This window comes from Mugil cephalus, chromosome 10 (assembly GCF_022458985.1).
Source record: "Mugil cephalus isolate CIBA_MC_2020 chromosome 10, CIBA_Mcephalus_1.1, whole genome shotgun sequence".
NCBI classification, from domain to species: domain Eukaryota; kingdom Metazoa; phylum Chordata; class Actinopteri; order Mugiliformes; family Mugilidae; genus Mugil; species Mugil cephalus.
In genome coordinates, this window is record NC_061779.1 from 17,979,397 (window position 1) to 18,103,340 (window position 123,944).

The window sequence follows — 123,944 nt, forward strand, 5'->3', positions numbered from 1 at the left end:
TTCCACTTTCTGATTTGCCTGCTCAGACGCAGCCTGATAAGAGCACTTCCATTTCACTGTGCCTCGGTGTGCCTTCCGCCTAAATTACAGTAGTAAAACCACGTTTTATTACAATTTAAGATTCTCATTACGGTTGGTTGTTCACCACCACCATGAGTATAAACATTGTTAGAGAAACTATTACCGCATAAAGCAACATTCACCTGCAGCGGTTGTTTTTTTTTTTTTTTTTTTTTTCCCACTGGCGTATGAATCAGCATGCAGTTGTCTAATCACCTCCTTTCACTTTTCCAGCTTGTTACTGGCTAATCGTGCTCATTTAAATGACTCACATGTGTAATTATCGCTGTCAAGCAGTCCCAGGCCTAACAGGTCAGCTTGCTTTAGAGGGCCAAGTCCATTATGCAGACGTTAAGTTATGATCATAGCTATAGGCCAGCTGTAGTAATACAACCCCGGGGAACAAATGCCAGCCCCTCTCATTGGGAAAATAAAGTGTTTGTTTAACATAGAGTGAGGTGTGTGGAGTGGGTAGCTTCGATTAGCATAAATGACCATAAGTCATTTATGGCTCATCAGGGGCTGCTCTTTTCCAATCAGACCATTTTAGTGAGACTCAGCAGGTCCTAATAGTGAAAACCGGTGAGGTTGTGCTTGTGTTTTCCTTCTAACAGCAAAAAAAAAAAAAAAAAAAACGTCATAATGATTGTTCTGATGAAGAAAAACTCATGCGGCACATTGTTAGTATGTTTTTCTGTTGTTGTTGTTGTTTTTCCAAGGCTCTGTGAGCAATTACGGAGGGTGAGGGGGCCGGAGATAGTCACTCTTTTGGAAGTGTCTGTACTTACTGAAGAAAGAATATCCCTATTCAGGACAGAGAGAGAGAGAAAGAGACACTCAGAGGATTAGCTGAAGCATTTTCCATAGAGCAAAAGTGCTCTCAGGACACCTTCAAGTCTTTCTCACTTTCCCTCTAACTCCCTGTTTCCTCCTCTCACTTTTCTTTCACTCCATCGCCACACTCCCTGGAGGTGAAAGAAATAAGCCCTGAACTGCTGGAAGAGAAGGAAGTGAGAACAGGGTGAACATAAATGCACGATGTGTCTCACTGAGTGTGTGTGGTACATGTTTGAGGATACACATGCTGCAGACATCTGGGGATGTCCAGGTTCCTGCAGGCTATAAACCAATGTTAAAAAAGCAGTGCAGATCCGCGGCTGAATAGAAACAGTGTTATGGCTGGTTTATGGACTGTGCCCATCCAATCAGAGCTCTAATTAAGCAAGAGCAGCGTGGGAATGGCGAGGCTGTGTTGTGTGCTAGAGCCAAAGCACTGCACTGTGCGAATGTCGCAGCGCCATGTTGACACGGCCGTTTTATTACGAGCAAATAGTTTTTTGTTTTTTTTTTCTTCTCGCGTCTTCTCTGCCTTGAAGAGCGTTGGCGAGGCGGACCCAGGAGGCTGTGCATTCTATTCCATTTCCATTTGAAAAACAGTGCGGTGGAAATGACAAATGCGTGAGGCCTATTGAGAAGCCTTCAGGGCAGTAATGTAAATAACAGAAATTAATCATCTTCTCCAAAGAGGGAGAAACACGCCTCACAGTCACAACAAAGGTCACAAATCCGGCCTACGCCTTCACATCCTCCAAACAAGAAATGACAGACTTTTGACATGCCACTAATGTTTGACTGTGTGGTCTGTGCGTCTCGATGTGCGCTTGTTTACAGAGTGTGTGTTTGTGCATTGGTGTGCGCAAGCGTCTCTTTCTCTGCGTCCTTTGTTGTGCATTTCTGAAATCTGCCTTTGAATTACCTCGGCTTATTTGTGCATGAGCACAAGACAGCGCAACTGTGCAACTGCGTCCACCTGTATACGGGCATGCACACACGGCTATTGTCTGTTTGAGTGAGTGTTTGGTCTTAGATTCGCAGAATGCCTTTTTCTCTGAGGCTGAACCATCTACTTTTAGCTGACAGCAAATAGTTGAGCAGAACCAATTTAATCTTGTTTTTCAGTCCAGGATGACATACGGGAGAATAAAGCAGTGGAGCTTGTCCTAACTCTCCTGGTGGAAGCAGTCACTATGGCTAGCCGTACACTGAGGAATAGATGGTAATTGCAAAATGTGTTGATTTGAACTTTATAGGCATCATGGGAAGCTATGGCAACACAGTTTGGCGTTACCATACGCTGGGCAGACACATTCTGCAACCCTCTCACAGTTAGTCTAACAGCTTCCAGGGAAACTAATTTGCAGCTCGGGAAAATACTACCTGACAGATCGATTCACCAGTTGTACCCACAATTAATGGACGACTCACTCTCATGGAAAAAAGAATCCTCTAGATAGCAGTGGAACAGGAGAAAAGGAGCACAAATGTTGCTCCCCTACATCTCATAAATGTCACAATTAAAACCAACCACAAGCTCTGTGTACATTACAATGCCTCTCAGGGGACAGCTTGACATTTGGACAATCATGTCTGGGTTTCTCATCAGAAAGAAAGTTGGATTTTATGTACCCTGAAGAGCTTGTGCACTGCACCATTATTGGGCTCATTTGGAGAGAAAGAGGCAATTGAATTGGAAATAAAGCACAGCCGAATGTTGCGCATATATTCATAGCAGCAAGAGCAACCGAAATAGGCTTTTTCAATGACAACGATCTATACATAGAGCTGGTCTGAGCTGAAGTGTTGCTGGTGAAGAGCACACACCAGCTGTCTGTGCGGGGAACGGGAAGAAAATAGCTTTCATCACTGAGGGGAGAGGACTGCTGGGCCATGGGGAGGCAGAGACTGAATCAGTCATACATTTTCAAATAAATTCACATGGGTAAACTAGAATTTGACTGCAGGAATCCGGGGTGGTACGTAACCAAACTGCTCATCATCCCCAGAGAATCTGCAGTTGAACAGAGTAAAGCAACAAACAACAAATCCTTTCAGCTCCTAGAAATCTGCAGAGTCCAAACCAGATTAACAGTAGCTTTGCACCAAGCAGTCGATGAAATTTTAAAGCTGAGGCCTCACGACTGTTTTACATAACACCAGCCTGCGTGCAACTGTATTAGTGTTGACTCGATCTTGACTTCCACTGTTCTGAATGGCTCGAACTGGGTAGCTTAATCATTGCCCTGTTGCTTGTGTTTTTGTTGATGGACAAAATTATGGGATTTGACTAAGAGGATTAAAATGACAGCGGTTAATGAGACACAGCTGGGACTGGATCACAACAGAGAAAACTGAATTTGCACCTCCCCCCCTCAACGTCCTCCGCCCCATAAGCACATTGACAGACGACACACGCACACAGGGGCATTCACGTTAGCACAGCTGCACATGTGGTGCCTCTGTTGCTTTCCTCTTCTTTCACTCACCTAGAAGCCAAAAAGGCAAACTGCCAATCACTTTCAAATACGCTTCATATCCCATATGATATCCCATTCTATTGAACCAGATTAATTATGTCTTTTCTGGTGGATTTGAAGTATTTAGCTTAACGGGACAGACTGGGAATAATAGCACAACTGTAAGCTCTCCCTTACCCCTCCTCTGTCATGTAAAAAAAAAAAAAAAGTTCCTTTAAATGTTCGTTCTAGAGAAAGGTGGAATATGTGCCCATGACAATGAGGCATCTGATGCTGCATATGAAACTGGTGGAGCCGCATTACAGCTTGATCCATGTTAAAGTCATCTGCCAAGTCGCACCAAAACAGGATAAAATGAAGCGGCAGGCAAGTAAGACAAGCTATTGCTCTGCTCTGATGTGGAATGAATACTGATACGCAGCACTGATAGTGGATTTTTATAAAAATGTGAAGGTAATATTGTGAAAGCAGACCTGAAGCAACACGCGTGCTTTGAAGTTGTGTTTCACTCAAGCAAATGCCTACTTTCTTTTTAAGGTCGCCATTAAAGGTAAATTCCTTTTCTGCGAAACCATGTGCACCGCGCTCCATAAAATTGAGGAAAATTCCAGCATCTGATAATCTGATAGTAAGCCTCTGCGTGCTTGTTTGTCCCTGACAATGACACTTTTCACATTAAAGTAATGTGACACACAAGTGAAAAACATTAAATAGTGATAAAACAGGTTTGCCAAAATTGAGAAATAGATTCAAAGTCACATAATAATTTACAGCTAGGGGTAAGAGTTGTTTTGTTAATAATGGTCATAAATTCAGCCTAATGAAATCAAGTCTAATTTAACTTAGTGGATACTTCACTGAGTTAAAATCATTAGTTCCATTTGAAAATACTATCTGAAATCTACATTGGTGAAAACACGGCACACTCTGCCTTTGCAGATTTTTGTTGGCACAGCATCCTAATCTCATATCTTCCATGTAAATGTCACCGTGTGATATTTAATGCTCTGATTATAGCATCCTGGATTTGGGACAGTGCTGACTTTCATTAAAAGATTAGGGATTGATTCCTGGTGTTGATCACTTTCATGATCACATCTGTCACCGGGTTTGTCCTCCAGTCTTTCCAGTATGTCACCTCCATCTCCATCTCTTTTGAATAATGACGAATCTAATGTGTGCATCCGATAAAGACGTGGGACGTCCAATGTATAGAAAATATTAATGACATGCGGGTATAAGATGGCTCCGTGAGCAGCCTGCGTCAACCCCCTACAGACTAAAGGAAACACACTTAATTAAATTCATGCGGACTTTGATGGTCCTACATGACACTAATGTAGCCCGATAACACATGATAATGCAATATGCATGTTAATAAAGAGGCATCTAGTTTAAAGATTCTAAATAATGTAAGCAACACATTATTAATCATGGCGGGGAGCGTGTCAAGAAGACAGAGTGCCTGCAACGCATGCATTTTGGAGTGATACTGATGAAACAATTTGTGTGTGCATGCACGTGTGTGTGTGTGTGTGTGTGTGTGTGGGCGTTTCAATCTATGCACACCTCGTGACTTTCACACACAGCAGTGATGCATTATATTACATTTTCTAATGCACCAGTCAAAAATGACATTCCCTGCATCAGTTTGCAGTGACACGTTGATTGTGATTCTTCTCATCTTTCCGTCTTACAGTCGGCACAGTGTTCGGCTGGCGCACTCAATCACACGGGAGGATGTGTGTGTTAAAATCAAACTCTGATAAAACTAGCTGGGGCTCGTGTATTAAAGTTGTCCCTGCCAGTGCGAGAGATACAAAGGAAAAAATGCAACGGCGGGTTGTAAATCAGGCGGAGATCACTGCAGAATGACTGTGGCCATCAATTCCAGTCGCGCGGTGAGTTGTGTGGGTTGAGGAGAACGCCAGCGAGATCAGACGGATAACCCTTTGGTTTGAATCGTTCCAGTGGTCAAGTCTGCTTAATGGAGGTGGCGTGTTACCGCGCAATGCTGCCTGCTTGCGTTGACATTCAACAATTGAGTGTAGCGCTCGTTTAGGCCGCGGACAGTCGTTTTGCTCTAATATTTGAAATAACTTTGCCCTTTGAAACCCCAAGGGCCACAGCATTATTTAGCTTTGCCCGACGCTGTGATGAATTAGTGAATCTCTATGAGTGTGCTCTGAATTTCATTATGCTAATATTAACAGACGGCCCATCTGCAAGGAGCATCAAGTAGGTTGTATTTCTCTTCTTCTGAGCTATTTCTGCTCAGTGGAACATAGATTTAATCACCTGTGCACATATTCTGCTACAGCATTTCGCAGAAGCTTTCTGACCGCAACTGAAGAAATACTTTGTAATACAAATCGGCGTACCCAGTGAAATGTAAAAAGCAGTGCAGGTGGCGTCCAGTGACCCAGAGGCTCGTATCATCTGTAGGTTAAAAGTTGATTGAGACCAATGACTTTGACTCTTTTGGTAAGAGGGAACAAAAAGTTATGCTTCCATTTCAAATCAGCCAGAGTTTCTGCCCACACACAGGGCATGCTTCAGTGGTCTGAGAAATTACAGGATACCACCCCTTCCAATTTCACCATCACTGGACCAGGCTGTTGCAGGCTTTTGAAACAATTATCCCAAGGGGACCACAGCAACCTTGTTTATAGCTCATTGAGCATCCACAGTTCCAATATAGCACAGGTAATTACAACATCGTTATCTCCTCCTAAATCTTCACCCAAAGGTGTTATTGCAGAAAGCTACCTTTGGCTTGGTTGTTTGCCATTTGGGCATTGATCGAAACAAATGCAGCATCAGTATGCCCAGGCATTTCTTGGACAGGCTTATGTTCGTTCTCCAGGTGTCTCTGACCCAGCGCAGCCCGCTCACCCAGAACACATCAGTCACACTAACACACATCTGTCGCACCGGTCCAACCCACTCCATCACAGCACATGGCTGGTCTTTCTCCTTGAATGTCCCGCCCCGCTTGGAGAGGACAAACAAATCTTCTGATTTGCCTCTAATCTGCAGTCTACCCTCAGCATGGACCGCCGTCAACCCAGCACATCAAGGACAAGCACTCCACAGGGGGGCTATCCATTAGCACAGCATCCTGCCTCTACCATAGTGCGATAGGAACAGGGCAGAGGGATACGCTCCAATTAAAGATGGAGACACGGGGACTTTGCCCCTGACATGTCCCTGCTGCTCCGCAAAAGAGGTGTGAACACACCTTTCTCATACAAAAGAAAGGCTTTCCTTCCTGCCATTCCTCCTGCCTCAGGCTGTTGCTGTTCATGCACCTCATGAAGTCAGACCATTTCACACCATGCTGTTTCTTTTCATGTGTGTGGTACTGTCTGGGCATTTGAGCCTGTGAGCATGAATGACTGGTCAAGCTTATACGTGTGGATGTCCATTGGAGAAATGTGCGCGAGCACGTGTGTGCGTATCTGGTCTTTGTAGCCTTCGTGCACAACTACTATCCTGAGGTGAGAGGTCTTTGGCATGCAACTCTCGTCCGAGGTTTCCATCAACAGAAATCCATCCCTCTCTATCGTGCAGCACGTTCAGAAACGAAGGTAGGTTGGACCAGCTTCATGCCTCATGCATTTGCATGCTGCATGAACACAATCTGCTGACGCCCAGTGGGAACCCCTTCATTCTATTTGCATTGTTTTTTACACTCTCACATAAAGAGAACCAATTTGCGACCATAGTCAGTCTGATTTTTAATCAGGATTTGTGTACACGAGAGGTAAGAGACACAGAAGAGAGCAGAGCAACAACACTCTGTTATGAATATTTCATCTTCCTTCTATATGAATAAAACACAACATGGCCCTGATTCAACTAAAGGACAGCATACCTTTAGCTGGTCCCGTGTGTATCTACTCATTCTAAAGGCAAGAGATAAGCACTTAGATATGAATGAGCTTTTCCATTACAAGACTCCAAAATCCTAACTTCACCAGTGGCCTGCAAAGTACAATTTTTAACATAAACACAGAGAAAATCTAGTGTATTTGGTTGATTATGCGGTGTATCAACTATGCATGAAGCAATTACATACCGGAGCCTTTGGGCCTGGATGGAAATTGAATGGATAAATTCCTGCAACAATCCCCATCGCTCTACTTTCTCAACATGTCCATTCATTAGCCCAACCGGACGGCCCTTTTTGTTTCCGCAAACATTTATTTAGCTGTTTGTTTTTCTGTTCACTCAGCCGTGGACGTTCTCCTTTTTTTTTTCTTTTTTTTATCCACTTCAAGAGACGTCAATGTCTTTTGACACAATCCATAGGGATTTCCATCTGAGCTGAAGAGACAGGCGGCATTGATAAATAAAGGTCAGAGGTAGAAGAGGCATTCCCGGGGACAGGGCTTGTGGTGACAGAGGAAGTGAGACGAGAAATAAACCACTGGTCGTGCAGAAGCCAAGATTGATTGGAATTTAAAGAGAGGGAGGAAAAATTAAATTGGGGGAAGGCATGGAGGAGGGAATGAGAGGCTGGATCAGAGTAGATGGAGAGAGAGAAGAGAGCAGGAGTCAGCATGATAGGGCCAAGCCAGAGAATGAGATTTTTGCCCTGAGAGCACCAACTTCAAAAGCTCTGGGGCGCATGCCTTAACACAATTTTACTCTTAATATAATCCAGATTTCTTAGTATGTGTGTGTGTATGTGTGTGCGTGAGAGGGATAGAGAGAAAGGCTAGGGATGAGAGAGATATTAGAGAGAGACAAAAGAATCTCCAGGGAGAATAGAATCACCCGTTTCAATAAGTCTAACACTAATGATAGCTTTGAAGGTTAAGTTATACATTGCATTTGCATCTTCTACTAAATGGATTTGGGGGCAGTGATTGATTCATTTGCAGTCAATTTTTTTTTCAGGTCGTCTCAAATGTACTTTTGCTTTTCTGTTTCTGTTTCTCTGTGTGTGTGCGTGCCTGTCTGTCTCCCATTCTTCCATCTGGATTCTTTTAATCCCATTCTCTTCCTCTAATCCATCTTTCTCACTCTCTCCCTCCCACACTCCCTTCCCCTCTCTTTGCCCTCTCCTCCTCCCTCCTCCTCGCCCCCCCTCCCTTGCCTGATCGCTGCTGTCTGCACAGGGAGGAGCTGTGTCTTCCGCCGATTCACTTGGCAACCACTCGAGATAAACATGTTGTGGTGGACAGACGCCTGGGTCCCGGTCCGAAGGAGCAGAATGGGGAGGACAGACTGACGTGGGTGGGCCATGCCCTGGTCTCAACGTCAGCACAGACAGCAGCGGGCAGTGCCAGCCACGTTGGCCAGATGGTCCGGAGTCAAACTCTCGCCACTGTTCATCAGATGCACCAGCTCGCTCTGTCTTTCCTCACCATGGCCTCCAGCATCATGTCACAGTGGAACCAGAGAAAATTAGCACCTAATTATAGGCTCCTCTCTGTGAAGAATGGTGCTGGTGCTGGTGGAGTGTGTCACCGTGTGGAGGCTGGGTGGTTGACTCACTGTGGGACCGAGGCCTGCAAACCATGCAGAGGACATACAAAATGCACGCACGGGTCATGGAGGAGACACAAGTGGTTGCACACACATATGCACAGTAGATCGCACGGGCGAAAGGCTGAGCCTCCCTTCTTTCTGGTTGATTTGTGCCACTGCAGGGCCACTGTCACCCCTGCGAGGATACCACAACACAAACCACTTGCATTCCATCTCTGATCCAACAGGATTAATTACACACACAATGGAGGCTGATGCCTCTGGTTTCCACGCTCCGCAGGCTCCCTTGTGTTGAGCAAGGTGTAGTTAATCTTCACTGGGAACAATGGAGATTTCACTCTGGTGTATTTGGTGAAGATGTAGATACAGATGTGAGCTTGCCTATGCTGCCATCTTGTGATTGCATCTGCACCAGTACAGGATGCAAATAAGAGGACCAGAAGAATATCCTGGGCTGTCTGAATAATGCAACACTTAACTGTGATACCGCATTAAATCTTAATAGGTGGTTCAATATCCAACGTTGTCATGAGCTCCCCCTGGAAGAAAGATTAAAACCCCTCAAATTCAGGCTATCTGCAGGCCAGATAGTCAGCCAAGAGTCTGTGATCAAGAGTAAAAAATCTTGACAGCTGCTCACACCGAAGAACTGGCAGTGGTCAGAAAATTGGTGCATGATGAAACTATAGATATGTAAAAGCAAGAGATTCCTCCTGCAGAAGTAGTGGAGTGTGTGCCAGCACTGGGGGCGACGGGAGTGAAGTCAAATAAATTCAGTCATTTTTTTTCTTCTCGAATGTTAGCAATTAATTCTTTATTAGGTCTGCAAAGACTTACCAAAAATAGGTTAATATAACAAAAAAACTGTCTCATTCTTAAACCATACAAAACCATATTGCATCACACTTTAATACCGTTGATTACTCCAGCAGGTCTTAACACCATCTTATGGTATTTGTTTACAGTAAAACGTCTAAACCACACTGTTGCCTCTACATCCCATTGAATGTGGATGCACACTTGTGAGTGTACAATGTCATTTCTGGAGTTAATACAAATCTTTGGCACAATACATATTCTAACATCAGTAAAGCTGTAAGCAAATGTCCTTGCATGATGTGGTTGTTGAGTATATTGCAATCCATTGAAGAGCAAACAGCAGTACCAGGTAAGAGGTACTGGGGAGCTTGACTGATATGTGCAAATGATGAGAAAAGCGCGGGTGGGTCAGTGGAGGAGTAGGTAAGGGTCATTTGCGCAGTTCTTTTATGGTACAACCACTTTGTAGGGGCTTCCAGGGACATTGTCATCGCCCCATTTGACGATGACGGTGTAACTGCCCTTGTCCTTGACGGTGTAGGTGACATTGTAGAGCTTGTTTCCCATGTGCTTGACGTAGACCTCCTCGCAGGGAGCGTGAGGTCCATGCACGCCTACCATCAGCATGTTTGTACCTGGATGGAATAGAAAGGGAAGTGTTTAATGCTGGTGTATAAAAGCTTTGCTATTGTGCATCTGAAATTTAAAGGTAAAACCATCACCATCACAAGAGAGAGTTATCATTCAATTCTGGATTAATCTTTACCTCTTGGTGTCTTTCAGTTATTTGTTTTGGTTTTATGTTTCAACTTATTGACCTGGGCTGCAACATTCCGATTATCTCAATTTTTTTTTTAAGCCCAATACCATCCTAACCACCGAACATAAGGCATTGTCCGCCACTAGCTGAATAACATACTGAAGGATTTCCATGTACTGATGCTTCTAGCATATTAACCAGATATTTCCCTAAGGAGTTGGCAGAGACCAAAGAAAGCTTGCATTGACCAGGTGGCCAGAAACACAAGTGAAAATGCAGCTGTTTGCTAACACGCTCATCATAATAATTAAGGCAAATGTTCCGTTGGCTGATTACGTCTCAATTGTTGTGTTGTAGAGCATAGAGCTGCCTGTAAGCTTTACTTTAGCAGCCATATAGCACAAACTACATGTGCCTGATTGATGTTTTCACTGTGTTTTGTCCTCATCATCTCACCTGCTTTGCTGCAGTCAACGGTAAAATTGTTTTTCTGCCCGACTGAAGCCTTGGACAGCCCCGTGCCACGACAAACCACCTTGCTGGCGTCAGATGTAAGTTTTGTTGAGGTGGTGGAAGAGGAGGAGCTGTAGGCACCTCCCACTTTGGAGGTCTTGGTAACTGTTTCAACCAAGACGGAGGAAGTCTCGTGGAGGCTGTGCCCCCCTGACAGCCTTGTGCCTGCAGGAGAGGTAGACGGAGACAGAGAAGGGGGTTATCTAAAGCATTAGACCAGACATTACAAAACACACTCAGTATTGACAAAAATGTAAAGCAAGCCAAGACGCAGCATCTCATGGGGAGAGTTTCCCTCTACAGAAAACTGCGAAGAAATGGACCAGTGCCTGAGCCCAAATAAGAGAATATTTCATACTAGTTTAAAAGGAAGTGAACTTTAAGTAGTCTGGGGAAATGTTTTGAAAATTGAAAGAATTTTATGTTGCATTCATAAATAGAATTTGTATACGCCAAGCTGTGAGAGAAATATATCACTGGGGTGCCAAGAGAAAGGCAGAAGGATGTAAACTGACAACTAATTGCCACACTTCTTTTTTTTTTTCTTTTCAGAGGAACATTTTGTTTCATAACCAAGCCACTTGTCATCCACAGATCAGATGGGAGAATGACTGTCAAACAGACCTGTGATTTTGGCTTTGAAAGGACTGCCCACTATGTGCTGTGGCCCTCCGTATTTGATGGTGATGAGATAGTTGCCAGGTGCCATCGGCGTGTAGGTGATCTTGTAGCCTTCAGGACACTCCCGACAGTCCATCTTGACCTTGGATGGCCCGTCGATGTTGACTGACAGAGTGCCAGAGCCTGCGTTACAGGTGTTGACTACAAACTCGGAGGATACGCCTGGGAAGAACAAGGACGAGGTACAAAATGATACAGATGGTGCCAAGGCTGCTCATTTGCTGCACATAAATGATTAATTATTAGCAAATGTGGTACATATTCATAATGGTGGCATAAATATCTACCCGTTGTTCCTCCCAGCAGTCCAGGGCCGTGTGCAGTCACCATGCCTGGGTCTCCAATTAGCCCTGGATCTCCCACTCGAACATTGAAGGGGCTTCCAGGAATGTGGCACCCATTGAACTTGACATCAATGGAATGAACGCCATTATCACGTGGAATAAATCGGATGGCGCTCTTGTCTGAAAAGACACAAAGAGACGTTGCTAGTCCGTGCTTCTACGTGATGTTTCCAAATGTGTTGTATCCTAACGTCCAATTTGTACTACGAACTAAGGGTGGCGCATACCGCTGTCTAGCTCAGTGACGTAGCATTCCTCCGAAGAGCCAGAGGGAGTGTGTACTTTGGCGTCAACCACACCTCGGGCCCCGTTGCGTTGCACCATGAAAGATGCTTCTTGGTTTACCTTCAAGTCTTTCTCCTACAAACAAAACAAAAAAAAACAAAAAAAAACAGGGCGGAATATGTTAATGTTTGTGCGCCCACCTTGAGGCAAACTCATCATGTGTGACTCATCATGCCTGAACAAGAATAGATGGAGCAGTTGGGTATGAGAAGCAATAAAGGTCAGAGTTTACAGCGAGGTGTTTAGTGTTTTTGCCCCACGGGTGGACAAGTGGTCCAGGCAGATATAAGAGATAGCGTGACATTTAAAACAATTTTATTGCTCTTCACCTGGCTTCTAGTGGTAGAATAGCGCTCTGAAGTGGCATTTCACTTCACTAGAAACACACTGCATTGCCGGCAGATGTAATGAAGACTATGAAAGCAAATAAAATATCTGTCTTGAGACGAGAACAATGATGTGAGATGTCACGTTCGTCTTTATCTTCCGCTCACTCTTTTTTTTCTTTCTTTCTTTCTTTCTTTCTTTCTTTCTTTCTTTCTTTCTTTCTTTCTTTCCTTCCTCCCTGACAGATCGCATGCGAGCCGAGTGCCCACATATTACAGCTTGCGTTGCCCCACTTTAGCAAGGGACAGTTAATCCAGCCCTTCATCACTGGCCAGCATCACAGTATTACAGTCCTGTATACAGCTCCAACACTGGCATTCATTCAATTACACTTCAAGGGCAAAGTACTATTAAACAAAAATATCTACAACTAATCGCACATTGCATTACATGCCATCTGTTATCCAACTTTGATATGTTGCCGATGTGCATGTTTTATGCGTGCGATTGCTGCTGAGATTGTGTGTATGTGTGTGTGTGAGAGAGATAACCTGAAGGCTTGTGACAGTGAGCCTGCGGGCTTCGTCTGACAGTGTAGCGATCGGAACAATGAAGGGGCTGTCAGGGATGTGCTCGTTGTTGAACTTGATTGACACCTCATAGTCACCTGGGAAAGCAGAAAGGTTATTAACTTCCAGCAACAAATAAAGTTGGGGATGCATTCGAAGAATTTCTGAAAAATCCACGTTTGTGTGTGACAGAGGTTTTACCTGGCTCTTTCACTATGTAGGAGACGCCGCAGGAGCCATCTTTCCTGTCCTCAAAGGAGATTTCAGCCTTGCTGGGGCCTTCTACAGCAATAGACAGGCCACCAGCACCTGCCTCTCTGGTCCAGATACTAAACTCAGCTACATTAGGAGAATATTCATCTTAAGTCAACAACTGATCAAATATTTAATAGTATTTGAAGTTAATACAATTCTCTGCAGTGACAGCACGTCCGTGTTTTCAGAGTGAACTCACAAGGTGCTCCAGCCACGCCTCTCTCAAGGCCAGGACCTCCTGCACGGACTTTGTGTGCGCCTCCTTCTCCCATGGGGCCCACAGTGAACTGGAAGGGGCTTCCGGGAACATGCTGGCCTCTGTATTTGACGTTGACATTATGGGCTCCAATTTCCTGTGGGATGAAGCGCACGCTGTAGGTGCTGCTTCCTCCATCCACGATGTCAGCGTCCACCGTTTTCCCACTGGGACTGGTCACCTGAGCTGTCATGGCCTGAGAGCCACTCTCAACTGGTGAGAAAAAGCAAACCAGCAGTTAGACAAAGTACAACATTTATATATATAATTTAATAGAACGTTAAAGCTAAAGGCTACATGTGGGTTCATATTCAGACTCACCCTCAGGCCTGGCAGTGATGCCGGCAAAGCTGCTGAGGCTCTCCCTGCCCAGAAAGTCTCCAAAAACATCTCTGAAAGGGCTTCCTCCTCCTCCCACCTGAGTGCTCTCCTCCACTCGTACCTCCCTCTTGGTCTCTCCACCACGGATTTTGCTAATCTCCGTGCGCTCAGTGCGGGTGTAGGTATGGCTGCTGCGGGTGAATGTCCTTGTAAGCCTCTCCTGAGCTGAAACCATCTGGAACCAGTTTCCTACGGCGATGAAAAAGCAGAGAATACCAATGTAGGTGCACAGCAACATCCTTTATTTCAAGGTGGTAGAGCAGCTGCCCTTTAATCACTTCAAACTGGATTCTGTGCTCACCTGGGATCTTGAGGTTAAGACCGCATGTGCTGCCCACTGAGGCAATAGAAGATGCCTGTCTTTTCCTTGTTATACTCTCCTTGATTCGTCCTTCTCCAGTCACCTTCACTGTGAATGGACTTCCTTGAGGGCGCACACACACACACACATACAGGTTTAATTCATCTCTAAACGTTAAATGTGTTGGTATTTGTGAAGAAAAAAAAAAAAGTAAAAGTTTCTAACCTGGGATGTGCTTTTCAGCAAACTTGATGTTAACAGTGTAACTACCAGGCTCTGTTGGGCAGTATGTCACCCTGCACGTCCCATCCTCTACATCCTCACAGTTAATATCTACTTTGCTTGGACCCTCAATTGAGAGTGCCAGACCTCCATATCCTAATTTGAAAAAACAAATGTTAGTTTTGGACTCTTTCTGTGTTTGCTATTAATGTAGATCATATTGGTTTGCAAAGCTTACCTGCATTCCTCGTATCCACAAAAAACTCAGCCATTTCAAAAGTGTGCGCCTCCACCAGGCCTTTACCGAAAGCCTTTACTCTGCTTGCCTCACCGATCTCTGACTGGCCGACCATTATTTTGAAAGGGCTGTTGGCCACGTGCATGCCATTCTTCCTCACACTCACTTCGTGCTCGCCAACCTCCTTGGGAGTGAAGGAGATGCCTGCGAATGTGAAAAGGGAAGGGAGGGAAAAAAACAACGAAGACAAAGAGCCGAGAAAATTTGATTAAAATGCATTACTCGAATCCTAAGGCACCTTATCAATGTGCTGTTCTTCTTGTTATTTTGCACGCATGGCAAGCGAATATCTCACCAAGGTGTCTGTTGGGCAGTCTCTTGAGCAGGCAGGGCTCTTCATTACCAGATGGAGCTCTGATACTGGCAGTCAGAGAGCTCAGATCTGTCTCCGTGATCTTCAGGGACACATCGGCCGATGTGCCGACATTCAGCTGGGATGTCCTGGTTATGGAGTCATCCCCTGGCATGCAAAAATATGGTCTTGATGTTTGGCAACCTCTCAACGTTGATTTAAAGTGTCAACATATGAAATAAGTATATAATAAAATATATACTGTGGGGTACACAATGTATTTCCTCACCAGTGATCTTAGCAGTAAAGGGACTGCCAGGAATGTGCTTGTTGTCAAACTTGACAATGATGTTGTAGTCTCCAGGAGCTGTGGGCAGGTAGGACACGGTGCAGGTGCCATCTTTGTTGTCCTTACAAGTGATCTCAGCCTTAGAGGGACCCTCCACTGCTAGTGACAGACCACCTGAGAGACACAATGAAATGCTCAGACTCTCTTCTTTCACCCGTGTGGCGATGTCACATCCGACACATCACTGAGAAATATGTTGTTTCACCTTCTCCTGCGTTCTTGGTGACCACAGTGAAAGTGGCAGCCTTGTTGACGGTGCCGTAACTCAGACCTGGACCATAAGCAGTGACCACTCCACTGTTCACAGCATCCACATAGAACTGCAGAGGGCTTCCTGTTGGGGGTACAGTCATTAAAAAACAGCAATAAGACTACATGTGGAGAATAGTTTCGTCACCGTGACCGACATCTACTGTATTTAAAAATAAAAATAACACAACCACTTCCCATCACTCTTCTAGCATGGCATGTTACTGACCTGGGATGTGGTTTCCTTCATATTTAATGTCCATCTCATGCAGGCCTCTCTCTGTGGGCTGGTACTTGATTGTGATGGTGCCATCCTTATTGTCAGTGATGTGTGGGCGAGCCGTCTTGCCAGAAGGCATCCGCACCTCGCCTGGAGGAGCAAACCAGTTTAAATGTCAGCGACCCTAAAAAGAGATGTTTTGTGGGCGTGTTTGTGTGCAGGGTTTTGTGTCTGTATGAGTGGCGTTTGACACACCTGTGATTTCCCCTTGCTGCGGTGTGAAGGGGACAACGAAGTTAACGGGACGGAAGAGGGGATCCACAGTATCGCGGGGAACGACTGGCTCGTTTGTGGCCTGTGAGAGAAGAGAAATTGTTGGTTTCATAGCACCAAATGTCAAAACAAGACTAAATCTAGCACTCAGCTGGGCCGCATTTAATCGTCCTTTACTCACCACCACTTGGAAGGGGCTGTTGGGGATGTTCTGCCCCCCAAAACGGATGGTAATTACATATTTCCCAGGTTCAGGGGCGGTGTAGTAAATGTCAAAGGTTCCGTCGTGATTCTCTACCACATCCATATCCAGCTCCATCCCCTTTGGGGTCAACACCTTACAGGTCACCTTGCCCTTCCCAGCAGCTTTGGCGTCCACTGTGATAACTGTGTCCTCAGAGGTTTGCAGTTTCTGAAGATTTGCTGTACAGATGGGATGAAGTATAGAGGGTAAGTGGTGTAAAGCCTTTTTGCAATTTCGTGCATATATATATATATATTCTGTATAAATAGCCTTGATTACTCACACACGCCGTGTCCTCCAATTGACACTGGAAATGAAAAGAGAATAGTAGTGAGTATAGAGGAGATAAAATAATATAATACAATCTGTGATTTTTATATACCGAAACCATGACAGACACAAAGTAATTTTCTAACCTGTTAGGCGACATTTGCTGGCATCTCCTGTTGGCAGTGACTGGATGTGGTACGGGGAGTAAGGAATCTCATCTCCCCCATATTTGATGGTGATGGTGTAAGGTCCCGTAGAGTCAGGCACGTAGGACACAGTGTAGGTGCCATCCCTGTTATCCTGGATGGTCGCATTCTTTGGCTTGCCCTCTGGGTCCTACATAAAAGAATAATCAAATTATTTTAAATTGCGGCCAGTGGTTTAGAAGCAACTGTATAAAATGTAAATGAACCCACCAGAATCTGCACTGTGAGAAGTCCCTCCCCGGCATCACGAGCATCAATAGTGAACTCAACCGGCAAGCTCGCAGACACACCTTTAGTGTCTAGACCAGGGCCACTGGCGCGCACCTTACTGGCATCATGCCCAGGCTGAGACATTACCTTGAATGGGCTGTGGAAGAAGGAGAAAATAGCAAATGTAATTATAAAATTCAGACTGATAAAAGGCAGAATTGGAACAGAAAATGTGCTGAGCAAGACCGTTCTTTCCTAAACTCAGACAGAACAGAGCTTTAATTAAGACATATCTCAACACCCTGCCCGCCTTGAGGGTGACTAAACCCATACTGCACCTGTGTGGGACTTCCTGATCTGCATATTTGACTGCTACAGTATAGGGGCCATCCTGGGCTGGGGTGTAGTGAACTGTGTGGGTGCCATCCCCATTATTCTTCACGCCAACAGGCTCCACAGTACCTGGAAAAAACAACAACACACGCTTATTAATATTTTATGATCAGTGTGTGCAGGTTTCAAGGGTTTTACATTCATACCGTGTGTTTCTCACCTGTTGGGCCGTAGAGTTTGACATCCAGTGGGGCCTGTCCAGCCTGGGTGCTGTCTACTGTGAAAGTCTGAGGAACGTGGGCTCTCACTCCGGTGCCCAGACCTGGACCTGAGCATTTTACCTTGCTGGGGTCCACAGGGTCTTTCACAGGCACGCGGAACGGACTGCCGGGGATCGGGTGACCTCCGTAGTTAATGTTTACGTCGTAGTCTCCGGGAGTGAAGGGAACATACTCTACGCTACAGCTGCCATCTTTATTGTCCTTGCAGGATATTTTTGCCTCTGAAGCTCCCTCAATGGTCAGACCCAGGCCTCCTGTACCAGCACCCCTGAGAGAGAAGGCAAAAACATTGTACACACTGTTCCCTTGTTTCCTGCCTATACTGTCACTAAAGGCAGAACTGTTTCCTGGAGTTGTGGTTCAACAGTACCTGGTCTCCACAGTGAAACAGTTAGACTTGTTGGTTATTCCTCCTTCCAGACCTGGTCCAAAGGCACGGACCCGGGTTGGATCACATCCCTCCACCACAGACACTCTGAAGGGGCTCTTGGGCACAGGCACATCATCGTACTGCACTTCAATCAGATGCATTCCTGTATATGCACAGATAAACCGGCTCAGGGCCTGACAGCACAACTCTTTGCTCTCAAAGAAAGCAAATATTTTTCTGTTTATTGCTTCTTCTTTTAAATTGTGGGGCCAGGCAAATTCCCATTTAGGGAAATAAACATCTGTTTATTTATAATAGACACTATCTAGGGCGCAGACGCTCTGGTAAATGTACAAGGCATTTCATCTGTTTCCTATTCATTATTCTGTTACAACGTTTTTCTGACAGAGCCCTCTCAGTAGGCCTATATGCCACAGTCCCAGTCACACTGCTGCGATATTAGAGCATGTCTGGTGGTGGAAAAGGGCTCTGTGATCTCTGTGCTTTGTGGTATAGGTCTCTATTAATATCCCTTGTCATTCCTCTGCTGTATTGCTGTGTGCAGGAAACCTTCAGCACACATACCTGCCTGGTTAAGAGCTTCTGTTCCAGAGCACACTATTTATAAAACAGAGCCTGTCTGCCTCTCTGCCTCCCTGCTCTCTGCCCCTCACATCATTGCTCCACTGCATCATCCTGTATTTATACCCCTCTCCTGCTCGCTCTTTATTTTCCCACCCTCCTGCTTCATTCCCAAATGGCGTTCAACACAAGCACCTGTTAGTGATTTTTCTGTCTGTCTGTTTGCAAGTCCTCCATCTATCTCCATCAGGGTAGGTTTGTCTTTTGACAAAGGTCTCTATTTCATCATTGTCGTCCGGCATTGATCTCTTAATTGCCTTCATTTACATTGTCAAATGACCTAATGTAATATTTTCTGTGGGCTCCTACCATCCTCGAATGCTGTGTACTCCACCCTGTAGGTGCCGTCTCCCTTGTCAGTAATGTAGCTGTTTGTGTTGGTGCCAGAGGGGCTGATGATGTGAACCTTCACATGGCTTCCTCCAACCTTGTTGAGGGCGCGGGCATCAACAATGAAGTGGGTTGTAACTTCTCGGAGGACTCCTATAAACAAATTTATATTGTTGCAGGCTCAGTCATAACAGTAAGACACTGAATATTATTATGAACACTGATACTGTTTTAATACCTAAGTGCTTAGGTTATATAATATGCTGCTGGCTAGTAATTCAATAGAGCTTTTAAGTATGAATTTGCTATATGCTTTGAAAAAAATATGACAATTTTCATATTAAAACCTTCTATGAAGTAAATTTAGTATAAAGTACTATTTCATTTTGAACTTATTATGTCTGGCATTACCTCTGGGCTCCACTCCAGGCCCATATACATGCACTCCACTGGTGTCCAAAGAGGGCTCGACCTGCAGGACTTTTGGAAAGTGGGGAATCACGTGGCCACCGTACTTGATCGTGATGGTGTGAGAGCCATGGAAGGGTGGGATGTACGTGACAGAGAACGTGCCCTCTGCAGTTTTCTGAATGTGCACCTCCGCCTTAACTCCAGTCTCTGACACGATCTCGATGGTGAGCTCGCCGTCACCCGCTCTGGTGCAGTCCACTGTGAAGGTGGCAGGCTCACCTGCCTTGGCCCTCTCCAGACCAGGCCCACTGGCAGTCACCTTGCTGGGGTCGAAGGCTGGTCGAACAGCAGCTTTGAAGGGTGAGCCGGGGATGTGCTGCTCTGCAAACAGGATGTTGATGGCATATTCGCCGGGCTCAGTGGGCAGGTAGAACACTGAGCATGTGCCATCACCATTGTCTTGGCACTCGATTTTTGCCTCACAGGGACCTTCTACTGTCAGGCCCAGCCCACCTGCGCCGGCTCCCTTTGTGTCAATAGTGAACGGAGCTGGTTTACCCACAATGCCTCCCTTTAGGCCGGGACCATAGGCTCGCACCTGTGAAGCAACATTCGAATCAGTTTCAAGATTCAAGATGTATTTTTTTCTTTTTTTGTGTGAGGTCCAAGTCAGACCTACATGCAGCTGTCATGAACATTTACCTTTGAAGGATCAGCAGGCATCACTGCTTCAACGCCAAACGGGCTTCCCATTACAGGGTTCCCATCATAGAGGACATCAACCTTGTACTGCCCCTCCTCTGGGGGAATATACTTCACACTGTGAGTGCCTTGGGCTTTGTCTCCTTCCAGCTTGCATGGGATTGGTCGACCGGAGGGTGAGGTCATCTTCACACCTACATTGCCTTGCCCACCAGCGCCCTTTGTGTTAATGGTGAACTCTTGATCCTTCCCAACCTCCACTTCTGCAAGAAAGATTAAAGTGAAATATTTAACCCTTGTACTTAACCATATATATATTCATAGTGCGCCTGTAGGCATATGGAAGTTAGTCTTGGTAACTTACTGGTTTCTAATCCTTCCACTTTCACCTTTCCAATATCCAATGGTGGTGACACTGTGATGTGGAAGGGGCTTTTGGGAATGGGATCTCCTCCATGAGTCACAGAAATAGTCATGTTGCCCTGGAATAAACATAAGAATAATAGAGAATATGTATTAATGTCTGGAGTTATTGTAAATAATAATATTCTAATGTAACTGGACTTCAAACAGAGGCCTGCTGTACCTGCTGAAGAGCCGTGTACTTGACAGTGTAGGTGTAATCGTGGTTATCGATGATCTCAAAGTCACGAACTGCCTCTCCTGGGCCTGATGGTACAAAATGCACCTCAGGCTTGGCTTTGCCTGCTCCCTTTGCGTAGATGGTGAAGTGTGTTGGAGAGCCCACCTCCACACCTGAAACACATGTACATTTTGTCAGTGTTGCCAAATCATGCCACTTCTATGACACTTGCTGTCTTGATGATTACATCTACTGAACTTATTAGATGAACCTCACCTGTCTTGTTGAGTCCAGGACCCTCTGCTCTCACCCTACCAGCATCATGGGAAGGATCCACTTTGACTTTGAATGGACTGATTGGAATTTCCTTTGAAAGCAACCAGAACAATAATAAAAATAAAAAATCCATCCATAATTTCGCAAGCAGTCTCTCACAACTCATCAATCCAGCTTCTACTGGACATTGTATTCTTACCTGATCAGCAAACAGCACCATGATGGTATATCGGCCCGGACCGGGAGGAGTGTATTTGACAGTGAAGGTGTCATTGTCATTCTTGATGATGTCAAAGTCTATGTCTGCCTCGGCAGGGCCAACCACGCCTGGGGCACACTTGATTCCGATGCTGATGTCCCCTAATGGTGCATGACAATGAGCACAGTTCACGGAGGTTATTCTATAGTAGATGATCTGAATAAATTAAAGCAGTCGTTCTACAGCTTGGAGCTTTATTTTAAGTACATTTTACATTTCAAATGACTTAACTTAACCGTCGCCTAGATCCTGTTCTTCCTGTACTTAATATTTTTTTGAAACATTTTCATTACGTCGTTCTAACTTTATTTCAGACCGACCAAATTCGAGATTATCTTTATAACCACCCACATAATCTCCTCGTACAGCCTCACCTTGACCAGCTTCGCCACAGTCCACAGTGAAGTAGGTTGGCTCGTTAGCCTTGAGCCCCGTCTTCTCCACTCCAGGTCCATAGACCTTGACTCTGTCTGGGTGAGAACCCTCTCCAACCAGCACCTAATGAATTCACAGAGCACTTGAAGCAGAGCCTTTTCACTGAAGTACAACCACCGCAGTCCTTTTACTTTGTCTGTCTATATTTGTTGAAGCATCATTATATGAAATTGACAGAATTTCAACTGTGGAATAGCTGTTTGTCAAACTGTGTATGTGTGTGTGTGTGTGTGTGTGTGTGTGTGTGTGTGTGTGTCTATGTATGTGTGTGTGTACACTGCCATGTCTCTTACCCTGAAGGGACTATTGGGTACGTTGACCTCACCCCAGGTGATGATGATGGTGTGTTTAATGGGCTTGACAGGAGTGTACACACACAGAAATGTGCCGTCTCCTCTGTCAGTGATCTTGATGTTGATGATGCAGCCTTCAGCATCCTGAGTGGATAAAAAATCTTGTCAGTTCTGGTCTGCACAGAGCCACATGCAATATATATGATGTTTTCCTATGAATAAGAAATGAAGACTCCACAAACTGGTGCACTCCATACCTGTGCGTAGATCTTGAGGTGCCCCTTCCCAGCCATGCGGGCATCAATAGTGAATTCTGTTTGTTTGTTCACAATGACGCCAGTTGGCTGCAGACCTGGGCCATAGGCTTTAACCTGGAAACATTGTATTATTATTATTATTATTATTATTATTATTATTATTATCATTACGAATACAGATGAAACAGACGATTGTGGAAACCTAACTTATACTTTAATTTCAAATTCAGTTAGTGGGAAATATACCTTCTCAGGGAAAACATCATTGGCTGCGGGGAGGATGTGGGCCATGAAGGGACTGTCCTTGATGTCTTCATCATCACAAATGACATGAACAGCATAGTCACCAGGCTCAGTGGGCCAATAGCGCACATCGCAGGAGCCATCACCCTTATCATCACACTCAATTTTCGCCTGCGATGGCCCTTCGATGGAGAAACCTGAGCAAAAGAAACACTAAGACATTTAGATATCAGATTTCAAAACTTTTCTTTTGCTTGTGTCACTTGTCTCATGTCTCACCTAGAGTTCCGACTTCAGTGCCGATGGCCTCCACCACAAAGTCAGCAGATTTTCCCACCATGCCTGTCTTCAGACCAGGACCCCAGGCTCTCACCTTCTGAAAACCTGCCTCTGCACCCACCTCCACTTCGAAGGGGCTGCAACACAAAATGACACACAATATTACCTCACGTAAAGGTGATGGCGCATTCTTAATGAATGGCTAAAGGCCGCAATAGGAGCCTACCTGCGTGGGATGGGCTGGCCTCCCCAAGTGATGCTGACTGTGTATTTACCAGGCTTAAGGGGGTAATATTCACATTCATACACACCATTGCCCACATCTCGCACTTTCACTTGCTCCTCTGCTCCAGCTGAGGATGAATAATACGGTCAGTGTGGACTCTTATCAACTCAGAGAAGTTTCATGCATTTTGTTTAGCCGCATATTATACAACTATGCAAATGCAACGATGCAGACGCAATACCCAAACAAAAGGAAATAATTCCCAAAATGTGAAAGGAGGGGTGATGGAGAGAAAAGAGAGCCGTCTGACTCACTTGGTCCTTTGACTGAGACATTCAGTGCTCCGCTGCCAGCTCCCTTGGTGAACACTTTGAAGTCTGCAACCTCCTTTACTCTCACGCCTTTAGGCTGAAGACCTCTGCCAGCAGCTCTGCAAGCATTTGGGTTCATGGCTGCAAATAATAGGTGTGAGACAGAAACATATTAAACCGAGCAAAAAGCTAGAGAGAGTAGCCAGCAGATGACAGCTAGTATGTTAGTAGCAAATTCCAATTCGTATGGGATTCCGTAAAGGTTGCCAGACAGAACCTGTAAATGAGAATTTTGCTTTGTGCAGCAGATCTTGCACAAAATACACAATGCTGATTAAGAAACGGATGCACTACAGTGCATCGAGGGAGCGTCTGACAACATTTCAGTCATTTCGAAATGTTGGGGGCAAGCTTTCAACTGAATGCAAATTCAGACATGATGAAAACACACATGTCAACAGCACAAGCAAAGACATTTAACGGAGAACAACTAAATGCATGGACTGACAGAAATGCAAAACGGGACAATCTGTAAACTATTTGTAGAAAATCTGTTCTTCCCCTTAACATAACCAAATCATCAAGCTGCAAGTAGATGGAGCAGGCAACCAAGCATGGCACTGAGCCACGGCATCCATATATCAGAAAAAGCATGGAGGAGCATCTGCAAGGCCTGGAATAGCTTGGCTCTTTGCTGAGCAATGGGAACAAGCTCCTTCCTTTCAGACAATACTAACTTGGACGGCCAGGTTTTGGGGGAGGTGCCCCCTTCACACCCTTTACTCCAGGAGGGGTGCGCACTGACTGAGGAGCTATCTGCAGGGGAGCTCCAACGGTAGGAGCAACAGTTGGAGCTAGAAATGACAGACAGGAAGGGTTATGGTCTATACAGGGTGGCTGTTCCCAGGGAGAATAAAGATGACGATGGATTGTGATGGATACATCACCCTGACACTAACAGCACGCTAAGAAATCAGATTTGTCTGACAGTAATTTACTGCACAGACAGATGGCTTACCCTCTGCGATGTTGACATTGTAAGGGCTCTTGGGGATCTCCTGGCCTGCAAACAGTATGTGAATAGTGTGAGGCCCCTCCAGCACGGGATGATAAGTGCAACGGAAAACGCTGTCTCCCTTGTTCTCCAGGATGAGCTCCACGGTGTCCTTTTTGCCCTCAGGATCGACGATGACAACGCTGATGTCACCATTACCAGCACCTGAGGGTGCCAGAGAAATGACGGGTTATCACAGGTTAAATTATCTCAGTTTGATCTTTCTGGAGAAAAGTCATCACTTTGTTTTACTGCTGTCTAGCATTTTACTTGATTTCCTTTACTTACCAGCTGTGTAGATGTCAAAGTAGGTGGGTTTGTCAGCCACATTGCCTACTCGATCCAAACCTGGTCCCCTGGCGTGGACTTTGCTCGGGTCACCCATTGCCTTCGCCACATTCACAGTGTAGGGGCTCTTGTCGATATCCTGACCTGCGAACAACACCTTCACCTAATATTGAGGGAAAAAAGAAAGACACGTTCAAGACACTTTTAAACACAACGGTTTCGCCAAGTGAGGACACAAAGTAAACACATGCTGGCAGGTGGTTATTACCTTGTGGACACCCTCAACTTTAGGAAGATAGGTGACAGTGTAGGTTCTGTTTTTGTCATTGTTGGGTTTAACTTTAGCCTGGAAAGCAACAACAAAATAAGAATGAGTTCAAGACACGACACTAGATTTAACAACACTTAGCAGTGAGGCCTTCGGAGGTTAGCTAAGATGCCTTCACTCGCTTGTTAAGACTTACCTCCTCTTTGTGCCCCTCAGGATCCTCCACGTACACCAGGACTTCACCGCTGCCAGCTTCCAGAGTCTCCACAGTGAACACAGCTGGTTGCAGCACCTTGTTGCCATGAGGTTCAATACCTGTAATGAAACCATAGAAGCATGGGGTGTGATAGTTAGCTCAGACAAGTTTGGGAAAATGTAAATAAATAACAATATGATAGAAAAGAAGAATAAAAAAACAAAAAAAAATGTTTGTATTGTATTGTCATGCTACGTGTGATTAACACATAGCAAGACAATACAAACAACAACACATATAACTGCTGTTATATTCAGGACTGAAAATGTGAAAAATATTCCTCATTCATTTCATGCTGTTTGTTAGTAAATGTTACCTAATTTCCCTTCGGGGATGAATAAAGTAATCTGTTTTTCTATGAACTGCTTTCAGCTGTGCGGGTATTCACATCGATCTCCTTACCTGGTCCATAGGCCTTGGCCTTGTTTGGAAAAAGCTGTTTAGGCTTAAGAGGAGCCCCGGGCTTCAGTTTGGCCTTGGGGAACTGAGACAAGTAGGTCATCACAGAGTGTTCATCTACATCTGGGTCCACAATCTCCTCGGGAGCAATCACCTACAGAACAGGAAGTCATTCAGGGTTAATCAGAGTTAGACTAGCTGTTCTGTGCTTCAGTGGGAAAATGGTTTTCATTCAAAATGATCAATATACAGGTAAGGTTCAGCTTTTATGGATTGTTTTTACACTATAGCTTAATGTATTGCCACATGGACTGTCTGTCACAACAATGGTGCAGTTTACTGCTTTCGCTAACCTTCTCTTATTCGTCATAGTTCAATTGGATTTAACACAGATTAAACACATTTGTTCCCTCCACCTCTGACTCCTCTCTCCCTCGTTTGCCTGTCTATCACACAGTGGCACCAAGTCATGCTCTACAGTGGTTATATTTAACTGCAGGACAGCGAGGTTAAGGATTGTTGCCTTCAATAAGCCAGCCAGGGGGGGATTTATCCTGAGCCAGACCTCACCCACATCTCCTTAACAACGCCACACTGGAATCCAGCCCCCAGGCCTGCAGAGCCATGACATACACCCCACAGCTATCTCACCGATGCTAAGCCTCATGCAGCATAGCTAACCCTGTGTCTTGGACAAACACGTAAACAACCTGCATTGTGCACATTTCCATACGGGGGTTCAGTCTTACAAACAGGAGGGAAAATTTCAAGCACAGGCATATTTACACCTCTGTTTCAGTGGAAGGCTTGGAAGGTGAAATTTCACACCTCCACAAATTCACAAACTCCACCAAATAAAACTCCTACACACTCACTTACTGAGAGCTACAATAAAGCAAATGGAAACATTAAAAGTGAGGTGGCTAATAAATATTTTATGGCACCCTCCAGCAGGATCACCCTGGAAAAACACTGGACTCGCACACTGGGTTTTACATAGCTCTGCTTTCCACAGTTCGGTGTTTCCTCTGTGTATGTGCTGAGGTGTGTTTGTATTTGCAGATCAAGGCTTGTTTTGAACTGCTGGGATTTGATTTGTGTTTGAGGGATTTCTCTCCGCTGAGTATAACACATTTGACAGTCAGAAAACTGAAGAAACAATTGGATTACACCAACCCAACTGAGCTGCAGCAAACTAAAAATCACTATGCGACTGACATCTATCTTGCATCTTACCTGAGGCACACCCAGCCAGTCGTCGGCCTGTTGCATGGCTTCTCTGGCATTCTGCACAGGCTGATTTGGGTCCCACTCAGCCCAGTCTGGACACAGACCTAATAGGATGCAAAAGGGCAATTAGACAATTCTGGACTGACTAATGCAGGCAGCGTTAAACTGCAGTTGCTATAATAAGACCACTTGGGCTGTCGGTGCTATCTCTGCAACACCTCTAACTACAAGACTGCATGACCTTACCCACACTACTGGGCTCCCATGATTTCCATAAGTGTGACAGCGAATGTTTCTCTTCACCGTTCAAACGAAGCAGCTTCGACTGTGGCACTTTTACTGCGACTGAGGTTAGCCTGCTCTGTGCTGCTAATGCCTAAATTGGATTAGTGTTTCCAATGGAGTGGCCACTCACTCAAAAGGCCCATGCAGGCACGCCATAGAATACTATTATCCAATTAATATAGACTACCAGGACTGCAGTATTAAGAGGGTTATGTTTACATGGATCTGCAAGGAAAGAATTGCCTGTGCAGAATAAATCTGCTTTTCAAGAGGCCCCAGGGACCTTCTTTCATATGGGTGCTGCACTGTATAGGGGATAGATGTGTAGTTCAAAAGTAGTACGAAATGTACCAGTAGAAACTGCAGCTATCTGGGGTTTCTTCCTGGTTTGTATTTGAGTCAAAAGCAGAGACTCTGCGCTTCAAGACAGACCTAGTTTTGCCAGATACCCTACTGTTGAGTGTTAGCTGATGAAAAAACAGAACCTTGTATGGTCAGTGTTGCTGCACAGTGTTTGAAAGACGCGTCTCATCAGATCAATGGCTCATATAAACACAGTTAAACATGGTGTTCTACGCTCCTCACACTACTCCTCCACCTTTTGCTCTATGAAGCTGTTAGGAAAGGACTCTCTAATGTTCAGTGTTGGAAGCAGAAGCCTAAACTGGCAGTGACTCAAACTGTGGCCTTGTGGTCTTTGGATCTGTGGTTTAGGCACCTCCCTGTGACAGATCATTCTGCATTTTGATGCAGAGCCAAGCATCCCCCTTGACAGAAGAGGAGGAATGGTGCCCAAATTTGGGGGTGTTGTGTAGCAGTAAGGCTATAAACACCAAAGCCAGGCTTGGGCCTCAGGGCCCGAAGCAGTAAGGCTGAAAGCTTCAGTCACTGTGGAACAGCTGGCAGGGACGTCCTCGGGCTATCAGCAACCCCTCTTCAACCTACTGACACTACCTGCTCTCCAGAGACAGATTACAGGGGCTAACATCTGAATTCGAATCTGGACGTGTGTTTGTGTGCGTGCGTGGTTCAAAGAAGTGTGAGAGATGTAGAACCCTCATATCTGGATGAGGAGCAGAGAAGACAAATTCTCCTGAGAAAATGATACCGCTTCAAACACAGTGACACATGCCTGACCCCAGCCTCATAGCAACCAAGGAAAACCGCCACCACAACAAGCTCGTCAATAGTGACTGCATGTATTCTGACTCAGCATTCACACTGTCCAGCCTGTAGAGTCAGCTCATGCTACCAGTGGCTTCTTACCAGGGGCACAGTTGTCAACCAGAGCTCCCAGGGCTTTACCATCCCGCCAGTCACGGTTGAAATTGTTGATGGGCAGCTGGGGCACCTTGTTCTGTATCCAGCCCAGCAAGCGCTGTTTGGGGGTCAGCTTTTTAGTCTCTTCGTCGTCCTCGTCATCCCACATGGGCATGGAGATGGAGTAGTGGAGGATGAGAGTCCAGATAAGACCCAGGATCAGCTTTAGATTTCCATCCACAATGGCTTTGCTATCTGTAGTCAGACAACAGGGACAAGGTAGTTAATGAGGATTTAAAACTTCACACAGTGATAAAGATGCAGATGGACCAGTTCATGCAGTGTTTTCTGGTATGCTTGTTAGCAAATCTGTTTTACATAGTTAATGATGATTGGGCTACGCCGATCAGATCTGTGCAGTACTAGTAGACTGGTTTTAATTCTATATATTGTTAATGGTAAATAAGATGGAAACATACGTAGAATGTATTAAATATGTCTTTCCTTGCGTCTCTGCAGTATTGACCAGGTTATTCTGGGTAGAAATATAAACAATGATGATTGACTGCTGAGGAGACAAGAATCTAACACTCCTCACTGCTTCCCCCGAGCCCCTTTCTCGCAGACAGCTGTCTGGCGGAGGACCCCTGACAATCTGTCATCCAGTCACAATGGTCCTCTGAAGACAGTGACAGCTGAGGATATGTGGAAACAGATCCCTCTTTCGCATAAATACCACTAGGATTTCAATTACCTCCTAAACTCGTAGCGCTGGAGTACGATAAATCAAATAGGAGGGGATTAGATTCATTGACAGTGATCACGCAGCTCATTTCCTGAGGTTCTCAGAGGAAAACTTTGTCAAATAAGCTATTTAAAATCCACGCAAATTTGGTAATTTAGCTGTTTGAGTCAAATAACCTCTGACGTGTTCTAGACTTTAATGTTTCAGAGACTAATCTTGTGTGATACACTCCAGGTATTTTAGTAATAATGTAAGTGAGAGAGCCTGTGATGCCAGTTGTTTGTCACAAGACTGTTTTATTGAGATAGGTGATCCCCTATCAGAGGGTGATGTTTGATGTGCCAACATCTGACTGACAGAGGCAGGTGGCACGATGTGGCACATTCTGGTCTCGGTCCCACTGTGTCCGGCTTTAAGGGCAACTGTGTGGTTACATCCATCAAATAGTGTCTAGTTACGCACCGTGACACATTTGCCGCTAAGCCTGTGGTGTTTTTGTGTCTCTAGGTCACTATAATGAGGCTGAGATATTATCTTAAGTGGGATGCATTGACCCACTGCTGCATGCAGGGAGAGGGTGCCAGGAAGCAAAATGGCACCACTTTCATTATCACGCCCTGTTTCTGTCAAAGCAGTCTGGACTCGCGCGTGTCAGCACAACTATGCCAGACACACAACGGCGTATCAAGTCCTAGACACATCATTTGACTTTGAGGCAACATTTGTGATCGTGACCTCTGCCCTCCTGTGATCACTGGGAGATCTGAGATTTGCCATTGTTCTTTTCATCCAATGTCATCGCGCGCGCACACACACACACACATAAACAAACACACAGTGTCCAGGTGGACACACTGTGACACCTTCACAGTCCAACGGCCAAAGCCTCAGCCATGCCAGGAATTTCACTCAACCGTGTGGCAGGAACATTAGGCCCCCGAAACAGAAAAACACAAAGTCAAAGGTCTATAAATTGTAGGTTTTTCTGGAGGTGTATAATGGATTCTCTCTTCATCTTAGAGTATCTGTGTTTTTCTTGTTAAAACTGCTAGTTTCTCTTGAGTTATTAAATGTTTTTAAGAAGTGGCATTCTGTTCTGCTGAAGGAAGTTCCTCCTATTGTGACCCTGTGGATGTGACAAAAAAATCCCACAGCAATTTAATGTAACTTCAGCAATCTGTTCCACAGTCTGATCCACAAATCCCACCCGAGTTAATCCTCACCGCACAGGAGTTGCTGATTGCTCTGGACTGCAACAGAGCCACAGAGAGTTATTCCAACCCCTGACCTGACAGTCAGTCAAACGTGTGGGGGGTGTGTTTGTGTAGAGGGATGTGTGACTGCTGTCCACATATATAAATTGTTTTAATTCTCATTAGCACAGCCCTAATGAATTTCCAGCCCGTAGTCTACCACAATGGCTGCAGCAGGAGTAAGCTAAAGCAATAAAAAGCCACCGGGTCTTGGCCCTGACACAAGTAAATGACCTCAGTGACACCTCTGCAGTAACTTTCCAATAAGCTGTTAACCCCAACTCAACACAGCTTTTCACAGGCCTCTACGGCTCACTGCTGGCTGACACTAGCACTGATAACAAAGCAAAAGATAACGTGTGTGTGTGTTTTGTGGAGATGTGATAGTCCAACATATCAAAAAGGTGTCCACTGGCACATCTTTAATTAGGGCCTTGTCAGGCTGCCAGCTATCATAACAGCCTTCATCTTTATCGATCCTATATCATGATCATGGTGGTAGCTTTGAGGCTTATATGTCATAAGGGAAGTTTCCTCAAAGAAGCCATTAAAAGTGACTTACCTATTGAGACCAGTTTGATACGCTCTCTGTCCAGGAACTCTAGTGCCACAGAAACATTCTCCAGTTTCATCTGCCGGAAGTTGGGTCTGTTGTGGTGCTTTCTGTACATTTTCTTCTGACTCAAAACTTCCAAGAGTGAAATGAGCTTCAGGCCGTCACTAAAATCCTTCTGCAGGTCGGTGACCGTCTTGTTGACGCACTTGAGGTGCTCATTGCACCACCTAGTGAAGGTGTTCTGCTGGATCTTCTTCCATGGCGCGTCTTCGGCCAGATCCTTCTCCGTGGCTGGCATCTCTTCCTCCTCCTCGTCCCCAAAGTCAGTAGCCTGGTAGTACTGCGGAGGCAGCTGGTCGTCGCCGTAGTTATTGCTCATCATGATGGCTTTTTCCGTGTCCACTTTTATACCTCGGTGACACTTGTGTGTTGAATTGTGTGCGCAGCAGCGCAGAAAACTTTCGCGGCTCGATGGCAAGCGCGCTCTCGCGGAGGAAAGTTCAAACTTGGATGAGTTTTAAAAGCAGCCCGGAGAGTTTTCGGACCTACTTGCGAAGGAACCGCTTGTGTCACGGCAGTGATGAATGAAATTATCCGATTTACAGCGTGCAAGACAGCTGGCCGTCCGCTCTCGTTTTTTAATTGGCACCCTCCTGACAAAGTCGTTCCTGTCTGATATGGCCCCTGGACGTGTTTCTCTTTCAGAAAAGTGGAGTTTCGTGGCAGGTGAGCTGAAGCTGCAGTGCTGAAGTTGACTCTGTTTAACTTGTATGTTGAGAGAGGAAGGAGATGGGTTTATATAGGAACCCCGGACCACGTCACCCTCCGTCTGTGATCATAGTCTATTTGGTAATCCATAAGGATAACGGGAGTCGGGGGTCGGTTTACGGGTAGGATGGGGCAGGGATTGGTCAGACCCCGAGCAGCGCAACAGTTGTGACTTGCTCCTTATTTTTAGGCGCTCCTATTTGGGCGGCTGGGGGTTGGGACCGATTGTTATGAATGTGTGTCATGCTGCTCGGGGTCCAACCGACTGAACAACTGAACTAAGAAAAGAAAATGAATTGTGCAGTGCGACTCTCTGCCTCAAAAAGCTGTCATGTTATGCGTGATAATTGCCAAAAAGTTTCATTTCACACATTAAAGTCCCTTGGAGAGACACTTTTTAAAGCACGAGGTCAACAAGTAAAGGTAAAGCAAGTTCATTGCGTGTGTTTGACAGTAATCTGTCTCCACTGAGTTCTGTGTAGGCCAGCACAATACAGTACAAGCTGTGAGAGGGTTATGAGCTGATGTTTTATATTAAAGAAAGACCCTTTACAAACATTTTGCTATACAACAATTCACACGTCTGCACCCTTGAGCAAAACCAAAGTGATATGAAATATACAGGCTTTGGCACATTCTCTTCCACCTCACAAGAGTATGAAATCGCATTAAAATGCATTTTAAATGGTCTTTATTTTAAATGTCCGTCCAGGAGACATGTGAGTCCGCATCATATCCAACTCCGATCAGTGACAACATGATATTTATTCAGGATGAGGCGGCGTGTAGAAAATACACTCAGAGACAGCACAATAAACAGCACAGAAGCTTGGAATGAAATCAATCATTTATATATAAAACGAGTCTGTAAGAATAAACAGTGTGTTTGCTGCAGGATGGGGGGGCTGTTATGGTGTTGTGACTCAGCACTCAGTGGCTGTGACACCAGATGCCAACACCAACCTCGATGAAGTAGTGGGAGGTAAGAATAGCTCTGACACACGCTGAAGGCATTCTCAGGATACTCAGTGCGGACACAGCAGGGGTCCCCGCGTCGGTCTCCCACCGTATAATAAGATATTAAAAAGATGTTTTTGTGTGCTTTTCTAAAGCCATTTTATTAATGTTCTGTAAAGTTGGTGGTAATTTAGATAATCCTCTCACTTGAGTCAGACCAGAGCTTCTCGGAAATCATCAAGAACTATTACCGAGTTAGATCACTCTGCTTCCTGATAAATGATTTACTTTCAGAAGTAAAGTTTACTTTGCAATCTTAAAACAAAGTTTCTTGACTTGTAAGTATATGTTAGCTTTAAGTGTACTCCAGAATATATGTATGTACCTTAGCAAAGAAACATGTTATTTCTATCGTAAGGTATTTCTGCCAGTAGGAAGTGAGGGAAAACTGTACTCTTCTCACATTTCAGAATTTAAAAGAGACAGGTGAATAAAAAATGCTTTATCTTTAAACAAGGAACAAAAGTGAAATAATAAATTAAATTTATTGTCGACATAATGAAAGGGTTTCTCTGTCGTAAAACAGAAAACACTGTCAACAGGAAACAGGCAGAAATAAAACATCTTTTGTTGTCATGTTTTAGGAATAAAAAGTTAAATAAACCAGTTTGAATGGATGCTATATTGTATAAACATGATCCTCTCTAGAAGTGCTCATGATGCCTACAGAAACAAAAAACTAACTGGATAGTTTTGTGTGTAAATGTTACCGACGTGGAGGTTTCTAAATCAGAAAATTCTCATCTTTTTTGAAAACAGATATTATTTTTTAAAAACAACTTGCAACCAACCATAAAACTTCCCATTATTTACATCAACATTTATTTATTTGTTTAGTTTTTACAATGCAGGGTTACTAAAAATATGTTTAAATATGCAAATTAAACATGATCTTATACTTACATTTGGATAAATATTTAACTAATTTGACAAAAACTAGTAAGTCTTTCTGCCATTTTCTGTTTGACTAGAAAAAAATACCTGTTATGGATGTGAAGTCCATCTAAAGCTAAAGTTGATTTACTATCTCCCACCTTTGATAGGTAGTATAAAGTGTGTGTGAATACCTGAAGGAAAGAACGTTTCGCAGAGCTGGATCAGGTGACCTAGACACTGTTCAATTGACATTATGTCTCAAGAGATTGTCCATGGTGGTTTTCGCATTCAGCTTTCCACCTTTTTTAATTAGTTTTGTCCCTGTTAGCTTGTCAGTTGAATACATTAAATATTTAAAAGGGGATTTGGGGTGAATTTGCTAGACAGATTGGCCTGAGGCCAAAGTATTCCTGATTGGATTTTGCTGGTGTGCTGGTTCTTAAACTTCAACCATTAAGATACTTTTTATTCCTTTGGCCTGCACCACTCTGACAGAATGAGACAGAAACCTGGTTCTAAGTCCAGTTCAGACTTTGCTTCCATGCTGCTTTTAGATAATTAGCTGCACTTAAACTTAGTAAACCATGAGTCACAGCAATGGAGTGATGAGGCCTCGTCAAGAACATTGACACACCGATTCCGGCCATCTATAAAAAAAAGCCGTGTCTGTGTGCTTATGTCACGTCTCTGGAGTGAAGGTTATTAATATCCGTACTACCCGTGTAATGTGACGCCGAGGAAACGTCTCCTTCTCAGGTTGACCGCTAACGTTTTCATGAATGGGTCTGAGCAAGGCCAGGAACCTTGTGACTATGATAGCCGGTGAGACCACCAGCCAGGAAAAGAACGCTCTCAGACATCATGTGGGCTGGGTATATTTATTTTCTGAAGTCATTTACAGTGCAAAATAGACCTCCAGGTAACAAAATAAGCCACGACTATATCGAAAACAACAATGCTATCCATGTAAAGCAGAAAACTGAGAAACACTGTGTAATATAGAGCCCCATGAACAATGCTGAAGTTAATATTCATGAAATAAGCTTAGAAATAATCAAAAATAATGTCTTAAATCAGACAATATTCATATATTGCAGTTAGTGGGAAGTAAAATTGTATTGCAACTTGTTCAAATAGTGACAACATTTGCAGTCCAATGGCACATTTTGTCATTGTCTATGTTCATACGCAGAAAATCTCATTGGTCAGGCATTCCTTGTTAAGTTTCTGTTTAGTGACACATTTCTGAAACATAACAAACCAAAAATTAAAACAAAAAAAAAAAGTTATATTGTGCTTACTGGCAACTAAGGTCAACTGCAATCTAAACGCATGCAATGACAACACCACCTTTGAACACAGAGGTACTGAAAATGGTGGCAATGCTCGGCGATTCTTCAGAGTAACGTCACCATAAATAAACATTTACATAGCATATAATTTGGCTATCAAATATACGATGCTCTTTCAAAATAGAGTAAACTTTCTACAAAGCTAGTACAAATGGATTTAAGAAATATCTCTCCCATAGTACTGTATGTCACATCTATTTACATGAAATATAAAGTAACAGAATCCACACAACCAACATAAATTATATATATATTTATATATATATTGTGCTTCTATATGTCTTCTGGCATGCTTTTCTCAGTTCTAAAAGATTTTCACAAAAAGAAACATTTCACAAATGTAAACAGATTCCTTCAGTACGTACAGGAGTTTGTTTTTTTTATAATTTAAATCTTTCTGGCACCTTCCTATTTACATGTTTTGGACCCGTTGCAATGTTCTTAAACGTCCTCACAAACAACTAACCGTGTTCATTCACTTCATCGCTTCCGGTCGGACTAGTTTAACCAGGTTACCGTCAACTCGCATTGATTGGATCTGCAGTTTTTTGTTTTTTTTCACATAAAACACGACATTCACACACTGTGTACCTTAACAATCAACAGTCACCATTAAACATACTAACAATACATTTGCACAAATAAAGCCATTCGGATGAAGAGAAAAACAAGTTTAGTCCTCCACAGTGAAACTGGGCATTAGGTTGAAACATGAGAAAAGATTAGAGCACGGCCTGATCGTCCCAGGATTTGCTCCCAAGGTTGGTGATATATCTTAAAGAGAAGAGAACAAGACTACAGCAAATCACATTAAAGCTGCAGATTTGTAAGATTTCAAAGTGAACTGTGATTAAGATAAATCAGAAGCTCTGTTCTGACTTTTGGGCATGTTGGTTAACTGATAATTAAAGGCAAAGATGAAGAGGAGATGATGGCCAACACTCGGGGTAACGTGTCTCGAACATCATTAAAGGGATAGTTGGGTTTCTTTGAAGTGAAGTTGAACGAGGTTCTCATTGGTAGTGAATTAATTACAATTGTATTTAAGTTATTCAACCTTGCAGAAGACAGGAGTTGTTTACTGCTATGGGTTTGGTGCTTTAACAGGTTAATTTGGACCTGAACTAACGTGTTAATTTTGCCAGAGACACAATAACACAAACTAACTGATCAAGGTTGTAGCATACCAGCAACGTCTGCCTTCTGCCAGTTAAAATTACAGTTTTAGTCGAGGGAGTCTTGAGGCTTTGAAGAAAGCAGCTTATACCAGCTTTGGTTCCCATCAAAAGGCTTTAAAGCGGTGATAATGTTCTAAATATAGAATAACTCATAAACTCGTATTGATTTTTGAGAGGAGCCGTCTTTTCAGTGGCTAAACTTCATTTTGCTGCTGACCACGTCTACAGCAGCTCATTGCTTGGTTTCAGTGGCAGCACTCCTTCAAGGAACCAAACTCGCCCTTTAACCCTGGTTTGACAGGTGCTTGAGTAACCATGAATTTTTGAAATTACATGTCATTTGTGTTTAAAGTGGAAACAACTGATAAATCATTGAGGGGCAGAATAACACTGGAAGGATCCTATTTGTGCTTATGAGCTAAGGTTTGTGAAGACTCTGAGACTTCTAATGCACTTTTCCAACATGTTACATTTATTACATTTAGTAGTTTGCTGGTAACTCTTCTGTTAATGTTTTAAAGTTCTATGTACATTTCAGGGTTTTCAGTGCATTAAATATATGGACTGAATGTCATTATTACCATTGACACCAATGAACAATAGTTAAAAAACAACAAAAAATAAATAATGATTAAATAAACTAAAACCCATTTGGTGCACATTGACAATCAAGACCTTCATTTGGTCACATTGAGAGAAATAATAACATTCACAGACACAGGGGAGGAATGACACAGCACTAGCATACATTTAGTGGACACGTCCGTCCTCATAGTGGGCTCTCTGCAGGTCAACTCTTTGTCATTGCTGTTTTCAACCTCATCAGAGATTGAGTCCATGTGCTCGTGTACCGTCGCATTCGAGATAAAACTTCCCATGCCTACTACACAGTTGTCAGCTCTATTACATTTAGATCAATCCAGTTCAGTCTATTAGACGTGGCAGGAGAGAACGAGGGCTGGTCGAAGCAGACGTCTGTTCCTGTGCAGTTGTTACCCATCCAATCAACATCGGACGAGAGCTCTCAATAAGCTAGTCATCACTAGAAGCACTGCTGTGGCTGCAGTGATAGTCATAATGGAGTTCCAACCTACCTCACTCCTCTGAGGGAAGACATGAAAAGAGCAGTGTTAAGAGTCCATAGAGAGTATCTATGTCACGTAAATCATGCTTAATCCTTTAAGGAATAGTTCTATATTTTATGAAAGATGCACGTTTGTTTTCAGAGAGTGAGACGAGAAGAATGTAAACTCTCTGCAAGAAATGACCAGGAAACTGGAGCTTAGCTTAGCATGAAAACCGACGCACGGGGAAACAGCAAGCCTAACATGGAGCAAACTTCTGCTGTACACCTACCAGCACCTCTAAAGTTCACGTGTTCTGCATCTTGTTGTTTAGACCACTTAAATGAGTTTTAGTGGAATTATGCTGTCACTTCTATTCTGTTTATCCTTCAGCCTAGCACTTAAATATAGTCATTATGTCACCATTACATCATGACTAATGATTTTTGGCATGATTTGTTGTTTATTTTCTTCTCAGTTTGTGTAGGAATTTAATAGCTACCCTGTGTAAATAAGTGAACCTTAGAGGTGCTGGTGGCACTGAGCTACCGTTTCCCCATGTCTCATACTGTTAAGCTAAGCTACCTGCCTCAGCTGTAGCTTCCTATTTAACGTAAAAACATGAGAGTTGTACCAATCTTCCCATCTCAAAGTTGTAGGTATAATTTCGAAAATGGTGACCAATTCATTCAAATGAGTCATTCGGTGCCGTTCAAGGGAATATTTTACTGTAATTTGCCAAACTGCCCACCCGTCCCATGTCCACCTTCATGTAACATCAACATTCACTGTATCTTTATCTTCATTCGCTAAAGACCATTTCTGCATTTTCTCCCTCCCATATCAACCAGATGAACCAACAACAAAAAAATAAATAAATCCTCATAATTGATGTTACAGGGTCAGTTCACCAAAATAACAAAAAAATGTTTTTGCCCCAAGTGCTATTCAGCCACTTCAGGTAACTGGTATGTTTTTCATTTTTCCACATTTAATCAGTTTATCTTAACTAACAGAGTGAAAGTGAACAAATAACATTTAAATATGCTGTCCTGCTTCGCTGATTGGCATCAGCTGTTTCTTTTTTGGCCTAAAAATCCCTGGTTTATTTGTCAACTGTTTGGCTACCAGCTGGGTACAATCACTCAGTCCCAGTCCTGGAATTATTGACTTATTAAATCTATTGTTCATCCGTATTTACAGAGGATTTGTTCTTTAAGCAGAGAGAGCTTTCTCACCAACTAAAACAACATAACCATTTGCTGCATCTCTAAGCAACTAAAACCAGAAACAAGAAGCACGTAAGAAAATATTCTTTTTCTTTTTTGTAATTTGGGTGAACTAAGAACCCTGCGTGGCATTATTCATCATATTCATCAGACAGAGATAAGCTCCTCCCATACCTTGCTCTCTGGGACGCCAGCTCCGACAACCAGCACCAGACCACAGCCACAATTACAATCATTCCTATGAAGGGGATGGAGAGAACAGGGTGCTCAGACGGATGGATGAATCTCTGAGGAAGGAACAAAAGCAAACACAAGGACCATGGAGATGAAGGGGATGAATGAATGGATGGACTGAAGTAGCAAAATAATACACACACAGATATGTCACAGCAGCACAAATGGACAAAAAAAACACCAAATTAAAAGTGTGACACGGTCTATGGCCGTGACATACAGGGGAAGGGTTGAGATGGAGTGATTTACACTTCCTATCAAACAAACAATGCATAGCTTTACGGTGACATTAACATCAACTGAATGCGAGTATGTGTGAGCAGCCCCGTGAGGCATTTACTGGCTCCGTGCGATGTTGTGGTGGCAAGAAAAGGATGACATACAGCATGGATGTTGTTGTGACTAGCATATGGGGGTATTTTAGTCTCTCTATCCTCACTTTGTAGGTCATTTGTTTTGGAAAATTTTTGTCGTCATACAGGCTGAGAGGTCATGGACATTCAGAGAACAAGGACAGCACCAGAGACAGGCACGGGCAGACAGTTTGACACAGAGACATCTCATCACGGCTGTTGTCGACAAAACACAGAGTCTCATTCTTTTAGTTGTTTTTGAACAACTCGACACACAAATAGTTAACACAGACACTCTACACTGCTATCAACCCGGCTCCGAAACATAACACATTTTGGGCGGTTGTTCAGATTGTTGGATGTGTATTTTTCCCTCTTTGTTAAAATTAGATTTGTGTTTGTGAGGTAACGCAAGAGAGAGCACAAATTGTTTTAGAGTCAGTGCATTGTTTTCATATAGTCAAACAATAAGAAACTAAACCTTAATGTTGCGACAAAATACACACAATTAGGTATTTCTTGGATTAAGAAGAAAGCAAAGTGTAGTTTAGAGCTTGAAAGCCCAAATCCTGCAGGATGCTTTGGAATTACCCATGCTTTAACATAGTAATTAAGAAAGAATATTGTAGCCGTAAATGGGCATACTATCAAATTTTCTTTTCACTGCAAGCATATTTTCATACAGTGTCTTAATAAAGAGAATACAAACCAGGCTGACGGCAGGATAGAAAAAAAAATCTTTAAAAAATTGGTATGCTGCAAAGGCCCTTCAATTACTTTTGCTCTATTGAAAAATGTCTAAAGGCTACAACAAAGAGGTTTCACCAGAAACAATATGCATTATTTCTCTGGTGCCCGCATGCTTTTTCCCTAGATGCTGTGTTTTTGTCCAACAACAGTATTTAAGCTTTGCTATCACGGAGAGGTTAGGACACAGACACAGTTGGGGGGGAATGATCCCCAGCTCAAAGCGCACAGTAATTACTGATATGTGCTGACAGGCCAGGTCAGTTCATATCAAAACATATACTTCTACAGTATGAGACACATAAAAAAGTGGGCTCACAAGACACGGGATACGGTAAGGTATAATGTGAGGTTAGTTGACAGTGTGGCTGAAAACGACAAGCATCGTATTTCCTCAGTTTTGAGAATAAGTGCACATTTCCAGAATGCAATTATAAATAATGGAGTTTATAAATAACTCATTTACAACAGTTTTCCTATAATACCAACTGTACGTTGCTATTTTATTCATGTTTGACCCATTATGACGTTGGCCCCTTGGTGCCTCACCTGAGTCCCCCCGGACAGCTTCTCCAGCTCTGCCTTGCAGCGCTGCAGCTCCTCCTCCAGCTCCGCCCTCTCCCTCTGACTGCTGTCATACAATATCTGCAGCTCCTGCAGCTCCATCTTCAGACCGTCGCACTGGAGGGCACAAGCATCAAACACTCTCTCACAGCAACCGAATTAACTTTACTTGACAGAATACGTGACACGTAAACGCTAAACTAATTTTCCAATATCTGACCCAGCACTGTAGATGTTTGCTTGTCGTACCTGTTTCTGGACCTGTGAGGCCTTCTCCTCAGCCTGTTTCAGCTGGTCCCTCAGGGAGAAGATCTCCCCAACGCCTCCATTCCAACCTGTGGGTGTCATCGGCTTCCCATCAAATGAGATGTTCTTCTGGATGGAGGCGTCGACCAGGCGACAGTTCTCAGACTGGGCCATGGTCATGTAGCTCTCTGTCATGACCTCATCTGGGCCGGTCTCCATCTCCTTCCCCTCTGTGCCCTCCACTGTGTCTTCCTCTTTCAGTGACAGGTACACACTGGAGCTGCAAAGTGGAGGTCAAAGATTAAAAATGCACTTCAAAATGCATCGATAATGTCCCTGATGAAAGCGCAGACGTGGATGCTATTCTAAGGGTTCACAAGAGAGCTAGTTATTTTTTGTTGTGACACTCAGCACCGAGCTCTCATTAGGCCATAGAAAGTCACTGCGTCTATCTCAGAAATACAGCACTCCAGCTAAGGATAAATTTCATTCGCCACGAATCAGCTTGTCTAGAACACATTAGATGAAGAAAATGCCCATCATGTACTCGTTTCAAACATCGAGACTGAACTCTCACTTAATTTTAATTGCTTGTCAATTAATCCCCAAATGGTTTCGGCACTTAACTGCAATCCTTCATATGATATTACAATCTAACAGGTGGCCAGTGTTTTCTAAATGAGACTCGGCTGGGACGAGGGGTAGTGTTACAGAGGGTATCCCCTCCAGCTGATCCAGTGAGCGCGGCTCATGAGTGAGCAGCCATTGACCTCTCACCATGTCCTCTGTCTCTGCAGCAGCTGCAGTCTCTCAGAGAGGCGTCTGTTGTCCTCCTTCAGGGTCTGACACTCCTCCCTCAGCATACGGCACTCCTCCTTTAGCAGGTCCACGTCACCTGTCACAAGGAAGGAAGGTGTTCGGAGATGAAGACGTTACAAGAGGACGCAGGTTAGCTGAGCTCATCCTTAATGGTGCTGTTTGTGAATTCAGCACCACTACTCCACACAGAAAACATATTAACAAATGTAGTTTAGAAAATGTGCCTCCCTTGCCAAGAGTTACACACCAGAGCACTCTTAAATCTGTGACTTAAATGTGAATCTGCAGCCAGGAGCTTGATAGCCTAGCTTAGCATGGAGACAAAGCAGATCCTAAGTATAAATTTAGCTTGATCGTAATAATGGATTGTCTGCCTTGTCAAGTGGTGTTGTTAGATTTCATTTAAATTGCATTTTGGATGATGTTTTCGTGTTTTCATGAGGACAACTAGTAATGAAGTAATATGAACTCTCCTGCCTCAGTCCCACCCGAGGCTCAGCTGCAGAACCCAGTGGTGATTTCATGAGCTGGAAGTGTGTGTCCCTCCCCATCATGACTTCATGGTTTTGGTATCTTAAGTACACACACAAACACACACACTTAGGCGCACACACAAACACAAGCACACACACAAGCACGCCACTCCCTCTGCAGCACTCTGCATTCACATGTGTAATATTTATTGAATCCCACAAATGATTTATGTTCTTGACTCCAGGATGCTAACATGATGTGAGTGAATAAGCTCATCCATAACCTCGACTTTTGTTTTCATAATATCAGCCACAAAGGCTGATCACAGGCTATTTGTGAGAGTAGCGCGCTTGATGTATTCCACGTTAGTTCTGTCTGCGTTTTTTAATGCCTTCCTCACTGAGTGTTTACACGCGGTGTGTGAAGCGAAGATAAGGTGTAAAAACCGAGACTCGTGTCGTTTTTGATGTGTGCAAAATGATGTTGAATGAGAGGAGGAGGCATTTGTCGCCTGAAAGCGCATCTGTCTCTCTTCACTGGCGTCTGTCTGTAACAGTCTTCTTTGCGTGTTTCTTTGTGTTTACTGTACTGATGCCTCTCCTGTACCCCCCCCCCCACTCCTCACCCTCTTTCCTCTCTGCATCCCTGCGCTGGCTCTTCATGTTGATCTCGGCTCTCAGCGTGGTGATCTCCAGCTCATACTCCTGGGTCTCCTCGCTGAGGCGCTGCAGCTCGGCCCGCCGGCGACACAGCTCCTCCTGCAGCGACGCAATGTCATTCTCCCTCTCTGCCGCCGCCTCCTCCGCCGCCTGCTGGAGCAGGAGCACCTCCTCCTGGGCCACGCGGAGCTCCTCCTGGGCCTCCGCCAGCTCGCTCTCCTTCTCCTCCTCCAGGCTGTCCATCTCTTCCTGCACAGAGCGCAGCTGGGCTGAGGAGGAGGAGGGGGAGAACATTAGGTTTCCTTTATGGGCCATGCGTGGGTGAGACTGCAGTGTCAGTGTGTGTATTTGTGTTTGATCTCACTCAAAGTTTTGAGGCACTGGACCTCTATGTGTTTGTGTGTGTGGGTGGTGCGGTCTTGTGTGTGTGTGTGGGTGTGTGTGTGTGTGTGTGTGTGGGTAATGTTTGAAATCAGAGCTGATGTAACTGATGGAAACCACCGTTCTTCAGGGTCAGGTTTACATTATTAGAAAATCTTTTCCACCTCCTAACAACTGTGAGAACAATAGCTCTCCTGTTTTTTAGTGTTTGTCACTGGCCGTTTCTGTTTTGAAATGTCTTTTTTTTTTTTTTTTTGTTTTACATAAACTACCTCTACTTTCTTCCACGTACTCCACATACTTTCTTTGATATTTTACACACTGCCTGGTATTTTACAAACTTTATAAATCCGTGGGCTCTTTTCTACACATTTTTTTCTGTTTAAAAGGTTTTCCTCCGCAAACCCTGATTGGATCTAAATCGAGACAATTAAACTTGTTTTGACATGACATCAGCTGATGATAGCTGCAGCTGCGGCGATAAAAGCAGAGCAGGCTATGAACCTAAAAGGGGAGGCATCATTCTCAGCAAAAATGAGGGAAAATTCACATCTGAAGTAATTTCCCCCGTTTCACATGTCATGTTAGTACTGTAATCTATTTACCCCCACATGGCTGAACACATACTGCATATCATTACGGCCTTGAGAATAATAATTTGGTCTTGATGTGAAGGATAGTCATTTACATCCAGATATGCCGACTTGGCACTTTGCATCTGACACACGACAGTAGAGAGCTGGTGAGACAGATCACATTGCCCATATATCAACTTGGCCATTGCTGTTGAGGAATTTATTTGCTGATGGTTTTAATTAATTCGATACCTTGCAGATTCTGGATCTGCCGTGTGAAGGCCTCAGCCTGATGGGCACTGGCCAGACGCTCATCCTCCAAAAGACCTAGAATGGGCGGAGAGATAAGAGGAAGAAGTCAGTTCAGCAGGTCAATGGAAAGATGACAACCCGATAAGACGTCCAACCTTGAGGCATGACTGAGTGACACAAGCAGCTTCTTGTGTATCTGCCCGTCCTGTTAAATACACAGAACAGTATGTGAGTAGGCCGTAAACAGTCGTTGTTATTATTAGAAAAAAAAAGAAAAGAAAAATCCTCCTCCCGATTCTAACAACTTTTAAGCACGGCGGAAGAAAATGAAGCTGATTATTTTTGGCTGCCGTTTTCACAGCTTTTGGTTTTGCTGCTATTTTTTGCCTTTCTGTTTCTTTTTGGTGCCTGTTAGCATGTGTCATGCCAAGTAATTTTTGTCGCATACTTCTGGCAGATTCTCTGCTCGTTTTAATAGGACAACAAGAGCAGCTAGTCGAAAACAGGGAGCAGTCAGTCGAGTCTGAATATTTTCAAAGGATTATTTAGGCTGATCGACAAAAAAAATCTGCTGTATATACAGAGATCAGACATAACATTATGACAACCTTCTTAGTAATGCGTAGGTCTCCCTTGTGCCTCCAAAACTGACTCATTAGAGAGTGGACATGGACATTTTCAGGGTGTCCTCTGGTGTCTGGCAACAGGATGTTGTTAGTGGGGGCCATTGGGTCCCATGAGGCCAGGTCAACACCTTACTTTTCATGTTTTTGTGTGTGTGTGTTTGGGTGGCTCCTATCATCAAGGAGTGTCATTGCTATGGGGCGGGGGTGCCTGGTCTGGTCTAGGTTTGTTGCTACATGTTTAAGTATCATCCACATGAACGCCAGGTCCAAACGTTTCACAGCACAACACTAAATTGCAACAAGATGTTAGTAACTTCTGCTGTAAGTGGTTTTAATGTTATATCTGGTCGGTTTGTGTTAATATGGAAAAGCACTTTAAGTGAGGATGTTTTCAAAAATAACATCATCAATAGTTTTCACAGGTAGGTCGTTCCAGGGATTTTGGAGACCTTGCTGCAGTTCTTAATTGCTTTCGTCTCCTCGGGTAGTCCCAGACTGACTGCGTGATGTTGAGAACAGTGCTCTGTGGGGGCCTTAGGCTACCATCTGTTTCCTGACTCCTTGGCTGCTCAATAATTTTGAGACGGATCCGACACCTCTTTGATTGTGTTTTGTGTGATGGATAGGAATCCAAACACCAAAAGTGCTTACAGTGAAACTTTTGCACTTTACTGTGTATGCAGTATATTTATTACTTAGCTATAGGCGTGCCTGTGAATGTATAGCCGTAGACGAATTGCAGCGCTTCAAAATGCTAAAATAGTTTTTAGACACTTTCAAAAACCTGTTTATCAGTCCAGCTTTACAACCGAATACCTGCAAAACTATCAAATAAGAAACTCGTTCGTCCAAAACTTACTACAGTGTAAGCAGATTTCATGGGGTGATCCAGAAAACAGATGAGAAAGACATGTCCAAACTTTTTACGTGGAGTTTTTCAATTGTGTAGGCATTACAAATAAATCCGTCCACCCCGTGACAGCACATCATTGTGGGGGCCAGACATCTCAAATAAAACCTACAGCATCTGCGCATATCAGCTGCCAACAGACCGAACAGCTGACTGCTCCCAGAGGGATTTGACCAGCAGTGATTTCTCGTTGTAGTCTAGGACACTCGGCCTAGAAACTTCCCTCGGCGGACATGCAGTTGTCTGAGAAATGCCTCCGCCACTGGCAGACAAACTACTGAGCTCACCACGCTGTGTATCTTAGAATGACAAACAGTCAAACGCTGAGCTCGCAGGAGCCTCATACCTAAGGCCTTACACGCAGCTAGTGTCCCTGAACATTAGGCTCATCATTTCTAAGGTATGATGTGATGCTCTATTTAGCGACTATGCGCCGTTGACCGTGTCAGCGACTACATATAAACAGTTGCGCTTCAACATGTCAAACTGGGCTGTCAGCTGGAATGTTAAGCCCCTCTGAGAGGACAGGGTTTCTCCTGCGACTGTGTGAAGAGAACTGATGAATTGTAAATAATCACTGAGATGTAAAATGAAAATGTTTATCTGACAAATTCTTATATCCTCCAATAGTGTGCTCACATGTTTGTCCAACTTGCTAGTTGGTCTAGACTATATTTGTAAGCAGCAAACATGTTTCATAAAGGAATTAGGAAGTGGTCCAGATCTGACAAACATTTGACGGGTCTTGGTATAGCGATGGCTTTGAATGGGAAATTGTATGTGTTTAATGAAGGGGAAGTGATGTTGCAAATTTGGTGAAAAAGTGCAGAGCAAACTGTGGTTAAAGTTAAAGATTATTGTTGCTAACTCATCTGCTTTATAATTTACTGTTCAGCAGCTGGACTGAGCGACTTTATTTATTTATTTTTTGTATTTTTAGAGATCTGTGGTTTAACCTTGTTGTCATAACTACTAGATGTGATGGACAAAAATACCAGAGTCAGATATATCCTGACAAATATAGTTATTTTTCTTTAAATGCTAGAAAAACTGCCATGTATTTACATTATGTGCTCTAACGGAGGACGTTTGTACTGAGCATGATTTAGAGTTGTATAGGATGATAACACAATGCGAGTGGCTGCAGTTCTCACCTTGTAACTCATGGAAGCTCTCCTGGTGTTTGTTGGACGTCTCCCTGACGTCTTCCAGCTCCAGGAGAAGCTGCAGCACCTGGGCCCTCAGCTCCTCCAGCTCCTGCTCCTCCGTCAGCGGCTCTTGCTCCTTCCGGTTTTTCTCCTCGCCTTCCCTCTCCTCCTCCTTCAGCTTCTTTTCTTCCCCTTCCTCCTCCTGAGATCTCTCCTGGTCCATCTCCTCCTTCTCGTTGTCCTCCTCCAGGACGCCTCGCTCCTTGGCCGTTATCTCGTTGTCCATTGTGGGGCTGCACTCGGCTTTCAGATCGCAGGGGTCATCTGGTGGAAACAACCACAGGGATTCTCAGAAAAGAGAATCTGCTGATGAAGGAGAAGCGTGGGTGACAGAAAAAGGGGTTTTCGCAGGACAGGCCCTTTTCTCATCACCGAAATTCAGCCGTGCTTAAATCGTCCTTTCTTTTTGAATCAACAGCGCCACCTTGTGATTGCACTAATTCCTTTGTACGCCAACCTCCATTAGACTAATTTAACTAAATTTAAACATACCTGATTAAAACATACAATATCAGCAACAACATTCTCATGTGACTAGAGCGGGGATTGTGATGTTTTAGTGAATCCATCTGCCGGAGGAAAAAGATCATTATGCCTAATAATGTCAAACTGTGTGTTTTGTTTCCATGATATACAGGTGTTAACTAGACAATACAATTCCCTTGATGACATTTTTAAAGCCATCTGATGACATATATGTTTACAGCATGCGCATCGATTCGTTTCTCTGTCTCAGTTTGCCCTGTGGACTGTGGAAACGTTCGACCAGTAGGTGGGGTGAGTTAGCCGACACAATGCGGAGAGAGGGAGGAGGGAGTGTGCTGAAGCAATCACTATGACTCACCACTCAGCAATGCACCTCAAAGTCCATAATAACACAAGCTTACCACTCATAGTAAGAGAGATGTGACACACATCTCCCTCATTTCACTCTGCATCGTATGGCATGGTTGTATGTGGGTTTCGATACTCGCTTATTTTTAGAAATGTTTTCATGTCGTAAAGCCTGGGCTGGATCGAGAGCTGTTCTTAATGCGGGCCTGTAAAACTAAACGAGACATTTCATATGATGCACTGACATTATAAGAACTTGGACTCGCTGGAGCTGTGGAGGCAAATGCAGAGCGGGTCAGAAAACTAGAAGGGGTGGGCACGATTTTCAGAACACCAGAACAGCATGACGGAAAATTCCCATTTGGAGTCCTTTCCCATTAGTCACATGAGACTTTCTGTGAAGCGTGGAAGGCCAAAGCTTAATGGAGAATATGTTCACAGCGCTGGTTTGTTCTCAGCAGCAATTTAAAAGGGAACAAAAAGAGCACTTGTACTCGCAACTTCAGTCTCATAACTAGAAACTCTGTTTATATCACACACTGACCAGATATAATTCCACTTTCATGTCTCAATAACATGCCCTCCCCCGGTCAAGTCCATCTCAGCAATAAACGAGTACGTTGCATTACGCATTCATGTTCGAGTGGCCTCCGAGTGCTTCAGAAATTGCTGTTTGTACTCAAACCTGCGTGGGGATTAGAAAGGGAAATGGTGGGGCGATGGGGATGGAAAGACACGAGGAAGAAAAATGGTGCAGCAGGGGACGGAATAAAGCATTAACTAAAGATCTATCTAATTAAGAATGATGCTCACCAGTGTAATCTTGGCTCTGGGGATGTTTCCATTTCTTGTGGTAATTATTTCGCTGCATGGTTTTCCCCTCACTACGTTACTACACTAAGCTATTTCCATCACATCCAAGCACGTGAAACGTACACTGTATTTTCTGTGACAGCTTTACTCCTTCCTGTCTCATAATAATGTTAATCTACAAAATGCAGCAGCTGAGAGGCATGTGAGAGGTTTCATGAGCACTAGGCTTTTTTTTTGTCATTAAACTTTGATGCTGGTGTAATGAGTTAGTCATAAAGCGCTGGAGCACTGTAGCAGGGGGGGTGAACCGGAGCTGCTTGTATAGCCAGCGGCATCTAAAGGCCATCAAGAGACAAAAGACTCCCCACTGAATATCACTCACGTCTAAATCCTTTAGGATGTATGAATGTGGAATTCAGGCTGTAGTTGCTGAATAGAAAGAGCAGATGCAGTGAGCTTAGTCTTTAAAACAGTAACCTTATTATGCTTCCTAATTATGGTACATAATACCCCCTCCCCTCCCCACCCACCCCATCCCACCCAACATAGAACCACCCAGACTACCTTTCCTGTTTTCCTTCCGTGCCTCTCAATCATTTCAATCCTTAAAGGAGCTTCATCATGTCACCTTGTGAGTGAAAGTCAAACGCACTGTGCGTCAGAATCGGCCGCAGCGACACCTGCGATCACTCCGCAGCACCCTTGGCCCAGTGCTGCCGTTCAGTCATGCTGGGATCGCATTAGGCACGGACGCTGCGCGCATACAGGAGCAGGCACGGACAGCAGTGTCCTCTCAGGAGCAAAGTTACAGCTCCCGGGGAGGGAATGGCTTTATCTTCGCACAACACATTCCTTCATAATCGCGTTGCAGCAAAACACACCGAGTGTGTCAGTGCAAACACTGTGCCACTTTAGAAAAGAGACAACAAGCCAAGTCTCTTTGTCAGCATCTCAGAATTACTGTCTGAGATTTAATTTAAACATTAACGTGCCAACAACGCCCCTTTGTTTCACGACGGAGTTGGAGCGACGAAGTGAGGAGTGTAATGAAATTTGCACTTTGCAAAATTGAGAGGCAAGGCAGTGAGAGGATTTCAGCAAAAAAATAAATAAAAAATAAAAAAAAGGAGGCATGCAGGGAGAGGGATGGATGTGGGATGGAGAGCTGTTCATAGAGGAAAGCTTGTCTCTCTGAATTAATCAGTGTGACTCTGCAGGTAGAGTTACAGTTTATTAAATATGCGGCAAAAACTGAAACTCAGTCTTACAGACCAACAGAGCAGAAATATAACAAAATATAACAGATATGCCTGCAATAAGGAGCTGCAGCTTTACCTTAAATCCATCTTAAATCAATTTTACAGTCTACGACTCCATTGTTCATTATGCCTTATTTGAATTGTTCGTGTTCCGTGTAGCAGCCGAGTCTGTTATTTTCCTGTGACTGAAAGTTAGAAGTCTAATTTTACTTTGCAGAGGGAAACATCTGGAGACAAATCAGTGGTGAAATGAAATGACAGCTCAGTGAAAACAAGAGGCTATCTACAGGTGTGCTATGAAACGATTCGGTAGATAGGTGCAGGTGGTTGGTGTATGTACAGCTGCGTGAATGTTTTTAAGTTTGTGTATGAAAACATGGCTTTTTTACTTGTACCTGTGTGCACATATGTCCTATATGTGCAGACCAGTGCATCAAGACATGCACCTGCTGAACCGAGTACTATATATATATATGTATATATATATGATCATAGACGTCTGCCGAGTTTTAACTGCACGTGTTCAGTTTGTGTATGTATGTCATGAATCTCTGTGTAGGAGGCCATGCATAATGCACGCCACCCCCTCCTACCCCAGCTTTGAAGCCAGCCCCGCTCTGATGTTGTAGCTTTTTCCCTGCACTGGCACACTTCCTCAGCAACACATTATGAAGAGCAGGGGTGGGTGAGCCAGAAAGAAAAAAAAAGAAAAAACAAACATGGACGGGTGAAGAGAGACAAAAGAGCAAAGGAGGAGAAGACAACAAGTGAGATTAAAGAAAGAAGAAACAGTTATGATATGACCCGAGGACACTCGTGTTCCTCTCTTCTTCGTGAAACTAACAGGAATCAGGTGCAACCACACACAAGAGTCATCTCCATGGTGACCTCAGCTCACCAACAACCCAGAGCTTCTTCATGTGGAAAGTCACCATGGTAATAAAGCTGTGTTTCGTCCAAGGGTTTGCTAACCCCAGAAACCTTCTGTCTGCCATTTGCTTCTCCCCACAGAGAAGCCAGAATGATCTTATCAGGTGCACCTTCACGAAGCCCACACCGTGAGGTCCCGTTATGCCAGATTTGGTGTTTCCGGACTGGGTGAGACTCAAAGAGCTCGAGGTGAGCAGCAAGCTACAAGGGTTGAGGTCTCAAGAGGTTAATGTGAGTTTATCTCTCTTTGTACTTGGAGCCTAAAAACTCCAGGGAGAGAGGGAGGAACAACAGCAGTAAGAGAAGACAAGAAAAGAAATGGGAACCGGAAGAAGACGAAGTGTTGATCTGACTTAATCAGCTGCTTTGTTATTTAAATGGAAAATCCATGTTTGCGCTTTCAAATGGAAATAAGAGAAAGTGGGTCAATGTAAAAGAAAAGCATTGCAGAGTGTGCTATAAGTTGGCCTCATTAGATGAGCATGCACAAAAACCGTGTCAGTGCGTACATACTGCAGGTGATTTATTCAGGGATTGTGATTTTCATAGGAGTGTGTGTGTTTATGAGTGAGCTTTTCCACTACAAGATATGAAAAGTGACAGAGAACAAAGTGTGAAATCAAGTGATGCAGTAATAATCCATCTGCTCACAAATCGGCACCACCCACCTGAAATCAATCTCTCTGGAAGGTTTTATCTCACTTAAATCACAGGGGGAAGAGGGGATGCCACAGCTCACCGTGTAGCTGCCAAATCCACAAAGGATAAAGACCCACGGGGTGAGAGAGGGTGCGCTAATGACACGGTGACATTGCCAAACATTTTCTGAACGGGGGGAAGGAAAGTTAAGTCCACAAAAAAAAGGCTGCAGGAAGGAGTGTGCGTGAGTTCATGAACCTTTTCTATTCACTTGAAAGTTACAAGAAACTTTCCATTATGTAACCCGGAGAGAATTAAAAAACATATGGCACACTCCGTTTTGTCAAAGAGTGCCTTGAAAGCCTTGTTTCAAAGTGAAGCACTTAAGTCTGAGGGGGGAAAATCGGGCGGTGTGGGGAGACGTGTCAGCCTGTGCGGGGCTCAGGAAGAAGGATCTGGGAACCCCGAGGGCAGAAAAATATGCGAGACTGGTTTGTTGTTTTTCTCAGGGGTCTTAGCAGCTCCCGCGTCGACAAAGTTTGTCTAGGGCAGCAACTTTGCCGTTTATTAGTTCCAGAGAGCTGAGAGGAATCCTGTTTGTGTACCTTTGGGGTGCACCAGTGCAGATGTGAATTTCACAGGACGAGGGCACAGCACTGGAGAGGAGTGAAGGGGAAGGAGGAGAGGACAGGAGAGGAACGCTGTGTGGGCTGATGCTCTGGCAGGTGCAAAGGTTTTGTGAGTCTGTGCGTGTGTGTTGGAGGGTGTGTGGGCGCTGAAGAGAGCAGAGGATTGCAACTGAGAGAGGGGGAAGAGATAGTGAGTGGGAAAGCAGAGAGTCAGACTCGTGAAAGTGGGAGGAATAGTATGGTGGCAAATGGCTGTATGATATACAGACAGCTTGCAAATGTCAAAGGTGCCTCTGATGATGTTGTATTGATCAGTGGGAGTGAGTGTTTGTGTAAGTGCATCTGTATTCCCTGATGGTGCAGCGTAGAACGCATCCCCCAGCGGACTCCCAGACAGATGTCTAGCAAGAGCTGACCTCTGCAAGGGGAGAATGAATGCACTTTAATCCATTTAAAGTCAAATAATTCAAAAAGATACGAATTAATACTGGCTGCCGCTGTGTGCCCAGCAGGGTCACCAAGACTGATGTCTACCTAAAAATGGCCTCAGTCCAGTCAGAATAAATACACTTTAATCCGTTTAAACCCCAAAACGCGCGTGACTCGAAATGATTGAGCGAGGTTGCACTAGCTCCCGCTAAATCCATTTCCAGTTTGCTGTATGTCCATTTTCATTATGGTGACTCAGTCAGGAATAACTCTACTTTTATCTGGACACTTGCCATGATTGGATGCTGAAGGTCTGGCTTTAAAAGCATGCCTCGGGCTGTAATGAAAGGAAAGTTGCCCCTGGAGCTAAGATAATAGGAACAAGCTTGTTGATTTCTCCCGACAAGGCATTCACGTTAAGATGGTCAACATGCAGATTTGTACATAATACTGCTGAGTAATAAAGTAAGCTGCTCTCAAAACTAGTGGCTCAACAAGTCAACTTTTGAGTGCACGCTTTAAGAAGTGGCGCGCCAAGTAAACATCATTGAGAGTTCGTTTTTAGGTCATTCACTCAAAGGAAACGGAAGTCAGATTCAACCTGGCCGAGGGGTCAGAGGGCCGTTGACCTGTGTTTCTCTCTGAGCCCCTCCACACCAATAAACATCCTCCGAGCAGTGTCCCACACAGAGCTGCGCTGTCTGCACGCCCATTCCAAACATGCACAAAACACATGTCTTCCTTGTCAGGACACACAGACAGAAAAAAAAAACAAACAAAAACACATTCCACAGATTGTTCCCATGCACAAAAATGACAGATTGTTCTGATGCACAGAAATGACAAGATACAATGTGCCCAATGTCACACAACGTAGATTTGTATGAAGTCACCAAGCAAGTTTAACTGCAGCTGTTCAAGACAAGCACTGTATGCAAAAAAAAAAAAAAAAAAAAAAGCTGCACTAAAATAATACAACATGCCTTGCATGACTCCACATTGCATTAATTGTAACTAGCTGGTGACAAGGCCTGTATTGTTCCCTGCCTCTGGCTTTCAGCCATTCATTACCTGGCGGCGTGTAGCATCCATCAAATGTCCACAGATGCCATATCTGACAGTGATGCCCACTCGTCAGTCAGTCCGTCAGCTCGACTACAGCTCCTAATAAAGACAGCTTTCCACGATAATCTCCCCACCTGACCACCTCTCCCCGCTTCCACCGCCTCTTCGCATCAACACCTAACACCTCGCTCTAGGAGTAAACAATCTATCTTGGCGGAGATAAAAAAAAAAAAAAACAGAGCACTCTACCCTCATTTCCTGCACGATCGCATGTGATCTGTGGCGCAGGGCTACAGCCACACGGCGCGGAGACGCACATAAACACGAGCTGGCAGACAGACCGACAGAAAGAGAAGAGAGAGAGAGACAGACAAAACAGCCGCACAGACCTGTAGAGTCCAGAGCCTCCTCTATGAGTGGAGGTAAACGCAGTCCATCCATAGCCCCCTGTAGCTGCCGCGAAGAGGGAGAGACGGAGAAAGAGAGTGGGCGAGAGAGGGTCAGAGGCTCCGCACGCCCACCTCAGCTGCAGGAGAGAGAGAGAGAGAGAGAGAGAGAGAGAGACGAAGGCACGGAAAGTACTGAGCTCAGTGTCAAGTACTCGCGCACATGCGGGCTTCGATGCATAAACACACACACACACACACACGCAGAAACAGGCTGTACCTCTGGAGAGTTAGGGAGGATCCGGGGAGCTGAAGGCTGAGCTCTGGAGCGTGGGAGAGATGCCGAGAGGGAAGAGGGGAGGAGCAGAGTGGAGGAAGGAAAGATGCTGTTTTCCAGACGGCTCCGTCTCCCTACCCACATCTCTCTCTCTCTCATGCACACACACATACACACACTGTGTACTATTTTGTCCCCCCTCACTCAACTTCATCCCTCTTGTTATGGTTTCCTCTTTGCCATTGTTATGGATGCACCACACAAATAAAACTGGACACACATACTACACACAGAGACACTCACACGCCAACGACGAAGGAGACTGAGACATTTCCTTACAAATCAAATATCACAAGTATCTTTTTTGTTGTTGTTTCCCTCTGGGTATTATAGTAGACCCAACCACTGTTCGACCCAGCAGCCTCAAAGAGTTGGCAGAGCACGGTGATGGAGGCGCATTAACTTAACAAATGTGCTAAATCTATCAGTGTTTTGCCACGTAAACACCAAACTGGCTTGTCAAGTTGTTAAAAAAGCATCACAGGGGAAACAAGCATACAGCCTGATGAGTGCAGAGAGCTAAAAACACAGCTCAGAGATTTCAGAAAATCACAGGACCAGGACATGTGCAGCAAAGTACTTTGTTGCCTCAGACAGCCTTCAACATGTGTGTGTGTGTGTGTGTGCTGAAGCTCTTTCTCACACACACACACACACACACACACACACACACACGCTCCTCCTCACTCACATCTGCACATTTGGATTTGGTCCCCGAGCCAAATGAATTTACCTATAATGAGATCCAGGCAGGCCGCTGCAGTGGAGGCTGACAGCTAACATTGCAGATTACTGATCATTTCCCCTCCATTGTTCATTTCCTCCCCTCCCCTCACTGACTCTCAGTGTTTACTGCTAATGAAGAGCGGCTCTCTTTGCTATAAACAGCATCTGAACCACGCCACCGCTGTCTCCATTTTCATCAATACCCTCACCGCATGTGCGTATGTCTCTCACCTCTGTCCCTCCTTCGGCAGCATCACATCTTGCAACTTCTGTGTGGCACCTCAGGAGCCAGAAATGTGAGGTGTGCCACGGACGTCTGAAAATATGTCAGCTGGGTGAGAGGGAGGAAAGGAGGGCCTGGCTTAACTTCTCGCTGGCCCAGTAGGAGGATATTCCTATCACAGCACAGCAGGAAGTGCTTTGCAGACATACTTATACACACACACACATACACACATACATAACGTCACACATGTACTCATGTGCAACCCGGCGACATCTGAAAGCGGAAGAGAGAAGCAGAAGTGGATGTACGGAAATAGAATCAAGAAGTCTGCGTCTGGGTCTCAGCGTGTGCTTGTTCCTGTGTACCTGTGCCGAACAGTACGCGACCTCACAGGGACAGACAACAAGAGACAAGGGATTAAAAAAAAAAAATTTAAAAAGATGTCTGCTTGTAAGCACTTCCTTCACTTGCACGAGGCTCCGCGCAGCTTTCCTCGGGCAGCTATAATCCACAGACAAACAGTAATCTTATCACTCGAAGTTATTCTCCAGTCTTCTTAACACATGCAGTAACGGCACACACACACGCGCGCGCACATACCGACACACACAGGAATGGAAGGCTGCGGAGAGAGCTGGCTGACAACACATGACAAGGCGCTGATAATGAGCTGACAATGTCTGGCTTCGCTCCACAAGTGTCACTCTAGTTTGGCAGCAGCTTGGTTGCACAGCACGGGGAGAATGCAGAACTTGGTCAAAATAGTCAAAATAGTTCCCTGTGTTTGTTTGAAAGTGTGTGCTGAACCAAATAGGTGGCATGTTCCTTCAAAACAATCCCTCTGTAAAGGTCAGTGGACTGTTAGAGCTGAAAGCTGCACTGGCTGTTTGTCTATGTGAGACCTGTCACCAGCTTTATAGCTGTACTTGACTTAAAACAACAACACAAAGATGAATATTAAACTACACAAAATTGTCTGCGTGCCACTTGACCAATGCCCAGTGCCCCTGCAGTGGGAGAGTGTTAGGGATGAGCTGTTTGTTCTGTAACAGAGAGCAGTCCCACAGAGTGTGAGGTCACATGGAGGGAATCTCTCCAATCTGTTCATACTGCGGTCTTTGTTTGGTCCAGATTCAACCGCAGACACGGCGCCCACAGCTACAGTACGGACGTCAGGAATGCGAGCGTGTAATTGACGTGCAAGGCAAACGAGCACAAAACACACACAAACGTGTCCTCGTTTCTCCACGAAGCACGTCTCAGTGGTTTTGCATTCCTTCGTCCGTGTAGTCTTGGGTGTGTGACGGAGACTGTTGATAAAGGATTTATACAAAAATGTGCATCATGAATGTGAGGAATCCATGTAATGCGGGGCGGTTCTGGCCACGTGAACAGTGCGTTCTTTATGGAGGCCTGATGTCAGTCCGCCAACTTCTCAATTAAAATTCAACTGATAAAATTTGTTACAGATGTGCGCAGTCCTCATGAATCCCGCTAACGATGCTGACGGTTTCAGGTTTTTTAATTAAAAGAACCGAAGCCTGGCTGTAACACTTTGATGAGGTCCAGTGGAATATCCAGAGGACGACTGCTAATGACTTTCATTATCCGCTGACTTTTCCTCGAGCTCCCTCATCAGGTCCAATTTCATCTTCTTGTATTTCGGTTTCTAACCGGAGGCCTGCACAGTTGATGACATTCCCATCAGCCTCAGCTGTTCGTTGTATGTAATACAAATTGCAAAATATTAGCATGCTGATGTTAATGGCCGTCATCAGGCTCAGAGAGCTGACTGCTGCACCTCACTGTACACCCTCACAGAGCTGCTATTCTCATTTGTTAATTAAGTCCTGAACAACTGCAGACTTCTAAATGAAATATCAGTCTCCCAGCAGATAAATACTGATTGCACTAGTTGGCATGGATAAAGTAAAACAGCAAGTAGTGCTTTGTTTTGTTTTTTTGTGGCTACTGTGATAGTATTGTGTGCAAGCCTGCCTGGTGCTGAATCCCAAATGAAACTGTGAGCAACAGTGGAGGGGGTGGTTGTTATTCACTGGGTCTCTAGCTGAGGCTCTGTGTAATTGTTTCATGTGTAGTCTGCAGTGTGATTTTCAGAGGAATTTGAGATGATTAGAAACACAAACAGTCCACAAGTGCGCAGAAGGAACAGGGATCGCAAGGGATACAAAAGCGGGATAAATCATAGAATGAAAGGACCCAAACAGAGAAGCGTATGGTCTAACAACAGACACTTCATGCGCTTCAAGGGACTTCATAGACATTGATGGGTGAGAATAAATTGTTATCAGACAAACAAAAGTCTATCCAGTGACCGCATTTTCAAGATCCTGACACTGGGTTGTTACCCAAATGTTAACTGTTTCACCCGTGGCACTGGTCAAACCCACTATCACTATTTAGCTGATCTGATTGTGAATGCACCGGAGGGATCAACAAGCTGTGTAATTACTCTGCAGTGACAGTATATCATTGTCACTGTCAGCTGGCCATGTAATGGAACCTCAGAGCTATAAAAGACAGTGATTCACCCCACAATCCACTTTACACCGCCGGGCTGCCAGCCCTTTAACTCCGAGCATCACTGTGGTGCTCTGCGGTTGCCTAGCAACTAAAGGAAATTGGAGGTGCCTTTGAATTAGGGGCGTTTAAAAGGTGATTTATATCAAGACCTTGATGATAAATGTGATCCATAAATCTGAAATTTTCTCCACCGGCTATTTCTGTGTATTCATCATTGGAGACTCTAATTCTGGTCACAGACGCAGCAGCGTCACAGAGCCGCAGAGCCAGCTGGAGTACGAGGCTGTGGCTCACTGCTAGATGCAGGGGACGTGAAAATACGTTATAGCGCAAAGTCGGAGGAAGGCAACAGAGCCTGTTTCCATGGCACCATAAACAGGAAATGGGTAGGGCTCATCGCCACAACAGGGCCCGACGTAAATCACCGTAGAAGTTGCCAGGGAGGTCAGAACTTTCCCATAATCCTAGTTTATGCACGAGTGACCAACAAATGCAAAACACGCACTCACAGTCGAGCACACGCACGAAGCATAAATATTCTACCTAACCCAGTTCTATCCGCACACTTCCCACTCTCTCCTTCTTTGTCTTTTCCTGTGAGAGAACAATAATGTGTCCCCCTCACTCCCCCTCAGCGGAGGAGAGAGCTGCCGCAGTCTTTTTGGTGGCCTCCTCCAGGTCCCGTCCCCCCACGGTCACCATGCCAACCTGTGTGAGGAGGAGGCTTAGCTGTGGGCCCAAAGAGACTTGATGAGGTCCTGGGATAATTAGCAGCTCATTATGGAGCCCAGTGAATAGGCCAGAGGAGCTCCAGGAGCCGCGAGGGACGACGCAATGGAAAACACACAGGACTGGGGCTCAGATCAAAGCGAAGCATTCACGCTTTAGACCACGTAGAAAGAGGAGGGAGACCGGGGAAAGAGAATAATGCTCTCCATTCGCACCTACAAATATAGCTGATAATCCTTAGTTTTTAAGCCTCCGTGGGTGTGTGTGTATGTGTGTGTGTGTGTGTAGGCGGCTGTGTGTGTGTTACTGAGGATATCGGCGTCAAACCAATCTGCGTATTTCTTTTCCTCTCCCAGAGGCCTTAGTTGCTCCAAAAAATGCTTAAAACACAACCAGTCCTCCTACACACAGGCATATGTGCACACGTCTCACTATCCATCACTCCTCAACTTAAGCTAGCTCATAAAGTATGGGAACACTGTGTGAGCAGCAGAGAGCCCCAGTTAAGCTGAGTGTCTATCATCCCTGCTCCCGCTCCCGTGTCTCACTGCGTGTCTGCACCTCTGTTTGGTATGCAGGCAGGCACTAATGACACAGACTAAATGATGCACACCGCTGTGCCCGCGAGCCGTATGGCAGCGCAGCTCAATGTAACTTAAATTATTTAACTGTACACGGGGCTCACTCTGTGCGCGTGGAAAAGTTGGGGCGCTCTTGGGCATGTTGCATATTTTATTGATTTTTTTTTTTTTTTTTTTTAAAGAACACACATCAAAAAAAATAAAAGTTACTGTTTATTTCATTGACTTAAATATGAAAAAAAGTTTTAGTCCACTTTTATGAATTTTCATGTTGAAGATCACTGATAATTGTATTCTGTGTTATACATAACGTTCAGGATCATAGGACTCAAAGGATGGCCGCTGCAAAAGATTTTGCAGAAGTCAGCATCCTTTCTGTTTCTTGGCCGATTGTAAGCCAATTGCATCCAGAGTTTGATGGTGTTCAGCAGAATCCATCCTTCATTCTATCTGTGCAGTGTTTCCTTTCCAACTGGCCGCTACACAACCCCCCAAAAAGAACATTTTCACCCTTGTGTTGAACACTTCCACCAAATGCTCCTTCTTTTTTTTTTAACAACATACCTTTGACGACCGTGGCCAGAAAGTTCAGGTTTGTGTGCATCGTTCCACTCCGCATGTTTTAAAAATGAATCTTGCTGCTTTACGGGCTTCAGACGTTGAACTTTGCGATGAGGTCACAGTCAAGGTTTCTTCCTGATGACTCATCCGTGTCGACCATGTTTGTGCATTAAAGCAGCAGAGTCGAAAGATGCAGCACTCCTGTGCGAGTTAAACCTTCCTGCTGCGCCTTGGGGGTTTACTTTGTTTTCTGCTCAGCAGTTTCAGAAAGTTATGTTAGTCTTCTGCAGTCCTTATTAACTTCTATTTGTCAAAGACGGAGGAAATTTAAAGCTGGAAGTAGTCTGGTATGCTCTTTTAAGCTTCTCCTTTGTAGGCATCATTTTCAGATCCTCAGTCAGTTGTTTAAAGCGTCTCATAATTGACATGGCTGCAGCTACTACTGTGGCTGATTGATATTGTTGGAACTGCGCCCATTCGTTGTAGTGAATCTTAATTGAATTGAAAGTGTCATAACTTAACAAGGTGCCAAAATCCACACGAATGGGAGCTGCAGTCTACATAAAGTTTTCACCCATTGGAATGCCGACTGACCTAGATTTAATGTTTAGTGAAACATATAGAAAAGTGCTGCAGTGGAGTCGTGCACAAAATTGTAAACATGAAGCAAAGCTGTGGTTTTAATGAACAGAAACAGCAGAGGGCATCACTCTTCCACGCCGCCTGTGGTGTCACTGCTGCTGAGCTTCTGCGGTTTTAATGTAAAGTAGTGGAATCGATTTAGACTGTAAAGGAATAAATCATCTTGATTTCAAAACGCATGCATAAATTTGTGTGAGGGCAAGACTGCAGCCTTCCCATGCGCTGCTCGGTGCTCTTCATATCAACTATGCAGCACCTACACCCCCTAGTGGTGGTGAAGGAGATCATATTTAGCACTAAAAACACTGCAGATATTTGCATTAATATTAATGTTATATAATTCCTTATAATCCGTTTGCTTGTTCAGTTTTGCAAGGTTTAATCTTCTGGTGCAAACGTCCCAGAGGAAAATAAAGAAGATGCTGACAAAATCAGCTGTTTTAGTAATGAAGTGTACACATTCGTTCTTATTAATATAAATAGGTTTCTGCCATTATATTTCAGCGAGTTAGCAAATTTCTGCCCTTCACCACTTTCCTTCACCTCACTTCCACCATTGGAAGTGAGGTAATCTCGGATTTTCTGATGACAGCTCGAGCTATTGAAAGTTCTCAGCTGCTGAAATATTTATAGAAAAACCTCCAAATACCCACCACTCGGAGCCATTTTGAAACATCAGCGCCGAGTTGATTAAAAAGGTTTGTTTAATTTAACAGCAATTGTCAGACAAAGGCACGTAATGCATGAAAATACAACTGATTGATCACATAGTGCACCAGAGATGAAAGGATAATGTAAACCAGTTTGTAGTTCTGCATGTAAAACATCCTCAAATACGAAACGGGAACAACAAAAAGATGCAGTCAGTGAAACAGACAGACAAACAACACAAACATGTTATTATGGCAGACAAACATTAAAAGTGGTCCGTTGCTTCGTGTGAAACCCTCACAGGGAAAGTTCATGGGAAAAACATGAAATAACACATTAGTCAGTCCAAAGAAATGGGCTCGTAGTTCATCACAGAGAGCCTGTAATATGCTCCTCTGCTATCAGCGGAGCACTGAAGGCTGCTTGTTGCTCCTTTTTGAAAAAGGAAATTGCATTTTTACCTTAAATCACAGTATAACTCATCGCCTCTCCATCACATTATTAGTAAAAGACCAGCGTGAATCTGGTCAAAAACCATAAGACATTTATGTATAGAGAGCCAAGTGACTGGCTGTTTTTCAGCTGTTTGTGCGCGGGGGCTGGCGTGTGCTGATACTACCGTGCTACTAGCACAGTAATGCAGTTGGATTGATTTTTGGCCCTTGAGAGGGGAGACAGCTGGTCTTATCAGAGCCCAGCAGTGGCTTCAGTGGTTGTGGATCTCCCGTGCCAACATTAATAACATTTCCTCACCCCCCCCCCCACCCACCCCCCACCCCCTCCAGCACCAACAGCCCGTCACTCCGCTTAAACATGGACGTAAAACACTCATTTCTAAAAAAAAAAAAAACATTTTAAAAACAGTGCGCCTAGAAATCAAGTATATTGCACTATAAACATTAAGAACGGTTTCTGTAAGAGATGACTGAACACGCAGGACGGACAAGGCAATGAGTAGTAAAAGAAGAACATAAAAGAAAAATAGGATACCCTTTAGTCGGTGCATTCTCCATTCAAAGGATATTTCAGCAGTGGGGAATATACACTTATTTGACTTCATGATACCAGAGGCCTGATAGCGTAGTATAAAAAAGCACTTGAAAGAAAGTGAAAACCAAGCTCTGTCCTAAAGTAAATACCTCTGCCTACCTACACCAAAATCCATTAAACCTATATGCTACGGTTTTATTCTAAGCTGAGCTCAGGTAAAGGGCTGCAGGAAGTCGCTTGGACAGATATGTGATCATCCAGCTCTCAGCAGAGAAGAAAATAACTGTATTTCCCCAATCGTCAGACTATTCCTTTAAGGATGACATTAGCACTTCATGGTCGTGGCCAACAAGATGCTAAGACTGAGGTCTTGTCCATGCACACGTGCATGCTTGCAGTTGGAGATATGTCTGAGTGATACAAAATGCGACAGGGTGATAATTTGCCAGTTCTTACCTCACACCCTATGAATTATTTTTCCTTAAACGGCGCTTATACTTTTCTTCATCCTTCTTGTTCTTTGTATTGTCCTTTATGTCTCTGATGGCTCCATTGCCACTGCTGAGGAAGTAGCGAAATTTACTGTTATATAAATATAATTTGAAAGGTTACACGACGTTGTTAGCTACACACATTCAAGTTCTAGACGAGAAAATCAACAAACTTCAATTTCAGCCTGACTTAACAAAAACAAAGTGACCTCTGTAAATGCACGGGATCGTGTCTTCTGACGATTGTACAACCAATCCTCTTAGACAGTCCTATCCTGTCACCTGACAGCGACAGCATCCATGTTTATGGTATCGTCAGTGTGTTCTCTTGGCTGTTAAGCAGGCACTAGCAGCCTGTCTATGGAATACTGTAAACGGTCCCAGTTCTTCCAGAATATGGTCAAACAACAAACTCCCAGGAGGGTGGCTACCACATGATACCGGCTCCTCATCAGCGGAGCGGCAAACTTGGCAGCAGTGGAGACACACACGAGGATGACAGTAATGATGGCCAGCATGATGTTGATGGTCTTCCCGAGCAAGACTCGGGCGTCACGGCTCTCAAGCTGGACCGTCTGCTGCTGCTGCTGCTGCTGGAGCTCCAGCTTGGAAACGCGGGTCTGGCATGACTCGAGGGCTTCCTAACAAACACAGTGAGACATATAATGGGTCAGACAGTTTCTCAAGCTGATAAAGGGCAATTTGTTGAGCTTTTAGTCTATAAACACCTACACTTCTTTAAAAGGTTAATTAGCAGAGCGATGAATAATTTGTAGTCATAAAAGTGAAATCAGGAGAATTACTTGTATTGTCTCTGACTGATCTACCAACATGGCATATTTTCATTATCCAACCTAAATGATAAACAGGTAAGGGGGCCCACGAGCCCTAGGGGATCCATGGAGGTACTGCAGGGGGGATTGCAAAATCTTTGGTTGATTAGACATTATTTTATTTTTTATTTTTTTTAATTTTCCCCCACAGATTAAAAATTCTTTGAATACACATTAACATGAATCCAACATATTTTAGTAAAGCGATAAATGGAGGCAGAACACGTTACCACCACCTTACTGTTGCACATATTTGATATAAAAAATATATTTGTAACTGTGTATTATCTTAATAGCTTAATACCAAACGCAAAGTGATAATAATGCTGTATATTCATAAATGGCACTGGGCAGAGTTTAATATAGGACACATATAGCAGGTGGGTGTCCCTACTTAATCTCCCCATCATTTTGGGGGTCCTTGGCCTCGAAATCCTTGAAGACCTCGGATTTAAAGTATCACTACATCTTCAGTTCACTTCCATATACCTGTATGTCTCTGGCTCTTTCCTGGGCCTGGTAGGCTACCCTCTCCTCGATGCTGGCCAGTTCCTGTTTCAGATTTGCCATCTCATGCTGGTGTAGTTCTGTCAGGTCGTTCAGTTGGTCCTCCAAACGCTCGTACCTGCAAATTGATAGAAGAGGATTCTGTAATGTTGGTTAAGCCCTCCACATATATCTATCTATCTATATATATATATATATATAGATATATATATATATATTACTACTTATATAGATTAAATATATATATAGCAAATATATTTATTATATATATTCCGTGGAGCTCTTCTGCAGAGGTTAACATAATAAAGCAAATGCTTCTCTCTAAATGCTCTTAGTGCTATGCTTGTTTACATTTTCGATTAATATTTTATGTCTGTTCTGACAATGGATATAACATTAGCATTATGATGTATTAATGTATTATTTAAGGAAGATGAACTCTTAAATAACATACCTGTATCTCTCCTCCTGCAGTGATTGGTTGATGATGCTGTACTCTTTCTTGAACTGCCCCTTGAACTCCTCTATATCCTCCTCCAGCTGGCTCTGAGCTTCTTTGATCTCTCGCACCTCCTCCAGGCTCATAGCCAGTCTGCTCTGACTTTCCCCCCCGGACTGCTCCAGGCCTTGCACTTGACCCCCAGACGCTCCACCCCCTGCTGGGTGCCCGTTACTGTCTGCTGAAATAGAAGCACTACCTGAGGAGCACTCGTCATCACTGGGGTACTTGGGCTTGCCCACCAGAGAGGTGCTGCTGCTCAGACTCTTTCCTGTGCCCTCAGTGGGTAATGGAGACGAGGCATCCAGAGTGGTCTTCATGTGGGCGATGTTGTCAGCGCTCCCAAACTTGTTCCTGATGAGGTTTGCGAACTCTCTGGGCTTGCTGAAGAAGAAAGGTGGAGAGAGTGAAACACCTGGTCCGATGGTTTTGATCTTGTCCATGGTCGGGTGTCTGCCGCTGCCCGTCATGTCCCTCAGCAGCTCTCTGGTTGACTCCCTGGGTATGGTGCTGTGTTTGACGCTGGACGGGCGAGGCGACGGGCTGTGAAGGATTTCATTGTCTTTCATCTTTTTGTGGTACTGCTCCAGCTTCTTTTGCATCTGGGATATGTTCTGAGCGGACTTCTGGTTCTTCTTCTCGAACACCTGTTTGATTCGCCCGATTTGCTGCTTGTCCGCGCTGTCCATGAGCTTCAGATATTCTGCCAGGTTCTCATCTCGTACCGTTTGCTCGATCTTCAGCTGTTCTGTGACCTTCAGTATCTTCTGCTGGAGGCTGTCCAAGCAGGAACGGCTGCGATGGAGCTCGACCCCAAGAGTAGAGCCTGGACCTCCATCACTCAGGTCCAGATCCAGGTTGTTGTCTGAAGAGCCTCGACGCATCGAAGCAGCGATGCTCAGAGAACTGCCATCGGTACTCCGGTCCTACGAGGAGGAGCAACAAAGATTAGATGCTGACGAATACTGAATTGGATGATCTTTTACTACATAAATTTGTCCAATGAGCAGAGGTGGTTGTGCAGAAAAATCATGTCATGCATTAAAAATACGTTATGCAATGTTATTTTTACATCAGGCTTTGTTATATGTAAACTTGTTTTACACTGTAAAACTACCCGTGACCAACTGTATGAGTAACTGCTCGCAGTGAATGTTGGCTCTGTAGTACCATGTTTTTTTTTTTTGTTTTTTTTTTTACAATATTTCAACAAATAGTTTTAAATTGATGGCTTGAAAAACTGTGGTATATTCCTTTCTTCCTGGACTTTCTAGGTTTAGAATTACAGTACATGAGGCAAACATTGTAAAAATGAGGAATTTGTTGTTTTTTTTCCACTTGTGTGCAAATTTCTGCCTGTACAGTACTTCCATGAAGTACGTTCTGCTTTTTATAATATTCTGATATTAACACTATGAGGCCATCTGGGAGTGTCTGTAATGCTCTTATTTGGCACATCTGTTACGTTGTAAGAGCCAGAATTTAATCCTGTTTGTTTACAGTGCACAACACAGACTGCACGGAAGACAATTCAGATAACAGCATGTGTAATGTGTGTGGAAGAAGTGGAGCGTGCCCGTTTAATGTAGGTCAGTGATAATGTCACACACAAAACCACAAGACTCAGAAAATCCCTTTCCCAGACAGCGACCCTTATTTTTACAGTTAATTACCATTTTCCTCACCCAGGCTAAACATTACGATAGATTCAGTTTTTGACTGCTGTGGCAGTAGCTCACTGGCAAGGATATAACTAATGCTCTGCGGCGCATTTGAGGAAGTGAAGCAGAACATATGTGGGATGAGTGAGATAGTCTGTGAGAGGAAACATTAAGACGCTCCATAAAGAGGAAACGGAGGACAAGACGCGCAGAAAGTGTTTAATGAGGTTACAGAGCTACATTTTGTGACCAGCAGTGTCACTTCTGTAATGAAACAGAAATTTAGTCATCGATGCATCTTGCAAGTTGACCACTGGACAACACCGGGAGGTGTAAGCTGTTAAAGCCTAACACGAAGTGTTGTACAACAAGAACTATGGGCTTTAAAAGTGCCACTAATCCTTAACAAATGTAACACTACTCGCTTAAAGCAAATAAACAGATGACGGCTAACTCAAGCAGACTTATGGCTCAATCCCTCTTAGCATTTCAACACCACTACGTAATGGCCACACATTGCAAGCTAAGCATCTTTATATTTGACAAATGCATGCAAAGCTCACCCCATACTGACGTACACTCGACACATGACTGTCATGTGGAAGAGAGCGTTTACCTTATGATGTGGCTAGATGTGTGCACGGGTGCAAGCTGAATCAAATTTACAAAGAATATAGAAGCAAGCGAAAACAAAACTGCATTAATCGGAATTACCCCTCCCTGATTCTGCTGGATTCAAGTCATCCAACAGAACATTTAAATTCCATGTACTGCTGCTGGCACAGTGACCTCACCCTCAAACAACCAGTCAGACTGGTTTGTGAGGATGATGCATTGAGCAAGAATTTGTATCTGTAACATCTCTATTTATTATTCGAGTGCGTGTCACCACAGTGTCTATACAGAAACTGCTTTTGTGCTCGGTTTTGGTCGAGCTTTGTGGCTCTGAAGACGAGTCATCGCCAAAGCCCATGGCCATCACCACAGACAGCCATGTTTAAATGACAAACTTTACGGAAGAAATTTTGAAAAGACTTTACAAGCTGCCCACTCTAAACACACAGTTACACAAGGGTGAGTTCACCTGTGAGAATTTATATATTGACTTATGTAAAAGGGGCATGGCCTTTTTTGGGCGATAGGTGGGTCCACCCAAAGGCACCTCAATGTCTAGACGTCAAATGGCAACGGCCAGATCCGCCACATTGAGCTTTCAAAACCAATCCTCGCGGGTTACGCCTCAGAGTCTTTGTCCATCTTTACGTATAGTCAATGAATGTGACTCAAATGATTATAATGCTGAACAGTGAGGCCCAGACTTTTCCTCTAGTGCCATATCAAGAAAATATATATCAAACATACAATGATGAATTTAAAGAAATAGCTCTCCGTCAAAAAATCCTGTCACACAAGCGTGGACATATTACAATGTTATAGAAACTCAATCAAATCAAATAAATGAAGTGATAAATAAATAATGAATAACTCAAGAAAAGCGTCAAAACCAAGATCTACGTTAGCCTTTCTGAGAGAGCTGATATGCATACAGTCCTCCAGTAAACAGTAAACACTGAACTTGATAAACATCAGCTAGTAGCTTGTCAGTATGAGCCTGTGACAGAATGACAGCTCAGCTTAAAGCACTTTTTGTCTAAGCTCTATGGCCTTAAAAGGTGGTCAACTTTAGTGTCCCCTGCACATGTATATATAAATGCATAGTTTTATTTACGTCTATGAGGCTATAATTATACAGTACAAACACAGTATAGACTTATCTATGTACACAGTGTAACCAGAGAATGCCGAGCTTATTTCTACAAGCTGGCCTGGGGAATTTCAGCCTCTGTCCTCTTCCCACTCTCTCACTCTCTGTCCTTCTTGAACACAGAAGTCTTTCTCTGCCGAGGAAAAAAGCTTACTTTGTCATATCCTACCTCTGCTCTGTCCAAGACTGAGCTCCTGCATATGGATTCACTGGCCCGACGTATAGGCTGAGGAGCCCTGTGCCCAATCACAAAGCTTCTCCTTCGAGGCTGCATGTTATAACCACTCTTTGAACAATCAGGTTCACGAATGATCACTTGAATGCCCTTTTGTCAAACCTGTTTGTCACACGGGAGAGAGAGCAGCTTGAGATCCTGCCTCATCGGGAGGAAGTGTAAAGCAAGTTGGTGTGTAGGTTGCTCGTACTACCAAGCCTTTTTCAAATGAACAAACACAAAGAACTGCCTGTTCAACCAGACAGCTTAGAGTGTGTGCTATTTATGCAGCACTGGAACTAAGCTAGATCCTCAGGCACTCTCCTACTACCAGTGTTTACTTTGAAAAGTTCGATATTCCCCTCTGTGGCATTAGGGCCCAAAACACAGGGTACAGGGGTCTCGGTTTATTGCTTCAAGGTAACACGATAACAGAAATATGAGAGATTTGGGATCGACTGTAAAATAGATCAAATGAGGCACCTGGCAACTATTGATGAATCATGGTTGGTGCCCGCAGCAAAAACAGACAAGAGACACAAGTGTTTGGAAAGAGAATCAATACAACTTCCATATTTACACTGTACTTGAAACAGTGAACTTTAAGCTGAAGCTGTATTACACAGCTGGAACGATGGGCGTGCACTTTGTTTCATAAAAACAAGATGTCTTTTGGCAGGACGGGGCCTGATCTATGAGAATATCTCAAGGAGCAGGAATAATACGACCCAGATGTTTTTCACATTCTTCAGTGCAGCGGAAAGTGAGACATCTGAAAATGTCCTGATGCGAGACCTGATGAAATTGTATCATTTCAATTTAAATCGGCCGTTTCCACCACCGCCGCTGCTGCCACTCAAGATTCCTACCCACTCTGACTAACAGCAGGAGCAATCCGAGGGTCTCTCCGGATGAGTGCCTCCGCTTAAATGAAGCCACCTCATGCTGATGAAAATGTCCTGCCCAATCTGCTGAGGAGCTGCCCTAGTTTTCACGTTGTTAGTCCCAAACACTTATGCAGCCATTCCACAGGGTTATTAAGGTTACAGGGTGAAAGATGGCGAAGACTGAAGGTCTTTGGCGATAGCCAGCGATGAAGAGGGGGGTAGTGAAAGCCCAGAAAGTAGGGGAAAGGCTTATGGAGGCTGTAAAGTCTGACAGTTATGTGAGCAGACCTGAACTGAAGGGTCACAGATTTAATTTAGAGTGATGAGATTGTGGTACCATCTAGAGCTTTTGGTGTTTGCGACCAACAGGAGAGCTCTATAACTCTGCGATTTAAAGGCCGTTCTTTGTGAGACATCTGCTTCACTATCACATCTGCTTGATAGTATGTGACAGATAGAAGCGGTACGGGGACAGGACGTCCCTCAACACAGCTCATCAGTACTCAACATCATCTCCACCAACAGGATCTGCAGGAGTCCTCTGTGTCCTCAGCATACTCCCCCTCGCCCCCCTCCACACACCTCAGCCCTGTGGAGCGCCCTTTCCACCCACGCTGCCCTACATAGCACACAGCGTCTGTCCAACACTGTGACCCATTTAATTTGCCCTGACCTTGCTTGACAGCATAACATAAAGATGTCTCCGAATCAGCTTCAGCCTAAGCCCACTGAGGCAGTGCTGTGTGTTACCCTGCTTTTCCAATTCTACCCCAAACTTAGCTCCATTTTGGAGCCCAAGTCGGAGAAGTGGATAAAAACTGCAGATGCTGCTTATTTTGCACCGCAGTGTGCTCTCTCTTGGATCAATGATCTAGTTAGGGATTCCGTTTTTCATGCAAAAGGAGACCTTAAGCTCACCTGCCCCCTGCAGCACCACGATAAACAGACAGAGCAGCAATTCAGCGTTTAAGTTCTGAGCTAGAGTAGGGGAGATCTAATTACTTAGGTCTGGGTGGACATGCACCAGGATAATGTTGGTTGAGAGTTGCAGAATGTACAGAAACTAAATATTTTTCTTGGTAAAACCATTTTGAGGGGGAACATTACTGAAACCTCAGACATTTTCTTATGCAAAGAGGAACACATTGTCCTCGGTACAAGGAAGTCATGTTTGCAAGCACTCACAATCGCAGCTGTAATCTGGCAAAACCATCAGTTCACAGGGTCAGGTCACACAGTCAACCCAGACACATGCAAATACAAGCACAGGTGCCGGATGTGGTCTGAAGAAACTAGATCCTAATGACAAGACCTTGGTGAGTGGTACATAAAGTGGCACTCATTTTGTGTTCCTTGTCATTGCCCCTGGACACCACAGACAAACACAAACACACACAAACACACGAGGCAATAGAGTTGGCACACACGGAGAGATGGAACAAAACCATCCCTTCAGCAGAGAACAGAACCTCAGAGGGGAAGAAGCCTGCAGTGCTTATTGGTATTCCCTCCAGCTGATCCTCATGGATGCAGACACTTAGGGCTCACACGGGGAAACAGGAAGAAAACCAGAGACAGAGAGACTGAGAGCGACAAGGAGCACATCTTTTATTTTAGCTGACCCAATGTCTCCTCCTCCTCCTCCTCCTCCTCCTCCTCCTTTCATCTGCATCTTACAGCTGCCTATGTGGCCAAACTTTGATTGCTTTCTTTACTCTGGGGCCAAACAGTATGTCTCATTCTAATAAAAGACAGTGTACAAAACTAACAATGCCATCTTAAGTTTCCTGAATGAACAAGACCCAGGAGGTAAGGGGAATGAATTGCTTAAGATGCACTCCCTATTATCTCAGATTCAAGCTGTTCCAGGACCAAATCAATAGCCCATTAACAGTGTGAGTGTCTGCTCACGAGAGCACTGAATGGGATTCGATTAAGATAAATATGCAGCCACGGCATATTCAATGCACCGATTTCAAGGGAGAGGGTGAATAGAGATGGCGATGGTGAGGACTGCTCATCGGCTATGAAGCGGTGATACTGATGTGATGGTGAACGTCTACCATTCGTCTGATTATATAAATGTAAAAAAAAAAAAGTTAAAGTGCAGGGTTCGCCAGCAGAGAGAGGGGCCACTGAGAAATGCCACACAAATGAGAGCAATGGTTACAAACTGTCTCTGGACACAAGCCATGAAAATCCATGTGTTGCATCATTTTTGGCCTCTAACCTACTATATCTGCTGCACAATGGCTTTTTGAGAAGCCAAGCTGGAATGTTATCTGCGGCCAAGGGAACGAGGAAAAGCACAAGTGCGCAGTCCGAGCCAGCGAAAAAGTTTGATACGCTCCTCCGTTATGCCGCGTTGGTGATTAAACCACAATGGTCTGACTGCTTACGCGAGAAGCTGCGTCAAATCATTTGCATGTGATTATTTCAGACTCGTAGAAACGTCGTTTATTTGGAGTTCCTCTGAGGACAGCAGATGACTTTTAGTGGGGGCCGCACACCACACCAGAGAAGCCTGTGCAAGGCTTCACCATATGGAGACTAAAGGTGGCTGCCTGATGCTTTTCTGTGGTTGCACGACAATCTAAAAATTTTTGCCAGTGTCATGGTCTCTAGGAACAGTTGACTTTATATGCATAGTTTAGCTGATCTGTCACCACTGTTCCTCTAATGCTATTCTGAAAAAATGTCATGCATTGCGTTTGGCTTAGACTTGGATGGTTTTCCCCCCAAAAGCTGTCTGTGGCAAACAGGTTTTCATTCGGGAAGTTTTAGTTTCTATAAACAGAATCAAGTATCAAAAGAGAAAATGACAACAGATGGGAACCTGCCTTTCAAATATAGAAATAGAACATCTGAGAGAAGCTGATGATTACTGAGAAGAATTAGAAATGGGAACACCTGAATAACCACAGATTCTACATTACTATTTTACTTTGTTATATACATAAAAATATTTTTTTAAGACTCAAATATTACTTTTGTGATCTATCTATATTTTTTAAGTTCCTTTCCACACGCGCTATGAGCTGGACAACCACTGAAAGTGTCAAATGCAGCAATGGGAGTTTGAGTTAAAGTCTTTTGTCGTGACCACAAAAAGAGAAATGTGTGTAATGTGTGACAAGATAAGATTTTTAGCTTCTATTTGGACTGATAACTGATTAATTGTGAAACTGCTGTGTTGCTGCTATGTTCAAGTGCCTTTAGTGGTCTTAGTAACCGCAGATAACCAACGATGCAACGTGGGCAGCATTTATTAGAAATGTCTGATTTCAGCTTTAAGAATAAGGAACGTCCATTATAAGACTTCACTTGTTACTGTGGCAAAGTGGCAACACAACGCCCAAATTGTGCATAACATTGTCACTTAGAGACAATAATTTGACTGGCAACTTTAAACTAGGAAGTTGTGTTGGGCGTGGGTCACACTATTATCTAACATTCAGACTAAAAAAATGAAGAAACTCGTCAAATTAACCGATAATATGTGGACGAACTATGAAGATCCGGACAGGAACATGCTACACAGCAGTCTCCAGTGACAGATACATCCAGAGTCCTTGCGCCACTGCAACACCTCCACGAAGACAGTGCAGCCTTCTGTTGTATCCCCACTTAAAGCTCTTTGTTAGAGTACGTTTGCAGCTCTGAAGTGGCGCAGCTGTTCGCATGACGCGGAGCTCCGGAGACAACAATGCATCGCTGGTACAGTCCGGGACCTGCCGCTTATTATTATTATGACACAACCACGCTGCAAAATCCAAGCACATGATACTCACCATCCGCGAGCTGAGGTATTTCTCTACTTCAGACAAAGTTCGCACGGACACGTTTGCGCTGGGCATAATAGTGTCGTGTCTGCGGCCGCTCCGGAGCTGCTGGGTCTTCACTCCTCTGCCGGGACTAGTTTACAACTCACGCCTAAACTCGTATCCATGATTAGCCCCGTTTTCTCACCCACCTCTCCCTCTCTCTCTGTCTCTCTCCCTCACACATACACACACCCTTGAACGCACTTACTGACTGGCAGCACCCTCCAACACAGAAAAAAAAGCGATGTGTGAACCCAAACTCCGCCTATTGCTCTCTGCAGGGTGACGGAGGGAGGAGGGCTTTAACTCTTTCGACACATGTGCCTTATCAGCGGGGCTGGAGATAAAAAAGAAAAAAGTGCCCCACTACCGCACTGTGAGGTATGAAATATGTCCAGGATACTTTTAGTCAGATAAGACGCTCGTCTGGCGCACAGTTACGAACTTTTAAACTTAAAGGGTGTACAGATTTTTTTTTTAACATGCTATCAGTGGTGTAAGCTTCTCAGATCGTTCGCTAAAGGGGAAAATAAGCATCTCAGAGTAATAGCAATACGTGTTAGAAATTGTAAAACAAGGGAAGGGTTAACTGAAAGTGCATTGCACACGACAAAGCTATTGGTTGGGGCCCCCCCTTGAAAAGACAGAATTAGGGGGGCTTTTTCAACATTTTGCAAACAACAACAAAAAACCCCTTGGACCTAAGAAGGCCCCGCAGTGACAATAATTCACAACCTCCTCTAGAGGCCCCCTTGTATGTATTCTGTGATTACACAGTGTACGTTTTTACCCAGAGGCCTAGGACCGCCCCTGCTACAGGCTCCTACTGAGGGATTTACCGGTATGTTTGGTCAGCAGTTTACTGTGGTTTAATATACTGCTGGGTAGTTTCATCTGGAATAATGAATGACGTCGTAGATCCTGAGTATAAACCCTGCATGTAGAAGCTAGTAACTGTGGTGATGTTAAAAGTGCAATTTTTCTTAAATACAGTTCTTGGGTTATTTATTGTGAGGATGGAAAATAAGAAAATACATATATTAATACTTGAGAATGATCAGCAAGCCAGCCTGTTTCTTAAATCGCAAGCCACAAGACGTGGCAGGTTTTAAGAGCATTATGACTTGTAACATGAGTTTGCAAAATAAAGCGATTTAAAATGTTCACGAAATGTCACCCAAAAGGTTAAGCAATGCCAGGATCAAATGAGGAACAGAAAAAGTTTTTCTTTAAAAAAAAAGAACATTCATGAGCTGAATGGCTTTCTGGTCAGCAAGCACAGCAGGAAGTGTTGTAAAAAGGCCAATGAATGTATTCACTTGCAGACTCAAACATCTTAATCTTAATTTAACTTACTGTTTGATGTCTTCTTTCACATGTTGTAGATGAGAGGATGCTTGCTTGTTATTTTTGGTATTTAAACTGTAAGCGATTGGTTTTTCATAACCAGTTCTGTCAGTCTGTTTTGCAACATCATTAACAATAACCCCTTCAGGCAGTCAAACACCCAAGAGGCCACGGGAACAGTCCAACTGGTCCTTTCATTCACACTCATTTCAGCCTGGAATGAGACGAGCTAATCCTCCCAGCCATAAACACAAAAGCCCATGTTTCATCACAAATCCTTGGACCTTTACAGTTAGCAACCAGTGTTTTGTTTGGTTTTTCTTTTTTTTTTTCAATTCGGAACTGGGCAGGTGTTTTTTGAAGAAGTAATAAGAGAATCCTCTTTTATCTGCATAGTGAGTGCCCCGTACATTGATGTGCATTAAATTCTGTGGTTCAGAGAGGTTGAAGCCAGTGATGTAACGATATGATCGCCCTACACAAAAGAAGCTACTGGATACACCGGACAATGGGCTTCTAAAAACAGCAGCCGACATTATCATTCATCTGTTCATCAAGTTTTAATGCTGCTATCAGTGCCTTTAATTAGCTGGACACGTTCGCCAGCTAACTACAGCACAGCTGAAGAAGGCTCACAGACGCTGTCCTTCCTTTACCCAAATCCGCAGAGCCCCAATGAAAAATTGATTAGCTAATAACGCACACTGAAAGTCTAGTCGCTCACACGTCTTCACGTCGCTCGACACGAAAGGCAACAATAAGTCACTGGGGTAAGATACAGATTTTGCATTATTAACCAAGAGGGAACAGGTAAACAATCAGCTGTTTATCGAAACAGGGGCAAGTTCCAAGAAGGATGATTAAAAGGCTTCAGTGGAAGCACTGTCACATAGATGCATGCACTAAAAAGTTGCCCCAGGTGTTACTCTGAAAGCTGTCATCTGGCTTCTAGGAAACAAGTTACTGCACTTGATGAGGTAGGAGTCAACATGTTTACTCCAGAGTCACACCGTGAGTCACTGAATGTTTGAACCTGAGCAGAAAGATTTCTCTGTAGTTTTCCAAAGGTCAAGAGTTGATTAGTTTGGGGTTTGATCGAAAGATCTTTATCTGCTTCACTCTGAATGCTGCATTGATGTCTCAATGCATTCCATGCAGAGATTACCCATCAGGGACTGTTTACTTTACTCATTGCCACTATTAAGTGTTTGGAATTAGACGGCTGATTGCAGCCGTGACACACAAGATCTCTTTTTTCACACACAGAGCCCATCACCATAACACAACCTAAGTGTTCTGTATTTGTAACTGTGAAAAGACTACTACAGAAGTGCAGCTTATAGCCAACACACATTGTGACTGTGTGCATCGCATATAACATTCAGCGGTCAAATAAAATGAGCTTAACCAGTTCTTACTGATATAACAATCAAAGCCTGATGAATTGAAGGATGTTTTTTTTTTTTTTTATTATTATTTTCGAATGACATGATCATTATGTCCTTCCACATTACTCTGTCCAAAAAGACGGGAACTGCAGATTACCAAGTGCTGTCCATTGTAGCCTTCTTGGTGCATTATATATACACAAATCTATATACACAATTAATCCATTTGATGCCAGATATTTGTGATGCTGTCGATCCTTTGGATTGGCAGACACATAAGAAACAAAGGTTATAACCTTTACTTATTACTTACTGATAACATCTCACAAATCAATTCACATTATGACAATTATTTTTTTTCTCATCATTACTAGAAAATAAAAAAAGCGTGACCATGTAGGAAAGCAGTGGAAAAAACACACTGTGTTTCCTTTGAAGTACAAACAAGATCTGCAGAAAAAGGAAAGGCTTGGAGGCGATGAAGGATAAAATACTATGTACAATAAAAAAAGCACAATCTACTATGCAGGTTTCGATGCCTGATTCCTGAAGTGGCAGCCTTACTTGCCACTGGAGTTGATTTTATTCATCCTTCTTAAGAAGACTCGAATGACTAGTCGCTGAGGAGTCAGATGTGGGAGCAAGGTAAGAGTGAATTCATATAGGCGGCCGTCATAAATGCAGTATGACCATTCAGTAACTGTTCTGCTGAGCACTCTGAATGGTTAGCTGGCGAGTTTTCACAGTCCAATGTTGTCAAACAGCAGAGTGTGTCAGACACCAGATGCTGCTTGGCTATTATAATCAGTGGACTCCATTTTGAGGATGTAAGGGATGATGCTGTCAATCTGCACATTTCCAATGAGCCCAGCGAAAAACAGCTCCTCGGTAACAGCTGCACTTATCAGCCTGAGGGCAGGAAGACGTAGCAACAGCTTGGATAACCTGCGAGAAAGGAGATATAAAATTTAGACAAGTACATTAGCAAGTACATCACCACAAATCTGTTCTGACTTTGCAGCTGCGCTTGCATTATGTAGTACGAAGGTAAATCCTACGAACCGATAAGAATCTTCTGGGTAGGTTCTGGTTACATAGTCCTGCAGCTCCACGTAGGCCTTTTCCTGGAACCCTTCTATCTGTGTGATATTATCTATGCCTGGGTGATCTGGTACAAAAATAATGTATGCAAATAGTCAGGCACAAGAAAATATGTAACAGTTTAGTAGATGAGTTCAAGTGTTTGTGCACGAATGCAAAGAACAATATGGAAATGTGTACATACCGGGACTAAAAAGAATGATGGCTTTGAGGTAGGCATATTCATAAGAGTCCGGAGACAGCTTGGTCATGCTGTTACAGAACTCCTGCATCCTCCAGATGTGCTCCATTACTAGTTTTACTCTGTCTGGGGACAGTTTATCTGGAGGAAACAAAAACAAACAGATGTCTAGTAAGGGCAGGGCTTCAGTATAGTTTTAAACAAATTCAAGACAAATTTAACATTTTGTCTTATTAGAACACACTGCATGTCTGCATGCAAATTTGCTTCCCTCTTCTTAAACAGCAGAATTAGACGTTGCAGGAAGATGACAGCCTCCTACCTTCCTGTAAGCTGGTCTGCAGATGATTGATAATGGCACTTAAGATTGTACCAACATTCATAACGTTGGAACACTGTGCCAGACCCAGAGCAAAAAGTTCATTCCAGCATGCTTTCATCAAGTTAATGTCATTGTCTTGGCCACTGCAAAATAAAAGAACAATAATAATTATAAAAATAATTAATGTAAATATATAACACAAGACATGTGAAGAAGTCACTCTTGCATGTGTAAAGACAAACTCAAATGTCTCCATATAAAAAGATTTATTTATGAACCAAAGAAGAATATCCCAATAAGCTTACCCAAGAGTTTGAAAGGCAGGTATGGAGCGTGCCCAATGCATAGAGAGAAAAAGTAGCCGGGACGCTGACTCACAGATGTAGTTGACATTGAGGTACTCTGGCACAGGCAAAGGCATCATAAGCTGTAGGACCAAGAGAGAACCAGCAGAAAATAGATTTCAGTATAACATAAGTTTTGGCCAAAAGGCATGGCTTAAGGTTGGGGGCTGTGATTTTACCTTGAAAGGGATATGGCTGTCAGAAAGCAGGGGTCCCTCCAGCTCCACAACAGGACCTGACTGGTCACCTGACATCAGCTGCATCGTGGCCTCCAAGGACCCTCCAGCTGAGCCATCACCAGGGTGTAGGACTTTGGCCAAGGTGTCAAAAGCTCTAAACATGACCAACGGAAACAGAAAGTGTCTCTTAAAAGATCACATCACAATATATATGATATGGTATGAAACACAAAACAAGACATCTGTGGTACAACTCTAAGCGCTGCAGTGCAACCCTGACAGAGTCAAGATGGTATATTTGTGATTGACTAAATCTAATTTAACCCTTAAGATCATAGTCAGAAACCACATGGCCCCGCACGAAATTCTATTACAGCTCCATGACAAACAGAAAAAGCAGCCCCGGGGTTTCCTTGTAGTGCTTCTCTAAAGCTCTAAAACATGTATCGATAAATTTCATATTTCAATCATATTTTACATGAGTACTGGTCACTATCAAAATCTGTGGAGTTCTTTTGACAGTTCTCTCACCTAGTAATATCACTGGCAGTGTGTTCGTCTCCTTGCATGTCTGTTATTGAGCTGTCACCGTTGCTAAGTGTTTCAGCTCCCATCATCTCATTACCACTGTCGCTTGCCTCCCTGGTCTTGTTGAGGTGGGCAAGCGATGTCACTACATTCGCCAGCGTACCAAGATCACCTTGAGATGGGTCGTCCTGCAGAGGAAGGGAAAGTCGTGATCAGTGAACTGCTCCCAGAAGTGACAAAGAACAAAAATGGTCCACATCACGCAGAATAACACATATCCATCGTTAACACATGTGCGATTGTTGCTTGTATAGACTAGAATGGCATAAGAGACTTAAATGTACTATAATCGGATTCTACCTCTGTTACCTTGTCAGGGGATGCTGGAATCAGGATGGTGTTTTCCAGCTTGGAGAAGGGTTGTTGGATGTTCAGCAACATGCTTGACTCAAGCAAACTCGTAGACCTGAAGTCAGAGGTTTGAAATATCCCATTATATCATGAATTACAAACTGAACATACATAATAGTTTAGCTTGTCGTTGTAAGTGAAGCAGTAAAACCAATTACTTCAATTCTAACCAGTTTATTAGTTACACATGAAAAGTCTTTATTCAATCCACTGCATCATATTGAGAGGTGTGTGCAAACTTTAGAGATGATGCAGGGGCAATATGATAACCCTAGAGCTAAGAGTTATAAATGTAAGAAAAATAAGTGTAGCGGTTTCAGTTATTTTGTAGTTTGCAAGTGGCATTACTGAAAAGCCAATAAATAATTTTTGTTAAGCGGCATTACCGAGCAGTTTCCTTGTCTGATACAAAAGTGGGCGTGGCAGCCAGAGGGCTACACAGGTTTTTGCGGATGTAGATCTTTTCTGTGGAGGCTGCACAGTTGATGGATTTTTCTCTGGTGACCATTTCAACAGGTTTCCTTTCACACTGAACAGCTAAGGGACAAAACAAATGCAAGACCTTAATATTGCGAATCTTCCATATTCACCAAATGTATGTATAGAATATCATAGTCCCTCACAGTCCTGCTTCATGCCCAGTGCTATACAGCGCTGCAGTCGACAGTACTGGCAGCGGTTCCGATGCAACTTGTTAATGGCACATTCTCCGGAGCCCCTGCACGCGTACACCAGGTTCTTCCTTATGCTGCGTTTGAAGAAGCCCTTACAGCCCTCACAGCTGACAGCTCCGTAATGACGACCTGAGAGATGAAAGAGAAAACATGGTCAGGGCAGATTGTGTGCTTATGTGTGTCAACAAAACACAGATGATAATAATAATAATAATAATAATAGTAATAATGATAATAATAATAGTAATAAATCCCTACCTGAGGCCTTATCCCCACAGACAACGCAGTACTCCACAACAGGCTTCACAATAGATTGGTCTGAGCCTTCGGTCACAAACTGACAAACAACCAGAACACAATAATTCAATACAGTGTACATAGCAATAAGCATAGAATGACTAAACATGTTCATGGTTCAGTCATAAGACCTTTCAGTAACTTGTTGAGCAAAACTGGCATGAAGAAGTCACTGATGTCTGCAGGCAATACCTGAATTTGTTGCCCAGCCAGTTCAGGGGAAGCAAACAGCAGCTGGTTGACCCCAGAACCGTCTGGAGCAGCAAGGATGACCTTGTTGGGTGAGCCTTCTTGCTTGGCCACAATCACCTTCCCGCCAGAGGAATAATCAGCATTTGCTAGGATAAACTGCTGCTTCCCAGGGGAAGATGGCTCAAGTGCTGTGACGATCTGTATCTTTTGCCCAGTCTGCTGATCAGTTACGATCTATTAAAAATAACAAATCAGATGAGCTGGGAGTGCTGACGACATATGCAAAAGTATTTGAGTGAAGTTGACAACATTTTTCAATTGACATGAACAGGCAATGGCATCACCTGGATCCTATGTCCTAAAGCCATGTTGTTGTCTGCTGACACAAGCTGAATCCTTTGAGTCTGTCCATCCATTCTGATACTGCACACACCTTCTTCCACTGCCCTTCACATCAGTGCAGCATGAGACATGCACACCTGTAGAGTAGAGCATATGTATTAATTAGAGCAAATTTTGTATCAGGTCAGGCCCTGAAGGATAGGACTGACTTAATAATTTTCTAACTATAATCAAATCCTGCGATTGCACTTGTTAGTACTTTGCAATTTTCCCAACAACACTAGTATGCAGACATTAATGATTTTATTTTCCAAACGTTAAATGCAAATAAACAAGGCTTTTCTTATGAACAATATAAGCACATTTGTCCACATTAGCCACAGTTATGAGATACGTACAGGCTAAACTGAAGTTGTTTACTTTAATGTAGAATATGGCCACATTCATCATTTAATAATTTAATTAGTTAAACATAAAACCCCCAAAACATTTCTTAAAATGTTCCAAGACAGATATAAGTAGCAAATATATTCACAGATGTGTAGAGGGAGGCGGTACAACGTGATACATGGTGGAATAAATCAATGGATTATCTTATCTTGCTTATTTCAATAGCCCCGAGATATGATGATCCCAGCGGCAAATAAATCTTAACTAACCAATCCTCCGCTTCTGGTTTACTCTTTTACCTACAGCTAAAAGACCAGGTGATCAATATTTGTACATAATGTTGAAATTTGCCTTTGATTATCTGTACTGAACATTAGGTTAATCCAACCAGATGATAAAATATACTGCGCGTTACTAACTAAAACAGTGTGTGGCCTATGCTAAGCAATCATGCCGGTGCTACCTCCATATCGAACACTATAGGTGGCCCTGTTATGAAATACAGCTTAATATCCATATAGAGTGACAACAAATGAGGGACAAAGCCGCAGTGTTAACACAAACAGCATCCTGACAGACGAGTATTTCAAATCGATACGGAAGATAAAGGTATTTCTTTTCCTGTGGGTGAAAGGTCAACATTGAAGGGTTAAAGCATGCTAGGGTTCAAGGCCCATGTTGCCGAATCGCAGTCAACAGTCGGACTACGGGGTTTGACAACTGAGCACAATTCGCATTAATTCCGGCACAGGACTATCACAACCGTCGACAGTTTAGCATGGCGACTGACAACACAACAACACAACCCACTGTTGTCGCACTTATCGTTAAACTGTAGCCGTGGTCGCTTACTTCCCGGTGTCTAGTTAGCAACGTTAGCGCAGCGGCTAATAGCAGCTAATGGTAGGGTTAGCTCACGCGGCTAAGGTTGTTAGTGACTGAAGTACTACTAACAGCTGCACACGACTTTAACTAAACAACCGACTGGGCGGTATAGTACACGTACGAACATTATTACATACTCGCCAAACTTACTTTTTATGCACCGAGTTCCAGACGACGCTGCTAACAAGCTACGTTAGCTGTTTGCTAGTTGGTGGCTAATGGCAGCTTCCTCTCCGCAGACTGCTGAACGCTCCCTCCCTCCCTTCCTGTCTTACTGGATACCCGTGGCTCTTGCATGAACCTCTCGTGTGTTTACTTTGTTGAATATTGCTTACCTTTCGAGGGGCTGTTAGGTCAGATAACGTATTGCATTCAATAAATTAATATTTTATGTGTTTGCTGCAGTTGGTGGGAGGGTCAGAGTTCGTGACCTTTTTTCATAAATAAACGCCGTTCGCACATGCGCAGTTAGGCGGCCGTGGTTCACAGGCTGCCCTGGTTTGTGTTGGTTTGTATAAACCTGTCTAAATGTTATTCTTCTGAACTTGGCGTCTGTGCTCTAGAAAAAAAAAAACACATTATTGCTAGAAAAAGGCATTTCACACAATCTGTAATGTACAATGTTCTAATAGGCTGAACTCAAATATTAAGTTCATCTGCTCTCAATTTTATTTAAATAGCATCCAGAACGATACAAATTGTCTCAAGGCGCTTTACAAAATCTGGCCTGAAACCTCCGGAGCAAACCTGAAAGCGACGGTGAGAACCCAGCTCAAATGGAGGGACCGATCTGGATAAGACCAGCCAGGTAGAGACAGAAAAGAGAGAGAATAGCAGGAGAAACGAGATGAACATACATCTATCACAGAAAACACTATGTACAGAGAACCTTTCTCACAGGTGCTGCTCTGTTATGCTCAAGCATATTAATTTGCACATTATTACACATGGGAGCTATTAAACGTTATGTTAATTGTTGAGAGTTTAGAGAACAGGCCACACAATTGTTATATAAACTCAGATAACTGAAGACACGTCATTGTTAGGAAGTCTAATATAGGTACAGTGCTGAAACGATGCTCTTCACAATTTATTAAAGTGCATCTTTATATTTAACTAAAAATACGATTTATCAAAATACAATTCAGTTTTATAAAATGTATTCTACAATTTGTTATTAAAACATCTTTTCATTATTTTAATTGGCAGACAATTAAAACATGTAAGCAATAAAACTTGAGATTCACAGGGTTGTTGATTACATTTAATTTATAATCACCTCTATTTACATGTGTGCAAGGATATAATTATGTACAGTCACTCAAGACACATTATGGTACATAACAGTGAATGTTACACCATTAAGACTCAAGGGTAATATCAAAATTTACCGAACGTCTTAAAAGGTTAAAGAAAAAAGCTCTAAGGCCACTTGTCAGGTGTTAAAAAAACAAAACAAACGTGCATCTGATTTTTTTTTTTTTCCCACCTCTGTGAATCAAAGCGTTTTGATAGATAACAAACATGTGCTCTGGAAACCCAAGCAGAATATTTGACAATAGAAATATTGGCATAATCGATGTGTAAAAGCCTAAAAGCACTACAGATCATATTGTAACAATATTTATGTTGGAGCCAAAACCAAATAAGTATTAGTGAAAAAGACGCATGTTAGCATGCAAAAATAAAACCACTGCTCTAATAACTATTTAAAAAGGCAACTGCAGTAAAATGGATGAAAACACTACAATAAAATATCACATTTAGGTTAGCATTTCAATAAAAGAGTTTGGGTGTCTCCAGATGTTTGTTGTAGAATTCAGAGAGCACTGAGGTAAGACATTTTCTGGCAAGGATGAAAAAAAACAGCAAACAGCTTCACAGACGTATCAGAGCACAGTGGCTTCTTTGAATGAATCAATCCACCTATCAAAAAAAAAAAGAAAGATAATTATTAGTGTTTTTGTCCCAATATGCAACAATAAGTGGCATCTATTTCTCTACTGTACCTTTGGGCTGTTTGTTTGTCGTCAGCTTTAAACATGTAGTAAAGTGTCTTTTTGTGGTAGAGCTTAAACTGCAACGTCTGTGAAGAATCAACTTTCAACACAAATCCTAACAGGGGCTGACTCTCCAAGGCTGCAACATCCTGCATGGAGCAACAGCAAAAGACAAACATTAGACTGACGTCAAATCAATTTACTTTGGATAATTATATGATCCTGAGTTTTACTGATCCGAGGAGACCTCACCTCACTCGCTGCATACGTGTACAAGACCTTGTCTTTGATGACAAACCACAGCCTCTTCCCATGCTTCTTTCCCTTGGACCTCTGCAGATACCCACTCATGGAGGAGTTGTCTGTATTCGCGGACACCTGAAACAACATCTGATGAGCTTTTTTTGCCATCATAATGAAACCCAATCAAGAGAAAGCAGCTGCTACCTCTTTGAGGGCGGCAGGTATCTTTTTCTGCTTCCTGTGGAAGGTGAATGTAGATCTTAGTCCAGGGGACAACGTTGCTGATGTTGCTGACAAACAGAAATATGCAGTGGTTTAATACACAGAAAATGATGTTTCACCCTGACGACACAAAAATATGAGAATGACAATGTGCCGGGATCAGATTGCACACAATGTGGGATGGTAGTCAAACTTACTTTTTTGCTGCTCAAGAGTGACATAACACTGATCACACACTCGAGATAGCTCATTCTTTCGAAATGCAAGCCGGTGTTTCTTGGACGAACAAGACTGGCACACCACCTGGTGAAATGAAAAGTGTACAGTTCATTTATTATTATACATGTAGCTCTACATTATAATGAAAATTATTTGAGATAAGACAATTGCAGCACCAATGTAACCTCTAATGTGAACACTATGATATTGGAAGTCTGAAATTTCCGATTTGGAATATAGAATTTCCGAGTTTTCATGAAGACATCATCTAAGCCAGAGTTTTGTCATTGAAGTCACTTGTCAGAAAGATGGAGCGGAAATTTATGAAGCTAAGAGAATGTGTCCCAACTATAGACAAAGGACTTAAAAATAGTAAAAAATAGATACTTTATTATAATTTAGATACCAGTAGAGGGGGGCTCCATGGAAAAAAGTTTGGGAGCCACTGATCTAAAGGACAACAGGATTTATCAATCCAGGCCATTTCGCTGTGGTTCCGTTCTGGTGCTCACGTGTCTGTTGCAGACACTTTTGTAAGTGCACAGGGGGATCATGGACAGACTGACTGATCTGTGGCCCTGCAGCCCCATAAAAAACAAACTAGAACCAGCATTTACTTTTTTCAGCAATATGAGCTCCCCATATGATAGTTTTCAGTTTAATTGTAAAGAGAGATACCTGCATGCCCCCTACATATTTATTGTGCAGATATGAATGCATGTCAGACTATTCCATGGACTTATAAACAATCAGCTCACCTTTCCACATGCACGGCAGTGATGTCTCCTCCATGTTAACGTGAAGTCACAGGCACAGATCATACACATTGTGACCCGCACGTCAGGGATCCATATGGGGGCTTTGGATCCCAAGGGACCCCTATCGTCACTATCAATGACTATTAACTGGATAAAATCGAAAAGAAAACAGAAGGTGTTGCTGACTGGTCATGCATATACTATAAAATATGTTTGTACATGTCAGCTCAGTCTCTTACGCTCACCTCATCTGCAGGCTTGCCCGGTATAAAACTGATTTTCTTCTTGGTGTAGTCGGTGATGGCTGCGGAAAGAGCATCAAGCCACTCATCTCGCTCTGCAGGAGAACTACAGGCAGAGAAAAGAAAGCCTTACTATTAACAACAACCCAGGATACACAGTTCTATACACTACAAAGAAAAAAAACAGAACTCGTTTGTGTCTGTGTCTGATCATCACCTTGCAGATAGAATGAAGGAGCGTTGCACACTCTCAATGTTCAGTTCATTGTTAAGAGCCTCTTGGCTTGGTTTGCTAACCTGTAATGTGGACAGGAAATGGAAACACATGGTTTATCTTTCTATGATTGTGTATGTAAAAATACAAACATCTGAAGGACCAGAAGAGGAGGAGCTCTCACCTTCATCCCCGCCAGCGACAGCATGTTCCTGAGATTGTACTGGCCTGATTGCGCAGGTTTGGTGTATAGCAGTGTGTCGTTAAACTGATGGACAAACATAAACACAGTTTCACTTTTTCACTTTTCCTTTTTTAAAAACACTGCAGAGAAGCTGTGAGTAATATTAATGAACGATTCATGACAAGATATTTTTTGGTTTAGTCTCCGCAATGTTGTGATAAGAGTCGACTGGCAAGTTTAAGGTCATACAGTTATAAACTTGATAAACTTTGAGCCTTAATCACAAAACAGTAAACAGTCAAAGAGACTCTGAACACACAGTATGTTCTCCTTGCAGCAGTACAACACGGAAGCAGAACCGTAATGTTTTTCTTGGCTAAGACGTTTTGGACAAATATAGCTTAGCTTGAAATTAGAGGGGAGAAAGTGATGGATGTATTCTTTACCAGGAAAAACATTCTGGGCTGCATGACCTTCCTGGACAGCTTCATCAGGACGCCCTCTTTGAGGAAGACCTGCGGCACAAAAATGACATAATCAAATTAGACCGACCAAAAATGAGAGTGAGTATGTTCACGGACAAATGTCTTCATTTAGAAATAAGAAACTGACTGAATTCGGTTCAGGTGCTTTGGTTTCAGGGTCCTGATATAGTTCATGTTGGATCAGTGTCATACATATGTTACTGGTAACACCCATGCTTTTCGTAACGTTACAAGTCGAAATGTGAAAATGCTTCGTTTAAAAATCTAAAATAAAATCTTACCCGGCCAGGCTGGACTATCTCATGGCGGCCATTCAGGCGGTACTGCACCTGAATCAACTTCTGGAAGTTATCCTGAAATAGAAAAATGAGGAGATCAGCAACACGTAGTATTAAAGTAGTTTATGAGAATGTTTTCGCCTGACCGTTCTGCTCTCACCCCGTGTTTCATGATGTCATTTGCATGATTGGCCACTTCTTTCACAATAGCGAGGGCAGCTGAGCGGACGAAAACATGCATTTGTCACATGTATGACAGGCAGTGTTCCCATTCCACTGACACCATCAAGAAAATTTACAGTATATGGATGTAAAAATGCTGCGAGTTTACCTTCAGTGTCTTTGTAGTCGGCCGAGTCTTTAGACAGGCTTTTTAGGTAGTCTGAAATAAAGTTACAAACACTTTAGCATACAGGCTCAGGTAATCAAGTGAAAACTATCCACACACTTGGTTTCAAGTGCTCATTGTTGTATAGTAAATTCCTGGAATGATTCAGAAGTAAAATCCTGTATATGAAGGCCTCCAGGTCCTTACATAATGCAATTATACAAGAGCGACATTCTTCACATTTTGCCGCTGAAGGCTTCGACCCTGATCCATTAGACTAATTAAACACTAAGCTCGCTCACACTAAAGCTCATGTTATGTCACCAAATCTGATCTGGCCTGCACTTCAAAAATCTTATTATGGGGATAAGAGGCATAAATTCCAAACCATCTTTTGCTTTTCTGAACACCAGAGGGCAGCATGACGCTAATGATGAGAAGTCATCACGCAATCTAAATTCATTTAGATTTAAACAGAGCTTGACGCGGACTGAGAAAAAAATGTGCAAAGTAAGTGAGAAAGTGTGATTTATTTAATGCTGTGAAAATGCACCTGTGAGCAGCAGCTGATACTGAGGAATCCTCTGAACAGGCTTCAGGAGGTAATGCTTCAAAGCCAGGTTGGCGCAGCGTGGACTTGCCTAAACCGAAAATAGAATTGCCACACATTTACCAATGACACAGTATTCAGGAACTCACGTAAACATACCCGGCACACATACAGGAAGTGTAGAGCAACAATAGCCCGAAAGACACGCCCCCCACCCCCTCAGACTGAGAGAACTGGTTTGACGAGCACCATTACCTCAAATTCTCGCACTAAAGCGCCGAATGCTTGGTTCTTCTTGGTCTGCTCTTCCAGTAGAGCCACATTCTTGTCGAACTCACGGATGTATGTGGAGTACATCTTCAAGTAGGGCCCTTTCTTCAAGAAAATGTCTGCAAGCTTCGCATTGTCATTCCTGCATACGAAATAAAATAGAAAAAAAGTCTGTCACGTCTTTGATGTGTGGATGTATATCACACATGTAAAACCATGTGTCCTCAAGAATGTGGTTTTTATCAGGCGGAGGGAACGCGAGCCACAGACTCTGGATGGATAAACTTTAGGTCCATGTGTGACTGTTAATAATTTAATCTCAAAACAATGCTACTTTAACAGCCTCCACCCTTCTGACTGCATGATTTAGTTCCCATTCAGTTACACAAGCGCTTATGAAACTGACACAAATGTGGACAACAACATCTGGCGTTGGGTCTGGTTTGTCCAAAAAATGTTGGACGGGGTTGAGATCAGGGACTCAGGGCTCTGTGCACGACGGTTGAGTTGTCCCACGCTGAACATGGGAAACGAGTGAGTTTTCACTTAGATTAAACTCAAATAATTTATTTAGCCCAAACAAGTGCAGCGATGTGTTGTGACATTGATTCCTACAAATATCCGACCATGTAATAAATGTTAAAGCACTTGGTTATTATGGTTATGGGTTATTATGATGTTGTCTTACCATTCAGCCACTCTCTGGCTGAGCTCTATGAGCAGGTTTTGGTTGAGTTCGTACAGCTGCGGCAGCGAGTACAGGATCTGGTTGAGAAGACGCTCCTCGATCACAGGTTTCCCATTCTGCTGAGCTTTAGACACAGACTCACGGAACTCCTGTAGGTCAGACGGACAAAGAGGTGAGTAAAGCAGCAGGTGAACTTTTTCTCTTAAGATTAAAAAGTGCAAAATTAAATCATTATAGATCAGAAAGACAAAACAATATATAATGTGATCCTTGCACTTAAGTGTTCATGTTCCAGTGATTTAAAATATAAAACATTAAGAAAGAGGAATACTGCTGTCTCATGACCTACACACACACACCTGACTCACATTAGGGATTTTTAAATTTCCCCCATACAGTGAATCAGGGCTAAAATAAGGCGGACAGAGGAGCCTGAGGGGGCTGTTTCTGCTTCTCTTTCTGATGATGAGGAGCCTTTTTGGTGTTTTATGGGGACATGTGGCAAATAAAACTGAGAGGCCAGCAGAGCAGTCCTGCGGTTAACATGCCTGATCTCTTCCTCCTGCAGCTGACGCGGTAGAATTAGAAACGACGACGTCATCAGCGACTATTTGTGATAGGAGCAGACTGAGTGAAATCTACAGAAAGACTGATGATAACAGCGATATTCCGTGTTTTCACCTCACTTTAGTTAACGAGATATATATAGACGCAATGCATTTTTATCATCATTTTTTTTTTTTTTCATTGTGAAGAGCATGCAGAGCATGCCAGTAGAACTCAACCATTAATGCGGACAACAACTTTAAACATCATCCCTCTGTTTGTGAAAACCTGTTTGAGTGCCTGGTCAAGATAAAGCTGCTATAAAGTCACGCATTGTTTTGAACTTCGTATGACTGGACTTCTTTACTGGACACCATTCCTCTCTGGTCCACAGAGTCACAAGCACTTCCTGTCTAAGCTCTGCAGCGAAGAGTCATCACTCATGACTCAGTCCTACAGTGTTCTTGATGTTTCATGATTCATTTTGCTCCAAAAAAATCTGATCATGTACTCGTCCCCATTTGTGAAAACAGACATAAGAAAAATATGACAAAAATGTACTAAATGGCAACAAAGTAGATCACATGAGGTTGTCTGACAGAGGCACTGTCAGCCTTCTGTGCATTACAAATGTCTCATCCTAGGGGGTCGCTTACATGACTTGAAGGTCTTGAGCTTATTTGCGTTAGATTTACACACAGTTGCCAGATAAAGGTGCTTCACTGTAATGCAGATGTCCTGCAAGAAACCATTCCTTTGTAGAGGTTGTGATAGGCATTTCTTATACCACAGTATGTCCTGTACATCTACAAGTTTTAAGGTTTCTACTCTTTCATATGAAAAGGAAGTTGAGAATATTTATATCAAAATGTGTGACATAAACTTATTTTCGTGATTGTCTGTGTTTTAGCCACATATGTAAAATGGCTCTATGAATGAAATACAAACATTGGTCTATACATAGACTGTACACAAAAGACATACGCCAACGCTATTTGACACCTGATATCTAATTAACTGTGGAGTTATTTTCTAAAGGACTACAAGAAATGAAACGTTTCAGTCACTGTTGTAGTTTCATTGAAGAAGCAAACTGTTTTTGACTGAGAGTCTGTAGGAGACGAAGATGTTTTGAACAGAATCTATCAACCGTCTGAGGTACTTTGTTTTTTTTTTTTCAAGCATGTTGTTCTAAGTTAAACAAAATACCTGACTAGCATCACCATTATATTCTTATCATTTTGGCCTTGTTAGTTTACTGTCATGGATCCAGTCTGAGCACAGCTGTTGAAAACCGCATCCTGACAGAGTAACTGGATTGACTGCATTTTGTTTTTTGGGTTTAACAGCCCTTAAAGCAAATACGAATGGTTGCAACAGCAGAGTTTACCAGGCAGCTTTTTTTTTTTTTATTACTATTTTTTAGTCAGACCAACTGCGATATTATGAGAAAGCAACGAATAAAACTGTATTAGATTGACAGCGCAACAGTTTTGTCACATCTGTCCGGTGCACTTTGGAACGTTGTGTCGCACAGATTTTGAGAGAAGTACAAGAAAAGAATCAGATCCCCGTATCCGTGTTACAGATTAAATTTCTCAAAACACCACGAGGAGAGAACATGACCCTGTCTGAGTCCAGCTAAGTGTAGTGTTACCGTCGGATCACACCGCGGCAGAAAGTCTGGGGAAAACCATGAGGAATGTGAGCTGTGAAAGCCAGACCGAGGGGAGTTTTTCTGCATGGGGTGTGCCCCAATGGCTAGCATAATCAACTACATATGGAGAATGTGGGGCTCAGACAGTAAACCAGGTCTAGATCAAATACACCCAGAACAAACAGCAGCCTCTGCCGCTGTCACAGCAAACAATGAGCCTTGATTATGTGGCGCAAATAAACCATAAAGGTGCTGATACTTACAATGTGAAGAAGCTTCAGGACATCAACAAACCTACAAGATTGAGAAGAGGGTTAAAAAAGCAAATAAAGTGTCTTTCACATAATAAACAAGTTTGAAACCAGTTGTAATGATGTACAATCCACACCAATGAACTATTTTCACGGGGTCACACTCTCTAGTCGCAGCAGAGAGAGCACAGGTGCATTGAAGATGTCCGCATCACAAGGAAGTTTTGGCTGTGGCTCATTTAGCTTCACTGACACGACTTACTGGAAGACTCCAGGAGAACTGAGCCGAAACTAATACAACGGTAATTTCCCAACTCTTTCTTTTCTCTTTTCAAACATACTACACCTAAGGGACCAGTGTCTCAGAGCAACTAGATACTTCAAAATGTAAGTAGGTAAACATGTTTTTAAATCAACTCAGTGAACCTCTGCTTTAAGGGGGAAAAAAAACAGATGGAGGCTCTTACACACTCTCAGAAGTCATGATTTCTTTGGCAATGTAGTATATCTTGTTTTTCTTCTTCTCTTCTTTCTGCAAATCTGTGTTCTAACATAGGTGACAAAACACAGACAGTGAGTTAGTATTAGACAGGGTTGCTGACAGCAGATACACAGTATGCATGGTAACATGTTCAGGTGAAACTTACTAAACTGAAACTATTTGTATTTACTATAGCGTGTACAATATGTACACAATTTTGATAAAAAGGCTGAATTCAAAGGCTGTACGATAATACTAGGAATACTAGGGAATGTCTCTGAGTCTTAAGTCGTAAGCCTGTGGTGTCTCCTCGCTGTGCTCACCTCTGGCTGCTCATGGTCACCTTTACTTGAGAAGGAGCTGCTGTCATCCTCGTCCTCCTCATCCGAACTGTTGACCTCAACGTCATCATCCGAGCGCACTTCATTCATGAACGCGATCTCCTCATCGACTGAGCTCCTGTTAAACGTTGAGGTAAAACACATAAAAAAAAAGAAAAAAAACTAAACAAACAAACAAACAAAAAAAAACTAAGGGCTGCTCGTGATGAAGCAGAAGTCACGGCTGGTATAAGCTGTTCAAGGCTGCCATGGTGCTATTTTCAGAAGATCAGGCTTTAAAATAACACCTGACATAGCCCATTATCTAAAGGAGAAAGCGTTCGAACATTTCCTGCTTCAATCGAGCAGACTCACGCAGAAAAGGGGAGAATGTTTTTTTTTTTTTTAAATGATAATCAGCAAAGCTGTCACATACCACTGCCACAGGCCCAGCTGCCTGCAACGGGTCACAGAGCAGCAGTTTGGCTGAAAGCTGCCAAGATCAACTGACAGAAGCAGCACAGCTCCAAAACAGACACAAATCAGCAATCATCACTCACTTTGTTCATTTAACCTTGCAGCTTTAGGATGACTGCAAATGAGTTGCTACAAGGAATCTGCACTAAAGATGTTGTGCATTTCTGCAAGGCCACAATCCTGTGAGGGAGGGCAAAGCAAACACTGAATGACACTCGAGGACGTGTTTACAATGGCTGTTTCTACCAACTGCGACTGGTCTCCGCTAGTGAGCAGCTCAACGTGTTCTTAACATGTGATGTTTACAGTGGGACGTAAAGAGGTTTGACCAGCTAAGCTGTGCGATGCACAGGGTACGGTTGCACAAACTGTAATCCGGTTTTCCCAACTGACTTCTGCTCACTGGCACTGTCTTTGAATTCTTTGCTTAAAGGGATTAATACAAACATAACAACCAATGATATAATGCAGTAACAAAATATACTCTTTAAAGACACTTTAGTACCAAAGTGATTATTATAACTACTTAAAAAAAAAAAAGGCCAGGTCACTGAAATTACATCCCCACATCAAACTAGTCGAGCACTTTGCTCTGAAGATGTACACACATATACAGTTTTTTAAGATTGGAGAGCAGCGTTTGGAATTTACGTTTCAAAATTTTAATTGCAACGTTTCCTTGCCCTTAATTATAGACGTCACTACCACAAAACAAAAAGTAAAAACTATTGACAGTGAGCTTTGATGCAAAGCAGCAGCAAGAGTTTCTGCTTTCTGTGACAAGTTTCCATGACTTGAAGCTGAGAAATTCAATACTTACACTTCCACTGTACTCTAGGGAAGGTAGAAATGTCAGGAACATTTCGGGGCCTGATTTTTTTTTTTTTTTTGATAAACTGTCCCTTTAATAATTGAAACAGTTGTGCCTCAGTAGTCTCTGATGAAAAGTACAGTGTTTTAATGCAGTGGTAGAAAACACCACGACACAAAGAAGGCCCTACGCTCTAACCTGTACACACTCATCACATATATATATAATGTATAATGTAGGATAAAAGATATGGAGTGTTAGTGTTTCCTATAATAATTAGCTATTGTATGAAGTCAGTCATCATCATTCATTTACACATAAAAGGCTGTGAAAGCGCTCGTGCCACCACACTAGTCAGACTCCCCTGACAGGAATCTGAAACAAAAGACACAGTGTGGTGTGGTTTTCTGTGATCTTCCCTTTTAACAAATGCCACACTTTAAATAACTGCAATAGTTTACAGATGATCTGTTCTGAAAGGGGTTTTCCAGGTGCCCTTTAAACTACTCAGCTAATCCGGAATATGAGTTGTTGTTTTGTTTTGTTTTTTAATTACTTTTTTAAATGATTAAGTAAAACCACATTGAGCAAAAGAAAGGAGATCTACCTGTCATCATCCGTTGGCTGATGCTGACCAGTGCCTTTCGACAGGGACATGTATGGCTCCTGCTCCTCATAAATACCCTCATCATTATACATTGTGTTTTCCCATGATGTAGGCTGCAAGTAGGAGGCCGGAGGGGACGCCCCTGCCTTGGGCACATTAATGTAATCTGTTATCTCCTCATAGACATTGATGTTCTCGTAGATAGAGTCTTGTTTTGGTTTAGGAAAAAACTCATCTCCGTCCACGCTTTGCTCCACTCCAACAAGCGGACAGGACAATTTACGTTCAACGCTGAGACACTGAGAGGGGCTGTGATATTCATCTTGGTCCTTGTGAATGCTCTGATCTTTGTCGCTTGTAGTGGAGTCTGGGCTGTGGCCGCCCTTTGACATCAGCTTGGGTATCATCTTCACTGAGAGCTTCAAGTCGAGCAGTTTCCTGAAGGAGTTCCTCTTCTGTCTGTCAGAGCGAATGAGGTCGGCAGCAGTGAAGGACTTGGCCTTGTGTTTGTTCAGGCTGGAGCGTGAAGACTTATTCCTGACTGGGTTCTCGTTCAGAGGCAAAGGCTGCTCCCTCGCTGTTACATCTTTAAAAGCAGAATCTTGTGAAGGATGGACTTCTGATTTCCACCGTTCTCTCTTCTCAGTGGATTCCTTCTCCTGAATAAAAGCCATTGAGTAGCTCGGTCTCTGCGGCTTCTTTGGAGCTACTTTAGTCGGCCCATTCTCCTCGGCTGCCACAGCCATGGCAAGAGGCTGTCTGAGCTCCAGCTGACTCAGCAGAGCGCGAGAAGGAGTGTGAGATGCGAAGTCGCCATCAGCTGCCTCCCGATCATCTGCTGCTTTCTTCTGCATCTCTTCATCCCCCTGATCAACCGATACCTCCATCTCATAAATGTGCCAGCCCAGCTCCTCTTCCTCCTTCATATCCTTTCGTGTGTGAGGAGCAGGGGCTGGTTCTTTCTCGGGTTCAGACAGAAAAAGCTTTTTCCTGGGCGGAGGGGCAGGCGGGGCACAGACCCGTCTTGCGGACAGAAAAATTGGTTGATTGTTTTCACTATCAGGTACACTGACAGACAGCGATGAGCTACCCTTCCCCTCTGATGATACCTTCACCTCTTTGACGTTTATTTCCCTCCCTTCCTGACTTACTGTCTCTTCCCTCTTGGCCTCCACCTTTTCCTGATCGCCCCGAACAGCCGTCCTGGGTTTCCGTGGTACAGGGACAGGGACGGGCTTCCTAGGCACTGCTGGGACTGGTTTGGGTTGGGGCACGCTGCTTTGCTCTGTGCCAAGACCATCTTCCTCTGGTCCTCGTCCAGGTGCATTCAGAGGTACTGTGATGGCATTTGGCTCGTTGCTCCATTTTCTGTGAGGAAGAGGTGGCCTAACAGTCACCCCTGGACTGGAGGTGTCAACGTCCGTGTTGAGGTTTGTGTCCACTGGAAGTGTCTCCTCAAAATGTTTATGGCTAGTGAGGTGGGTACAGGTGGAGGGAGTCGTCACCTCTTGACATCTATCTTTGTCTGTGTTCCCTCTGCCTTTATCCGGGTTACCTCGAGGTGTAGGCACTGCCTTTATATGTTCTTCACCTTTACCCCTGTGCAATGTTTTTAAGTCTTTCTCCGCCTTGTCTTTGTCTGCTGGTGTGCTCTTGGTGCACGTGCAGTTTTCTTGGCTGCACAGGCAAATGGGAATGATGTAATCCCAGTCGGGCTTTTTGTTCTCCTGCCGTATTCCGTTGTGGGAGGTAAGAAGCCCCACGGTCCGAGGGGTTTCTGCTACAGATGCGCGCTGCGGGCTCTTGATCGGCTTGGATTCCACACCAGCGGTGAGTTTCGACAGGCAGGGTTTGGGGGCTAGCACCGGTTTCACCTTCCTCCGGGTGCCTGGGGACGGGAGCGAGAGGCCAGGCCTTCTGGGGATGGAAGGAGACAGCGGTGGCATCTGGTGGTGAGCCAGCTTTGGTTTAGGGGCCACAGGTGGCTTATGCATGCCTGAGGAAAAACACAACACAGGAACATGAGATCGTGTGTAAAGATATTACCTTTGAATCAATGGCATCTAATCTAAAAAAAAACAACATAGGCTCTAATGTGAAACCATGGAGGAGGCACATTTTAAATGTGCCTCCATGATGTAATTGATGTATTTCTGGCAGATGTTTACATGCCAGAAGTTGACTATTTTAATCAGCCAGGTGGCACCGGGTCTTTACCAAAAAAGGACTTAATGTAAAACTGCTGCAAAGCACAAAACCACAGGAGGGGTTCAGGTATCACATGGTATTTGTTCGCCACTCCAAGCAAAGGCAGAGTAATCCGACTAATAGCCCATAGTCAGATGAAGAGTGGAGAACAAATGCAGGGAGAGTGAAGGCAGTCATGAAAAACTAGCAGCTGAACCAGTGTCCTGAAACCTTCTTCTGTTCTGCATGATAACCTGCTGACAGGAAGATATGTTGTTTATCACATAGTTCCCTGTTCAGCAGCAACAGTTTGAAGAAGTATAAATGACTATAACTCTACAAGTCCAGTTGCCTTTTTAAAGGCTTTTTGGATATACCTTAACCTGGGTGACTTAGAATCTTCCCAGACATGTGTATTAGAGAGACACGAAGTGAAACACGGGTGTTTTTATTTTATTCAACACTTGCACGACATAACTACTTAATTGATTTAGGTTATCTTTTCTATCTATTATAAACAAATGGGACAACAAATAAATCAATAGTTTATTTTAGAGCAGCTCGGGTTTTATGATTACATGTACCAACGCGCAGTCCGTAACAAATTAACCTGAGAAGTCAACGAGTCACTCACCTTCACTCATTTCGCTTCTGTTTTGTCGCTCCTCATAAATCAGCGCATCAGAAACACACCCTTCGTGTGCGGATAAACTACGCGCCGTCGACTCAACGTGAGTTACCTATCAAAAATCGACATTTTCCAGTTACTTCATCTTCGAGCAGCACTTGTGATCCCGCTGCTAACAAGTTATCCCCTCCGGAGCCGCACCACCACCAGCTGCTGGTGTCTGCGCTGCGACGGCTGAACAAGAGTCCTTTTGCACGAACTATCCACTAGGGGTCCTCAGCGGCCACAAACTTCACAAAGTCATTCATAACAAAAGGTTGGATAATGTTAAATTGTAGCATTAATCAAGCCTGACATCTAAATAATAGTAACAATAAACAGTTTAATAGCACATTATCACTGGGTCAACTACAGTCTACTTAACCTGAGATCAGAGTGTCGTCTATAAGACTTTGTAATTGCTGCACAGGAATTTTTCCGTACACACATATCTTTCCACACACACCATTACCATGATGTCTAATATTAACAACGCAAGAGTGGAGTCAGAAATATGACTACATGCCAGTAGTTATTTTGTAAGCCGTACTTGAGGAAGTAAAACTCAAGTTAAAACTTAATAGACAGTGAATGAGTCAGAGGCTGGTCAATTTCCAGGAAGGGTGAGAAAGAGATTAAAAGGAGCCTGGAAAGAAAACACAAACCACAGGATAGTGTTTTGTTTTTACTAAAGAAAACGTCTTACAATAAATGCAGAGATTTACCATGGTCATTTAAATAAGGGGATCAGAGAACACTGGAGCATTAGTTGTCACTAATCATGACCGATGGGTCATGAGTTTGTCCTGCCATCTCCGAGCATGCTCCTCACTGATTAACACTTGAAAGAGATATTACATCTCCGTTACACTTTAGACTGATCGGTGGTGCCAACCTGCATAAACAGCAAACGAGGTGACTGTCTTGATTGGACATCTAACATGCGCACTAACCACTGACCTACGGAGAGATGTTGGATGTACGGTGAATTATATATATTCGAAAACACATTTAACGTGTGACAACAGGAACAGGATGAAATGCAGGCGTGTTTTTAGGTTTGATGCTTAAGTTCTTCTGTCCTTGGAGTGATGTGCCGGGACCTCGATTGAGTTTCCTGTTAGAGAAGAAGATATTACACAGATAAAACATGTCTTGTGGTCGATAACACATACAGTTATGAATAAAAACATTCTTTAGCTCCATTATTTACAGGAATTGATCCAGCAGCATTTGTCATGGAATAGTGTTTTATTAGGTTTCCATAACTAGTATTTTGTGTGGTTTGTTTTTAGTTTTATTTGTGTTAAATGTTCGGCCATTATCTTGACTGTGAATGGAGCTCATTCGACACAAAATAAAGTATTTTTCTGAAAGGATAAATGAAGCATTTAATCTAATATTTAACTTCAGATATTGATTAACCTTGCATTGGCTGTTTCTTTTTCTTCTGAAGCGGTCACTGTGTCTTCTCTCGCCGCGTGCAGCGTTGGATGAGTTGTGCGCGTCCGTGTCTCCGGGAGTCTTCACTGTATCACTGTGAATAAAAGACAGAAAACCTAGAATAAAGCTGTCAGCAAATCTATGTGTTAAATGCATTAAATTTTTATTTTGAGGTTATATGTTCCTCAGTGACGTATTCTATTCACAGTAACTGATAGTTAACGTGAGTGGATTACCGTGATTATATGCATATTTACAGTAAATGAGATCAGAGGGGATGGTGCGGCCCTGGTGTGGTAGTGTACCTGAACTTGTAGTCTTTAGGGAGGCTCAGACCTAATCTGTAGTCTGCCCTGGTTCTGGAGATTTGCTGTTGAAGGTCCCTGGCTGAGCAGCTGTGAGCGCTGAACATGTAGCCCACAAACAGCAGCGTCCCTCTGATGTACATCTACACACATTCACAGAACAACCTCACAGTATATGTGTGGAAACAGACGGAAGCACCACTGCAGTCACACGCTGCAGCTAATTTTTCCTGTCATACGTAAAAACGCTCAGTTCGCGGGGGTTTTATCCGGATTGCAGAGAAAGGGTTTACATCATAGTGCTGATTCAGTTCTTTCTCAACATAAGACATATCAGTCATGAGGTTATTTTGGGTTTTGGATTTCACAGCATATGAGCTTTTGGTGTGCGCATACAGCATCCTGCTCTACGTGAGCCTCTCTGAGTAAGAACCTCTCGGCCCATTGCGGCTAAGCACTAATGCTATTTCAGTAATTCCTCTTTGATTTATGGACTGCAGGGTATATTTCCATTTTACAGCAGAAATCAGCGGAGCAGCTGTCATGACTTTGAGCTAAAAATTAGAGCCCCCTTTTGTAATTAAGAGGAGTCATCCCTCATTGCTTGTCAGCCCACAGAACCTTTTTTTTGATAAATGTCTGGGCTCCTTGGAAAGGATAACACACCTTATTACAGTTGTCCTCTTCCACTTCTATCACCTCTACTCCCTCAGACAAGCACAGCTGCTGCCCCCCAGTGGGGGCGTGAAGACGTGCATTGTGCGGAGCATGCAGCCTTTGGCTCAGTCTGCAGTGGGTTTACTAACCAGGACCATGCCGGGACCAGCATTGTGTCGCTGCTGCAGCAGGATGTTCTTGAATCCACAGCTGTCCTTCTCCATTGACATCTCATACCTCACCAGGCGGAATGAGTCCATCTGGCACTGGATAAATGAAATTAACCTGTTAACTCAGTTTTCAGTTTCGCTAATAAAAAAACACTCAAAAATGTGCATTTGGATACATTAAATTCCTGCACTTTTGCGAGCTATATGCCCTATATGTGATTAGAAAATAAGTGATTCTTAACCTGATGTTTTTGTCTGGACAAAGACAGCATTCACACCTGAGTACATGGCATGCTCCTGTGCTTGTTCCTCCTCCTGTAAAGCTCCTCGAGCTCGTCCTGGCTCTGCACCGTGCACGTGCTGGCGGGCTGGCTCGGCGGAGTCACACACACCACAAGAATCTGATGACTGTGAGGGGGCTGGCCCGTAACAAAGGCATCATACTCCAGGTCTGTCACCACTGGCATCAGTGCAGTACTGCAGCAGCACCTCCTCCACTGCCTCTCCCCCAGCAAGGCGGCTCTCAGCAGAGCGGGGCACACCGTGAGGGGGACAGAGGGGGTGAATGATGCCACAGCCGGAATGTGTGCAGCAGTGGAAGTCTGCGACTCGGGGCTGCTTGGAAGAATCACCGACCTGGGTAATAGTGAAGCTGTCACTGTGAAAAAGGCCCCTAAAAACTGCGGTAAATGTCATTATCCACCCGAATGACTTGTAATGTTTGTGCCTGCCAGTGATAAACGCGGGCCTTACTCGGGTTTGATGTTGCCATGAATCTGGAGCGGTCCTATCACAATGACTTGATGCTCCTTCTTCGGCTGTTTCTTAGGTGTTCTGGCAACAAAGACGGTACAAGTGTGCTCTAATCCTTACTATAAATTACAGGATGCAACATACATCCAGTCAGTGTGTAGCAGAGTTGAAGCACTTGAAACAGATCAATAGACACTGTGTTTCTGTAACTATTACAAAATCAATCACCAGCTTCGATAGATAGACTATTTCTTTCTTCAATAATATATATACTTTTGCTGTTACGCTGTGCAGGACGTCCCACGATTAGTAATTCCACCTTGACCTGTTAAGCTGATAAAGACATTTTTGAGTCAGTGTGCACCTTGGCAGCTTGACAGGGGGGACCGGAGGCCTTTCTGGTGATGCTGACAGGTGCCTGTGAAGCTCCTGGAGCTCATCCCCGCCCTCCTCCGCCTGCGCTGGTTTAGCATCTGCCCGCTCAGGTGGGTTCAGGGAGGGCAGAGCGGCTGACTGTACCTCTCGTCTCGCCCTGGTCCTCGGTGGGGCATCTGGCATCCGCACCGCATCACGACATTTGATCCCTGAAGGAGAGAAGAGGTCACTCAGCAATGCACACGGACACCAAGTGACACGAGTGACCGTGAACAGGATCCCGATGGAACTATTCAATAATGTTGAGTTTGCAAGATGAGGTGATACCGTAACTTTTTGCTTCGTGGAATAACTCTAAACAACCTCACTGGGTCAGATTGGCTCAGTGTCACTTTAAATCGCATTATATTCTTCGATATTATGTTTGTCATGACATGACACCGCTGCAGTGTTAAGCAGATGTGTTTTTAAGTACCAATGGCCACACGATAATAATCCAACCAATCTTCCACGGCGTTCCGCACTCTCTGCTGAAGCCTCTTCAGCTCTCTGCCAGCACACCCTCCTCTTCTCCACGGCGCTGACGGATCCTCCGGCCCCTCCACATCTCTGACCATCTGGAGGACCTCCTGGGAGCGCACCGACACCTGCCACACATCATTACACCCATGGTGGATTATACTTTATAGCACAACATAAGGCATTTAGCAAGCTGTTCTTTCCACAGTGACTTATCCCCAGAACCTTTTCACAGGCTCAGGAAGGAGTCGACGTTTTCGACGCAGCACTGACTATTTATTTGTGCACAAATACTATAAATATAATCCTGCTTCTTGGTCTTTTTTTTTAAATTTCATGCCTTCGTTCAACAAACGTTTCGTACAGGTGTTAGTGTCGGGTTCCTCTTGCTCTCTAGGACATCGGCAGGATATTTTGTCTTCCTCACCAGCAGGAGGTCTTGAGCAAAATCAGAGGTAAACTTCCCCTCGGTCTGCAAACAAAGCTGTGAAAACTGTTCGCAGATATTAAATGTTAGTAACCGTTTTTTTTGTTTTGTTTTGTTTTTTTTTACATTGACTAGATCATTATAACCTCACGTTTCCATCTGACTGGTGAATGTTAGACAAGGAAGGGAGTGGAAGTTGAACACTCTCGCTGTCACATCTGAAGCTGAGCACGGCAGACGTTCCGCTGAACAGCCTCACGGAGATCTCGTCTGACAACTGCAGAGAACAAACAAAAAAGCATCTCCTGAACATAATCTGGCATAAGTTGTAGTGAGTTCACACAGTTTTTTTTTTTTTTTTTAATAAATAAATAATGCCCAGCAGCCAGGATGAAATGTGAATCGCTTTGTCCTGTCAGACATGATTAGTGTTAGTTCTTCACTAGGCCATGCATCATAGCCAACATCCTCCATTATGTTTGCCCTAAACATGACAATCCCCACATGTACATTCAGACAAAGCGTCAGCTTTAATTCCAGTGGGTTTACTTCACTGCTGAAACATAACATAATAAATACAGTTAAAGCCCAGATTGTGTTAAAAAATAATTGGATATTGAACTACTTAAAAAACAAGCTAGCTGGCTGCGCCCAAGTCAGGAGTCACTGAGTTGCGTCCTTGTCAAGTGAACATTTTAAGAAAACCTCAGAAAGAAACTGGTGGATTTATGAAGTAACATTTTTTTGGACTGGCGTGATGGTAATCAATATCTACCAAAATATGTAAAGAGGAAAGTGTAGCTGCCAATAAAACTGACAGAATTGTATTTATTGATTTCACTGCTGGCAGAATCAACTGCATAAGTGCAGAGGTATACGAAAGCCTCCTGTGTGCTCAGGTTTGACCATAAGCAAACTGACTGGATGGCATTTCATCATCGAGCAGGACAGCGATCCAAAACATTAAGCCAAAACAACAAAAGTGCTTTTCAGGGTGAAGAGATGAAATACTTTCTTCACTTGATCCCCGTCTGGCAGAGCTTCAGACTAATAAAGGCAGAGAGACCCCATAGTAAGAAGTGCTGATGCCTTACTTTTGGTTTCTGGGCTTTCTCTGCTAAAAAGGCCAAAATATCCCACTTAGGTATTTTTAAATGGAGGTAAATCAAGTCACATTAAAAGCTGAGACATGTCTCTTGAACATAATCTCCACTGTTAATGGCACAACAAAATTAGATCTGCAAACACTGCTTCTAGCACTGTGGCGGCAAATTCACCTGAATGACAATCTTGTCCCTCGCTGTGAGATCATTCTGCCAACTCCACTCCTTAGTTATGTTCCCATCATGGTCACATATGAATCCACCGTCCTGGTCCCACACTGTCGTAATGGTGGAGCTTTAGGAGCAGACAAACGGTCACATGCTTGTAGCATTCATTAAGATGGACACAGTTCCACAGTTACGAGGAACATCCTCTGTCATTCTGATTTATTTGAGTAAGTGGTACGCCAACATTGTTACTGATGTCACAGACGTGCATTAGGGAGGCACCTTATTTATTTCTGCTCTTCTGCTGATTTGTGAGACTCTAAAAAAAATTATTTTCCTCAAAAACAGTCAAGGTCAAGGAGGTGTTCATGGCTTCCAGCTCGCTAATATGAATCACGCTCCAACAAAAAAAAATTCAACCGTAATGACGATATCATCTGAGTGATTGTTTCAATCTTTAGAAAGCTTCTTAATGAGCCGCAGATGACAGGATTTTTTCACAGACTGAAGGCAGCGCTCTCCCTGAAGGGTAAACTAAGTGGCCATTTGAAGATCAGTAAAGTGCCCCTTAAATTTATACGGACATTATCAGCACTCAGCTCACCTAAGAGGGTGCGTAGCAGCCCCGCGTCCAAACGCCGTGATAGTCGCCAGGATGACGGGACAATCGCCGTCACTGAACACGTTGGTGTAGAAGCCTCCACGGGGCAGACCTGAGTGACTCTGGCACACAGCCACGCAGCCAGATGGATAGCTGAGTGGACACGGTCAAGGTTCAAAGGGTCAGCTGCTGTGACACATTTTCCATATACGCTGCCTTTGCTTTCTAGACAAACACTCGCATTAGAATATTCGTGAATAAACATGAGGGCAGAAGGATACTATATGAACGAGGAGCCGTCGCTGATCCTGTAGTGGAGTTTGTGTTGGACCTGATTCCGCTGCTTCACTTGTGGTATCTGGGGCATCCCGTTCACTAAAGCAGGAGGCTGGACCTGTCTGCTCCTGTCTTTCAGTCTAGCCTTCGCATCGCCATAGTGACGGAGTAAGAGGAGTTTGTTCAGGTCCTGCTCAGCTGTTTGCGGCTTTCTATGTAAGGAACAGGTGATGATTTTAAACTCTGTCAAACGGTCTTTGGAGACATATATACAGCATGTCACAGATCTAATTTTCTGAAAAAACAAAGCGCCAATCAACCCTTTCGCTGTTGAGAGAATTCAATCTGAGCCAAAGTGGCAGAAACTGTGAGAGGCAACACCCCATTTCACACACAATTGGTATAAATGCAGATGCAGAGGTTAACAACACACTCAGGATTTCCTGCTGCCTGCAGCCGCTTCACCACCCACTGACACAAACTGATCCGCTGAGGCTCGTCAGGGCACGGCTGCTTTGGCTGAATGATCCAACCTGAAGACAAACCACATCCAGCTGAGGCAGCACGGGCACAGCACTGAGAGAGTCATTATCACAATGCTACTCTGTGTCATACCTGGATCTTTACAGCTGCCGGACGAGATGGAGAAACTGGCTGTCGTGCACTTGTGAGCTGCCGGGGGAGCAAAGACACAGGTCTCAGTCGTTACACCGCCTTAGATAGATCCACTGAAAATGTGTGCTGGCTACAGGTCACTACCAATGAAGGTAACGATGTAACTCAATAGCCCTGACACCCATTAACAGGCAGTAGTCCCTGTGCTACACTACCTTGTCCGACCTGGTAAACCAATCCTCTCATTTCCACAAGCTTGAAACCAAAGCTACCCTGATGTTCTGTCTTAAAATATCCATCTACAAAACCATTAGGTCCTTATTTAATGCATTTTCATTCTCATTATGGTAATTGCCTTTTACCTGCATTAACTCTGGCATACAGAGGACCATGGTAAGGCTTATTATTAACCTCGGGAAAGGCTTGTGACGTGACTAGCGCCATGGTTAAGCATTATTAAGCAATGCATTAGTACTTGATAGAATGGTGATACATATGTTAAAACCCCTTCTAGTTCTTTAAAATGTATTTCAGATATCTCCATTAGTGTAACGTTATTCATCTTTATGGTGCAATGGAAAAAGATCTTTGTAGACTTTGCAAAAAATACTTTGCGAAAAACATGAAAAAAAATCTTATTACTGACTTTGGTTCTCAATGTCTTCCACGGAGAAAAAAACTGCAAACCCGCAATTCAATGTATATTACTGATTACTTAACATAACAAGACATACATTTAACAATACTGATGATTCCTAATAATCCATACATTTGTGAACCATCTCACACTGTTAAGAAGTGACAGCACTGATTTTGCTGCAGATGCTTCATCACCTGCTCAGGGAGGCAGCAGCAGGATGAGTCTATTGAAGGGGTGTTACTGACTGACTAACCAATATAAAGCTAAAATCCCATGCTCAAGGAGAATCAACCTAAAAAGAAAAATAATACATTCATTTGTATGAATATTAATGTAGGACTTGAAATGCAATTCAAGTCTTTTTAATGCCAAAACCAAACAAATGGATGCCAAAGTGTTCTCTGGGAATAAAAACCCTAAATACTCAGGATGAGTCGAACTTCTGAGACAATAACTAAGTCAATGTTCTTTTATATTCATAATATACATTTGAGAGATATAGTAGAATATCCGATAATTATGATAAATTTTAAGAACCTTTTAGCTAGTTTGTCTTTTTTTTCTGGCACGATTGGGCCTCCATATAGATGTGACCTTGGATGACACTGAGGCCTACCTCTGCCGGAGTTTTGTTTGCGCTTTTTGACGCGTGCGTTCAACCCAGCCTGCGGTTTTCTCTCCGAGGAACCAACATTCCCAACGGCACAGGAATTCCTCTCTGCTGTTTCCTCCTTGGTGTTGGCGGACAGCTGACGGGGTGTCTGGTCCACAGTCAGGGAACCTCTTGACTTCCGCCTTTTAAACTGAGCCGCCCCTGCAGTCAGGTCGTTCCAGGAGTAGTTCAGAATATTTACAATCCCGCGAGGAATACATCCCTTCTCGGGCCACTTGTGTCGTGAAAGGAGGCGAGCCAGCTCGGTTAATAACCCAGGGGCTGCTCGCTTGTACGAGTCCATGGGGTCGCACTCTTTCGAGTTCAGTGCGGCACCGACAGCAGATGAAGTATCAGGTTCACCATCCGCACGTGTTTCACCTGAGAGGATCTCTTTGTTGGGCTCATCCATTGTAACCTCGCTGTCTTCATCCTCTTGATAGCTGTTAGAAAACGAGAAATTGATTTACACACGTGTCTGAAAAAGAAAAAAAAAATGTGAACAAGACATTACAATAATTAGGCCTACCACCTTTGAATTTTGCCTTCCAGGTGCGGTACTTCAGTTGCCACATTAAAATATAGCATGCGGCTCCGTACCCCTTTTGTTTGATTGCGTCTTGATGGCTGCGGGAAGGCATTTAAACTGTAAATTACCGGTTCTTTCTTGTACATTAAAATCAGAAAATATAATTATTTGACCCACCTGGTCGAAGAAATACAGGGGCCTTGTTGAGAGTTCTGCCCGGACATCAGATGAAGTCATTATTTCCTACAAAGAAATCCACACCGTTTTAATTCAAAACGTCGCAACACTAAGAAAAAAGAAAAAAACAGAAGAGAAAAGAAAACAACAAGAGTACGACCTTGCACCAAAGTAATACCAACACAACCAACCCGAGGTGCTTCAAAACCCGCCTTTCACTTCTCCCCTGAACCCTGTGTGCTTTGCTTGTTGCTGGGATACAGAGTTCTACGCCCGTCTCCAAATACTCGCGTTACGCACCATTAATGATCTACTCGGGGCATCAAATTGAAAGCTTATCTGTGACAGCAGAAACAACAAAACATTACTCACAATAACAGATAAGGTGTCGGGACTTTGGCAATGCGAACTCTCAGAAGAAGTGACACACAATTCCCCCCTGAAGAGCTGCAGTCAGGTGCGCACTGCCAAGGCAACACGAAACTCGGGCGACTGGATGTTCAGAGAAAGTGATGAGTCCAGCACGCAGTGCAGCTTTTTTTTTTTTTAACGCCTCACATCAGGACAGGGGATTCACGTGGCTAAGCGTTTCAGCCTTTGCAAAACACACAGTGGCATTGTGTTTCTGTCACATCACAGTTTGTCTCCAAATGTGATTTCTCTCACTAACAAAAAATGATGATGAAAGGAAAGTGTTTGCTCCTTGGGACAAAGGAGGATCGTCTTCCCCCATACGGGTCAAGTTGTTGCACGAGGATTGTCTAATAGCTCATTATTGGCTCAGCCGCCTCCAGCACACTTTTCCGCTTTGACCACTGGAGGCTCCCAGCAGCTTATGCGTCACTTCATCTCTCGGTCGCTGATCATGGCGGAGCTACAGCCGCGGCAAGAAGTGGAGCCTGAACTTCTCAATGGGGACGACTTGAACGAGGACAGAGAAGATGCGGACACCTCGGAGTCGGTGAAGAGAAAAAGAAGGAAGAAGAAGAGGAGCAAGACCACAGCATCAGGTAAGAGTCATCACTTTGCCGTGAGAAAAATCCTTGAGAAAATAGCGCACAATTGCACCCCTTTATTGCCACTCGGTGCATAGTGCACGAGCATCAGACATGCGGGGGTGAGACTTTTAAACCTGTCACCGGGTAATTCCTGTCTATATGTCTCAACTCGGAGCGGTTCGTGTGGGAGCTGCGGGTGCACATCTGTAAACCGGACGATCTCGAGAAAAAAAAAAGAAAAAGAAAAATCAAATTTAACATCAAAACGAATGGAAAACTGTCTTTTGAAAATGTGAGAATTAGAATTGATTTGTACTCCAGATTAAACGTGTTCTGTCCTATAAGTCCCCCAAAGATGAATGAGATTGTGAAATAGAAGTATCCACAGTTTTAGTGCAATAAGATGACAGCTTCTGTTATACAAGAAGGTGTTGATAATTGCAGCATTACTGTCTCATAATGTGGAAATATAAAAAGCCTGAGTTGTTGAACCTGCCCTAAGTCAAGTGTGGTCCACACAGCGCTGTCTTTGAAGGGCTATATGTCATAATGCTGCAAGGTACTGTACATATGCCCTTGAGGATATTGACTCCTATGGTATAGAAAGAAATTAGTCACAGAGCCGTCCAAGTTGAGACCATAGTAGATACACTTTCTTGAAATGAACCACAAACACTTTGCTCACTCTACGTGTCTCTGTGTGTGTCTTGTTGGTGCACGTGCATGCACGTGCATGTTCATCTGCACATGCATGCACTACGGTGTGTGACTTTGCAGCAGGGACGAATGAGGCTGAGGGGGACGGCGACGCCGGAGGTGTTGGTGATGTGACAAAACATTTGGAGCAGCAGACGCTGGAGGACAAAGAGAGAGTTGAGGATGGAGAAGAAGGTACCTCCTTATCACAACCACTATCATCATCATCTTTATCATCATCATCATCTTCCACAGCGGCCGCGGTGCTGGACTTTAAGTCCCTAAAAATGCACTGTGGAATTCCACCGGTCATATCTGCAATGTGATATTTGATTTTCACTAGCGCCCCGGGAATTGTGCCCGAGCTCCTGTCGATATTTCTCACTTTACGAACTGTACTGAAACTAATGACGCTTTCAACAGATGGAGAAGAAGGAGAGAACTCAGCTGGAAAAAAGAAGAAGAAGAAGAAGAAGAAGAAAGGAGGTGAGCCATTCTTTTCCCTCGGTGCAGCAAAATGAATCGTCTGCAGTGTGCAAAAGTGTTTTTGGTTGTTCAACTTAGTCACTTCGGAATTTTAACGGAAACTGCAACTAACACCACAGATTTAGTGAGTGTGGATGATATGACTTTGGAAGGATTAGATGTGAATCTACATATTGAACAGAACCCATTAAAAAATACTAACAGAGCACTAAAGCTGCTTCACTTGGTTCATTTATGTCGTTACACAACGCAGGACCGATCCAGGAAGTATAGGACAAAACTGCATGTGATGCAGACAAGAGTCACACCTACATTTATATATAATACAAGAGTTTTTTAAATTTGATCTTTAAGTAGGGGGTAGTACTGTGTTCTCTAGCTAAGTTAAAATATCAAAGTCATGAACACAGGGGGGCATAACTCGTGTTTTCTTTCTGTCTCCTGCTGCTTACCTCTGGTTCTCCTTTTTCTCTATCTGGGCCACAGTGAAGGGACAGACTGACCCTCCCTCAGTCCCTATTTGTGAGCTCTATCCCAGCGGAGACTTTCCAAAGGGAGAGGAGTGCGAATACCCCCCATCAAAAGACGGGTGTGTGACCTCCACATCGTCCCTCACACTCACGCAGTAGTCTCTCACTGTGTTGCATGCCTAGTTTTTATTTAGGTCCCCGTCCTTTGCACATTCACATACCGGACATAATGAGGTGCAACGTTCAGACTGTGGTTTAATTTCCTGTTCACGATTGAATCAATTAATTTTGTCAGATTCAGCCTCATTACTACTTTCACCTGCGCAGTGTTTCTGCAAGAGTGCACCATACTCTCATTACAAATATTTGTATAATGAGAAGATAATGAGCGTCCCCTGTCTTGTGGTGTGCCTGTCTGCGCGCCCACCCCCAGGCGCAGTGCAGCGTGGCGGACCACCAGCGAGGAGAAGCGGGCGCTGGACAGGGCTAATGAGGAGATGTGGAGTGATTTCAGGCAGGCAGCTGAGGCACACCGACAGGTCCGCTCCTACGTCATGAGCTGGATCAAACCGGGGATGACCATGATTGACATCTGGTGAGAAAGACACTGACATCACCGTCTTTACCGACAAACGACGTGTTTTCAGCACGTCTTTGTCGGGAGTCCATTTCACTGTGAACCGGGAGCAGAAGTGCAGCATTGTGGTTTCAACCTCTTCTGGATGTTTTATCTGCCCTGACAACTGTCACATTGTTCTCGTCACCCATTGTCCCGCTGCGCTCCTGTCAGTGAGAAGCTTGAGGACTGCTCCAGGAGACTCATCAAAGAGAATGGGCTGAGCGCGGGCCTGGCCTTCCCCACCGGATGCTCCATCAACCACTGTGCGGCGCACTACACCCCTAACGCAGGAGACCCCACCGCACTCCGCTACGACGACGTCTGCAAAATTGACTTTGGGACACACATCAACGGTGAGAGCTCGCTAATAACTTTTTAAGTGCTTCTGGAGTTACTCTGTCCCATTTCACATTTGGCATTTACTACGACACGGTATAATGATTATTGCATTATAATTCTTACTGCCTGGAATGGAAGTGTTCTCATAGCGTAATTAACTTCCTCTTCTTTTTTTCTTTCTTTTTCCTTTTGACTCGCCGAACATTTTTGAACTCCGCGTCAACTGGTACGACTGACCAAGCTGTTTGCTCTTTCAGGTCGAATAATAGACTGTGCCTTCACCGTCACTTTCAATCCAAAGTATGACAGACTGCTGGAGGCTGTGAGAGACGCAACCAACACTGGAATCAGGGTAACACAACCCTTCCTCGGAGGCACAGTGCTCCTACACATGGCTGGATTCATTTACACACAATAAATAAACCTATATGTATTCATATCTAGCTTGTAATGATTGTCTGATAGTCTTTGTAAAGGAACTATGATTTCCAACTAACACCACGTCCAACATGAGTGACTGATATGTGTAGTGCTTAGAAAAACATTTGCTTCCACAAAGGAGCATTAAAGTTTAACTGCTTCAATAATAAGAACAGATGCAGAGAATAAATAATAGATATCACACAGATAACTTAGGGGAGAAGAAGGGTAGTCAGTGTAACAAAACAGGAGGAAAATAATTTGTTCCACAAAGAAAGACACTCAGTGGCACTGTGTAGGATCTATACAAATGATGTGTTAATTGCATTTTACTCCAATAAGCTGCAAATAGGTCTTAATGCCTGATTCAGAGCAAAGACAGAGTTTAATTAGGCTGTCAGTATGAGATATACCATCTGTTACACAGCTTGACAGTCTAAGTCCATTTTCAGCCATTGAGATGAAAGCAGTTCCTCCAATTATTCCTTATTTGTGGAACTGCTACTTTAACGTGAAGGGATTCTGCACAGCACAGGCTTTCGAATATCTCACCATCCCGACTGTCTGCGTGTGAGGAATGTAGTGTTAGTTACCGTCGCGAGTGTAATCTCGTCCCTGTCCCAGTTTGCCGGAATTGATGTGCGCCTCTGCGACGTTGGCGAGACCATTCAGGAGGTGATGGAGTCTTATGAAGTGGAGATAGACGGGAAAACATATCAAGGTAAAAACGAGGTCATTCTTCACTTTTCTTCTCAGTGCTGCTGCTGCTGCTGCCTGTGCGCGAAACCTCTCTGCGGTGTTCTCTTTACAGTGAAGCCAATCAGGAACCTCAATGGCCACTCTATCGGACAGTACAGGATACACTCAGGGAAGACCGTCCCTATTGTAAAAGGCGGAGAGGCCACGAGGATGGAGGTTTGTACGACGGTTTACGGGGGTCGCTCAGTCCGGGTCCGGACATTGAGACATTGAGGCAAATGTGATTGTGAGCACATTTTGGAGGCAAAACACAATATCGCAGCTTCTTTTTGGCGGAGTGTCTGACATTAAACGCTTCGTGGCTGTTTGACCTTGCGTATAAATAAACCCCTTTTAATTCTTAAGTGTAATTGGAAGAACATGTGGCTGGCTAGGGTTACGGTGGGGTGTGGAGCAGTGTTCCAATTCACTGCTCTAACAGCTTCTTAGTCACCCTCGTCAGCACTTTAATTACAGCTTTAATGGAATTACCAGTCGCCTCAAGTAGCAACGCGTGTTACAACTCCGCGGCCCCTCGTTTCACTGGAAGAGCGCAGCATCGCGGGCATCCAGAGTTCATTAGCAGGCCCGTGCTTCACCAAGGAGAAACGCGGCTTCGCACTGTTTTACATATTTAGAGACACAATGTCCAATGCCTGCCTCGCATCAGCACAGCTGCAGCACATGACTGTATTTGGACAGAACGGAGCGTTTTAATTGGCGAGTTGCTGCGTCAAGCTTTTTACCTGATGGTTCCAGGAGAGTAGTGCTGACGTGGCAGGTTTGCGCATTGTATTTTTAGCTGAAGTGTGTTGGTGTAACAAGGCCATTACCCTCTTTGTGATCAGAGAGTGCACGGCTGGAGTGGCAGCTGGGCGTGCCACGGGGCTGCTAGCACTCTGACTGATTATCGGCGCGGGGAGAGAGGGCGTCGCAGTGTTATCAGCTAATACCACAGGGACTCCGACAACAGCCACGTGCTGATAGAGACACAAAAAATGCCAATGAAACCCGGCCAATCAACTCCCGCGAGGTGCTGCCGCAGAAAGGACACTACACTCCTTAATAGACTACACATGAATATGTCAGCGGCTGACAACTTGGGTTTTTTTTGTGAAATTTACTCCCGTTCTCACCTCCTGCAGTGTTTCTGCCCTTTCAGTAATATCACACATGCTCGGCCGCGGTCCTCAGAGGCAATTTTACATTTTATGTCAGCCACCCAGTAAGTGCGTGTTGTTTTTTTTTTGTCGCGTCTCAGGAAGGTGAAGCTTATGCCATTGAGACATTTGGCAGCACTGGAAGGGGTGCAGTCCACGATGACATGGAGTGTTCACATTACATGAAAAACTTCAACGTCGGACACGTGCCGATAAGGTTATTGTTTTCATCTCACTTCTAAAATAAGCAATAGGTTGATATGCTCCTTCAGAGCTTCATTCTAACAAAAGAGCCGTCCGGTTTAGTCATGCCTGTCTCACTTTTCCCTCTGCGTTGTCACATTTTCCTCCTTGCTGCAGACTTCCAAGGGCTAAACATCTGCTGAATGTGATCAATGAGAACTTTGGTACTCTGGCTTTCTGCCGCCGCTGGCTGGACCGCCTGGGGGAGAGCAAGTACCTGATGGCATTGAAGAATCTGTGCGATCTCGGCATCATAGACCCCTACCCACCCCTCTGTGACATCAAAGGCAGCTACACCGCCCAGTACGAGCACACCATCCTACTCAGGCCCACCTGCAAGGAGGTAGTAAGCCGGGGGGACGACTACTAAGCATGCGCCGGAAGCGAAGGAGGCGAACCATGCGGAGCACGACGGCTCGGAGACGACAAACCTCTACAGACTGAGAGCGATTATGCAATACTTCTCATAAATTCTCATAAATTTACCTTTAGGTAATTGTTTTAGCAAAGCAAAAGACTTGACATGGCGGTAGCTTACTAGTACTTTTGATTTCCCGAAAGGATCAAGCCAATTATCTTTAAAAACATGTAGTGTTGTCATTTAAGTTGTACTTTCATGTGCTGCTTTTAGGAAATATGCAAAAGAAATTTATGCAAAGGAATAATGCAAAAAAGGTTTCGGTGACCACCTCACCTAAACATGCTATGCTTTACTGCCTTGTTAAGAACTCGTGAGGAAAAAAAAAATCAGCTATGAAATATTTATATTTCTATATTTCTTTGCTTTATTTTAATTTGAGGCAGTTTTATAAGAAATAAATTGTTATAAATCTGGCATTGAATGTTGTGTTGCATATTCATATGTATATATCTCACAGGTCAACATACTCTAATATATTACCCAAATACATTTTTGCTGAAACCTATGCAGTCTATCACGACAACTTTTCTGAAAGTCTTGAAACACAATTCAACAGCACATCTTCCTAATTCACATGATTATAACAAAAACGAATTATTTATTATAACCATGAAGACAGGAGAGTTTATTGTGGGACTGTTTTATTGGACTGCATACTTTGATGAGCCTTACAAGCGAGCAACTGTGTATGATGCCACTTTTTTTTTAACCATGTAGACGTGCATTTCTCTTTTTTAACCAAAGGAGGGCGGTACTCAAACACGGGTTAAATATCAGTCAGCCGCCTCTGCCAGTGGAGATACTGCAGTAAGACACGTCACGCTATTCATAGCCTTGTGCTTTAGCATAATGTGACCATGGAATGAAATGGACTTTTCCCAGAAGCATTAAAAAAATGAGCACACTAATGTGTCGTTTATGCAGTTTTGATGAAAAAAGAACAAACAGGACACACGGAAACAGTATTACAAATATCACATTGTCGGCAGAGTGCGTTCACACACTCTAAGTCACCCCTGTGTCCTCTAAGAGAAAATTTCCATCCCATTTTCTCTTATTTTGGTAAAGTCTTTGGGACAAGGACATGAGTGGTGATGCAATGGCCGAGGAATGCATCATGTCTCCTCACACAGTTTGTCCTTCTCCTTGGAGACAGCAGACCGGGTCTATTCTTAAATTGACCTGTGGACTCTGGATCTGAGACACTGTGATGTCAATTAGTACACAGGCTTTTAATACATATTTATTTTGGGGGCAGCAGGAGTCACAGGCCATAAAGAGAAACATATGTTAAGAGAGCGTGCGTACGCTCTTTCTCACAAACACACACTGGCTCCTGCGGGGCACAGTTCACAGAGGCCGTCCCAGATGAATCCTCTGCAGATTGAAGAAGGTCTTCAGGAAACAGCGAATATCCCCAAAGAATCAAGTCTAACTCAAATGCCCTGACAATGTTTGTCTCCCGTATCTGAACGGGTTTTGAGAGCATGCTCAATCGCAAGCGTTAAAGGCGGCTGAATGCACTGCAGACTAGAGAAAGTGTCTTGCTCTTGTCAGACAGCAGGCGAGTGCGCCAGAGCAAAGCAGAGTTGCTCAGATTAAGCCACCTGATTCCCTTAATGTTTTTTTTTTCCGTCCTCTCTTCTTATCCAGGAGTTACTTGTTCTGACCTGCACGGTCCCAGACTCCCCCACCAAGGACATCACGTGTACGTACTCAGCCACTCGCACGGATTCTGACTCTGCCTCATAATTTATCGCCAATATCTGTGCGGCGGCAAGGATAATTCAGTCCGCGCCTTTGCAAAATTCCTAAGTAAACAACTCTCAATTAAATGGATACAGCAGGACGTGACTGTGCTTTGGCTCATCAAACCTGACAGCAAACTTTGGACAGGAAATAAAGTATAATGGAGTATGTAATACGCACCTACTGCTTTATAAATAATCTGGAAAGGCTTGTGACCAGAAGCTTTGCATAAAACGGAAATAAAACTCCAGCATCACCTTTGTGCGGATGAAAGTCTTCCCGGTCGACTTTGTTCTCTTGGATCCCCCCGGTGACTGTAGTCTGGCAAGCTGTCTGCTCTGAGGTTTGTACTCATTTCTACCACAGGTTAAAAACAACCACAGCCTTTTAGTGTTTTGTGAGGCCACAGACTCTTTTTTTGGTGACAGAAGAAACAGCGTTAGGCGCATTGTTTTGCATTCGCTTCGGTGTCCGAGCAATGCCTACTTCTTATCCAACACATCATCTGTACATCACGGGTGATCCGTCCTTCTGTGCATCGCAGTTCATGGCGATTCCCTACCAGCGACCGCAGTCTTTCCTGAGAATGTGGAAGAGTTTGCGACCCAAGCTTGACTTCCATGGTTTGACAAGGCTCTTGGTGTTGACCATAAGTCGGCCAGTCTTCCAGTCTTCATGACCGGCCACTACGTACTCGGATCCTGGAATAGAGAAGGCACGAGGAATTGGTGAGAACGTCGCAAAATTGCAGTGAAAATAAAAGCACCTTTTGTGAAAAGAGCATACGACGTTATAAACGCTACCAGTCAAAAGTCTGGACACACCTTCTCATTCAATTCAATGAGAACGTGTGTCCAAACTTTTGACTGGTAGCGTGGCTATAATAGCCAGTTAAATAATGTGCTGCTATGGTTGAGATGGTTAGAATGATTGTTGCCAGAAAGGATTATTGTTGAGTGCTAAATGTGAAATAGTCTCATAACAGAAAAATGGCTCCAATCTTTAAACTGTAAATGTCCTATTTAAATGAGTGATGCTCTGTCGCTGGCACACACTCAGAGCCTCGGCGAGCGGCGCCTGGGAGCTTCTATTCAGCACAAAGCTGGCAGATTGTCCGCTCGAGAGTCGACTAATTACACACGTCTGCGTGGCGAGCGGTTGAGCTTCTGATCGGAACGGACTGCAGCTGACCTGGGTTGAGGATGGGACAGGTACAGCCTCGGATGGTCCAAGACTCTGGGTAGAGGGTGACGCTCCCCCTCTGGATCTTCATCTCAGGGTTCCGGTACAAGACTTTCTTGACCTTAACCTGCACCTCTGCATGAGAGCCTTCATCATGGGCTGACATCACCTTCACGACCAGAACTGCAGAGGCAACACAAACCAAACACACCCAAAACAAGTTCACTACATCAGCGCTGATTGTCTAATACTTTATACCACTGGCCCCTTTGAAAAACACATTTCTAAGGGTGAAGAAGAAACTAATGTTGCACATGGAGAGTACTTCAGATTTATCACATGACTCAAAACAATGTGACTAATGATGTCGGGGCTGACGTGAGCAGTTTTCTGACAAAACGATATTGATGAGTTGCAGTTTAGTGGTTTTCAGATCAAGTATCTATCGACCATGGTTCACAAAACATTAAAATATATTTTTTTTGTCTATTGTCTTAATGCCTCACACATGGTGTATGAGAGGACACATCCAAATATGAGGTGAAAAGACAGCCGTCACTGGAAGAGGCAGTGCACACTGTCAGTCTTGCTCTAGTGACATTCACCTTGTTGGACTTGGGTTGTGCACATGGAAATGATAGAAACTGACATAAAACACTGCAAAAAATGTTGACTGCCAACTTCTGACAGGTGTGGAGAACAATACGTTTTAGAAAATGTCGTGCCGTCTGACAGAGACTTCCTTAGAAGCACACTGACCCCTTAACACATCTGAGGACCTGTTTAGCAGGGTCTAACAAGAAGGTTCTACAGAGTTGAGCAGCGAGACACAAATAGAAAACGACAGCGAAAACTCGAGACATCAAGTGTTACAGCCAAGGGCCCCTTTTCAGCATTACACATGGCTCTGTATCCATTCACTATCATGAAAGGCTGAAACAATGAACCCATAACAATTTTACAAAGATTTACTTACCATAGTCAAACTTTGCTAAACAGATGAGTTTCGGTATAACAAGGGCTGCTTCCACGCATTCACATTTCTCTGAAATAAAAATGAAACACGATCGGTGAGACAGATCGTTTCATCGTGATGAGCTGCTTAAAGATTAAACCAGCTGCGTTTGTTTTCTACGTAAGCTGATGAGTGTGCAGTGTGCGAAGTGTGATGTGACCTGTGCCTCACCAGAGTGGTGCAGTGCAGAGAAAAGCTCCTCCACCCTAAAGAGTGCCTTGTCACTATTATTGCTGCTGTGTCCCATGTGGCCGTTGGCTGTATAGAAGACCTCCACATCCGAGCTGTGCCGCAGAGGTAAAACCAATCAGAGTCACGGCCCCACCCGGTGTTAATAATCCAGAAAGCACTCTGCCTTTACAACATACATCACTTTATCGGGGATTTATTTTCGCCAATGCATATGGCTTAGTCTTGGCTCTTACCCAGGAATGCAGTCACCGGTGTAGGGGTCACAGTCCCCTGTGCAGTCACACGGGCGGCAGCCGTATTCGTGAAGACCCCAGTATCCCAGCATGCATCTGTCGCAGAGGGGGCCTCCAACGCCGGGCTTACAAGTGCACTCCCCACTGCTGGGGTTACAGAGGGTGCTACCATCTGAGAGGACTGAGCCTACAGGGTGGCAAGAACAGGCTGCAGAGGAGAGAGGTGACAGAACAAGAGGGGTCTATGTTAACATCGTTCTAAGTGTCCATTTCTGGCACAGGTCTAGAAGCACATTATGAGCATGCTTTTAGGGAAAACACTTGTTAAAGCACCAATAAACAGTATACACCATATAGCAGTGAACTCTCACAGCTCTATGAACATTAAATGTATTTACATCATCCGCTTGTAACAAGCAGCAAGCTGCGAGTATGCGCTCAACTTGCTTTAAGCAGCTGCAGCAAAAACGAACGGTTCAGCGCTCCCTCCGCACGCTGAACTCTCTCACTGCTTGTCGTGATGACGTCAATTTTTATTATAAACTTTGCTTCATCTGCTTCCCAAAACAGCCCCCTTGTTCTTAAAATTACTGCAGCACGTCTGGAGGAAAGAAAAGGGCAAGAATGGGAAAAATGTGCTTGGATGGACCATGAGAAATTCCTCCATTGTTTGCAATTACAGTCACATTCCAAAACAGTAACGCACTCAAGTGCGTGACGGAGATTCCTGCCAAGGAAGGAGTCATCTCAGTGTCTCATCACAGGAGAGGCAGCGGCTTGGGAAAGTGCTGGTGCAAATACCCTTATCAAAAAGATCAATGTGCTTTAGTCTGAGGGGGAACGAGGAAAAAATCAAACCTCCATTATTGTACTTGTAATCCTCAGCTGGTATCTATCCTGGCAGAGTTTTGGTTTAAGGCAAAAACAAGCTGGACTGAATAAAGGCCTTACGTTTGCAGGAGTCAGCTGCGGTTTTCGGTCGGCTGGGATCTCTGTAGAAGCCCTTCTTACAGATCTGGCAGTGACGGCCCTCTGTGTTGTGGCGGCAGTCGTCACACACGCCGCCTCTCCGCCGTCCGGTCGCGAGCCACAGCCCTCGACTGAAGTGACAGCTCTTGGCGTGACCGTTACACTTGCACTCTTGGTTTGGATGGACATGGAAAATAAAAGAAAGAACGAAGTGTTGCACTTTTGGCAGCTCGTCTTTGAACTTTGACCGGCCTCAGCGGGACAAGCAGGGACAAGTCTTACGACAGCTCGCACAGAAAGAGGAACTGCTACCGTTATTCACCGAGCATCAGCAGCTAAAAGGCTGCATGTGATTTATGACACGAAATTTATTTTCTAGATAAGTCAACATGTCGTGTGTCCTCCTTTGCATTTGACTCTTGCCCCATCACTCACTCTGGCATTCATGCGGAGTCCCTGTGATGCCGTTGGCAGCCTGCCAGGGTTGGTCATTGTAGAGAGGTGCACAGCGCTCGCAGTGGTCACCGGCTGTGTTATGTCTGCAAACACACTTCCCATGAACCTGCCAAAGAAATAGACCATTATTTGGCATTTTATTGCATCTAAACGCATCTTTTAAAATACTGACTGAATATTTACAACGAGAAACATCACTTAGAGGAAAGCTCTGTCACATGCCGTGTATTACATAATAATATACCATCGTCACCCTCTTTAAAATTTATGTCATTATGGTAAAATTCACTGTAAACTTCTTTAAGTGCTGCTTACTTCAAATAGGCTACATGCAATGTGCGTATAACTACCCGCCTTCTTAAGTATCGCAACATCTAATTTCAGGGCAACAGAGTTTACACAGCGCGCAATTGCCTATGTAACAAGTCTACACCCCATATGCACTGTTGGAAATAAACCTTGCTTTTACTCTCCTCTTACATTAAAGAGAAAAACCTAACCGAGACTATGGGCTGTTAAAGTATTAGGCTGAATAACATAATTAAGGTTCCTACATCTTTAAATCCCTGTAATGGGAGGTAAAATTGTGGCTCAACATCCAGTCTTCACTGCAGTCATCAGCCTCAGCAGCGCATACAGCATGCAACCGGCTGACCAAGAAATGGCGGGAACAGTAACTCTGAACACTATACCCCACGTCTCACCACCAAAATGCAAACCATGCAAGTGCATTTTATTAGTGTCATGCACCGACAAGCTGCTCAAAAAAAATCCAGCTCAAACTTGCTCACCATGTTATTGGTCGTCTGATTGCTGGGTTGGTAGCCACTGGCTGGGACACAGTGGTCAGCATGTCCATTGCAAAGGCAGCTGCCTTTGACAATAAAGTCGTAGATGGCATAATAATCAGTGGGGAGGACAGCGGCACCAGGAAGTTTGGCCTGGCAGGGACACGGCTGGCTCTGCAGCAGACGGACTCTCAGGTTGGTGATCATGAGCTGGTCCTGGGCAGCCGGTCCGTAGGGATCCATGGAGCTCCAGGGCGTCAGGGCTCGATAGATTACCTACATATTGAAGGACAAGACAGAAAGTTTGCGTTGTTGTAAGGAGTGTAAGGAGAAATCTTAAAGACGCTATCAGACCATGACAAAAACTTGAAAACTACAAAGTATGTCTCTCTTTCCTTAGCCTTCCTAAAAAGCATCAGTGCAGTTTTTCTTTCATGGTCCTCTAATAGCTGCTATTTTAGGAAACTCTGACCAGCTCCAGTGTAAACATGAAGGAATGGATCTTGTTCTCTTGTTACGCTTTGTTGAATTTGTTGTTTGCTGAATGTGTCACAACTTCATCTCTGTAATCTGTTAAATGCAATTTTTCAAGTACATTTTGACTTCATGCAAAGTCAAACTGAACTGAAGCTTTTGCACAAATTATTACATCCAGTAGCCTACTACTACTAAAGAAAATGTATTTACAAGCTTTCATATAACAACTTGTCCTACCATCCATATCTGATGTTTGATCTTTTAATTTGTGCTGTGTATGACAGACAGTTATTGGTGTTCTATAAATATGTGCTGTGTACTGTGTCACCAAGGGGTCAGTGAACACAACACAGATATTATTCAATGCATTATTCAATGAACTAAATCTGTTTAACAATCAGAGTGTAATACCAACTGGGACATTATTTGTTAAGAGTAAGGAGCATATGCAAAAGATGTAACCTATTAGCAAGACAAACATTTCTTGCAAATAGGAGATCTGTCATATAATGATTCAGCCACAACCTCCAAACATGATCAGAGGCTTTCTGGAGAAAATAAAATCTGGCTGATGAGAACCTTGGTGAAAGGGCCACCTGAAAGAAGCATGCTCATGAATTAACCATAGCTGATTATCTGACTCAGACCTCCTTGTGATGATACAGCATGTCCAAAACTGCTTTGGGGTAGCATCAAAGGTAAAAGTGGACACTGATATTGTAGCTGTGCAAGCCAAAGCAGTTTGGGGCTTAGGAGGCGCAGCCCATCAGAGAGGATTAGTTTACAAAGCTTGCCCAACTGTTTGTTCTGTAGTCTGTGTGATATTAGCTTATAGAGCCTGTGTGGCTGTCAAGAGTGAAGCAAAGGGTGAGTGTTCTTCTATCTTCTATAACTACTTGTCCTCTAGAGAATCACAGGGCTAACACGGAGAGTCACACAACCGCTCACACTCACACCTATGGCCAATTTAGAAGAGGGTGAGTGCTATTGCTGTGAAATGGTGAGATCTCCGAAATGAATGGGGAATAGTGTAGATGATTTAACCTCATGTCTTCAAGTTTTCATTCAGTGGAAGTTATGGCTAGATGGTTATATCTTGTGGTTATGACATGGAAGGGGCGTGCCGCAGGGACTGGTCATGGGACCACTGTTGTTCACTTTATACATTAATAGTTTCCACCAAAATGTTTCTAATTTAAATGTCTTACACCAAATCAGATTCATTGTAAGCTCATTAAGCCCACGTTTGTTTGGACAACTCACCAATGATAAGTTATATTTATTTGAAATTTGAGTATTTTGTGATTCTTAACGTCACATGCTGTTCATGTCAGTTATTGTGCTGTTGCCTGTCTCGACCAGGATATCCTTGTAGGTTTTTTTTTTATCTCAAAGTTTTTTTTTTATCGTGGTTAAATATTGACCTATGTAAATCAACACTTTATTGTACTGAGGTCATTTTAGAACAGTTACTTTCCCAATGTTTATGGTGTGTATTCTGTATGGTTAACTATAAATACAGACATGGGCTTAACTCATTTATAGTGGCTTTAAGAGTTATCTAGTATATTCCATCCCTTTCCACTCTTCAATGATGGGACTGTTTAGAGGAACCCCAGTGGGAAAAAAATCTTGCAGTAAATGCTACATATAGAATTTCTGTAGACAAATAGTTTCAGAGTTGACTTTAAAAAGGCACAAAGACTCACCTCTCCTTTGCTACAAGGGAAAGCTGCTGAATATTTGGAAGTGCACATTGCTCCATTTTCCCCAACTTGTGACCCCTCTGCCAGACCAAATACCTCCTCGCAGTGCCTGGCAAAATATCTGAGGGGCTTCCATGTGAGCCCATGGTCCTGGGAGCGCTCCAGCACCATGGCAGCAGGGCGGGGTGAGCGGAACACCAGAATCAGATGGGTGAAGAGGAACTCAGTCTCCAGGTCCAGCTGGAGAGTCTCCTCCTTCGTCCCCTGTGCAGACTGCCACCAGGTGTCAGGGTAGCGGAAGGAGGAGTCGCTCATGGCAGAGGGTGGGTGAGCCTGGCTGGGGATGGCAGAGTTACAGTGGCTGCACTTTGGTTCCAAACATGACTCCCTGCTGCGGGGTGCAGCCGTCTGTTTGACGAAGCAGTAGGGCTCCGAGGAGTTGAAGCCGCAAACTGACCGGGTGCTCAGGACCCTGCCCTGAGCCAAGTTGCCCATGCGGGGGTTGCAAGCTCGGCCAGAGCAGCGGTGCTCCAGCACTGGATAAGTTGGACCTTTGACTTTAAGCGTTTCTGGTAAGAGAAAATTTGATCGTATTTAATTTTACTCGGGGTAAAGCTTAGATAAGCACTGACGTTGTAAAGTATTCTCATCTGTTATGAGTCATGCCCCCGTTGCCACCCCAAACAAAATCATTCACGCCTTCATAAAGTGCGTGCGTAAAAGTCCCAAACAGGTTCAACTTCAAACTCACCGGCTGGAAGAGGAGATGATGCGCACACCGGGATGATGAAAAGTAAAGTCCACAGTCTCATCCTGGAGGTGCTGTAACTCAACATAAAGTCAATTATCGTGTTTTCGGCGAAAGCATGAAAGCGGATTCAACTCTTTCTGAGATATCCAGTCGTTGATATTATGCCATTTCTCGAAGTCACCCAGCAACTATTAGAAAATGTTTTACGGCACAGACATTTAGACACACCGAGCTTATTTCTGGGTGTCGTATAGCAGATGTGCCTCGTTAGTCTTAATTTATATTACGTGACAGCTCTGCAGACAGTATCCTTTAATTATTCCATCCCACGCACCTCAGGATTCCACTTGACTGTGGAGCGTTTCATTGACATTTGGCAATATGAAGAGATTAGCGCCGCCCCCTTCTAGTCTTTTCCCAGACCACTCCCCTCAACTCCTAAAAACAGACTTCTGGAAGCCCTTTTTTGTTTTGCTTCTGGAAAGAATGTTCATTAACAGTCATCTTACACGGAGGATATTTTTACCCTCGATCTATAAATGAATTACTTAAAAAGGCACTACATTGGAGAAGGTTAGAAACGTACTGTTAATGATATAAAACACAATAACTAAAATATTTAGACTGCCTCCACAAACCACCAGGTGTTACAAGATACCACATATCATCACTTAATCCTAACTGTCACTCATTAACAACATTGCTGTTGTTTGACTTTAAGGGCAGCAGCACCTCACCGAGTTATGAGAGAAACCCAAGACAGAGATACGAGATACAGTGCATACGATACCACAGAGATTTATCATACTGAGTAAAAGCTTTTAAAGAGCGGAGGGAATGAGGGATACTAGGAGCAGAAAGGAAGGACAGGCTGACATATACGTCATACCTGTGAATACAGAAGGTCAACAGTAGCCTGTACTCACAGTGAAAATGCCCTGTCACATGAATCACTCATATATGTTAAAAAAAAAAGGAGGAGGGTGGGTCATGAGCGTTCTCCGTCTCTTCCCCGAGGCGACCCTGACAGATCAGAACATTCCTGAAATACTGCGACCATCGTCACAGTGACGACCTCTCGTGTTTTAGGGATTCATGTCTGTGTGCTTTTTTAGATTTTCATGGGCTATTTCGGTTGTTTCCAGATGATCCAGCGGGGCGAGGGGCCGTGCACCCTGAGCTGTTTGCTCTTTGCACATGGCTTGCGTGTTTTTCGATCCTCAAATCCCAGGAGTCACCATGAAAAATTGCTGCAGGAAGGATGTCTGATCTCGGCCAGTCTGTGGTGTATTCCCCTGGCAGGATGAAAGCGAGACACATTACAAGCAAATTCCTCTACTCTCTTTAACTCCAGCTGTTTGTTGTTTTACTCTGTTACACAACTTCTACTCAAACATGTCATTAAAGGAATCAGTCAACAATTTATACGAGAGTTTTAGATCATGAGACTGATACCACTCATTGTCTGGACAGTAAATGTGGAGCCACAGGAAAAAGCTGGTTAGCTTAGCTTAGCTTGTTTTGTGTCCAACACGTTTCAGTTTGTTTTTGTTTTGTAGAACAATATGAGGTTATAGTGACCTTCGATATAAATTATTTCATAATTGAAATTCTGTCATAATTAGGATAGAAATACATGTGAAATACGTACAAGATTTTCAACGACTGAATTGTAACCAATTCATCCAAATCTGAAGAAATATCGTTAAGGCTTTCCTCAGATATTGCGGTCCACCTGAAAACTCTTGCCTCCTGTCATGGCTATTACTATAGCTAGTACAAAAAAGTGTCATAGTGATGAGGTGACCTGAAGTCCTTTAATCACCATGAAGTGGTAAGCTTCAAAGAACCCAGGAAGCCAGGCTGCCAGGAAAAAAGTGTTACTGTAAAACCCCAATTTGACATCTTGTCTCTTTGCTTTTGTGTGCTTTAAGGAAAAAAGCTTTAGAGGGGCTAGTAAATTGACCTTGTTGCTGACAAACTAGGATAACTGTTACTAGTCTTTACACTAAACTAAACTTATAAGTGTCCTACGCCACAAGGGGTTCATCAGTGAAATCATTTATACTAGTCATTAGTTTCTCAGTTACTTTTACTGACATAATTTTGACACAGAAAAGAGAGAAGACTTCTAGGGCTGACATTTCTGGCCTGTCCAGCCACTGAGACATGTGGACAAGGAAATGCTTTTTGGACCAGTCACAGATGTGGTGGTCTGGTTCGCTGTCGTGCGTAGTTACATTGTTGCTGAGGTGCACATCAGTGAAGCTTGGTTTACACTCGACTGCAACAGTGATTTCTGCAGCTACACTGTAGAGGGCTATGCTGATGGAGGCATTTACACCTGTGTGCCAGTGTGTTGGCACTGTTCATTAATTATGCTCCGGCAACTCTGGTCAGCGATTAATCAGCTGTGTTGAGTTTTACTCTGTATTTCACACAATAGCAAAGTGGAACCGAGTGGCTCGTGTTGGAAGTGGATCTAAATTTCGGAGAAATCACTGCCACATAGAGCATAGAGAAGACATCTGAGTAAACAGTGTGCAGGTGACTAACAAGGAAGAATTTAGCCTGAGACACTTGAACAAGGACGTGCATTTCAGACCAAAAACAGCTGAAGCTGTTTACATTGTCAGAATGTGGAGTTAAATTTCTGGGATGGTGCAAGTCCAATTACATATAGGCCATGGCGTAGAGTCCCTAGATAGTCAGTGACTATAAACCAAGCTTTAGACGCAGGGTCCAGAGCTATGCTGTACCTAAAGTGACTGTCCAGCTTTATGTATGCATTGGGGAATAGTGCAGATAAATGCAGTTATTAATGTACAACCTGCCACACACTGCACTCAGTGGGGTTAGTTCAATAACCCATTAAGTACTGACATGAAATACTTTTCCTCCTGTTAAATTACCTCCCTGTCTGCTACAGCCTGGTGCTGGACCTCCACAGCCAG

General features: G+C 43.8%; 8 protein-coding genes across 18 annotated transcripts; 1 reads left to right on the forward strand and 7 right to left on the reverse strand.

Annotated features, from left to right (window-relative positions):
* Positions 1-9,653: 9,653 nt before the first annotated feature.
* On the reverse strand, positions 9,654-31,815 carry LOC125015120 (filamin-C-like). 2 transcript variants are annotated; one of them, XM_047596785.1, is made up of 46 exons: positions 31,029-31,813; positions 28,475-28,723; positions 26,930-27,027; positions 25,697-25,847; positions 25,235-25,353; positions 25,039-25,116; positions 24,771-24,933; positions 24,447-24,647; positions 23,432-23,569; positions 23,118-23,244; positions 22,892-23,028; positions 22,616-22,809; positions 22,370-22,483; positions 22,113-22,256; positions 21,759-21,882; positions 21,325-21,485; positions 21,126-21,216; positions 20,853-21,022; positions 20,631-20,748; positions 20,267-20,529; positions 19,565-20,162; positions 19,133-19,306; positions 18,182-18,344; positions 17,751-18,079; positions 17,536-17,659; positions 17,198-17,354; positions 16,928-17,117; positions 16,795-16,818; positions 16,449-16,690; positions 16,250-16,349; positions 16,004-16,144; positions 15,731-15,859; positions 15,466-15,639; positions 15,180-15,344; positions 14,825-15,028; positions 14,590-14,742; positions 14,365-14,487; positions 14,004-14,252; positions 13,626-13,895; positions 13,373-13,510; positions 13,154-13,269; positions 12,218-12,350; positions 11,934-12,110; positions 11,590-11,808; positions 10,909-11,130; positions 9,654-10,327 (listed from the first exon to the last, which is right to left on the reverse strand). In XM_047596785.1, exons 1-46 carry the CDS (start codon positions 31,402-31,404, stop codon positions 10,140-10,142), a joined length of 8,118 nt encoding a protein of 2,705 aa, XP_047452741.1. In that variant the 5' UTR covers positions 31,405-31,813; the 3' UTR covers positions 9,654-10,139. The 2 variants fall into 2 exon arrangements, with proteins under 2 accessions (XP_047452741.1, XP_047452740.1); XM_047596784.1 differs by having other exon boundaries at positions 16,250-16,690; positions 31,029-31,815.
* A 2,732-nt stretch (positions 31,816-34,547) lies between these two features.
* Positions 34,548-54,976, reverse strand: LOC125014695 (coiled-coil domain-containing protein 136-like). Of its 6 annotated transcripts, none has more exons than XM_047595983.1 (10): positions 53,819-53,970; positions 53,542-53,678; positions 46,501-46,818; positions 43,811-43,885; positions 42,569-42,871; positions 41,428-41,545; positions 40,654-40,930; positions 40,390-40,521; positions 38,681-38,793; positions 34,548-37,316 (listed from the first exon to the last, which is right to left on the reverse strand). In XM_047595983.1, exons 2-10 carry the CDS (start codon positions 53,591-53,593, stop codon positions 37,304-37,306), a joined length of 1,401 nt encoding a protein of 466 aa, XP_047451939.1. In that variant the 5' UTR covers positions 53,594-53,678; positions 53,819-53,970; the 3' UTR covers positions 34,548-37,303. The 6 variants fall into 6 exon arrangements, 5 of the variants coding, with proteins under 5 accessions (XP_047451939.1, XP_047451943.1, XP_047451941.1 ...); XR_007113530.1 differs by having other exon boundaries at positions 37,229-37,316; positions 38,681-38,744; positions 53,819-53,969; XM_047595987.1 differs by lacking the exons at positions 53,542-53,678; positions 53,819-53,970 and adding an exon at positions 54,833-54,976.
* A 5,594-nt stretch (positions 54,977-60,570) lies between these two features.
* On the reverse strand, positions 60,571-72,417 carry LOC125015318 (transmembrane and coiled-coil domain protein 3-like). Its single transcript, XM_047597071.1, has 4 exons — positions 72,174-72,417; positions 63,811-64,781; positions 63,339-63,474; positions 60,571-62,657 (listed from the first exon to the last, which is right to left on the reverse strand). The coding sequence occupies exons 1-4, from the start codon at positions 72,237-72,239 to the stop codon at positions 62,352-62,354; spliced, it is 1,479 nt and encodes a 492-aa protein (XP_047453027.1). The 5' UTR covers positions 72,240-72,417; the 3' UTR covers positions 60,571-62,351.
* Positions 72,418-75,217: 2,800 nt separating this feature from the next.
* On the reverse strand, positions 75,218-81,240 carry nr2c1 (nuclear receptor subfamily 2, group C, member 1). Its single transcript, XM_047597390.1, has 14 exons — positions 80,938-81,240; positions 79,515-79,649; positions 79,171-79,404; positions 78,940-79,018; positions 78,631-78,810; positions 78,394-78,544; positions 77,966-78,062; positions 77,600-77,784; positions 77,069-77,222; positions 76,851-76,972; positions 76,546-76,688; positions 76,227-76,364; positions 76,004-76,109; positions 75,218-75,886 (listed from the first exon to the last, which is right to left on the reverse strand). Exons 2-14 carry the CDS (start codon positions 79,584-79,586, stop codon positions 75,715-75,717), a joined length of 1,833 nt encoding a protein of 610 aa, XP_047453346.1. The 5' UTR covers positions 79,587-79,649; positions 80,938-81,240; the 3' UTR covers positions 75,218-75,714.
* Positions 81,241-82,029: 789 nt separating this feature from the next.
* On the reverse strand, positions 82,030-95,908 carry LOC125014662 (FYVE, RhoGEF and PH domain-containing protein 6-like). The gene is made up of 21 exons (XM_047595911.1): positions 95,440-95,908; positions 92,619-94,614; positions 90,727-90,862; positions 90,390-90,469; positions 89,935-89,965; positions 87,469-87,617; positions 86,766-86,922; positions 86,514-86,601; positions 85,964-86,014; positions 85,793-85,851; positions 85,636-85,707; positions 85,316-85,384; positions 84,870-84,953; positions 84,689-84,768; positions 84,475-84,577; positions 84,230-84,376; positions 83,450-83,555; positions 83,235-83,320; positions 83,040-83,165; positions 82,797-82,936; positions 82,030-82,713 (listed from the first exon to the last, which is right to left on the reverse strand). Exons 1-21 carry the CDS (start codon positions 95,447-95,449, stop codon positions 82,677-82,679), a joined length of 3,807 nt encoding a protein of 1,268 aa, XP_047451867.1. The 5' UTR covers positions 95,450-95,908; the 3' UTR covers positions 82,030-82,676.
* A 236-nt stretch (positions 95,909-96,144) lies between these two features.
* On the reverse strand, positions 96,145-109,595 carry LOC125014663 (uncharacterized protein C3orf20-like). 5 transcript variants are annotated; one of them, XM_047595912.1, is made up of 19 exons: positions 109,504-109,595; positions 104,883-104,948; positions 104,709-104,803; positions 104,141-104,619; positions 102,885-102,941; positions 102,703-102,802; positions 102,275-102,481; positions 101,997-102,146; positions 101,399-101,519; positions 100,273-100,398; positions 100,059-100,187; positions 99,651-99,822; positions 99,165-99,384; positions 98,801-98,881; positions 98,326-98,683; positions 98,027-98,143; positions 97,221-97,363; positions 96,898-97,009; positions 96,145-96,589 (listed from the first exon to the last, which is right to left on the reverse strand). In XM_047595912.1, exons 1-19 carry the CDS (start codon positions 109,576-109,578, stop codon positions 96,527-96,529), a joined length of 2,871 nt encoding a protein of 956 aa, XP_047451868.1. In that variant the 5' UTR covers positions 109,579-109,595; the 3' UTR covers positions 96,145-96,526. The 5 variants fall into 5 exon arrangements, 3 of the variants coding, with proteins under 3 accessions (XP_047451868.1, XP_047451869.1, XP_047451871.1); XM_047595913.1 differs by lacking the exon at positions 109,504-109,595 and adding an exon at positions 105,255-105,392; XM_047595915.1 differs by lacking the exon at positions 98,801-98,881.
* Positions 105,541-111,888, forward strand: LOC125014665 (methionine aminopeptidase 2-like). Its single transcript, XM_047595917.1, has 11 exons — positions 105,541-105,892; positions 106,658-106,771; positions 107,000-107,062; positions 107,549-107,651; positions 107,966-108,127; positions 108,323-108,504; positions 108,748-108,842; positions 109,535-109,631; positions 109,722-109,825; positions 110,910-111,025; positions 111,169-111,888. Exons 1-11 carry the CDS (start codon positions 105,718-105,720, stop codon positions 111,419-111,421), a joined length of 1,464 nt encoding a protein of 487 aa, XP_047451873.1. The 5' UTR covers positions 105,541-105,717; the 3' UTR covers positions 111,422-111,888.
* Positions 111,889-112,359: 471 nt separating this feature from the next.
* Positions 112,360-121,363, reverse strand: LOC125014664 (netrin-4-like). Its single transcript, XM_047595916.1, has 10 exons — positions 120,991-121,363; positions 120,243-120,808; positions 118,060-118,332; positions 117,248-117,374; positions 116,795-116,983; positions 115,844-116,051; positions 115,590-115,702; positions 115,380-115,448; positions 114,413-114,586; positions 112,360-113,922 (listed from the first exon to the last, which is right to left on the reverse strand). Exons 1-10 carry the CDS (start codon positions 121,073-121,075, stop codon positions 113,780-113,782), a joined length of 1,947 nt encoding a protein of 648 aa, XP_047451872.1. The 5' UTR covers positions 121,076-121,363; the 3' UTR covers positions 112,360-113,779.
* Between the last annotated feature and the right edge of the window lie 2,581 nt (positions 121,364-123,944).

Coding starts and splice junctions, on each gene's coding strand:
- LOC125015120 (XM_047596784.1), bottom strand. CDS start 31,404: ATGATGAGCAATAACTACGGCGACGACCAGCTGCCTCCGCAGTACTAC. Junction 23,570..24,446: donor CAATGTCAACATCGCAGAGG/GTAAGCCATCTG, acceptor TATTATTTGCAG/CCATGAACCCAAATGCTTGC. Junction 14,253..14,364: donor TCTTAACCTCAAGATCCCAG/GTGAGCACAGAA, acceptor TCATCGCCGTAG/GAAACTGGTTCCAGATGGTT.
- LOC125014695 (XM_047595983.1), bottom strand. CDS start 53,593: ATGGATGGACTGCGTTTACCTCCACTCATAGAGGAGGCTCTGGACTCT. Junction 43,886..46,500: donor GAGCTTCCATGAGTTACAAG/GTGAGAACTGCA, acceptor CGCCCATTCTAG/GTCTTTTGGAGGATGAGCGT. Junction 42,872..43,810: donor GCAGATCCAGAATCTGCAAG/GTATCGAATTAA, acceptor CCTCCTCCTCAG/CCCAGCTGCGCTCTGTGCAG.
- LOC125015318 (XM_047597071.1), bottom strand. CDS start 72,239: ATGCCCAGCGCAAACGTGTCCGTGCGAACTTTGTCTGAAGTAGAGAAA. Junction 64,782..72,173: donor AATACCTCAGCTCGCGGATG/GTGAGTATCATG, acceptor TCCTCCTCGTAG/GACCGGAGTACCGATGGCAG. Junction 62,658..63,338: donor AAAGAGCCAGAGACATACAG/GTATATGGAAGT, acceptor TGTGTTTGTTAG/GAAGCCCTCGAGTCATGCCA.
- nr2c1 (XM_047597390.1), bottom strand. CDS start 79,586: ATGGATGGACAGACTCAAAGGATTCAGCTTGTGTCAGCAGACAACAAC. Junction 76,689..76,850: donor CCTGCCTTTCAAACTCTTGG/GTAAGCTTATTG, acceptor TTTATTTTGCAG/TGGCCAAGACAATGACATTA. Junction 75,887..76,003: donor TACCCAGAAGATTCTTATCG/GTTCGTAGGATT, acceptor CCTTTCTCGCAG/GTTATCCAAGCTGTTGCTAC.
- LOC125014662 (XM_047595911.1), bottom strand. Junction 90,863..92,618: donor CAGCCAACGGATGATGACAG/GTAGATCTCCTT, acceptor AACGTTTAACAG/GAGCTCAGTCGATGAGGAGA. Junction 83,321..83,449: donor CACTCTTGAGCAGCAAAAAA/GTAAGTTTGACT, acceptor TCTGTTTGTCAG/CAACATCAGCAACGTTGTCC.
- LOC125014665 (XM_047595917.1), top strand. CDS start 105,718: ATGCGTCACTTCATCTCTCGGTCGCTGATCATGGCGGAGCTACAGCCG. Junction 105,893..106,657: donor GAGCAAGACCACAGCATCAG/GTAAGAGTCATC, acceptor GTGACTTTGCAG/CAGGGACGAATGAGGCTGAG. Junction 107,652..107,965: donor TACCCCCCATCAAAAGACGG/GTGTGTGACCTC, acceptor GCCCACCCCCAG/GCGCAGTGCAGCGTGGCGGA.
- LOC125014663 (XM_047595912.1), bottom strand. CDS start 109,578: ATGGTCTCGCCAACGTCGCAGAGGCGCACATCAATTCCGGCAAACTGG. Junction 102,803..102,884: donor CGGCAGCTGTAAAGATCCAG/GTATGACACAGA, acceptor GTTTGTCTTCAG/GTTGGATCATTCAGCCAAAG. Junction 97,010..97,220: donor CCTAAAGACTACAAGTTCAG/GTACACTACCAC, acceptor TTTTATTCACAG/TGATACAGTGAAGACTCCCG.
- LOC125014664 (XM_047595916.1), bottom strand. CDS start 121,075: ATGTTGAGTTACAGCACCTCCAGGATGAGACTGTGGACTTTACTTTTC. Junction 118,333..120,242: donor TCCCTTGTAGCAAAGGAGAG/GTGAGTCTTTGT, acceptor TTCAATATGTAG/GTAATCTATCGAGCCCTGAC. Junction 113,923..114,412: donor CTGTCCCATCCTCAACCCAG/GTCAGCTGCAGT, acceptor TCTCTATTCCAG/GATCCGAGTACGTAGTGGCC.